The sequence below is a fragment of the Balaenoptera musculus genome, chromosome 7 (genome assembly GCF_009873245.2).
Source record: "Balaenoptera musculus isolate JJ_BM4_2016_0621 chromosome 7, mBalMus1.pri.v3, whole genome shotgun sequence".
NCBI lineage: Eukaryota > Metazoa > Chordata > Mammalia > Artiodactyla > Balaenopteridae > Balaenoptera > Balaenoptera musculus.
Window position 1 is genome coordinate 96,035,081 of NC_045791.1, and position 144,179 is coordinate 96,179,259.

Below are 144,179 nucleotides of genomic sequence, written 5' to 3' on the forward strand. Positions count from 1 at the left end.
TCCTTTCAGTAGGCTGTAACGTACTTCAGTCTAAACGGGCTCAGGTAAATAGGTTTGGGAAGTAATGTGAGAAGACGCTCTGAAAGAGGCGCCAGATCAAAAGTAGAACTTGAAATGGTAGACAAAGAAACCAAAACAAAATGGAAGGGTGTGTACTTCTGTCCCCACCACAAACTCCTTATTAGCTATCTTAAAAGATAAAAGCAGGGCTTCCCTGGTGGTGCAGTGGTTGAGAATCCGCCTGCCAATGCAGGGGACACGGATTCGAGCCCTGGTCTGGGAAGATCCCACATGCCGCGGAGCAAGTGGGCCCGTGAGCCACAACTACTGAGCCTGCGCGTCTGGAGCCTGTGCTCCGCAGCAAGAGAGGCCGCGATAGTGAGAGGCCCGCGCACCGCGATGAAGAGTGGCCCCCGCTTGCCACAAAAAGAGAAAGCCCTCGCACAGAAACGAAGACCCAACACAGCCATAAATAAATAAATAAATAAAATTTAAAAAAAAAAGAAAAGGATAAAAGCAATCATGACCTAAATAAATCCACAAGGAGCTGGCCAACAAGTTCAGAATTGTCAGAAGAATATCTGAATTATGGACTTATATCTATAACACTGAATGAGAAATCTTGCCCTAAATCAGTAGTTCTTAACGGGGAGCGACTTTGCTGCTAAGGGGACATTTGCAACGTCTGGAGACATTTTAGATTGTCAAAACTTAAAGATGCCATTGGCGTCTAGTGGGTAGAGGCCAGGGGTGCTCCCCTTACCATGTATAGGACATTCCCCTCCAGCAAAAAATTCTCTGACCCAGAATATCAATAGTTCCAAGATTGAGAAACTCTGAAATGAATGTGCATTAAGATATTAGCAAATAATAGTTACATCTATAAAATTTATAAAGTAACAAATATGTTATATGTATACAAATAAAGTTACATATGTACATTATATATGTATAAAGTAACATGTATATGGCAATATGTACTCCAAATATTTTTGTGATGGGGATTGTGAATCAAAAAAAGAGTTTGGACACCATCAGAACAGCATATAATAGATGCTTGATAAAGGTTATTGTTTGCCTTTATTTAAAGACTAAAGTTTTTGAAACCATGCCACAGAAATTATTGAAGGATCTGTGATTGTGGAATTTGAAACAGAAGATGAAGGAATTATGTTAGCTGCCTTGAAAAATCTAAGAGTATTTTGTAGAAGGAAGGTATGTCTTAGCGGTGTTCCTCCAGAGGGCAAAACTAAGATCACTGAAATCAAACACCAAAAGGACTGTTTTGTTATGATAGAAAGAAGATTTTTCTAGCAATTTTAGTGGTTAGGCAATGAAATGAGCTTATATACTCAGGAAATTCAGATTTGGGTTGGGACATTGGCCAAGATGAGCTATGTGGGCCTCAGTTCAGCAATTCTGAAATTAAATAAATGAACAGCTTTTCAACCCATTTATGTTGTACTCCAATGGGCCACACTATGTGTTTAAAGGGGAGGTTGCAAACTCGTGGTTCTCAGAAGTGTGTTGTGTTTTCCAAAACATTTAAAAATCAATACTCAACATTTTAAAAGCAAGAGACTTCACATAAACAAACCAGGTTTCAGGTTTCTTTTGCAATTTGGGAAGATATCACACCACATTCATGTTCCTACATGGCAACAATAAGCTGGGATTTTCCACTTTGCTCATTTCTATGACCTTACATTGGCCATAGAGAGCTGGAATCTCAGAGCTGAGTAGTTCTTAATAAAGTCGACTCCAGTGCAACAGGACTTGGTTGCAAATCCCTCTGCCATCATTTACTAGTGGTGCAAACTTGGGGAAATTCCTTAATATTCTCTTTGCTTAAATTTTTCCATCTCTGATATGATGATAGCAATGATACCCACCTCATAAATGTGTATGAAGGTGGATTGAATTCACTACATCCAAAGTCCTAGGAGGAGTTCCCGGCACATAGCAAGTGCTTTTTGAGTGTCTGTCATTGTTATTTGAGTTTGTGGCTCCTGGTAGAAAGGCAGCCCGCATTCCCTTCTTGTGCAATTCTCAGCAAAGTGTTTAAGTCAATACTGTTTCCTGGATCTGACATTACCATCTAAATGCATGTTATGCAAGAGACACAAGTCATGTTTCCATCCAGGTTTTGAAGCAATAGTTCTAACTCTTTTAATATGTCAGATTCTATGACTGGTTAAAATGAAATAAAGGTGTGGTTGGGGGAGATGGGAAAGGACTACTTACTTGTTCCTTTTTATAAGACTTTGATAATTAAGTTCATAGTGGAAACATGAATCTACAAAATTACAACATTGGGGGAGCCATAGACACCGTTAACTACAGTTTAGCCCAATGACCCTGGAGGCTAGCAGGAGGGAACCCCCAAAAAACTTTAGAGTGGATGAAAAGGATAATATTTTTTAAATGTCTATTAGAGCACTGAAGAATAACTTCAGTCCTCAGTCCCAGGGACCACCAAACCACAATTTCATCATCCAGAATATTGCAATCAGTTGATCTAAAATGAAGTTTGAGTTAAAACTTCATTATCATCTTGCCTAACTGGAATAATTTTTATTATTTTTTTTGCAGTTTTATAGAAAAACTGAAAAATAAGGAGCATCCATTTGGACATATGTTAGATATAGTGAATTTTTATCCAGTGAACAAAAACTGGCTTTGAAATTGGTTATATAACCTTCTTATTTGGGGATCAGGCTGAACAGAGATGGCACACACACCTTTCGACATTGGTTGCTATTCAGAGCAAAGCCACAATGCCCAGAAATTGCAGGTTTGTTCACTCTCCAGTGCTTAACAATCTCCCAAGAAAGGCAGATGCATTTTCCAAGATAGTGATTTCATCAAAGAATAGCCGATAATGACAGATAAAGAGCTGCCTGGTGGCTTTTTCAAGGATTTACTGAATATTAATAGGACACAGCTTCTGTCTGAGAAGAAGCCTTTGTGGCCAGTGATTGCCTTGTGTCATTAAACCTGGCCACCAATTGTTTTGTCCCACAGAATCTACTTTACCAAACCATGGAAGAAAAGAATATTTAGACATGTATTTTTCATCACAGAAAGAAGCTGAATTTTGAAGTATGGACATGTTTACACAATAATGAGAAAGCTTTGTGTGTATGATGAGTAATTTCCATTTTGTTACTGTAAAGTCACACAAGGTACATGTGGGAGACAGAATGAAGTCACCTGGAATCATATCCAGTAAAGGAGCCTGAAACACCACCTGGCTTTCTATAAGTATATTTTAATGGGCAATCTTGTTCACATACCTCCTGAACTACACAATTAAGCTTTCTATGTTGTATGGAAATATATGTTAATATATGTTAGCGTGTACATTAATATATGCTGCTTTATGTTTTTCTCTCTTTATTTATAATATATTGCTCTTGCCTCCCTGGCTATAATATGTAATCCACAAGGTCATGGACCTTTCTAATACGTCTTCTCTTCCTCTATGTTGTTGCCAACAGTGAACTGGGCACATATCATAGGTTCAAAAATACATGTTGATTGATTGAAGGGCAAAGATCGTGAATGCAGAAACCGCTCGGAAGAAAGATTACAAGGTTCCAACAGAAGCTGCATTTTTGAAGGATTAAATGGTGACTTACTTAAAAAGTGATTTAATTGAGGGGAAAATTAAAACGCTGAGAGGTGGCTTGTCCTAACTCTGTTGAGACAAGAGCTTCAAAAGAGAAATGGATAATTTTGAATGATGAAGAGAAATGTTTAGCTATACCAAATAGATGTAGTCGTTGAACCATATTTAATTTCCTTAAAACACTATGGATTAAGATAACGTAGGACCAGATTAAGCGTCTCAGTTCTTTGAAACATAGACAGATTTTTCCCCTCACTTTGTACAGTTTTTAACCACCATCATTGTTGGTTATATATAAAAAACTTATTTAAAAAATAGATAGTGATAGTGGCATATGGTTGTCTTATTTACTGTCATTAGTCATAGAAAGTATGTTAACTAATCTCCTAAAACTGTTGCTCTCACCCCCATTCACTTGCCGTATCAGAGAAATACATTGGGGAATTTGTCTGGAAGCTGAATTCCCAGAATTTCAGTATGACATCTTAACTCGTTATAAGTCAAATATCTGGACTGAGGTCATGAACAGCCAAGAAGTCTAGATGTACTGCCAGTACTTTTTCTGAAGTTGTCTAAAGAAAAGAAAATGTCATGTCCACTGTTCCATGACTTGTACAAAAGCCACAATGACTTTTATGTAAATACCAGCATCTTTGGTACGTTGATTAATCTTCGAATGAGTGGAAATGCTATTTCCCTTGCAATAGATCAGTGATGGACTTGCATTGTATCAGGGCATACTCAGGCCCTCCTGTGTTTGAGTAGCTGTTATAAAATCAGTGCACCATTGAAGTCTTTCCTGGAGAATTTAAATTAATGGAAGCAACTACCTCGTGAATCGCCACTTCAATAAATTGCTATAGGGCAGGTCACCAGATATGGATCCTCTACTTTTATATTTACCTCAGAAGGGGTCAAACTTTGCACAGGGTTGTTTTTTTTCTCTGGGCTCTAGAGGGCAGGCTCAGTAGTTGTGGCGCATGGGCTTAGTTGCTCCGTGGCATGTGGGATCCGGCTGGACCAGGGCTCGAACTGGTGTCCCATGCATTGGCAGGAGGATTCTTAACCACTGTGCCACCAGGGAAGTCTCTCTTATGTCCTTTTAATAGCTTTTTTTTTTCTTTTTTTTTTAATTTAATTTTTTTTTATACAACAGGTTCTTATTAGTTAGCTATTTTGTACATATTAGTGTATATACGTCAGTCCCAATCTCCCAATTCATCCCATCCCCCCTTTTCCCCCCTTGGCATCCATACATTTGTTCTCTACATCTGTGTCTCTATTTCTGCCTTGCAAACAGGTTCATCTGTACCATTTTTCTAGATTCCACATATATGCGTTAATGTATGGTATTTGTTTTTCTCTTTCTGACTTACTTCACTCTGTATGACAGTCTCTAGGTCCACCCACGTCTCTACAAATGACCCAATTTTGTTCCATTTTATGGCTGAGTAATATTCCATTGTATATATGTACCACATCTTCTTTATCCATTCGTCTGCTGATGGGCATTTAGGTTGCTCACATGGCCTGGCTATTGTAAATAGTGTTGCAGTGAACATTGGGGTGCATGTGTCTTTTTGAATTATGATTTTCTCTGGGTATATGCCCAGTAGTGGGATTGCTGGGTCATATGATAATTCTATTTTTAGTTTTTTAAGGAACCTCTATACTGTTCTCGGTAGTGGCTGTATCAATTTAAGTTCCCACCAACAGTGCAAGAGGGTTCCCCTTTCTCCACACCCTCTCCAGCATTTGTAGATTTTCTGATGATGCCCATTCTAACATGTGTGAGGTGATACCTCATGGTAGTTTTGATCTGCATTTCTCTAATCATTAGTGATGTTGAGCAGCTTTTCATGTGCCTCTTGGCCATCTGTAGGTCTTCTTTGGAGAAATGTCTATTTAGGTCTTTTGCTCATTCTTTGATTGGGTGTTGTTTTTTTAAACATTGAGCTGCATGAGCTGTTTATATATTTGGAGATTAATCCTTTGTCCATTGATACATTTGCAAATACTTTCTCCCATCCTGAGGGTTATCTTTTCAAGTTGTTTATAGTTTCCTTTGCTGTGCAAAAGCTTTTAAGTTTCATTAGGTCCCACTTGTTTATTTTTGTTTTTATTTCCATTACTCTAGGAGGTGGGTCAAAAAAGATCTTGCTATGATTTATTTCAAAGCGTGTTCTTCCTATGTTTCCCTCTAAGAGTTTTATGGTGTCCAGTCTTACCTTTAGGTCTTTAATCCATTTTGAGTTTATTTTTCTGTATGGTGTTAGGAAGTGTTCTAATTTCATTCTTTTACATGTAGCTGTCCAGTTTTCCCAGCACCACTTATTGAAGAGACTGTCTTTTCTCCATTGTATATCCTTGCCTCCTTTGTCATAGATTAGTTGACCATAGGTACGTGGGTTTATCTCTGGGCTTTCTATCCTTTTCCATTGATCTATATTTCTGTTTTTGTGCCAGCACCATATTGTCTTGATGACTGTAGCTTTCTAGTATAGTCTGAAGTCAGGGAGTCTGATTCTTCCAGTTCTGTTTTCTTCCCCTCAAGATTGCTTTGGCTATTCAGGGTCATTTGTGTCTCCATACAAATTTTAAGATATTTTGTTCTAGTTCTGTAAAATATGCCAGTGGTAATTTGATAGGGATTGCATTGAATCTGTAGATTCCTTTGGGTAGTATAGTCCTTTTCAAAATATTGACTCTTCCAGTCTAAGAACATGGTATATCTCTCCATCTATTTGTGTCATCTTTGATTTCTTTCATCAGTGTCTTACAGTTTTCTGAGTACAGGTCTTTTACTTCCTTAGGTAGGTTTATTCCTAGGTATTGTTGTAATGGTGAATGGGTTGTTTCCTTAATTTCTCTTTCTGATCTTTCATTGTTGGTGTATGGGAATGCAAGAGATTTGTGTGCATTAATTTTGTATCCTGCAACTTTACCAAATTCATTGATTAGCTCTAGTAGCTTTCTGGTGACATCTTTAGGATTATCTATGTATAGACAACACCTTTAGGATTATCTATGTATAGTATCATGTCATCTGCAAACAGTGACAGTTTTACTTCTTCCTTTCCTATTTGTATTACATTTATTTCTTTTTCTTCTCTGATTGCCATGGCTAGGACTTCCAAAACTATGTTGAATAATAGTGGTGAGAGTGGACATCCTTGTCTTGTTCCTGATCTTAGAGGAAATGCTTTCAGTTTTTCACCATTGGGAATGATGTTTGCCGTAGGTTTGTTGTATATGGCCTTTATTATGTTGAGGTAGGTTCCCTCTATGCCCACTTTCTGGAGAGTTTTTATCATAAATGGGTGTTGAATTTTGTCAAAAGCTTTTTCTGCATCTATTGAGGTGATCATATGGTTTTCATTCTTCAATTTGTTAATATGGTGTATCACATTGACTGATTTGTGTATATTGAAGAATCCTTGCATACCTGGGATAAATCTCACTTGATTATGGTGCATGATCCTTTTAATATGTTGTTGGATTCTGTTTGCTAGTATTTCGTTGAGGATATTTGCATCTATGTTCATCAGTGACATTGGTCTGTAATTTTCTTTTTTTGTAGTATCTTTGTCTGGTTTTGGTATCAGGGTGATGGTGGCCACATAGAATGAGTTTGGGAGTGTTCCTTCCTCTGCAATTTTTTGGAAGAGTTTGAGAAGGATGGGTGTTAGCTCTTCTCTAAACGTTTGATAGAATTCACCTGTGAAGCCGTCTGGTCCTGGACTTTTGCTTGTTGGAAGATTTTTAATCACAGTTTCAATTTCATTACTTTTGATTGGTCTGTTCATATTTTCTATTTCTTCCTAGTTCAGTCTTGGAAGGTCATACCTTTTCTAAGAATTTATCTATTTCTTCCAGGTTGTCCATTTTATTGGCATAGAGTTGTTAGTAGTAGTCTCTTGTGATGTTTTGTATTTCTGCAGCGTCCATTGTAACGTCTCTTTTTTCATTTCTAATTTTATTGATTTGAATCCTCCCCCTCTTTTTCTTGATGAGTCTGGCTAATGGTTTATCAATTTTGTTTATCTTCTCAAAGAACCAGCTTTTAGTTTTATTGATCTTTGTTATTGTTTTCTTTGTTTCTATTTCATTTATTTCTGCTCTGATCTTTATGATTTCTTTCCTTTCACTAACTTTGGGTTTCATTTGTTCTTCTTTCTCTAGTTCCTTTAGGTACAAGGTTAGATTGTTTATTTGAGATGTTTCTTGTGTCTTGAGGTAGGATTGTATTGCTATAAACTTCCCTCTTAGAACTGCTTTTGCTGTGTCCCGTAAGTTTTAGATTGTTGTGTTTTCATTGTCATTTGTCTCTAGGTATTTTTTGATTTCCTCTTTGATTTCTTCAGTAATCTCTTGGTTAGTTAGTAATGTATTGTTTAGTCTACATGTATTTGTATTTTTTATGTTTTTTCCCTGTAATTGATTTCTAATCTCATACATTGTGGTTGGAAAAGATGCTTGATATGATTTCAATTTTCTTAAATTTACCGAGTCTTGATTTGTGACCCAAGACGTGAGTTATCCTGGAGAATGTTCCATGTGCACTTGATAAAAAAGTGCAGTCTGCTGTTTTTGGTTAAATGTCCTATAAATATCAATTAAATCTATTTGGTCTATTGTGTCATTTAAAGCTTGTCCTTCCTTATTTTTTTTTTTTTTTTTTTTTTTTTTTTTTTTTTTTATTCACACACACACACACTGTATTTTATTTTTACAAGACATAAATAGACTGACACCAAGCATTGTACATGGATGACCACAACAAAAGCAACAATGATTGCAATTACCAAACATGAAACACACTCATACTATGTCATAATATTGACATTCAGTCCAGTAATCCTCCACTGTAACAGCTCCTTTACTTTACAGTGAAAATTGATTTGTATATTCTTTGCCTCTGAGTCCTTGTGGGATTTTTTTTTTTTTTTAAATTCAGACAGAAAGTCACAAAAATTATACTCATCCTCATCAGTTCACTCAGTCCCATGTAATTAATTTTTTTTTCATCTTGATCTTTTGTTAGCACTTTTATGAGTTCATCAGTTTTTCATTAGAGTTCTGAAAATGCTTATTCATTCAGTTCAGCAGTACAGTCAGTTACCAGAAACCTGTACTTGTCAGAGTCTTTTCCATGAATTTCTTGAAGATGAAACCCTCTTATAGGAACATATTTGCAAAATCATCAGAGTACACCCAGGACTGTCTGTAAATGACAAAAGACTTAAAAATGACCACGGTTAAAGATTTGATGAAAGTTCATAATAATGCAGTTGACAAGAAAATTAGTTATTTCTGAGATATACATTTTAAAGTAATAACTAGGATTATTACTTATAACATTATATCAGAACATATAAGATTTTTAGAAATTTCATGTAATGTCTGAAACATTTATATTAACATATTTCCATACATATTTCCATACAAATACAAATATAAGATTTTTAGAAATTTCATGTAATGTCTGAAACATTTATATTAACATATTTCCATACATATTTCCATACAAATACAAATATAAGATTTTTAGAAATTTCATGTAATGTCTGAAACATTTATATTAACATATTTCCATACAAATAACCCAATGAAAGTTTAGTATTAGTTGTTTTGTTTGTTTTTTTATACTGCAGGTTCTTATTAGGCATCAGTTTCATACACATCAGTGTATACATGTCAATCCCAATTGCCCAATCCAGCACACCACCATCCCCACCTCACCGCAGTTTTCCCCCCTTGGTGTCCATATGACCATTCTCTACATTTGTGTCTCAACTTCTGCCCTGCAAAGTGGCTCATCTGTACCATTTTTCTAGGTTCCGCATACATGCATTAATATACGATATTTGTTTTTCTCTTTCTGACTTACTTCACTCTGTATGACAGTCTCTAGATCCATCCATGTCTCAACAAATGACTCAATTTCGTTCCTTTTTATGGCTGAGTAATATTCCATTGTATATATGTACCACAACTTCTTTATCCATTCGTCTGTTGATGGGCATTTAGGTTGCTTCCATGACCTGGCTATTGTAAATAGTGCTGCAATGAACATTCGGGTGCATGTGTCTTTTTGAATTACGGTTTTCTCTGGGTATATGCCCAGTAGTGGGATTGCTGGGTCATATGGTAATTCTATTTTTTGTTTTTTAAGGAACCTCCATACTGCTCTCCATAGTGGCTGTATCAATTTACATTCCCACCAACAGTGCAAGAGGGTTCCCTTTTCTCCACACCCTCTCCAGCATTTGTTGTTTGTAGATTTTCTGATGATGCCCATTCTAACAGGAGTGAGGTGATACCTCATTGTAGTTTTGATTTGCATTTCTCTAATAATTAGTGATGTTGAGCATCTTTTCATGTGCTTCGTGGCCATCTGTATGTCTTCTTTGGAGAAATGTCTATTTAGGTCTTCTGCCCATTTTTGGATTGGGGTGTTTGTTTCTTTGATATTGAGCTGAATGAGCTGTTTATATATTTTGGAGATTAATCCTTTGTCCGTTGATTCATTTGCAAATATTTTCTCCCATTCTGAGGGTTGTCTTTTCGTCTTCTTTATGGTTTCCTTTGCTGTGCAAAAGCTTTGAAGTTTCATTAGGTCCCATTTGTTTATTTTTGTTTTTATTTCCATTACTCTAGGAGGTGGATCAAAAAAGATCTTGCTGTGATTTATGTCAAAGAGTGTTCTTCCTATGTTTTCCTCTAAGAGTTTTATAGTGTCCAGTCTTATATTTAGGTCTCTAATCCATTTTGAGTTTATTTTTGTGTATGGTGTTAGGGAGTATTCTAATTTCATTCTTTTACATGTAGCTGTCCAGTTTTCCCAGCACCACTTATTGAAGAGACTGTCTTTTCTCCATTGTATATCTTTGCCTCCTTTGTCATAGATTAGTTGACCATAGGTGCGTGGGTTAATCTCTGGGCTTTCTATCTTGTTCCATTGATCTATGTTTCTGTTTTTGTGCCAGTACTATACTGTCTTGATTACTGTAGCTTTGTAGTATAGTCTGAAGTCTGGGAGTCTGATTCCTCCAGCTCCATTTTTTCCCCTCAAGACTGCTTTGGCTATTCGGGGTCTTTTGTGTCTCCATACAAATTTTAAGATGATTTGTTCTAGCTCCGTAAAAAATGCCATTGGTAATTTGATAGGGATTGCATTGAATCTGTAGATTGCTTTGGGTAGTAGAGTCATTTTCACAATGTTGATTCTTCCAATCCAAGAACATGGTATATCTCTCCATCTGTTGGTATCATCTTTAATTTCTTTCATCAGTGTCTTATAGTTTTCTGCATACAGGTCTTTCGTCTCCCTAGGTAGGTTTATTCCTAGGTATTTTATTCTTTTTGTTGCAATGGTAAATGGGAGTGTTTCCATAATTTCTCTTTCAGATTTTTCATCATTAGTGTATAGGAATGCAAGAGATTTCTGTGCATTAATTTTGTATCCTGCAACTTTACCATATTCCTTAATCAGCTCTAGCAGTTTTCTGGTGGCAGTTTTAGGATTCTCTATGTATAGTATCATGTCATCCGCAAACAGTGACAGTTTTACTTCTTCTTTTCCAATTTGTATTCCTTTTATTTCTTTTTCTTCTCTGATTGCCGTGGCTAGGACTTCCAGAACTATGTTGAATAATAGTGGTGAGAGTGGACGTCCTTGTCTCGTTCCTGATCTTAGAGGAAATGCTTTCAGTTTTTCACCATTGAGAATGATGTTTGCTGTGGGTTTGTCATATATGGCCTTTATTATGTTGAGGTAGGTTCCCTCTATGCCCACTTTCTGGAGAGTTTTTATCAGAAATGGGTGTTGAATTTTGTCAAAAGCTTTTTCTGCATCTATTGAGATGATCATATGGTTTTTATTCTTCAATTTGTTAATATGGTGTATCACATTGATTGATTTGCGTATATTGAAGAATCCTTGCATCCCTGGGATAAATCCCACTTGATCGTGGTGTATGATCCTTTTAATGTGTTGCTGGATTCTGTTTGCTAGTATTTTGTTGAGGATTTTTGCATCTATATTCATCAGTGATATTGGTCTGTAATTTTCTTTTTTTGTAGTGTCTTTGTCTGGTTTTGGTATCAGGGTGATGGTGGCCTCATAGAATGAGTTTGGGAGTGTTCCTTCCTCTGCAATTTTTTGGAAGAGTTTGAGAAGGATGGGTGTTAGCTCTTCTCTAAATGTTTGATAGAATTCACCTGTGAAGCCATCTGGTCCTGGACTTTTGTTTGTTGGAAGATTTTTAATCACAGTTTCAATTTCATTACTTGTGATTGGTCTGTTCATATTTTCTGTTTCTTCCTGATTCAGTCTGGGAAGGTTATACCTTTCTAAGAATTTGTCCATTTCTTCCAGGTTGTCCATTTTATTGGCATAAAGTTGCTTGTAGTAGTCTCTTAGGATGCTTTGTATTTCTGTGGTGTCTGTTGTAACTTCTCCTTTTTCATTTCTGATTTTATTGATTTGAGTCCTCTCCCTCTTTTTCTTGATGAGTCTGGCTAATGGCTTATCAATTTTGTTTATCTTCTCAAAGAACCAACTTTTAGTTTTATTGATCTTTGCTATTGTTTTCTTTGTTTCTATTTCATTTATTTCTGCTCTGATCTTTATGATTTCTTTCCTTCTGCTAACTTTGGGTTTTGTTTGTTCTTCTTTCTCTAGTTTCTTTAGGTGTAAGGTTAGATTGTTTACTTGAGATTTTTCTTGTTTCTTTAGGTAGGCTTGTATAGCTATAAACTTCCCTCTTAGAACCGCTTTTGCTGCATCCCATAGGTTTTGGGTCGTCGTGTTTTCATTGTCATTTGTCTCTAGGTATTTTTTGATTTCCTCTTTGATTTCTTCAGTGATCTCTTGGTTATTTAGTAACGTATTGTTTAGCCTCCATGTGTTTGTCCTTTTTACGTTTTTTTCCCTGTAATTCATTTCTAATCTCATAGCGTTGTGGTCAGAAAAGATGCTTGATATGATTTCAATTTTCTTAAATTTACTGAGGCTTGATTTGTGACCCAAGATGTGATCTATCCTGGAGAATGTTCCGTGCGCACTTGAGAAGAACGTGTAATCTGCTGTTTTTGGATGGAATGTCCTATATATATCAATTAAATCTATCTGGTCTATTGTGTCATTTAAAGCTACTGTTTCCTTATTTATTTTCATTTTGGATGATCTGTCCATTGGTGTAAGTGAGGTGTTAAAGTCCCCCACTATTATTGTGTTACTGTCGATTTCCTCTTTTATAGCTGTTAGCAGTTGCCTTATGTATTGAGGTGCTCCTATGTTGGGTGCATATATATTTATAATTGTTATATCTTCTTCTTGGATTGATCCCTGGATCATTATGTAGTGTCCTTCCTTGTCTCTTGTAACATTCTTTATTTTAAAGTCTATTTTATCTGATATGAGTATAGCTACTCCAGCTTTCTTTTGATTTCCATTTGCATGGAATATCTTTTTCCATCCCCTCACTTTCAGTCTGTATGTGTCCCTAGGTCTAAAGTGGGTCTCTTGTAGACAGCATATATATGGGTCTTGTTTTTGTATCCATTCAGCCAGTCTATGTCTTTTGGTTGGGGCATTTAATCCATTCACATTTAAGGTAATTATCGATATGTATGTTCCTATGACCATTTTCTTAATTGTTTTGGGTTTGTCTTTGTAGGTCCTTTTCTTCTCTTGTGTTTCCCACTTAGAGAAGTTCCTTTAGCATTTGTTGTAGAGCTGGTTTGGTGGCGCTGAATTCTCTTAGCTTTTGCTTGTCTGCAAAGCTTTTGATTTCTCCATCAAATCTAAATGAGATCCTTGCTGGGTAGAGTAATCTTGGTTGTAGGTTCTTCCCTTTCATCACTTTAAGTATATCATGCCACTCCCTTCTGGCTTGCAGAGTTTCTGCTGAGAAATCAGCTGTTAACCTTATGGGAGTTCCTTTGTATGTTATTTGTCGTTTTTCCCTTGCTGCTTTCAATAATTTTTCTTTGTCTTTAATTTTTGCCACTTTGATTACTATGTGTCTCGGCGTGTTTCTCCTTGGGTTTATTCTGTATGGGACTCTCTGCGCTTCCTGGACTTGGGTGGCTATTTCCTTTCCCATGTTAGGGAAGTTTTCGACTATAATCTCTTCAAATATTTTCTCTGGTCCTTTCTCTCTCTCTTCTCCTTCTGGGACCCCTATAATGCGAATGTTGTTGCGTTTAATGTTGTCCCAGAGGTCTCTTAGGCTGTCTTCATTTCTTTTCATTCTTTTTTCTTTAGTCTGTTCTGCAGCAGTGAATTCCACCATTCTGTCTTCCAGGTCACTTATCCGTTCTTCTGCCTCAGTTATTCTGCTATTGATTCCTTCTAGTGTAGTTTTCATTTCAGTTATTGTATTGGTGATCTCTGTTTGTTTGTTCTTTAATTCTTCTAGGTCTTTGTTAATCATTTCTTGCATCTTCTCAATCTTTGCCTCCATTCTTATTCCGAGGTCCTGGATCATCTTCACTATCATTATTCGGAATTCTTTTTCTGGAAGGTTGCCTATCTCCACTTCATTTAGTTGTTTTTCTGGGGTTTTTTCTTGTTCCTTCATCTGGTGCATAGCCCTCTGCCTTTTCATCTTCTCTATCTTTCTGTAACTGTGGTTTTTGGTCCACAGGCTGCAGGATCGTAGTTTTTCTTGCTTCTGTTGTCTGCCCTCTGGTGGTTGAGGCTATCTAAGAGGCTTGATGGGAGGCTCTGGTGGTGGGTAGAGCTGACTGTTGCTGTGGCGGTCAGAGCTCAGTAAAACCTTAATCCACTTGACTGTTGATGGGTGGGGCTGGGTTCCCTCCCTGTTGCTGTGGTGGTCAGAGCTCAGTAAAACCTTAATCCACTTGACTGTTGATGGGTGGGGCTGGGTTCCCTCCCTGTTGGTTGTTTTGCCTGAGGCAACCCAACACTGGAGCCTACCGGTGCTCTTTGGTGGGGTCAATGGCAGACTCTGGGAGGGCTCACGCCAAGGAGAACTTCCCAGAGCCTCTGCTGCCAGTGTCCTTATCCCCTCGGTGAAACAGAGCCACCACTCGCCTCTGCAGGAGACCCCCCAACACCAGCAGGTAGGTCCGGTTCAGTCTCCCCCAGGGTCACTGCTCCTTCCCCTGGGTCCCGATGCACACATTACTTTGTGTGTGCCCTCCAAGAGTGGGGTCTCTGTTTCCCCCAGTCCTGTCAAAGTCCTGCAATCAATTCCCTCTAGGCTTCAAAGTCTGATTCTCTAGGAATTCCTCCTCCCGTTGCCGGACCCCCAGGTTGGGAAGCCTGACGTGGGGCTCAGAACCTTCACTCCAGTGGGTGGAATTCTGTGGTATAAGTGTTCGCCAGTCTGTGAGTCACCCACCCAGCAGTTATGGGATTTGATTTTACTCTGATTGCGCCCCTCCTACCGTCTCACTGTGGCTTCTCCTCTGTCCTTGGACGCGGGGTATCCTCCTTGGTGAAGTCCAGGGTCTTCCTGTCAATGATTGTCCAGCAGCCAGTGGTGATTCTGGTGCTCTCGCAAGAGGGAGTGAGAGCACGTCCTTCTACTCCGCCATCTTGGTTAATCTCTTCTCTTGTCCTTCCTTATTAATTTTCTGTCTGGATGATCTTTCCATTGGTGTAAATGAGGTGTTAAAATCCCCCACTATTATTGTGATACCATTGATTTCCTCTTTTATAGCTGTTAGCAGTTGTCTTATGTATTGAGGTGCTCCTATGTTGGGTGCATATATATTTATAATTGTTATATCTTCTTCTTGGATTGATCCCTTGATCATTATGTATTGTCCTTCCTTAAAGGACAGTAACATTCTGTATTTTAAAGTCTATTTTATCTGATATGAGTATTGCTACTCCAGCTTTCTTTTTCTTTTTTTTTTTTTGTAAATTTATTTATTTATTTTTGCTGTGTTGGGTCTTCATTTCTGTGCGAGGGCTTTCTCTAGTTGCGGCGAGCGGGGGTCACTCTTCATCGCGGTGCATGGGCCTCTCACTATTGCGGCCTCTCTTGTTGAGGAGCACAGGCTCCAGACACGCAGACGCAGTAGCTGTGGCTCACGGGCCCAGTTGCTCCATGGCATGTGGGATCTTCCGAGACCAGGTCTCGAACCCATGTCCCCTGCATTGGCAGGCAGATTCTCAACCGCTACATCACCAGGGAAGCCCTCCAGCTTTCTTTTGATTTCCGTTTGCATGGAATATCTTTTTCTATCCCCTCACTTTCAGTCTGTATGTGTCCCTATGTCTGAAGTGGATCTCTTGTAGACAGCATATAGATGGGTCTTGTTTTTGTATCCATTCAGCGAGCCTGTGTCTTTTGGTTGGAGCATTTAATCCATTCACATTTAAGGTGATTATTGATATGTATGTGCCTATCACCATTTTCTTAATTGTTTTGGGTTTGTTTTTGTAGGTCCTTTTCTTCTCTTGTGTTTCCCACTTAGAGAAGTTCCTTCAGCATTTGTTGGTGAGCTGGTTTGGTGATGCTGAATTCTCTTAGATTTTGCTTGTCTGTAAAGCTTTTGATTTCTCATCAAATCTGAATGAGATCCTTGCTGAGTAGAGTAATCTTGGTTGTCGGTTCTTCCCTTTCATCTCTTTAAATATATCATGCCACTCCCTTCTGGCATGTAGAGCTTTTGCTGAGAAATCAGCTGTTAACCTTATGGAAATTCCTTTATATGTTATTTGTCATTTTTCCCTTGTTGCTTTTAATAATTTTTCTTGTCTTTAATTTTTTTCAATTTGATTACTATGTGTCTCAGCGTGTTTCTCCTTGGGTCTATCCTGCTTGGGACTCTCTGTGCTTTCTGGACTTGGGTGGCTATTTCCTTTCCCATGTTAGGGGAGTTTTCGACTATAATCTCTTCAAATATTTTCTCGGGTCCTTTCTCTCTCTCTTCTCCTTCTGGGACCCCTATAATGCGAATGTTGTTGCATTTAATGTTGTCCCAGAGGTCTCTTAGGTTGTCTTCATTTCTTTTCATTCTTTTTTCTTTATTCTGTTCTGCAACAGTGAATTCCACCATTCTGTCTTCCAGGTCACTTATCCGTCCTTGTGCCCCAGTTATTCTGCTATTGATTCCTTCTAGTGTATTTTTTATTTCAGTTATTTTATTGTTCATCTCTGTTCTTTAATTCTTCTAGGTGTTTGTTCTGTAATTCTTCTAGGTCTTTGTTAAGCATTTCTTGCATCTTCTCAGTCTTTGCCTCCATTCTTTTTCCAAGGCCCTGGATCATCTTCACTATCATTATTCTGAATTCTTTTTCTGGAAGGTTGCATATCTCCACTTCATTTAGCTGTTTTTCTGGGGTTTTATCTTATTCCTTCATCTGGTACCTAGTCCTCTGCCTTTTCATTTTGTCTATCTTTCTGTGAATGTGGTTTCTGTTCCACAGGCTACAGGATTGTAGTTCTTCTTGCTTCTGCTGTCCGCCCTCTGGTGGATGAGGCTCTCTAAGTGGGTTGTGCAAGCTTCCTGATGGGAGGGACTGGTGGTGGGTAGAGCTGGGTGTTGCTCTGGTGGGCAGAGCTCAATCTGTATAGGGTTTTAACAGCATTATATCATGGGCTTCTCAACAACACTCTGAGTTAAGTGTGGTTATTTTCATTTGTACGAGAAGAAAATGAAGCACAGAGAGGTTAAGTAACTTGCTCAAAGGTACACAGAGCTCGTGAAGATGAGAGATAGAATTTGAATCCAAATCTATCTTAAAGCAGAGCCCATGATGTTTATCCTTCTTCATCTCCCATTAAAAATACAGCTTTTCAATTTTCTGCAATTCTACCACCCTAATTACATCAGCTTTTATATTTGTAGAATTAACATTTATCCTGACTATATTCCATACCTTCATGTGTTAAGTGCTTGAGATTTATTCTTTTTTCATCCTCAAAACAACCCTGCAAATTACGTATGATTATTATAGTTCCTATATCATAAATGTAGAAACTGAGGCATAGGAATGCTATCTAAATTGCTCAAGGTCATGTCACTAATAAGCGACAAACCAAGATTTGAACCAAGCAATGTGGCTCCAGAGTCTGTCATTGTAATCCCTATCCTCAACTAGTATACTCTGTGTGCCTTAAGCACAGACTTAGCTTTGATCTTGAGGTGTGCCGTTCAGTATATTGATATGTAATTACCTAATAGAGACTGAAAATAGAGCTTCTTTGGGTGTTTCACTTCAAAACGGTTTATGCACTAGCTGAATTAGACTGAAAAATAACATTTTACTCCACCACGAGTTTTATATGTTTAAGAGTTCATTTTTCCTATGTAATAACGCTGTTTCTCTGAAAGGCCAATTTTTATCTATTCTATTATAAACACAGGTGATTCTTCAATAGAAATATAATACATGTGATGTGGGCCTACCAAATTATGCTTTCTGTTCAATAGAAATTAATTACAGATGGTGTATGGGTCATAGTAGGTTACAATACATCCAAGATTTCACATTATTTTAGATAGAGGACTCAAAGTAACATCTTCATATTGCTTTGAGTTTTAAAATAAAATAAATGGGCATCCTGCTTGCCTTTGAAGATCCTTTTGCTAATCTCAGATTGCCATCTGAAATTTTAATTACTGATTTAGAATGTGCTTACACAAAGAACCTTGTCCAAGCTGTCTGTTTCTGCCAAATTAAACTATTAAACTAAGTAACCTAATTAAAATCCTTTTAGCTTTTAATCAATATTTTATTTACATGCATATTTCCCAGGAAGGTTGATGAGTTTTCTGGACGTGATAGTTATTTATCCCCCATTTATCAAAGGTTGTGTTTAGAGAGGAAAGTCTTTTCTCCAAGGCCATGGAGGCAGGAGTAAGCAAGTGAGGATACATTTGGTACAGCCCCTCCTCCCTCCAGCAGCCTTGGGTGCGTAGGGCAGTTGGACGGTGCACCTGCAATTTCAGGAAGAGGCCCAGGCTGCTGCTATAGGAGACGAGGAGTGGTGTGATTGTCCTTTACAAGCCAATCCCTCCACCCTTCCCTTACAGAGACCTTGGCCACATACATGACAGTGATTGCAGAAACTGGAGACCACAATATGCTGTCCAAGCCAAAAAGTATGTTCCCCAATTCCTTATTCTTAATAGTCAAATAGTTTTATAAGACTTGTGAAAATCACATCTTTTTTGTTCCCCTGTCACCCTTCTCCATGCCTACTTCCATTGGAAACAGAATGCCCTTTTCCCAGAGGCAACCACTCCCAGCATTTTTTATAAATTTATGTATCAATATCTCTAAAAAATATGCTTACAACATCTTGATTTTTAAAATATTAGACATACCTATTAATTTCCTACTATAGAGGATAATGATTCAGTTCTCTTTAATCCTCCTGCCGCCGCAGTGCCTACCCAGGTACACCAACACATTCTAACCACACACCCCCTTCTCCCAATAGACTTACAACCAATTTTGTTTATATAAGTATTTAATGCTGACATTTTCATGAACTTATAAACACTATTCTCAATGAAATCACGTAGTACACCATGGCGACTTTTCCTTTCTTGCAAAACTCTTTCTTTTCCTTGAAGATGACTGTCTTATTTCTTTGTTTACTTAGTTTTCTATGTGCCCATCTATTTTAGCTTCAAATTCTCCCCTAATTGATTAAATTTCCCTTAATACAGTAAAACATATTGCACTGTAAAATTTGTATTTGTGGAGCCATCACTCCCAGAGCCTTCTGCCCTGCTCTGATCTCAGCTGGTTGGTCTTTCTTTGTGGCACACAACTGCCATTCTGAGATCATGCTTCACCATCATGGGAGCTCTGCATCTCTGTGGAGTCAGGTCCCTGCTTTCCAGGATTTCAATCAGTGTCTTGGTTGGTTACTCTCATGTCTTGGGAAAGCACATTTTCCTATAGATTCCTGAAAATGAATAAATGGAAGGCAAACTGTCTGACTCCAACATGTCTGAAAACTGTCTTCATTCAACCCTTGCACTTAATTAACAGTGTCTTTGGGTATGGAATTTTGGATTAATGTGGCAGGTTGTATTTCCCAAAATAACCAAAACATCCCATCTCACAAGTTCTTAGAGTGTGACTCTGACATTCCTCTCACACGGGTCACTGTTCCCTGTCCTTGAATCTGGACAGGCTTATAACTGTGGGGGAAGTGACTCTGTGACCTTCAACACACCCGTTACAAAGGTTTCACTTGGTTTTTTGTTTTGTTTTGTCTTCCCTTGGTTACACTTGGCTCTTGGAACCCAGCCAGCATGCTATGAGGACACACAAACCACAACATGGAGACACCCACATGGAGAGGAATCTGTAACCAGCACCAACTCACCAACCATGTGGGTGAGCTCACTTGGAACCAGATCCTCCTGATCTGTCCAGCCACCCCAAGACACAGCCAAGCCATTCCTGCTGAGCTTTATCCAAATTGCATGTTTGTGAGCAAAACATATAACTTGAGATTTGGGGATGGTTTATCATAAAGCAATAGATAACTGAGATAGTTGGGGGAATAAGTCGCTAGGAATTTTGAAGATACTAGTCCTCTGTCTCTTAGCTTCCCATATTGCCATGACAAGCATGAAAGCATTCTAATTTCTGATTCACTTAATATAACGTTTTTAGATTTTTATGGGAGTTTTTAGAATTTACTCTTTGAAGAAATTTCATGATGTTGGGCACTAATGTGAATCCTTTTTCTTCCATTGTGCTGAGCACCCACTCAGTGGACCCCTTAATCATGGAAAATGATCTTTTATTAGTTCTTTGATGATTTCTTCTCTTACCTCTATTCTTTCTTTCTGGATGTCTACTGCAATATTGAATTGCCGGAGCTGATTCCCTAAATCTCCTATTCTGTATTTCATTATCTTTTCTTTCCTTTTTTCTATCTTTCATGGTTTGTTCTACTTTCTGGCATTTTCCCAATACTTTGTCATTCAATTATTCTATTAAGATTTTAAATTTCTTTTAGCATAGTTTGAATTCTCTAACATTTGCTTTGTTCTCTGATTTTTATCTGTCATGTTTTTGATTTTTTTTTATCAGTGTACCATCTTTACTAACCTCTAAGATGGAATTAATGGTAAATACAGTTTTTTCAAAAAATTTTTCCTTTTGTTCTTATATGGCCTTCTTAAGTCTTCTGGGAAATAAGTTCTAGAAAAAACAAACACATGTATAAATATGCTATTTTTACTTTTCATCCTATAGACTAAAAACAAACAAACAAACAAAACAGAAAAACAACTTCCCTGCATAGTCTGCCTCATCCAGGTATTTTTTAAAATTCTTTTTTGTCTTGATTGCTGTCCTTGTGTTAGAGAATTTCTTTGGAAATCTAATGTTCATTCCCAGAAAAATTTTCTTATACCCTGAAAAAATAAAAGAAATCTAAGAGTATATCATATACTATCAAACATCATTTATAGATAAACTTTAAAGAAACTATTCATCTCAAACCTAGTTTGTTATAGCAACAATAGGAAACTAATATTTACTTCTCAGTCTCTTTAACTCAGCTATGATATCCACCTTAGGATTTTTGTCACGTCTGCATAACACTTCTATTATTATTTTCTTCAAAAAACTTGATGAATTTTTAAAACATCATATCCTCATTATAAGCACTTTATGGAATCCAAGAGGTATGCTAGCTTTTTCCTCCCAAAACACATAAAATAAATATGATCATTAAGAAAAGTGTTTGTTCATATACTACAAGGGAGGTATATAGTATAACAATGCTTCTCACTTTCTTTCACCATGTTGTTCTTTCTACATGGACATTAATTCACTCTTTAGTTCATTCAATAAATAGGCATGTGTGAACAGAAAGGATGAGGCCCTAGCCCTTGTAGAGCTTATGTTCTAATGCAAAACACAGATAAAAAGCACATTTTAAAAAGCAAATAGTATGATTACAGGTTCTGATAAAGGAAAAAAAGTGTTGTTCTAGAAAATACCTGGGAATTGTGAGATGGAAAAGGTCTGGGACATCGGCTATGTTAGCATCTCACAATATTAGTTCCCTGAAAAGACGTGATTTATACTCACATATTCTAAGTGTTTCTACATGGAAATCTTGTTCCATGTTTCTATATGGAAATCTTGAGCTTCCTGATCAAAATTAAATAAAGGAGATTCCTTGTTCTTTACCTTTCCAATCCATCACTAAATACTATTGATCATTGTTTGTACATCTTGCATCACTTATTTCTTTCCATTCTCAATTTCCTACCCAGGCTAAGATTCTTACAACCATACAAAGTGATTTTTAATTTCTTCTGCCCCAATAGCCTGGGTGGATGTAATAGCCTCCCATCCACACTTTAGCACACTTTCCAGTGATTGAGAGATGAGGTCTGAAGATGAGTGTCAGGATCAGAAGTCCAACAGGAGATTCTACAAGGCAGAGGTAGCCATACTTTAGTGGCTCTGTCACTTTGAGGAGTGGTACCTCATGCCTATTTTAGAACCACACAAGTGTGCCTCTTCCAGAGAAGCAACTGTGTGCAGGAGGAATTGAAATATAATCTATGAGTCTACTTTCCCAGTTCCTCATGCCCTTCCTGATCCAAATCTCCTCCATGGTGCCAACCAGCAACATGCTTGAGAAGTGTCAAGCTTGGCCAAGAGAAAGATTAAGCAATCTCCCTGACTTCTTGAAACTGCCAATCCATGAAGGTGAAGAGCATCGAGTTTATGTCTGCCTTAGTCTTGTCTTCAAGTGTCCCCTTTCCCACCAAATGTTGTCCCTGACCAGTTGTGTTGGTGTTTATGTGGGTGCTCATCTGCTTTACATCACACCATGATGTGTTTTAGAGTCCAAATATATTTTAGAGGTTATTTAATCCAAACCCAACATTTTAAGAGATAAAGTCTAGACACATCATGTGACTTGTTCCAAATCACAAGGCAAGTCAGTGACAAATTTAGGATTTAAATTTGGGATTCCTGACTCATATTCCAAGTCTAAACAACCATATTGATCTTCATGCCAAGAAAAAAAAGGTTTGGGACAAATAGTTGCTTTAAAGTTTATCAATATAAATGATGTTTGATATTATATGATATACTCTTAGATTTCTTTTACTTTTTCAGGGTGTAAGAAATTTTTTCTGATAGCAACTGCCTATAATATATTCCATGATATTTTTGGCTGGGTTATTTCTTTGTTAACTTGTGTGTCTTTGATTGTCAAGAATTCATTATATTTTCACCGTCTCTATGTCCAGGGCAATTTTACAACACATGCTTTGTAAATTTTTTTTTTGTTTCCTCTGCAACAATTTTCAATGTCCTCATTACTTACAGACTAGAAAAAAATAGCAACACTTCAGAGCTATCCTCAAAACCTCCTTAGGAACTTCCCCCCCTGTAAATTACAGCGTTCTTTTTATTTGGTATATAACTTTAAATGTAGACCTTCCAAGAATAAATTGCATGGGAGTCTTCTCTGGTTAACTGCTCTCAGAAACATTCGTAGAACTGTCCTTCTTTGGTAGTTCCCAAAGATTGCAGGAAATCATTAGACAACAGCCACTTCCTTTATACTTCCCTTGTCTAACCAGTGCAAGGTGGTCACCAATACATTTTATTTGTCTTGTTCTGACTTTCAAAAACACCTTTCAAACTGTCTTGAAACAAACCACCCACCATATTCACAGGAAAATGGAACATACAGAGCTAACCAAAGTGTATTATACTCTGTATAGTGTCATGAACAAAATTAAACTATAGTATTCATAACCAATCTCTTTTGGTTGCTTTTATTTTGAGTTACATCAGGCCTGACAAAAAAGGGTTTATGTCCTATTTCTCTCACTCCCTGAACCAGGGAAGACATAACTAATCAATCACAGAATCCTATTGTAAAGACTTAGAATCTTTCTTAACACAGACTCTAGGTAGCCCCTACCAAACAATCATATCATATATGTTAATTTAAAACCCATTCAGTTAATCTATACTTTAGCTATTCTGTGTATCTTTAAAAAAAGCACAGATATAAATTTTCAAACATAAGCTAAGAGGCTATTAATATTATATAATATTATTATTGTTTTTCCTTTCTTTTGCCTGTTGAATGTTTTTAGTTAACAAAGATTTCCCAGAAATTTCTGTTCCCTTAGCGTAAAAAACCTTTCAGAACCTTCATATTCTCACTGGTAAAATAAAGGAGTGAACTGGATTAAGTTTCTTGGTTTTAAAAATAAGTGGGTCTATTCTTTGTGTCAAAGAGCATTAGCTAAGAAGACACATCTAATAGTCACAGAAAGTTAACTTTTAAGTTGGAAGAGAAACTGCCAGTTAAAAAATTTCCGCCAAAGAAAAGTCTCTGAAACTATTATGTCCATATAAAGTAATAAGGATAATTACAGTTTCAAGTTATGTGATTATATTAACAAATAGTATTTAAGTTGAATTAGTGCATCACCCATATTTCTGTCATTAGTGAAATAGGATGCTTTTGGATGGAATTAGTGCCATCACGTAACACATTTGTGAAAATGACTTATTTACTCAAAGAGCAACTAGATTAAACAGATAAACAAAAAACAAAACTAGAAAAAAATTCTTGGCTAAATATGGCAAGTAAAAGGAAAACATTTGAGTATTGAGTCAGGAAACATAGACATTCTTCTTAGAATTATGCTTCTGATTTTTCTCCACCCCAGATAGGTTCTTCTCTGCTCTTACTTGATCAGCAGTGAAGGGAATGAATTTTCTTTGGGAGGAAATGGAGATCCATTGACATTTACAAATCACAATTTGTAGAGAATCTGTCATGTTGAGAAGAGGTGGAGATTAGGTTGACCTTCCCCAGCAGTTTCTTAGATAGGAGGAAAAAATTTAAATAACTCAGGGTAGGCCAGCTCATAGTGACTACTGTACAATACCCCAGGAAGTCTAACACTAACAGGAACTCAAAAGGAGATAAAGTGAGATGATTAAACCAGAGCCTCCAGGCAGAAATTAACTTTAGAAAGCTCCTAGCCCGATCTGTTTGTGATGGGCTGGGTATCACCCCAGGTTCAGTAACAATCAAGAGAGCCTCAGAGATAAATTGAACCATGTAAAATGAATGAGGATAAGCTTTCTCCTACAGATAGAGTTTAGGCACACCTCACTTATGAAATAGTCATGTTCCTAATTTTTTAAAATTCATTTTTTTGTACCAGTTTTATAGTAAATATTGGTGTTATCTCACTCAGAGAGTAATACATACATAAGACACAAGACAATTACATTTAGTTTAGATAGTTTTTATGATGAAAATTTAGCTAAAATTTTTTCTCTTAGGGTTAGTAAGACTTTACTTACTAATGGTAGATACATAAGGTGTGGCGATCTTTAGGGATGTTACCAGTATTTCAATTGTTCTGGTGGGACTGCAAATCTCGTATGCCATGTAACTTGCTTCGGTCACTGTAATGTGATGCAGAAAGCAAGTTAGGAGTGAGGTGTTTCCTTCTGGGCAGAAGCTTTGGTGAGACTATGTGGTGGGCCGTGTGCCTTCCTCCATGCCACAGTGACATCATAGATGTGGAGCTTCTCTCATCTTGCCCAGAGTGAGAGAGACATGGGGTAGAACTGCTGCCAATCTAAGAGACTGATAGAGCAACAGTGAGAGATACATTTTTGTTGTTTTAAGTCAGATTCGAGAGAATTGTTTGTTACTGTAGCATCATGTAGCTTATTCTGGAGGATATGAAGGGAAGACTTTCTCCAGCGTTTAGGGCAGTAACAGAATTTTGTGATGCAGAACTAACAGCAACTTAGTTGAAGAGAATATTGGATTGAAAAATCACTTAACTCTAACATTACCTCTTCTCAGCACTCTACAGTCAGATAAGGGCAAATCTCTCTAGTGGTTGAAGTTCTCTTTCCAGCACTTTGTGTATGCTCCCAAGTCTTAGAAATGAACACATTGATCTGGGGTCCAGTGGGGGAAAAGAATCAGATTCAGTGATTCAATGTGGAAGACTAAATGGAAGGAGGGGTCAGGCTTACTGGAATACATGTTAGAAAAAAACAAACAGTTCTATAAAGTGAGTTGTAAGGATTTCTAAATCATTTCTGAGGTTTGACAATTCAGTAAGTTGGAATTTCTATATATGGAGGATCTATTGTAAAGTAAAACTGTAAGACTTACAAAGAATCAAATTGTGTAAACAAAAGGACCACCCTAGCCAAACTCTCCTACTTATCAAGTCACGTTAGGTAAGTTCTTCACAAAGTCACTTCTGTGAAATTTCTCAGATATCTTGTCAAATTAACCCTAAAAGCCTCAAATATGGATGAATCCCATAAAAATGACACCTTTGTGTTAAAGCTCTACACTAATTACTTTTTATATTATTATAGCTACTTTTATAGCCTTTAAAATTCCTTTATTTTGGGGGTTCACAGCTTAGCTTAGTAATTAAGGTGATCTGGCATGCGCTTAGAAAGCATTGGATCCATTTTATTCAGATCCTAGTAATCGCGTTGGAAGCATCAGTGCTTCTTTAACTCTGCATATTACATACATTGTGATTCATTCTTAAATGGTCATGCTTTCCAATTTTTTTACATCCACTTTTCCTTAGTAGCTTTTTGATAATTTCTTAAATTTGGCGTTCACCTTTGAAGACATTGCTTTTGTTCAAACTGTATATTTATACTCCTTCTTGGTTCTAGAAACATTTGTAGAGTCCTTTCCTACTTTTCCTTAGTCTAGAAAACAGTCATAAAATCAAGGAAAAGTTGGTTAAGTGGATGGAATACAGAAGCTGTAAAGTTACATCTTCTCCTAAATCAAGTAAATGAGACTTGATCATTCTGTATGATGTCAATGCCTCCGTTTCAGGTATGTACATATTAAATACAAATATGAAAATACTGGCACAAACATCTTGGGATCTATTTCTTAATTATCCATACTTTTGGTTTCCAATGTCAACTTCAAAATTCTACACACTCTTTACCATAAAGAATGCATGGCTTTCTTGTCTGGGACCTTACAGAAATGTTTTCATAACTCTACTTATCAACTGTTTGACTGCATCATACACGTGTGTAGTTTGTGTTCCCATGAGATTGTGAGCTTATTAAAGTCAGTGACAGTATCTGGTCTTCTTTGTTTTCCAAGTGCCTGGTACTAAACTTGACTCAGGGGAGGTGCTCAATAACTGAGTCCTGAATGAAAGAATGAATGCATGGATGAGTATTATATCTCCCTAACTATATTATTTCTTAAGTTCAAGAATAGTATCTTACACTTCATTGAATCTCTTCTTTAAGTCTTATTTAAGAATGTCGAAATAGTTCATAAAGAACATGAGAGGATGAGGAAAGAAAGTCACACCCAGGGTTTTTGTAGGGTTGCACTTAGACAGATAAATCTTAGTTATCCTTTTTCTTTTTTTTTTTTCACACACACACACTGTATTTTATTTTTACAAGAGATAAATAGACTGACACCAAGCACTGTACATGGATGACCACAACAAAAGCAACAATGATTGCAATGACCAAACATGAAACACACTCATACTATGTCATAATATTGACATTCAGTCCAGTAATCCTCCACTATAACAGTTCCTTTACTTTGCAGTGAAAATTGATTTGTATATTCTTTGCCTCTGAGTCCTTGTGGGATTTTTTTTTTTTAATTCAGACAGAAAGTCACAAAAATTATACTCATCCTCATCAGTTCACTCAGTCCCATGTAATTAATTTTTTTTTCATCTTGATCTTTTGTTAGCACTTTTATGAGTTCATCAGTTTTTCATTAGAGTTCTGAAAATGCTTATTCATTCAGTTCAGCAGTACAGTCAGTTACCAGAAACCTGTACTTGTCAGAGTCTTTTCCATGAATTTCTTGAAGATGAAACCCTTTTATAGGAACATATTTGCAAAAGTATCAGAGTACACCCATAACTGTCTGTAAATGACAAAAGACTTAAAAATGACCACTTAGTTATCCTTTTTCTTTGTCAATGGCTGGGGGCAAAAACTTAGAATAATACGTTGTAGAAACCAAGGTTTTATTTATTAGAGTATTTGGAAGGAAATCAATTTGACTTTTTGGTCAGGTTTACAAAAAATGGCCACAAAGTTCTTTGAGACATCTCCAATAGAGAGGTAATATCAATGTCCCTTTTCCTAGAATCTGGGTGAGCTTATAATTGCTTCAACCACTAGAGAATACAGCAGAATGCGTGCTATGGAACTTTCAAGCCTAGACCAGGAAAGGCTTCTGCCTTGTTCACTGCAAAACTTGTTGGTGGCATACTGAACTGCCATGTATGAAGTCTGACTAGCCTGAGGCTGCCACATTGAAGAAGCCAAACACAGAAGCCAATACACAGTGCCAGCTGACTCTCAGCAGGCAGTCCATGAAGCATCCCCAGGCAACCCAAAAGGTGAGACTCACCATAGCCTCAGTCAACATAAAACCTGACTACAATCACATGAGAGACCCCAGATGAAGAGTTCCCAGTTTCACTCTTCCCAAATTCCTGACCTACAAAATTGTGAACAAAATAAATTGGCAAATCACTGAATCTTGGGGTGTTTGTTACATAAAAATAGATAACTAAAACAGATTTCACTGGACTTTTTCCATTGTTAATGTTCTTTATGGACTTAGCCTCCCAATACACTGGCCGTTCAAGGTTCAAACAACTCTTGCCAGTTCAGAGGATAAGTCACCAGTAAAAAATGAATTTTGTCAATATGGGAGCAGTACTACGAAGTGAGAATTCATAGGTGCAAACCTGAAGATCAGAATCTGTCACTTAACTTACAGTGTGACTTACTCAAGTCTTTTCAACTCCTTGGCCTCAGTCTCTTCATCTGCAAAAATTGTTTTAAAATAGACGTTAAATGAATATTTGAATTAGATTTTGGTAAGGTTCCTTACATACCATAATGTTATGGTAAATGTTTAGCAACTGTTTTTCTGAGAAAAAACGCCCTAATTTGTAGAGGTTGCCAGTTTCTGTGGTGTAAATACTCTCAACATGGACAGTTTCAGGCTGTTAATGTAAAATCACTGAGCAGAGTTGGGAAAAGTTGCTGATGATTAGCTTATATAAGCTGGTACAGGTAGCTCCAACACATTATGCTACATCTTTACTATTGCAATCCTTGAAAATAGATGTTTACTGAGACCTTCATGAATTATTCTAATTCCCAGAATCCTGACCCTTTTCTAAATTTTTAGAATTTATTATCTATGCCATTCATTTGACTTTTAAGTGCATCTTTATCTTAGACATGTTTCATATTTATATCTCATTTTTTAAATTTAAAGATTATTCTGTAATTGTTTGATATTTATACGTCTTATTTTTCAAGCTAGAGCATAAGTTATGTGAGAGGAAGTTTTTGTATTGTGCCTCTCAGTGTCTCTACCACATCATGACCTTTTTCAGTAGGTGCCTGTTAAATAGTTTTTCAGTGTGTAAGTAATGTTTAAACATTTCCCTCACTTTCTTGTGCTGAATAAATTGAGCTTAATATTTTTATTTACATTCATAGCTGGCAAACAATAAGCCTATTTGGCTATTTTTTATTGTAAGGTGCTACTTTTCCAAATGACATATGTCAGTTTTATTTACAGTTATTTTAAATTACAGGTTTCAAATACAATAATAATGAACAAGGCAAGAGGTTGAGAAAATGGAATGTTTGGTAGCATTTTATATGAAGATAAATTCTTCAGGAAATCAGTTCATAATGTAGCCTACTTTCTTCCAATATAAGTGATCAGATTGTAAAATACTGACAGAGCTGCAGATTTAAAGAATAATTCCCCATTTCATTGTGTACAGGCACAAATGTCCAATCTGATTGCAAAATATGCATCAAACAGCTGTTAAAGATTCTTTGGTTCATTTTTGTTTCTAAGAAAGGGAATATTAATATTGTTGAATGTTCAAATTACACAAGTGACATTTATTGTAGAGCATAGTATTAATTACTAACTGAATCAATGAGAACAACACAAGGCAATTGTTTGATTTAAACTACAAGGTTGGGGAAATTTATATGTGTGTATCTGTGTTTATTTTCTGGTCTCCTAATATCTTGCATCAGAAGATAAACCAGTATTCATCAAAATGAACTAGATGTATGGCAAATCGGTGCAATTCAGCGTCCTTGCCCAAATTGGAGTAATTTAGATAGAAATAAATTATAATGATGCTATCTCAGGCTTCTGAGCACATGCCAAAAATTGTTCATTAACTGTCCCTAGAGGGGATTAGGACACTAAGAATGACAGTATCTGGATGAGGGCAAGTAGCCACAGCATCGCCACAAATAGCATTGATCAATGAGTACTCATATTTTCCAGACCAAGAAAACTAAAAAACACCAATAATTTCACTTATATATGGATGCTCTAGAAAATCAGTAAATAACTTTTCTCCGCTAATGGCTCCATTTGCATTGAATTTGGGTTTGTATGTTATTGTTTCTCAAAAAGAAAGAAAAAGTGAAACATCAGAAATGTATTATTTAGGGGAACTTCCCTGGTGGTCAAGTGGTTAAGACTCAGTGCTTCCACTGCAGGGGGCGCGGGTTTCGTTCCTGGTGGGGGAATTAAGATCCTGCATGCCGTGCAGCGGGGCCAAGAAAAAAAGTATAATCTAGGAAGTAGGATGAAAATCATCAGTAGAAGTAGTGCATTCTAATGCTACAGGATTTTTTTTCAGCGCTATAGCTGATTTTAAAATGATTAATAAAATGGAAGACTAATAATAACATGTGTATATATTTTATAAAAAAAGAGACTCTTGGGGAGAAAGAGAAGTCTATGGATCCTGTAAATATTGGAAACCCATACTCTGACCCCAAACAGGGACTTTGGGAGGTGGAAAATTATCAGAAAAAGGTTGTTAGCTTTATCAAATATTCGTGTGCTCTGAAATATGGTACAGACATTGGAAAGAGCAGATACGAAGGTGCCATATCAACTGGAACAATCAATGGCGATCTTGGTGGTAACCAAAAGAGATAGATGACTTACTGACAGAGAGGTCTCTTCAGTGCCTGGGATTCTTTGAAAGATCATTGCACCACTGAGAGGCAAAGTGGTGTGTATGGGGGTAAGGGGGTTTTCTTAGTACTTGAGAATAACTTAATTTGAATTTCATAGCAAGCTGGAAGCTAGAAGCTTAAATTTAGTTGGTTCCAGGGAAATAAAGAAATGCAACATCTCTTACATATGTCATTTTGTACACTGAGACCTACACCTGCCATATTGATGTAGGTATATGTGTTGTATAATTTCATGGGAAGTTTCTGTAAAAGTATCCCTGAAACTTTGATAATGATTCTTTCTGAGAAGTGGCATGGGATTTAGGGTGGGATTGGATTCACTGTTTATTGGCAACATTTTAGGAGTGTTTACTTTTGTTAAACCAAGTACATGTGTTAGTTCTAAATAAAAAATGAAGAATGAAGACGTCCACAAACAATATAAGTTTACCTATTATAATAACCATGTCACATTATGAAAATCTACATATATTCATATTTTAATATTTAAAGTAGTTAATACTTTTTAAAAGTTTGCATTAAATTATCACCCTACAAATATTAATGCTGTACTAATTGTTGAATTTTTTTAATGTGTGTCATGGGAAGCAAACTATTCAATGAAGGGCATGTCACGTGCTTAATAATAGACAAATGGTCTGCTGTTTAATATGGCTGGATAGAGATAACAAAGAAATGCATTCATTTTAACTGGTCTTCAATTTCCATCCGTCTGTCTGTCTGTCTCTCTTTCTCTACCTACCTACCCAGTATAATACTCTTAAAAAAAAACGCTGGTTTCCTGACTCTACCTTTACTCTCTAAAATTCAACAGGCACAAAAAAAGTTATAGTTTCACAGAGACTACTGAATGTGAAATCCTTTTTCAGTCAAAATGGGTTAACCATTATTCTTCTCTTGAACAGAGGCAAATGCACTGCCCATGGTTTTTGAAATCAGAGCTAGAATATAGAGAAATTTAAATACAACTTTCATTTACACAGAAGCCACTTCTCAACCAACTCCTTTTGTGCTGGAGAATGTCTACTAGGCAACATTCAAATATTTCATCTACTCAAGATGGCTTCATGAAAAATTTTCTCAAAGTTGATTTTCAAAAGAGTTCACATGTCACACAAAGCATAAGCCATATTTAAGGAGAAAAAAACCCCCAAATATTTAAAGTGGATTTTTAAAAAGTTTTCTTTGAGATGAAACATTCACAATAATCGGATTTTTAGTTGGGTTGATATTGTCATCTTACAAAATAGTCTTCTTAACACCTCAATTTGACGAAAATGGGGAACAGGTTATTTTTCAAAAATGACTTTGCCCATTAAAACAAATCTTTTCATTTTAGAGAGAGAAAACGAGAGAAACAAAGCACCTTGAGAAAATGGCAGCGAAGTATTTGCTCTTTGGCCAAAGCACCAAATCGTATTTTGGCCTCATTCTAGATACGAAACCACGTCATCAAGCCATTGGCAGGGATGATACGCTATACTGTACCTCTTACTAGCTGGTCCCATGTGATCAGAAATCAATCTAAATTGATCACCTCTGTATATTTGATCTAACTTGATTGATCGATATAAGTGGCCTAGTAAAAGACCATCATGGTTATTTCAGAAATCAGCTGTGATTGATCAAGTTTATCAGCTGGTAAGCTTAGGGATTAGTTGACTAAATCTTATTTCTCTATTCCAGCTTTATAGAACTAAGTTTTGATTTTCACCCTCTTGCTCAGTGAGAGAAACATGATCAAAAACATACTAAAAGGCAGTCAGTGGTATGCTGAGGATGTTTGTTACTTCATCTGTGTGGATGGTAACTTGAATGTATTCACCTTCTGAAAATTTATTGAGCTTTACACTTATGATGTGTGCAGTTTTCTGAGTGTATGTTATACTGAGATTTTTTAAAAAGGTTAAAAAAAGTCAATATCCTCTAAGATGTATTCATGTGATTTTTATCCTGAGGTGATGAAATTGATTACAAATGACATTTTGATGCCTCTTCTATCATTATTTTCTGACTTGTGCCCAAAGCGAAGACTTTTTCCAACTAAAAGATTTGTTATTGAGTACAATTGTCGTCTCCTCTGTATAGTTTTACACTCATAGCCTCTTGAAATAATTTTCTTTAGCTTTGTCAAATTAATAGATGAGTTGCTCTTTGTCATTACCTTGATTACTTTGATTTGTGTGTTTAATTTCTAATTCATGAGACTTAGCCCCCATCCTTGAAAATGATTGTTTTCCAGGTAAACACAAAAGAGAGTAAATGCAATGAGATCTCAACCAAATGAACATTTTCCACATATTTAAAATACCACTTTATGTAGAAAGTTTAGCTCATAAGTTCTGAAATGTTTAAAACAAATTTGTGATGAATAAAAACTTTCCACAGGATCCAATTATTTTTCCACAAATTCTGATACTCATAAGGAATTCTTTTTTCCCCCAAATTCTTTGAATCCTGAGACTTCTTCCCCAGAAATATGTGCATACTATGGGAATCTTTCATTTAGTGTAGTAGTTTTTTACCTTAAAAAAATAACTAACTCCTGTGTTTTCATCTTCCCTCAAAGGACCCAAATAGTCTAAAATTTTGCTGCACAAAAAGATGAATAGAAGGAACAGTATGCATGACAGTATTAAGTTGATCCATCATTACCATCAATGTTACCACAATGGCTATGTTTATTGATTTCTCTGCCAAGCAAGATTCTAAGTGTTTCATCTATATTCACTAAGTCATTATATTAACAATGTTATTAAGTGATCACTGCTATTATATTCATTTTACAAGTTAGGAAACAACAACAATAACAGCAAACTTGAGACCTTAAGGTAACGATAACCAGCAAATTAAGGATAAAGTAACTTCTTGGAGGAGGGAGAAGAGGGATTGGGGCAGGGATCATAGGGACTTCACAGATCATGTTTTCTTCCTCCCACTAGGTTGATAGTAGGTGCACGAATGGATGTTGTATCACTTTCATACCTTTTGATTATTTGTAAGCATTAATATTATTTTGTGTCTACTCACTATTTTTTTTAAAAGCAGAACCTAAGGCACGGAAGGGTGCAGAAGTCCACCATACCATACTGCCTCTCACACTCATTTTTGTGTGTCTATAATTTAAAAGTGTACAAGTTTAGTTACTTTAATGTAGGAAGGGTAATGTGTTATAAACGTGGTATTTTTACTATATGCCCCAATATCAAAACAGTATAGTAATTTTAGTTTAGTAGAATCTGGGAGCCAGAAAGAACACATCTAGTTCTTATGATGCTGAGGTTAAGAAATCTAGGTGGTCTAGACCAAATTAAAAGAATTCAATTGGACTGAAACAGAAAAATAAATAAATAAATAAATAAGCTTTTTCAGGGAGCCAGGTCTAGGATTCTAGATGGAGAAAAGATCAGAATTGGATGGGGATAGGGAAGGCAGGAAGATGAAGGGAACTATCCAAGGTGAAATATTTTAACTAAATTCCCAAATTCCTGACTTTTAAAATACTTAACTGACTAGAAGGGGGCTAAAATAGGGGAACTTCAAGCAACTTTTTGATTAGCCTCTGCCTCCAATCATTTTGAAAAAAAAAAATTTTAAATGAATAAGACATTAAATCTCCCCTAGCTAATGTTTAATATTGATTTGAACACATATGAGTAACACTGCAAAAAATTCAAAGGCGCATTAATTAATGAGAGGAAAATTAAATTCCAATTTGTTGACCTATTTGGTACATGATTCAAAAGAATTATAAGGACTTATCAAAAATTTACCTAAGCTTACTTATTGTTAACCATGCAGGAAAACGAGGGCATATTCATTATTTAATGTCAGCAAGTGTCCCATCTGGGAACAGTTGAATTAAATGCAAACTTTTAGCCTTTATGCTGGGAGGAAGCAGAGAGAGACTGAAGATATAACTGCTCTGTTCAGATTTACCATGATGCCAGAGTGAAAAAAAATAACTTTTGCTGAAGTATGTTCTGAGACTACATCAAGAAAGTTAACCTGTAATTACAGCTGTGATTAGTATTCCCACTACAGCATGAATAGGGGTCCAATAAACCCATTCTAAACTCCATGCTTACCTCTTTCTTACCCCCAATCTCTGCTCAAGATATTTCAGAATTTTTATTTTAATTAAAAATATTTATAGCTTGGGGAATGGAAGGTCTTTTTTTATCATTTAAACAGATGTCATTAAAAGTGTTTAAAGTACTAGAAAAAAATGTTATAGGATATTTCAGAATTTAACAGTCATTTCAGAAACTTTTCATCTGATTTGATTGGAGAAATTGTTTTTATTGACTGGAATGGTTTCCAGTAAGTCAGAAGAGTAAAGAAAAGTCGGTTGAAATAAGCCAAACATAAATTCAACTAATTCTTACTCAACAGTAGAAAAACAACACCAAAAACAATGATTCACTATATAGATTCTGTCTGTGAAATGTGATATAGAATTTCTCTTGAATTTTAATTAAGTTTAATATCTCAATCAGATTAGGAAAACAGCAGTATATAAACTGTAGTCTATAGTCCTGGGATCAAAATTGCCTAATGAACCTGTATACTGCTCCAAAATATTCTTACTACTTTTCCACTTATAGAAGACCTGTCAACATTTCTTTTGGGGTAGGTTTAGTATGGATGAACTCTTTTAGATTTTGCATGTCTGAAAACTTCTTTCTCTCTCCTTCGGTTCTGAATGATAATCTTGCTGGATAGAGTATTCTAGGTTGCAGGTCTTTCCCTTTCAGTACTTTAAGCATATAATGCCACTCCCTTCTGGCTTGCAATATTTATGCCAAAAAATCAGTTGATAGACTTATGTGGGTTCCCTTACATATGATTGTATATGACTCTTTGTTTTTCTTTTGCTGTCTTTAGAATTCTCTACCTTTAACTTTTGCCATTTTAATTATGATATGTCTTGGTGTGGGCCTATTTGTGTTCATCTTTTTTTTGGACCCTCTGTGCTTCCTGTACCTGGATACCTGTTTCCTTCTTCAGCCTTGGGAAGTTTTCAGCCATAATTTCATTAAATACATTTTGACTCTCTTCTCTCTCTCTTCTCCTTCTGGGACCCCTATAAATGCAAATGTTGGTATGTTTGATGTTATTCCAAAGATCTCTTATACTGTTCTTATTTTTTTTAATTTGTTTTCTTTTTGCTGTTCTGATTGAGTGATTTCCATTATTCTATCTTCAAGATCACTTATGTGTTCTCCTATAAAAGTGTGGTGGGAATTTGATTTTCTGCCAATAGATGTTAAAAACAATAGATTTGTTCTTTTTAAAAACATGTTTTGAGTAGTCTCCACTTGATTGGTATCTCGAATTCTGGGCAAAGCACTATTAGAGATTGCAAATCCAGCAATAAAGGCAGCAATTGCACCTCATTAAAAACAGCAAATGTAAAATGCCCTGAGGGAAGAATGTGTGTGTTGTGTTCTAGGAACAGGAAAAAAGAATAGTGTGCCTAGACCATAATGGACAGTAGAGAGAATGGTACCAGAGGAGGTAGATCACTGAGGTCGGCCAGATTGTATAGGGCTTTGGAAGCCACAACAGGTGTTTGGATTTTATTCCAAATAAGATGGGAAGTCTTTAAGGATTTTTAAGACAGGCAATACTATGATTTGTGACATCTGAGTGTGTGCTTATATCTTGGCCAATTTTTTATAACATAATTTAATAATAATTCAGCAGTTTGATTTTGATGCCCTTAAAATTTTACAAGACTATATAAAATTTTCTATGCTATTCAACATTCAATAGTACTGATACATGCCTTTATTTACTTATTTATTGAGTTAAACCTATTTAATAACTCAACAAACAATTTTAAAACAAGTTGTTTGTTACTATTGAAATTATTGAAAGTACACACACACACAGACACACACACACATACACACATATATGTACGCATATGGTTTTCCTGAATTCTTTAGATGTTCCCCTTAAAGATTTAACAAGCCAGTTGTAGCCTAATGCTGTAAAAACTGGTGTTAACAGCTCCATCATCAAAATTTTTGTTAATCTTAAAATATTCTTATAGAAATATCCCTCTCACTTTTGGGCTAAAATATCAATATGACCAATAACTATTCATTTTATGTTGCAAACTTGGAAAACATAATTTGGCAAACACAGTTTAATAGGCCTATACTTATTCAGATGGAATAAGAAATTACCTATGTGTTATGAACGGTGGGGTCACAGGGATATTTGGCTCCTTCAAATATCCTTAATTTGGAGCAGTCAGGGAGCTAGTGTGCACCTTAAAGTTTATTTGTGCACTATAATAGAATAGAGAACGAATTACTTACGGTTACTTAAGTTATTAAGATATCTTTTTCTAGGAGAGCACCAGATCCTGAGACACTAGGAAAATTATGTTTTGTAGGGAGAGACTTTTGAAATCTAAGATTATAGGTACAAGAGTAAAAGGAAGGGAAGGGTGTGTAGGGGATTCTGCCTACCTCACACTTGGCCAAATTTTTTTTAATTTTTTTTTTTAATTTTTTTATTTTTGGCTGTGTTGGGTCTTTGCTTCTGTGCAAGGGCTTTCTCCAGTTGTGGCAAGTGGGGGCCACCCTTCATCGCGGTGCGCGGGCCTCTCACTCTTGCGGTCTCTCTTGTTGCGGAGCACAGGCTCCAGATGCGCAGGCTCAGTAGTTGTGGCTCACGGGCCCAGTTGCTCCGCGGCACGTGGGATCTTCCCAGACCAGGGCTCGAACCCGTGTCCCCTGCATTGGCAGGCAGATTCTCAACCACTGCGCCACCAGGGAAGCCCCACACTTGGCCAAATTTGACCTTACCTTTTGCAATATTTAGGAGTCATTTAATTTTTTAGTTACCAGTTACCTTCATGGATTTGATTGCCTTGATGAGGTTCAATTTCTTCTTAACAATATTATCAGTATTGTAAAACATTTTTATATACAGTTCATGGTTATCCATCAGCAACATAATACTTATTTCAAAAATAACACTACATTTTTATGTGAATTATAGTTAGTGACACCTCAAACTAGTTTTGAAGATTCAATTAAAGTAATCAAGATTATAGAAAATTTTCCCAACTATTTTGTAAATCAGAAAGGTATTTCGAGATATTAGTAAGAATAGTTACGTTAATTTAGAGATAATACTAAGTATTTTGGTTTGGAAATCCAAGGTTATGAGATCAGAACAAAAGGTTATAGTCTTTTTTTGTCATTGTTGGGTAACATATGTTGTTTATTTTCAAAATAGAGACTAAGATTATGTGGAAAGTATGTTAACTATTTCTTAAAGGGAACTTATTAAAAGTGATTAATTTGAATATAATTCTAAGATCGAAGTGTGAGGAATATCTTTTGTTTTTATCTTTTCTCCTCACTTGATATCACGTGATTAAATACAGGCCTGAAACTGGAACCAGTAAATATATTTTTTGGATTTTATGACTTCATATGGTTAGATTTGTGACTGATACAATAAATTAGCATCAATACCAATTTTGCCTTCAATTTCAAATAATGTAAGTATTCTCTTTGATAGGAAAATGTTGACTTTTTCTATGTAAGATGGAACAAAAGAGAATTCATTTATTAATTATCTCTGTCATTAGCATTTCAAAGAATGTTAACCACTAGTAATAAATGAAAACACTTAACTGTGTGAAGGTGAGTTTCCTTCTCTTTTCTAGACACTAGAGCATCACAAAGTCAAGTGGCAGATGGTTTGAGAGTTCTGTCACAGATATGTTACACAGCAACTATGAATGAAAATTGCTGCACAAAAAAAATTACCCCCAAACTCAGCTTTAAACAAGCAACGTTTATTATATCACACAGTTTCTAAGGGTCAGGGAACTGGAAGCAGCTTAGTTGGGTAGTTCTGCCTGGGAGGCGTCTCGTAGGGTTGCAGTGAATATGTTAGCCAGGGCTATAGATATCTGAAGGGTTGACTGGGTCTGGGCACCCAGTTCTAGGGGATTAACTCACATGGAAGTTGTCTGGAGACCTTTGTTTCTTGTCACATGGGCTTCTCCATAGGGCTGCCTAAGGGTCCTTAAGACATTGCAGCTGGTTTCCCCCATCTCTCTCAAAGAAAGCAAGGCAGAAGCGATAGCCTCTTTCATAACTTAGTCTGAGAAGCACCATCTTATCCCTTATGCCATGTTCTACTGGTCACCCAGACTAACCCTGAAACAACATGGGAAGAAACTACACAGGGACAAGAATATCAGGAGGCAGAGATCATTGGGTGTCATATTGGAGGCTAAGCACCGCAAAACTGAAAGATAAATTGTGGGGAGATTAGTTTGGAATACATTTCCTCCTCATCCCTCTCCTCCTCTTCCTCTTCCTCCTCCTCCTTCTTCAGTATTAAGACACACAAACGTTAAGGTCAGTCCTACATTAGCCACAAACCTAAGGACACATATGCTCTCATGCCCATATACAGAAATGAGCTAGTAGACAAATGGACTTATTCACCTGCAATGTAGCATATAAAAATTTCCCAAGTGTAAAACAATTAAAAAAATAAAAAACTTTGATTCGGACCCTAAAAAGAATCCACAACTAAGCAAACATCATGTACTATTTTACTAGAAAAAAATCAGGCTGGCAATCATTATTAAATTAATAGTGACATTTTTCTTAACTAATTTTTGTTTGCTTGGTTAGCTTAAGGGTTTCTGAACATTATAAAACATTTAAAAATTTATTTTAAGAAAATAATGATTCCCCATTTGAGCAAGATTTTTCTGCTAATTTGCATATGGGTAAGCTCCTAGTTGGTGATGAATAAATAAATGATCACATGAAGTCTCCATATAGAAACTTCCATACATGTTTGTTTTTGAACGATGCATAGCAAAATGGTCTCTTAAAGAATTTTTCACTGTGATTCATGAATCTCCAACATCAGAATTACTAGCAAAGCTTATAAAAAATGTGGATACTTGGGCCTCACTCAAATTCTACTGAATCAGAATCTCAGGAGTTGGGCTGGGAATCCACATCTCAGGTGGTACGTGCATATTAATGTAGTCAAGCTGTTGATTTTTTCCAGATTTAGCAAAATCCTACTCCTCATATTTGCTCAAGCCATGGCCCTTCGAGGACAAGATTTCCTTGCCTGGACTTGGGCTCCATTTTACTATGTAACTATAACGCAGAATCATACTGTAGAGAAGGGTGTGTTCCTCTCCTGGGCAGAATCATAGGCCAATGTGTCCCATTTGAGCCCCTGCAGTCTCCCTCACTTTCGGTGGGGGGAGAAGGATCTGAAAGCTAGGACCCTGAGCATGTCTAACAAGTCAACTCAAGGCTCAATACCTTGTGTTCTTTTTTTTTTTTTTTTCCTTGTGTTCTTTTTAAATGCTTTTAAATTTTTAAAGTTTTCCATTTTTCTTTAGTGGAAATATTAAAGTGCCTTTGAATAAACAGTTTCCTCTCTTTCAGAAAGTTGTGTATTTACCTCAGTGTGGCCAATCAATGAATCTCAAAAGGTTTATAATTTTTTTTTTTTTTTTTTACTCCTGTGGGGCAATCAAAGGCTAAATTCTAAAGGATTTGGAAATGTCAACTTGTAATACAGACTGGGTTGGCCTCAGCGCCTGAGATTAGAACCATAACTCACTGTGTTTACAAATTATATCATTTGGTCTGGTGTGCTAGCTGTAAACTCACCGATAATTATAGTAGAGAATGAATTACAGTCAGCCTTTTTCCTTTTTTTCCTAGTGTCTGAACTGTCATGACATATGGATTCTTCATCAGCCCTCAAATCACACAGAGGGCTTCCCTAGAAGCTAGTCTTAAAATCAATAGGCAGCTAGGCTTTTAGATGAAATATGGAATTACTATAGACTTTTTAAGAGGGAGAGAAAATGATTTCACTAAATGAACCCCCTATATTATTCCAGCCAGACATACACGCATCTGTGATCTTTAATAGCAAGGATAAAAATATATAAGTTTCTGTTAGGTAACATATACATTTGGAAAGTCATTTTTTTCCTTCAGCTATTTGTTTTCCCTTTGTTGTTCCTTCCCAATCAATTCTTCCCCTTTGTGTTCAAAAATGCACTATTGTGTATCATTCTGAGGACAGAATGGTGATACTTTGTTTTTCTGTCAATTGCCTCATGTTCCCTCTTTATTCACTTTCACGTCTTCTCTTCCATCTGTCACTCCTCTCTCCCCCAATAATTTAGCATCCAGAGATGTGATATCTTTTTAATTTGGTCTAAACAAGATATGCTTACTTTAAGACTGTGCAAGCAAAAGGAAGGTAATTTGCTTGTGGGTCTTCTAGGCTGGCTGCTTCCCATTGCCAAGGTGTACAGTCTAAGGAATGCACAAGTCCCCAGCTGTCATACATTACCATTAAATTTGTGGTCAAATGTGTAGTGATCTTGATTACTTTTCAAGAGAGTAAAGAAACATCCATTAACTGCTAATTGACAAAAACCTTAGAATATGCAGTAGATTTATTTTTAGAACATTGCCTTGTCTCTGTATTATATTGATATAAATACAGATACAGATATAAGTACCTTCATTTTTGGAAGGCTTAATAGAAGTGTCAGAAAGAGGAGTAAGAATAAAACATGATGTATTTTACTATAATAAATATGTTAGCTGACTTGTGAGGAAGCATTATGCTTGTGTGTTTGTGTCCACCTGTAAAGCACGTGCTTTTCTACCAATACATTGTTGAGAATTATCAGCCACCATTTTTCTGAATATCTGCCATGGATCTATACCAGACGTGGTGGGCAAGGTACAGTTACAGATTGCAAATCCAGTAGAGGAAGAGGCCAATCAAATGGGGGACAAGAAGAGATGAGTCTGAAGAAAAATGTTATACATTTTTAGTAGAAATAATGATACTGTTAAAAAGTTCTTGGAAAATAATATATTTTAATATCATACTCAATATTGAGGGAATGGGGAAAGAAGTTATTACAGGGCAATACGTTTTATCATCCTCCAATTCCAAAATGCTGTGGACTAGCTCATCAATTGGCAAGACTGGACAGAGCCATCAGATAAGGGATGTTTCTTTACTCTCTTGAAGTGACCAAGATCACTACACTTTTGACCACAAATTCAATGGTAATGTTTGACAACTGGGGACTTGTGCATTCCTTAGACTGTACATCTTGGCAATGGTGAGGGCAGCCATTTTCAGAAGCTAGAAAGTTGGATTTCGCAGCGTTCCCTCTGTCTCCATCCAGGGGCCACAGGAGCTAAAGGCTTTGCAGAGACCCAGGGAAGCAGCCTGATGGGTACAGAACAGCTCCTTCCACGTGTTTCTTTGGGTCTCAAATTCATAGTCAGTTCCCAAACATTCAATATTTGCCAAGGCCAAGGACTGAGCTCTGTTCCCTCCCTTCCATGCATGCATTTTATAATTTATTTTCTTCTTCAGGGGTCAATCTAGTGTTCATTATAATTTGATATAATGGATAAAAATTGTGATTTTTTCCTTGTCCCAAAACCCTTTCCAAAAGTATGGTAATTGTCCTGTCCTATGTCAATAGGGTAATAACAGGGACTTCATCATATTTTATTGTGTCATTTATTTATGTGATGGGTAATGCTGGTATGTGTTTTTAAAATAATTTATCTCAAGGCTACCCACTCGTGAATTTTCTTTCTCAGGTCGAAACTATATCTTATTTGATTATCAGCTTGGTTTTTAAAATGCCTTAAATCTCCCTAAACTCAATATTGCTCTATTACTTTGAATTCCTAGTTTTAAATCTATAGAAATAAAAAATGAGATAGCAGTGCTCTACCAGAACATTCTATGAATATTGATATTTCTCAAAAGTAAGCTCTTAATCTTCAGGCCTACTGTAATGAAAATATGGGAAGAGCTTCTGGTTTCCTTGAAAAAAATCAATGAAAATATCAAGACAAGGCATAATGTCAAGTAAGTTCAATAATCAGACCACAGCTAATGGCTAAAAAAATCATGAGGTGGCAAGAATGAAGTTTTATGTCTGTTCTGGTTACTAAACAAAGGGCTGACTGATCTTCAACCAAAGTGAAATAATCAAGAATTTATAGTACATCACACCAGACTTTCTGAAAGGTCAACTAATGAACATTTTGCATTTACTCTACTCTTCACCTTGACCCCAAAACACTAAAAATATGCTGTAGCCTATTTTACCAGGAATTCGTAGTGATTGTGAATACAGATAAACAGAAAGCTAGAAAACACTGCAAGGAGGGAGAGCTCTTCCTTTACACTGGGGACATGAGAAGAGAAGGACATTGAGAAGACAGCTGGACACGAAGGTGAGGACAGGATGGAAGCTGTGGTGTGATCCATACTCCTTGATACAAAGGCAAGTTCGTTCCAGAATTCTTAAATAGGGATCATCAGAGACCCAGAGCTAGACTGCTCTCAGGACAGAGATAATCCTGAGGCTTGATTCACCTTAGGCCTATTTGCAGAATTGGCTGCACAAATAAGTTGGAGAAGATGCTTATATTAGAAAATACAGATACCAAGTGAAATATGTTTCCTATTCTGCTTATCACGGTGGTCCAGATTCCATCACTATTGATTACTCCCTGAAATGCTGAGTTGTTGCAAATAGTAAGGTGCTGGGGAGTACAGAAGGGACAATATACATAAAAGGTTGATTAAAAAGGTTGATTAAAAAGTCGATGAACTATTTAATAAGCACCTACCACTTCAACATGCTTGTGTTGGAGGTGGGGTGAGGGATACCAGGTTGAATTTAATTTTTTTTTAATCAAATGAACATTTACTGAGTACCCCCTATGCACACCATACATTGTGTTAACAGATAGAAGGATCAAATGATAAAATACAACTCCAGCCCTAGACAAGCTTTAACTTTTAAGATTCTTTCTTAATTTCCATATTAAAGTGACCAATGAGCAGAGTCTAAAATATTCATTTATTATTGTCTTCAATCTTAGCATAAATATGTTGTCTTTTGCCCCTACCCAATAACATCTCTCACACACATACCATTTGTGTCTGAACTCCTTTAAGCCTTTTATCAAGGTTTTCTTCTAAGGTCTGTATCTATCTTTATTATTAACGGAGGGATGGGGGTTGAATAGATATAGGACTCATTAGCACTGCCAATTCTCTCCTTCAGGACCTTCTCCCTATGGATTGCTGAATCCTAGCCCTTCTGCCTCTGTTTTGTTTTTAAGACTTCATATTTGGGACTCCCCTGGTGGTCCAGTGGTTAAGACTCTGTGCTTCCACTGCAGGGAGCACAGGTTTGATCCCTGGTTGGGGAACTAGGATCCCACATCCCTCTCAACCAAAAAAAAAAAAAGAAAAAAAGACTTCATTTTTTTAGAGCAATTTTAGGTTTAAAACAAAATTAAAAGGGAGGTACAGAGATTTCCCATATATTCCCCGCCCCCACACATGCATAACTTCCCCCATTATGAACATCACTCAACAAAAGGATACTTCTTTTTTTTAAACCAAGGATGAACCTACATTGACACATCATAATCACCCAAAGTCTGTAGTTTGCCTTGAGATTCACTCTTGGTGTTGTACATTCTATGGGTTTGGACGAAAGTATAACAGCAAAAATCCATCATTATAATATCATACAGAGTATTTCCACTGCCCTAAAAATCCTCTGTGTTCTGCCTATTCATCTCTACATACTCCCTAACCCCTGGCAACCACTGATCTTTTTACTCCCTCCATAGTTTTGACTTTTCCAGAATATCATATAATTGGAATCATATAGTATATAGGCTTTTCACATTGTCTTCTTTCATTTAGTGATATGTATTTAAGTTTCTTCCATGTCTTTTCATGGCTTGAAAGCTCATTTCTTTTTAGTGCAGAATAATATTCCATTGTCTGGATGTAACACAGTTTATTTATCCATTCACCTACTGAAAGACATCTTGGTTACTTCCAAATTTTGACAATTATGAAAAACTGCTTATAAACACCCTTGTGCAAGTTTTTGCGTTTTCAGTTCCTTTTGATGAATACCAAGGAGTGTGATTGCTGAATCATTTGATAAGAGTCTGGTTAGTTTTGTGAGAAATGCTACACTGTATTCCAAAGTGGCTATATCGTTTTGTATCCCACCAGCAATGTATGAGAATTCCAATTGTTCCATATCCTCTAGCATTTGGTGTTGTCAGTGTCCTGGATTTGGGCCATTCTAACTGGTATGTAGTTGTATCTCATTTTTGTGTAAATGCCCCTGTTTTTATAACTGCTTTAAAAGTAGAAGAAACTTCACAGAAGAGAAGGTGTTCTGAGCAGTGTCTGTCTTCTAAACGTTTAGAAAATAGAATTATCATGCCTCCATATTCCAATGCACACAATGTACAACCTAGGTAACAATTTTGGGGAAAGTTGCTTGAAGTTCCATAGGAGGGAAAAGCTAATGACAGCAGCCAAAAACAAGTTGCTAGTGTCCCAGATAGAAAGTAGAAAGTTATGTGCCTTATTGGATATAACAAAAGTGTTGATTTCAGGGTCTAAACATGATGAATTGATCGGCAATTATTTCATAAATAATCATCCTATTTTCTTTTATTCTTCTCTTCTCTCACTTCTCATAAACCTCTACCAGGGAGAGGATGGCTCATAATATAGACACAAGCTACAAATCAGCTATGGGTATCTAAGATAATAAAAGTGCTTTGTAAATTGTAAAATAGTACCAAAATGTTAACATGATTATTATATTCACAAATGGGACAGGGGAAAAAGGAAGAATTTTGACCCTGCAGAGGAGAGACATAACCACTTCAGAGCTATGGCAAGATGAATTCAGATATGTAGTTGTTCTTTTCTAAATAATAGAATACAGAGTTGGAGACACAACATAACCAATTCAATTTAAAAAATAAAGATCAATGAAAAGCAAGCTCCCTGTGCCATTTTCATCAAGGTCAAGGTGGCTGGAGCCCTGCACTCCAGGTGGTAATTCTGAGTCACTTTTCAGCTTCTACTTTGCTATTCAGTCTGAGCTAGTCTCCACTCCTTAGGCTGAAGGGTTTTAAACCCAATTAAAATTAAGAATCACCAGAGAAAGTGTAACTCCTCTACTCATTAGCAGTAAGTTACTCTGAATGTGAATAGAGAATCTAAAAAGGTTAACTGAAGGGCAAGGGGATGGAAGGATCACAATGGGGTCAGTACAGCATCCTTGGCTCTAGGAAGGAGGGCCAACGTGAATGATGCAGAAGTGTGGTCCTTGCTCTTGGCCAGTTTTCCTCAGATCAGTGCAGGGCATCTATGTGTAGGGACAGTATGTTCAGGCTTATATAGGAATGTGCTCAGCGATATCTGGGGCCTTAAAAATTCAGGAGAAAGTGTTAAGTCTTAAAAGACACTGAGGGACATAGAAGATAGGACAATTGGGCATTGAAAAAACACTCCCTTAAGAATGTAAGTCTAGAAAAATTGGATGCATGATATTTTATATTTTCACTTTATTATCTTCTGAATGTGAGTGAGCAAGGAATACTTGAGGAAATTGAAATACTTGGTCAATGAATATTAGCATTTATATAATTTCTTGGTCCCTTAAGATTTTCTTCTGGAACTCAGACAATTCCCTGTGTCAAGTATTTTGGCAAATTTCTTAATTGGTTCTTTTCTAGTTTTAATTTTTGCAGCAGGCAAGTGTTTTTGCAAACTCCCTGTGGTAAAAACAGCCAGCTGCCCTGGAGATCTCCCCTTCCTAGTGGAGAGCTGTTGCCAGGAGATGGCTGTCCTACCAGACTCTACATGTCCAAGTCCATTCCTAGCATTTAAGAAGTAAGGTCAAGTGTCTGAGTTCTGGTCAGCGAAGTATGGGCAGAATTGATGATCACTATTTATAAGTCTGGCCATGTGAAACAAAACCACGTGTATAATCCTCTACTCTTTTTTCATGCCAGCTGGATGCTGCCTCCCAGGATAACCTCTGGAACCATGTGTTGAAGGTTTGATCAGTCTGGAGCCCTCTGCCCTGAATTCCAGCTGTGGATTGGACTTCCTGTGAGCAAAAAAATTTCTCTATTTAAAGTCATTTGTGTCCTGCTTATGATATGGCTGTATCTTTTCTTATATAATCAGGTATCCTTTTGGTTCACAGTAGAATCCACTTCTATTTCTTTTCTGTTTTGGGGTGATGGGAGGGAAATCTTCAGCGTGTAAGTCTTCTCTCCCCAAGCATTCAACCCAAATCTTAGGGTTCCAAAGAGCTAACACATTGCATCTAACACATTGCATTGTAAATAGCATGTAGTCAATGGTGTGGAACTGGTCTCAGATTCTTTAACAGGGACAGATTCCTGACAGCCTTTGTAAGACAATCCTAACAAACTTAGCAATCACGTGAGGAGACCCCCTCCCCCCAATTCATCAACAAAGAATAGGGAATTCAACTTCAAGAAGTTCCTGACTACACAGTAGTTGTTCTCTAAGGGTCATTCACAGAAGGTAGTGGTAGCCATTATACAATTTTAATGAGACTCTAAAACACACAAATAAAGCAAGGAGTTTTTTGGATTTTTAGTTGTCTGTTTTGTTTTTTAGGTAACGTATTTTTTCCTCGTAAGCTTTAGAGAAATGATAGAGCAAGGGCAAAATTGGCTTATACCTGTTATCCAAATGTACTCTATTCTGAAAAGATATGAAAAGAAAAGATTTTACTCAAATAAGTATCTACAGCAAAAGGAAAAACTAACAACAAATAATTCTGCCAGCCACGGCCTATTTTCCAATTAAAAATCATGAGACATATTTAACAGAAGATATCTAAATGATTAACTTCACAGTGAGTGAATGGCAATGTTCAGTCAAATAGAATAAACTTAAACTAAGGGACAGAGAAAATGCTCAAATCAAGAAGAAATTGCAAAAGCCACTGCTGTGGATCTATTTTTGCAGGATAATTAAACCGATTTAAGGAAATGATGGGATTAAGAGACAGAAATTGAGAGGTCATCTAATCCACCAGTTTTTCAAAAACCAATGCTCTGATCTGTGCTGGTCTGAGATTGTGTTTTCATAGTGAATGACCAAATGAAAGAAATTAGGAAAATGAATGAGTTCTTTCATAAACTATCCAGCATTAATTATTGCTCTTTATCCTACAATTATGTGCTTCCTAATTTTTATGCTAAAATGTCCTTTCTTTAAAGGAATTTTCATCATGATATTTTTATTGATTGTTGGTTTTGTTTCTTATTGTCTTTGACCAATAAGTAATGTAATCCTTTGTTCCTTCATTAAAAAAAAATTATACTGTTTTCTGAAATTCTAGAAGCCATTCATCAAATTCATTCTCTGCATTCAAGAAGGACTAATTTAAACTTGAAAACATAGAATCCTACATCATATTTTTTCAGAAATGGAGGAAATTTTAAAACATCCCTGGATAATACATGTCTTTGTTAAAGACATTCCACCATTAGAAATGCTTTTTTTTTCACCTCTAATATTAATCCCTCAAAGGAGGATTAAATTACAAAAAGAAAAAAATTTTTCCTGCCCAATATCATAGAAGTTTAGAGCTGAATAAGACACTTAAAAACATCTACTTGAACAGCTTCCTTTGATGTAGAGATGGAAATGGAGGCACCCAACAGTGAAGACTGAATCTGTATTATATGATCGGGTAATTATGCAAACATGTTCTTTTAAGTCTCATCCACACTCTTTCCCATATAACATATGGGCTCCTTCCTTCAGTAGCAGATTCCACTTGCCAGGCAAAACCTTTTCAAATTTTGGCAAGCTTTGGTTTAATCTGAGTTTTATCTAGACCATGTCTCTATTATAAAAAGGATAATGCTTAATAGAAATTGCATGTCATTTGAATATTAAATTAACCATATACTCTTATACGTATCCCATGTAGAGAAAGCCTTCATCTGGGGAAATGCTTGCCAACAGGGGGATGAAGATGCCAGTGGAGGAAGCAATCACTGTGACAGCTGGACTTACTTCAAGTGTAGAGAAAGGAGGAGAGCCAAGCTAAGAACATTTTTTTTCTTAAAATAGCTTACACTTGGGAAAACAGCAATTTCTATTTACAACCGATACACAAATTAGAACAAGATATGGAGGAAAACAATTGTATACAATTTTAAAACAAACTGCACTCTTCCACATTTCATATTATGATAAAATTTCAAGATTTTACAGAAAATCGAATTCTTCTAAAACATGATCCAACTGAGATCTGTGTCACTGGCAGTTCTGAGTCTTTAAAAGATAGATATTTTTTACCAAAGACTTCTGGAATCTGATTTCCTTTCAACTGTATATGTAAACACAGAACTGTTATAGGAATATTAACCTAACACAGTTGATGTTTACAAATTAGAGAGGGGACATAAGTGGAAAATATGAAGCAGGAGAGATAAAAGTGGCACAGAAAATAAAATGGGAATTTGCTGTAACACTTTTGTCCTCAGCTGCTCACATGTGAGGGCGGCGAGGGGACCTGGGGAGAAGACTAGCTATATCCCCTGTGGATGCCAACATTGTGCTTTGCCTACTTTGAAAATTGGTGCATAAACTTCTGGTAGATCACCAGTTGACACTTCTGACAGTTATAAAACTTGCTTCAGTGGAGCATCCTATTAGCATGAAGCAAGTGTTAAAGAAATGAAAACTTTTATCATGCTACACTTTACAGGTACATCAGTACACAAATGTATAAAGAATATATGTATGTTTGTTCCTGTAGCTCATCTGTAGAACCATGTCTTTAACTGAACACACCTTTGCTCTTTTTCACTATCTTATTATGCACACCCACACAAGTGTGTTAGGGATCATTTGTAACACTGGTCTATCCACTCCTGCCCCACTTATTTCAACTTCCTTGCAACAAAGTCTGAGCTCACCCCATCTCACCTCTTGCCGATGTGCCCCTTCCTCTGGGTACTCACTGCCATCAACAGTGTTTCCTGATGTATGAAATTTAACTCCTTGCTTCCTGCCTGGCCAACCAAGCTCAAAATGTCTAGTTCTGTCTGTAACGCTTACCTTTCCAACTCAATCCCTTATCAGAGTTGAGATTTTTCTCTTTTCCTCAATAACTATCCCCATTCTTCTGCTCACATCAACTGTTATGTTCTTATGGAGATACGAGTAATCTTTTGGCCTTTTTTTACTTTTTAAAATCTTTATATTAAACAAAAGTATGCAATTTGGACAAATAAGTATGTGTAGGTTATTATTCTGGACAGAATTTTGTTCACAGTTGGATATTTAATTAAGAATTTCTCTGTAAAATCTTAACTAAGATTTAAGTAGGAGCTGCATACAAGTACAATTACATGGAAACGAAAATAATGATCCGCAGCCTTGGCACCGTGTTTTTTGTTTTGGCACTGAAAATGTCTGCTCTCGGCTGACTCATTTGCTAAGCAAGGTAAAAATATTGAGCGGTTTTTGTTTTGTCTCGTTTAGCAGATCGTCTTTTTGTGGACAAATACATTCTGACTTAATGGGGGGAAGGTTAGAATTGTTTCAGTTCCTAGTTCAATCTCTGCATTCCCTCTGCATGGCCACTAGCAAATGTTTAGTAAATAGCTAATTCTAGGGAGTTTGAAAGGCATGCTTTGTATAGTAACATTCAATATATTTAAGGGCAAAAATACACCAGTTGCCAAAATTAACTTATAAAGAAGCAAATATTATTCAGACCCACATAGCATCTCTTTACATGTAGACATCAGCATCTGTTATAATGTTTTCCAGTTTCTGTTTAAAATCGACTGCTTGGAAGCCATGATTTCATAGAGTTGACATCACTAGGCTATTCAGTGAATTGCGGCCAGGAATGGTGGTCATGTGTGCATGTTTTCTGGCATTTGTAACCACATTTTAGAAGTGTGACAGCATGCTTCTTATCAGTCCATGGGCTGAGAGAATCCTCTTGCTATTCTGAAATGTCTCAGGCAAACGGTCGAGCACATGCATTCATGGTTCATCGTATTCAGGTTGGCCTGACTCGCGGATGAAGATGGCTGGCTACGAGATGTAATGACACAGGCTCCACAAAATCCCTTGGCCAATTTCTCGTCTCTTTGCTTCTTACCCTAATGAAAAAGGCACCGACAAGGTACCAGCCTACGGAGTAAGGCAGCAAAACACAGTGGTTAAAGCATGAACTCCAGAGCAGGGGTACTGAGTCCAAAGATCAGCTCCATTACATCGCAGATGTGTGACTTTGATCATATACCTAATGTCTCTGAGCTTCGATTTCTCGTCTCATGAAGACTATAATAGTACTTGATTATCGCTGTGAGATAAATATGTCAATGTATACAAGTATTTGGAATAGTGCTATCACATAGTCTGTACCATTGTAGTTATTATTGAATGTTTTTCTGGAGAGAGAAAACCAAGATACCCTGACGAATTCCATCGGTCTAGTCCACTTCTGTTTCTCAATGTTAGAATTAAAGATTCATTTCTTTAAAATAAGGGGTTTTGTATTCAGGATTTGTCATGGAAAGGTCACTGCACTTATTTATATGGCCCAAATCCCTATTAACTGCAAATATCTTTAAGCATGTTATTTTTTTTCCAGGTGTATGATATGAATTATTTCATTTAATCACCAGATAATGCTCTGAACTGTGTATCATTATTAGTTCAATGTCCAGATGAGGAAACTGTTAAGAAGTTAGAGATATTATATATCTTATCCAAAGTTGCGAAAAAGTAAATTGGCCAAGGTGACTCCAAACCTTATTAACCAGCCATTCTTACTCCAAAATTTATAGCCCTAATTCTATGAACTTGTGTCTCATGACCTGGCATAGTTTTTTTTCCTTTTGTAAATTTATTTACGTAATAAAAACATCACCTTTATATATATGTGTGTGTGTATGTGTGTATGTGTGTATATATATATATACACACACAATTGCTTTTATTTAAAGAAATAACATTAAATGTAACACAGGTAATACAACCCATGCTGGAAAATCTGGTCTGTGATAGATACCTAGGTACCCAATAAATATTTATTGAAGAAGTGAGTGATACCATCATCTTTATCATCATCACCACTGGCATTTCTGAAATGTTTATTATGTGTCATGTACTGCTCTAAACTCTGCATTTTCTTTTTTAATTCTCAGAACAAGCCTTCTGTTTTATATAACAGATGTGGAAATTGAGGCACAAAGAAATTTAGTAATTTTCCCAAGTTCATAAAATTAGTAAGTGGTGGAGCTGGGGCAAAAAGCCAGGTAGCTCTGCAAACATTGCTTTTAGCCAGTATAAAAGAAGAGCTTATGTCAGGACTCTTTTGGTGAGGAAATATCCCTAAGTATTGATTTCAACACCATTAAGCACAATTTGACATTTGTTTTTGCTTCATTATTTAGGTTTGCTATTTCAGCACCTCCACCCCCCTGCCATCTTAGCTGCTGTTCCAAAAATGGGAGCAAGATGTAAGAATTCAATCTTACTTTCTGGCTTTCCTCAATCATGAATATTTTACTCTTCTTTAAAAATTTTTAGTGAAAACAGAACTATTTAGAAAAAGAGATGAAGTAAACATATAACAAGGGTTTTTAAAGGCAGTTTGGAAAGACTTTCAAAGACAAAATAAATACAGTTTAATTTTGTGCTTTTCCCAGTAGCACTCTCCGTTTCCTTTACTAGTTTACCCTAAATCACTCCCAGCATGAAGTTCAACTCAATGAAATGTTTTCTCTCAGTAACTGGGTTCTCTGCATTTTAGAAAATTTTAGAAAAAATTCACCTATATCTTTTGAGTTGACCTTTCTAGTTATAACATTCTGAGAAAGTCTATTTCCTTCTTCAAAGAGATTTTGATTCTTTGAGTGTAAGAGAGTCGTCTTATTTCTCTTTATATTCCCTGTATTTCTTACCCTCAAACATATACAAAGTAGATAACCAACAAGAACCTACTGTATAGCACAAGGAACTATATTCAGTATTTTTTAATAACCTATGAAGGTAAAGAATCTGAAATACTATATATATATATATCTGAATCACTTTGTTGTACACCTGAAACTAACACAACATTGGAAATCAACTATACTTCAATTAAAAAAAAGTTTTAAAAATACCAAACTGTTCAACAAAGCCTTGCTTAAGGAATGAATGAAGAAAGTCCCTAATAGGGTTATCACAAGCATTGATAAATGTTAAGCTAAAATAAAAAGAGTTAGAAAGCTTCATATAATATTGTACCTTCATTTTCCTACTCCACTACAATTAGTTTTTACTAATGACAACTCTTCAACTTTCTTCTTTTTGGCTTCTCCCCTCTACTCTTAACATCTTTTAAACTTGGCAAGATGACAAAATGTTAGCATTGAACCCATCCTTTCTTCTCCAATTATCTCTTTCTGTCGGTTCTCCATGGTCAAATATTTCTTTGAAATCATTTTCTCAAAGAGTCACTGTTCCTAACCAAAACAAAATATTCTAAATAAAACTGAAACATGGCTATTGAACAGATGTTTAGTTCAATGTCATGATATCTAGAACAAATTGAAGGAAAGCAACACCTTGATGAGAAAGCTTAAGCATGACGTAACTTCCAGTAATCACAATTCCAGAAACAAGAATTTTTGGCAAGTGAAAATGCAGATGTGTTTATCATGATGTCTGTGGATGTAAATATATATATAAATAGGTAGCATAACAAGAATTAATACCTTGCTTAAAATAAAATATTATTAGCACTAAATGAAAAACCAAAACAGATTTGGGTTCTGAAAGCTCCATATTCTTTATAGAGAAAAATAAAATATTTTACAAGTTATTTGCTAATTTACTGACATAAGACTTGTCCAAAATTTGGACTCTCCCAGGAGTCCCGTAACATATGTGACTTAGAGATGGGAAGTATTTTAAATGGACCCCTCCACGTTCTCTGAAACAATTTCGACTCAGCTCTGCATTTCCTTATTAAACTCACGTCAGTTTTGCTGGTGCCCAGACATGAAAGGAGCGAATTCCCGACAAGGTTGTGACCCTCTGTGGTGGACTTTGTGAGACAGTAAAAAGGTTAAAAGTCCCCAGCTGGTACAGGTCTACTAGTGAACCTCAAAAGTAGGGTCACTGACCTGAGAGAGAGTCTTAATTTTATGTAGGTTAGAAAAAAAAGTAGGGAACGCAAGGTGGAACGTAGGGACATGGTAAAATCTGGAATAATAGGCTCACAGGTGTGGAGCAGGATGGAAACCAGTGTCTCGCTGGCCTCTTAAATAGAAAAGGGAGAAAGCAATAAGCGACAGAAGATTCTTAATGATGGGAATAGGGCCACAGATGCCTGAGGCTAAGCCTATTTCAGGCCAGTAATGAGCTTTTGGGCTTGTGGAGTCATTTACTTGACACAGCAGCCTGGAGCCCAGGAGCGCTGTTCATTAGGAAGCAGGAACTTTACCTAAGGGTTGTTTGTGTTGGTCTTTCTTGCCAGAATGAATTGTTCATTAGCATCTGAGAGAAAACCACCCTCTCTATATATATAGATAAATGGTTTCAAATAAACCTTATTGATTGGGGTTGGGGTGGGCAAAGGGAAAAGGTTGCTAAACCCCTTGGATGACAGTTGAGGGACAAATAAATCTGTGCAGCATACATCAATTCCAATCAGTAGGAGACTAACCTGATTTTATCATTAAAATGGCAAATTAACTTGGCCCTATGTTTGGTCCAGCTCTTTGGTTTGACTTAAGGATGTAATTGGATAAACCAAGTGGTCATCCACTTGCTTATGCAAGCTATGTACTATTAGTCCTATTGTATAATCATGGCACCTAACCACCACCATCAACCACCCCAAGGATTTTCTTGCATTATGGAAACACCGAGGGCTGAATAAGAGGATGGATGGTTCTAGAATTTGGAATTCCAAAGGCTTGGTGTATATTCGAGCTGTGTAGGGCCTTCTATTTTGTCCCGTGTGATGTTATAGTAAAGAGAACTCTTGCTTTTTAGGGAAGCATTTGGGTTTAATAGCATTTTAGGAGTGATAGTTTTCTTTCTTTCTGGAAACTTTGTTTGTAATGGTATGAAAATGTTAACATGTTTCTTTGTTTCTTCTTTTACTGAAATTCCTCAGAAAGTAAGTCAGAGCGTTGAAAATATATGTTGCCTACACACTATAAGAAGATAATTTTAAAAAATAAAATGAAATGAAATAAAATAAACTTTCTTTCCAGATGGAGATTTTCATAGCTTGGAACGAAGTACACAGAAAGGTTTATATAACTGTTTAGTGACAGGAAGACTCAGAAACAAATCTCGAGCTACATGAATTTGCTGCCAGTGACATGGGCGATTCAAATTTGACTAACACTCTCACAAAGTGTAGAAGCAATTGACTGTCGAAAATCAGAAAACCAAATTTGTCCTGGAGGTTCCTTTTAACTGAGATTAACTGCTATGTTGCCGTAATTACTGAGTGTTTCCCCAGTACTCCGAGCAAATATTCCACTAGCCCTGACTTTGTCAATATCCATTGAAACGTTGTAAAATTATCAATGGCTGAAAGAGGGAGTAACACATTAAGAGAGCCCCTTAAAGATTGGATTAGGTCTTGTGAGGGCCCACTGATAATGATTTCTCAGCAAATTGCACTGAGTGATTTGAGCAGAACATTTCTTTTTCCCAATATATTTGGACATGGAGATATACAGATGCTTTCACAACCTAACATGGCAAATTAATAACCGTTTAGAGGTGCCCTTTTTTTCTCACCTCCTGATGATTTATTGTTCCTTCCTTTTTTTATTAAAAAAACTCTTTCACCACCAAATCTGCCAGGACCAAAAATCTCAAACCTTTAAACTATTTCTAATCCTAACAGCATTTGGAATTACTAAGCAATCAGGAATGCCAACGTGAATATTCATTGTACCCACCAGCTGCATGAACATATTTTTCGGGAGCATCTTTCGCTCCTGGCTTTGATGTTAATGTATTTCCAGTGCCTTGCTTCAAGTGAAAATCCCTTATTTCTCTCTGCCCTAGGTCCATATGAATATATTCCAATGAACAATATAACTATTATAACTCTTTGAAAGTGTGATATTTTGTGAACATACCATAGTAAATTATTTTTCGTCAATTTAGCTATCCTCAGTCTGTTTTACTTGGCTTAAAAGAAACTAAACTACCAGTGCCAAGCTTAGCAATTGGAGCAGACCACCTACAGAATCAAATTAAAGAAATGAGAAAATGATAGGCATTTTCTCCAAAGCAAATGTTTACCATTTGCCCACAACAGAGAATAAAGTTATGAATCAGCAAAATTTACTTTATTATTTAACCTTGTAACTATTTCCAAGGACATATTTCCTTGACCGTGTCACACCTTTCTGATATTGGTAATTCATGATTTTCGTTTGGGACTTTTATTATGAAAAACAATATTTAGATCATTTGAAGGAGTTACAGACTGAAGATTCAAATTGATTTCTTTTCACCAGGGGCATTTTCTTGGAACACTAATTTCTCGACTACTTCATGTAGTCTCTGGATAACTGCCATGTATTGATTTCATACCATGTTTTCAAAACCTAAAAGTTTAGTTGTGAATTAATAAGGAATCTCCATAAGAAATTGAACAAGTATGAGTATTTAGGAATAAGTATTGAATTGAACACTGCTTTTTCTATGATTGTTGAAATGATGGTGTTTTCTACTTTTAAGTCTTTTAATGTATGAATTGCACTAATATAATGCCATGTAATGTCATTTTTCTATTTTTTGAATAGTTCCTATGTGATCATAACACATTATGCTTTTACAAATCGTTGAATTTGGTTTCCTAATTTATTATTTAGATTTTTACATCTATGTTTACAATGATATTAGTTTATATTTTTATGCTTGTACAATCTGCACCAGATTTAGGTATCAAAGATTAAACTAGACTCATGCTTTCGAAAGGATGGATATCCCTCTTTATTTCTTCTTTGAGCCATTTCAAATAAGACAGAAATCATGTGTTCCTTGAAAGTTCAGTGAAACTTGCCAATAAAAAAGTCTGAAACTGGTGTTTATTTGTAGTGTGTGTGTGTAGAAAAGGTATGTATAATGTGGGTGGTGGTAATTTACTATAAGTTCAATTCTCTGTTATCATTTGTCTAATCAATTTACATATATATTATATAATAAACTATAACTAATTATAATTTGATAGGTAAATCTGTACATTTACCTATGTTTGTAAATTTATTGACATTAGTTTTTTCACAGAATTATCTCTGGAATTAAATCTCTACTGTATTTGAAATTATGGCACTTTTATGATATTAATATTGCTTCCCTGTGTCATCTCTTTTCTCTTTTATATTATTTTTCCTAGAGCTTTGTATATATTTTATTTATTTATTTATTTATGTAATTTTTATTTTTTAGACATCTTTATTGGAGTATAATTGCTTTACAATGGTGTGTTAGTTTCTGCTTGATAACAAAGTGAATCAGTTATGCATATACATATGTCCCCATATCTCTTCCTTCTTGCATCTCCCTCCCTCCCACCCTCCCTATCTCACCCCTCTAGGTGGTCACAAAGCACCAAGCTGATCTCCCTGTGCTATGTGGCTGCTTCCCACTAGCTATCTATTTTATGTTCGGTAGTGTATATATGTCCATGCCACTCTCTCACTTTGTCCCAGCTTCCCCTTCCCCTTCCCCATATCCTCAAGTCCATTCTCTAGGAGGTCTGTGTCTTTGTTCCCATCTTGCCCCTAGGTTCTTCATGACCATTTTTTTTTTCCTTTTTTAGATTCCATAAATGTGTGTTAGCATATGGTATTTGTTTTAATCTTTCTGACATACTTCACTCTCTATGACAGACTCTAGGCCCATCCACTTCACTACAAATAACTTAATTTTGTTTTTTCTTATGGCTGAGTAATATTCCATTGTACATATGTGTCACATCTTCTTTATCCATTCATCTGTTGATGGACACTTTGGTTGCTTCCATGTCCTGGCTACTGTAAATAGAGCTGCAATGAACATTTTGGTACATGACTCTTTTTGAATTACGGTTTTCTCAGGGTATATGCCCAGTAGGGCGATTGCTCTGTTGTATGGTAGCTCTATTTTTAGTTTTTCAAGGAACCTCCATACTGTTCTCCATAGTGGCTGTATCAATTTACATTCCCACCAACAGTGCAAGAGGGTTCCCTTTTCTCCACACCCTCTCCAACATTAATGGTTTGTAGATTTTTTGATGATGGCCATTCTGACTGGTGTGAGAGGATATCTCATTGCAGTTTTGATTTGCATTTCTCTAATGATTAATGATGTTGAGCATTCTTTCATGTGTTTGTTGGCAATCTGTATATCTTCTTTGGAGAAATGTCTATTTAGGTCTTCTGCCCATTTTTGGATTGGGTTGTTTGTTTTTTTGATATTGAGCTGCATGAGCTGCTTATACATTTTGGAGATTAATCCTTTGTCAGTTGCTTCATTTGCAAATATTTTCTCCCATTCTGAGGGTTGTCTTTTGGTCTTGTTTATGGTTTCCTTTGCTGTGCAAAAGCTTTTAAGTTTCATTAGGTCCCATTTGTTTATTTGTGTTTTTATTTCCATTTCTCTAGGAGGTGAGTCAAAAAGGATCTTGCTGTGATTTATGTCATAGAGTGTTCTGCCTATGTTTTCCTTTAAGAGTTTTAGAGTGTCTGGCCTTACATTTAGGTCTTTAATCCATTTTGAGTTTATTTTTGTGTATGGTGTTAGGAAGGGTTCTAATTTCATTCTTTTACATGTAGCTGTTCAGTTATCCCAGCACCACTTATTGAAGAGGCTGCCTTTTCTCCACTGTATATTCTTGCCTCCTTTATCAAAGATAAGGTGACCATATGTGCATGGGTTTATCTCTGGGCTTTCTATCTTGTTCCATTGATCTATATTTCTGTTTTTGTGCCAGTACCATATTGTCTTGATTACTGTCACTTTGTAGTATAATCTGAAGTCAGGGAGTCTGATTCCTCCAGCTCCGTTTTTGTTTCTCAAGATTGCTTTGGCTATTCAGGGTCTTTTGTGTTTCCATACAAATTGTGAAATTTTTTTGTTCTAGTTCTGTGAAAAATGCCGTTGGTAGTTTGATAGGGATTGCACTGAATCTGTAGATTACTTTGGGTAGTAGAGTCATTTTCACAATGTTGATTCTTCCAATCCAAGAACATGGTATATCTCTCGATTTATTTGTATCATCCTTAATTTCTTTCATCAGTGTCTTATAATTTTCTGCATACAGGTCTTTTTTCTACTTAGGTAGGTTTATTCCTAGATATTTTATTCTTTTAGTTGCAATGGTAAATGGGAGTGTTTTCTTAATTTCACTTTCAGATTTTTCATCATTAGTGTACAGGAATGCAAGAGATTTCTGTGCATTAATTTTGTATCCTGCTACTTTACCAAATTCATTGATTAGCTCTAGTAGTTTTCTGGAAGCATCTTTAGGATTCTCTATGTATAGTATCATGTTATCTACAAACAGTGACAGCTCTACTTTTTCTTTTCCGATTTGGATTCCTTTTATTTCTTTTTCTTCTCCGATTGCTGTGGCTAACACTTCCAAAACTATGTTGAATAATAGTGGTGAGAGTGGGCAACCTTGTCTTGTTCCTGATCTTAGTGGAAATGGTTTCAGTTTTTCACCATTGAGGACGATGTTGGCTGTGGGTTTGTCACATATGGTCTTTATTATGTTGAGGAAACTTCCCTGTTTGCCTACTTTCTGGAGGGTTTTAATTATAAATGGGTGTTGAATTTTGTCAAAAGCTTTCTCTGCATCTATTGAGATGATCATATGGTTTTTTCCTTCAGTTTGTTAATATGGTGTATCATGTTGATTGATTTGCATATATTGAAGAATCCTTGCATTCCTGGGATAAACCCCACTTGATTATGGTGTATGATCCTTTTAATGTGCTGTTAGATTCTGTTTGCTAGTATTCTGTTGAGGATTTTTGCATCTATGTTCATCAGTGATATTGACCTGTAGTTTTCTTTCTTTGTGACAGCTTTGTCTCGTTTTGCTATCAGAGTGATGGTGGCCTTGTAGAATGAGTTTGGGAGTATTCCTCCCTCTGCTATATTTTGGAAAAGTTTGAGAAGGATGGGTGTTAGCTCCTCTCTAAATGTTTGATAGAATTCGCCTGTGAAGCCATCTGGTCCTGGGCTTTTGTTTGTTGGAAGATTTTTAATCACAGTTTCAATTTCAGTGCTTGTGATTGGTCTGTTCATGTTTTCTATTTCTTCCTGGTTCAGTCTCAGATGGTTGTGCATTTCTAAGAATTTGTCCATTTCTTCCAGGTTGTCCATTTTATTGGCATAGAGTTGCTTGCAGTAATCTCTCATGATCGTTTGTATTTCTGCAGTGTCAGTTGTTACTTCTCCTTTTTCATTTCTAATTCTATTGATTTGAGCCTTCTCCCTTTTTCTCTTGATGAGTCTGGCTAATGGTTTATCAATTTTGTTTATCTTCTCAAAGAACCAGGTTTTAGTTTTATAGATCTATGCTATTGTTTCCTTCATTTCTTTTTTATTTATTTCTGACCTGATCTTTATGATTTCTTTCCTTCTGCTAACTTTGGGGTATTTTTGTTTTTCTTTCTCTAATTGCTTTAGGTGTAAGGTTAGGTTGTATATTTGAGATGTTTCTTGTTTCTTAAGGTAGGATTGTATTGCTATAAACTTCCCACTTAGAACTGTTTTTGCTGCATCCCATGGGTTTTTGGTCGTCATGTTTTCATTATCATTTGTTTCTAGGTAGTTTTTGATTTCCTCTTTGATTTCTTCAGTGATCTCTTGGTTATTAAGTAGTGTATTGTTTAGCCTCCATGTGGTTGTATTTTTTACAGATTTTGTCTATTCATGTATTCCAGAGATGCAGGTACATCAAATTGATTGTGGAGATTTAATCCGCTGCTCCTGAGGCTGCTGGGAGAGATTTCCCTTTCTCTTCTTTGTTCGCACAGCTCCCGGGATTCAGCTTTAGATTTGCCCCGCCCCTGTGTGTAGGTCGTCTGAGGGCGTCTGTTCCCTGCCCAGACAGGACGGGGTTATAGGAGCAGCTGCTTCGGGGGCTCTGGCTCACTCAGGCCGGGGGGAGGGAGGGGTACGGATGCGGGGCAAGCCTGCAGCTGCAGAGGCCTGCGTGACGTTGCACCAGCCTGTGGCGTGCCGTGCGTTCTCCCGGCGAAGTTGTCCCTGGGTCACGGGCCCCTGGCCATGTCGGGCTGCACCGGCTCCTGGGAGGGGCAGTGTGGAGAGTGACCTGTGCTCACACACAGGCTTCTTGGTGGTGGCAGCAGCAGCCGTAGCATCTCACGCCCGTCTCTGGGGTCCGCGCTGATCGCCGCGGCTCGCGCCCGTCTCTGGAGCTCGTTTAGGCGACGCTCTGAATCCCCTCTCCTTGCGTGCCATGAAACAAAGAGGCAAGAAAAAGTCTCTTGCCTGTTCGGCAGCTGCAGACTTTTTCCCGGACTCCCTCCCGGCCAGCTGTGGTGCACTAGCCCCATTCAGGCTGTGTTCATGCTGCCAACCCCAGTCCTCTCCCTGCGATCCGACCGAAGCCCGAGCCTCAGCTCCCAGCCCCGCCCACCCCGGCGGGGGAGCAGACAGGCCTCTCGGGCTGGTGAGTGCTGGTCGGCGCCGATCCTCCGTGCGGGAGTCTCTCCGATTTGCCCTCCGCACCCCTGTGGCTGCGCTCTCCTCCGTGGCTCCGAAGCTTCCCCCCTCTGCCACCCGCAGTCTCCGCCCGTGAAGGGGCTCCTAGTGTGTGGACACCTTTCCTCCTTCATGGCTCCCTCCCACTGGTGCAGGTCCCGTCCCTATTCTTTTGTCTCTCTTTTTTCTTTTCTCTTTTGCCCTACCCAAGTACGTGGGGAGTTTCTTGCCTTTTGGGAGGTCTGAGGTCTTCTGCCAGCGTTCAGTAGGTGTTCTGTAGGAGTTGTTCCACCTGTAGATGTATTTCTGATGCATTTGTGGGGAGGAAGGTGATCTCCACATCTTATTCTTCCGCCATCTTGAAGCTCCCCCCTCAAACTCTATATTTTAAAGCATTATTTTTTGATTTGCTTTTTAAGAATCACTTTTGATTTCTCTGATGCCTATTAATTTTTTTGTGTGTGATTTGTACTATCTATATTATTTCCTTTTCTCTACTAGAGCTATACATTGTTCTGCTACTATCATTATTTTGGTACATAATTTACCTCAGATTTGGCAAGTGAGATCCTCTTCAGGCTACTTCCCATGTCTTTTTGACATGTCCCCATCATTCTTTTGGCATATCTTTGTTTTCTGGAATGAGATATTTCTCCAAGGATCCTTAGTTCTATTAATGGACAATGGTATTTAGAAGCCAAAAATCAGAGTTCCTGGAGTACTCATTACTATTGGAGTGTTGCTGCTGTGGGGCAGAGCTATAACAAATACATATATGGAGAGATAGATGTAAGTATATATGTATATATATATGATTTATTGTGTACATATTTATTGCATACGTATATTTATATATTGCACACACATTTATATACACATATATAAACATCTGTATTTATTTCTATAAATTGAAAACCACATATTCAAAACAATACTTCTAATTCCAGACCAGTAGCACAAAGCTCATTCTAGTTTTCTTCTTTTCTGTACTTGTAACTCCTTTCTCCAAAAGTGAGAAACCTACCTCCTGCTCTTCTTAATATATTTATGTATTGAGTCAGTCCCCTTGTTTATAACCATTCTCACATAACTGCTCCTGTACTGTCCACTGAACAGAAACTCTCCTCACTCTTCTCAGGCTCTGATGTCCTGTGCCAGGCCACTCCCACTACTACTATTTGGGTGCACTCTCTTCACTCTGATGAGGCCCCAACCCCCAAAGCTGGATACCCCACTGGGAAAGGACTCTTCTCATCCTGCCCATGCTCTGAAACACCACTTGGAACCACCCCTTTGTATGGGCTCTCTTTTCAGCCTCATGACCCCATCCTGGGTTGCTCCTTCTATGTAGAGGCCCTCCACACTTGCTTGGGTTCAACACTCAATGCTAGGCTGCTCACACATGCAGACACCATCTCAATCACTTGTGCTCCACTCCTCAGACTGAACATTCCCCCCTGCACTGACATTCTCCTCACTACACTTGAGCTCTGACACTTGCTCAGGTTTCACACCCACTGCCACACCACTCTCACTCCCCCAGCCCCATGTGGACAACCTCCTAAGTCTGCTCAACACCTCACACCAGGCCACCTCCTGCATGGACATCCCTCCTCATCCTACCCTTGCCAGGCAGCCATCAGCCATGTATGTCCTCATCACCCTCTTTGGGTTCCAAATTTCACTCTAGGTCACTGTGGCTGCCTTGACTCCAGCATAGACATTTACCTTTCTCTATTCCTTCTCACTGCTTTAGGCTTTTATTGTTCACCAAAGGAAGGGAAGGGAACTAAAAAAGAGGACATTTTTAGTTAAACCTCAATTTAAACACTTAAATTTTTAATGTATATATTTAAGAAACTCTAAAGTTAATTTATGTCTTTATACTTCTTTCAAACAAATCAAGAACTGTAGAAATTTTTTCTCCAAATACCCCTTTCCTCCTTCATTTACTATTGGCTTATATTTTAGCTCCACCTTATTATTAAATCTCATGACAACCATTATTTTGTCATTATTATTATTATAATGATTTTTACAATCAATATTTATTGAGTTTACATGGTAATCCATTTCTTCAGTCACAGTTATTTATTACATCCTCTTTCTTTCTTCTGAATTCTAAAATTCTCACTGAGTTTTAGTTCTTTTAATAAGGATTGTCTATTTGTAAGAAAATTTGTCAGCCTTAGTAGATTTCTTATTTTTTATATCCCATTCGTTTCTTCTGGGTTTAATTTTTTTTCTTCCTGACATTTATATTTTAGTTTATCTTATTGTGTCAGTCTATCAATAGTAGATTTTGTTAACCTTTGTGGATCTCAAAATCTTTTTATTGTCTCTTACCTTGAATGGTACTTTATCTGCACATAGATTTCTAGGTTGGCACTTATATTGCCCCAGCATATTAAAGATACCATCCTTACCATGTGTCTGTGCTCTTGTTTTTGATGCATTTTTCTGTTAATTATAAATGACATATAAATGCTGATGAATGACATGTGAGAACCATCTTTAGCATTTCTGGCTTACACTTTCATAATTATTTTCTTTTTCAGTGGAAACTTTGTTTCCCCTTGTGTTCAAGAGTCCCTTCCCTCTTCCCTTTCAAAATATGAGAGGTCATGGGACTTCCATGATCTTGTTTATGGTTACGGTAGATGAATAACGGGGGTTAAAGCAATGATTTTTCCCTAAGGATATTTACAGTTTAGATGAAGCAAAGGAAGTCAGGATAGAAGGATGGATCTGAGTGGTAAAATTTCCAGCCCAGCAATGTAATAGGGCATTTGTGAGCTCAGGCCTATCTAGATAACTTCCTTAAAATCATGTTATACAGATGATTAATTCTGACCAAAGGCCAGCTCTGCTAGTATAAGAAACAAACTGTGCATGTGTCTTGGAGACATGTTACTAGTCCAGTTTGAGAATATCATTAAATATCATTAAAATGTACAATAGGTATATTTAAATAATTATTTTGGAATTTCTCAAATTTAGAATCATTTCATTTGCTTTCATTGATAAGCTTCTTTAGCATAGCTTAAAATATGGCAAAAATGTGACTAGGGTTTATTATAACTTCATTGTACATCTTCTAAGTAATCAAGTATGTAATAAGGATACATAAATACTGAATTCTATGATGAGATTATATACCAGAGATTCTACCAGAGATTCTTAAATTTTGTTGAGTTTCTTTGATAAGAAATTGGTAAGATATTTCAATAATTTTCCCAGAAAAAATTGTATAAAATTTGGAGGTGACACTAACCCTAAGTCCCAAATCAGAATTCAGGTCATAATCTCTGATTTTAGAACATCCAGTTGTTTGTAGTTTACAGGTAAAACTGATCCTGAATCATCCCAGAAATAGGACAGTTAAGTTTCCTTTTAAGGTGACAGTATCTTGTGTTTTCCAATCTTTCCATGTTTTCTGAAATCAAGCATGTAAGGTCAGTGATATCAGTTTAAATTCTCGGCCCCTAGGCAAAACAAACAAATAGAAATAGCAGATGCCTTCCTTATGCAAAACACAAAATTGCTGATTTATAGTGGAGAGACACTCTTTTCTTCCCAGGTTTAGTCACTGTCACGTCCTTCACCTACATTCTTTTGCTACCCACTTGGGACAGATGATGTTTTTCCCAAGGGTTAGATCCAGTATTCTATAAGATTTTTTCTAAATCCCTTTTGCTCTACTAGATTCATGCAATTTTAGCATGAAATAGACCTCAGGGACATAAAGTCCTCTGTGAAATGAAATTTAAATCTATTTCTGGTTACTATGTTGTGACCCTCAACTTAAGCATCCCTATTTCCTTCACTTCCTAACACACACACACACACACATACACACACACACACACACAGCCCTATTTGGCATATTCTTATTTTTCAAAGTTAATAAGGTGAGTGTATGACTTGATTTTTTGTTTGTTTGTTTTATTTTGTTTTGTTTTAAAGAGTATTTGGGAAGAGTTTCTTGGAAGCTTTTAAGATAATCAAGATAGATCATGGGTGTTGAGAATCACTACTTTTCATATGTATATATTCTTATTGAACCAACTCCTCTGGAATGTTGCTTATCGTGAATTAATGTCATTTTGCACTCTTCTAATGCTTTCAGAATGGTATGGCATTTTACAAAATCAGAATAACTCATCTCAATGTAGTAGGTAATGTATTTTATCAATTAAAAAGTGTCTATTAGGTTAAAAGAGATGCTCATTATAATGTAAACAAATCATTTGAATTTTTATAGATGACATTTAATAAAACCTATATCAGAAATGAAAAAGCAAAATTTGAAGTTTCCAAACAAAACTTTATTTTACTTAACAAATACTGGAACATCATTTTTCATGAGACTTCTTGAAGGCAATTATCATTAAAGGCTACACTAAACTTCATGAGTTTCAGTTTAGGAGGGAAAAAGCTCTAATTTTCATATAAATATCTTGATACTCAGGAATAATCATTGAAATGATTTTCTAAATTGAAGGATTGTGTTATAGTTAATGAAGCTTGTATTCAACAGTGCATCATTAAAGGTAAATTTTCCCACATAAAATTTCCTAGGTTGTTAAAAGATGTAGCATTGGTTGTACTGCTGTAGATGTCTGCTAAAAAGTGGACCCTGGCTCCACTTAAGGCCATTGTGTAATGTGTAGGATTTATATCGAATGACGTTAGTTCAGGTTCTAGAAGATGGTGGAAAGTTCCTTTTGGGGGATCTCAGTAAACTGAGACTGAGTTCAACTTTTGAGTTAGGCAAAATAAGCAGCCTGTAGTCCATTCTTTCATTTACGTAAAATATGCCTAATTGTGCCACAGAACACCCTAGTTTTTCCATTTTCTATGAAATGTGTGTATTTGTGTGCCTGTGTGTGTCATCTCTTTTATGATCAGTTGTGCACTCATGACTGATCTTCTTTTCTGAAGTATGGAAGGCATTATCTCTGCTGCAGTGAAGCTCACAGGCTCACTGTAATTGAACTCTAGGGTCCTAACAGCAGTTCTGCTGCTTACTACCTGTGTGATCTTGGACAAATTTCCTAAATTCTCTAAGTCTCAGTTTCCTCCTACTTTGTTGGTAGGGTGACCAACAATCTCAGTTTACCTGGGACTGAGGGGGTGCCCTAGATGCAGATCTTTCTATACTAAAACTAGGAAAGTCCCAGACAAACTGAGATGAATTTGTCACCCTAACAAAGACAGAATTAAAAGTACCTTCCATTTGTATCATTTTTTTGAGCTATCTTATTATATTTGCCTTTCTCTGTCTGACTCACTTCACTTAGTATGATAATCTCTAAGTCCATCCATGTTGCTGCAAATAGCATTATTTCATTCTTTTTATGGCTGAGTAATATTCCATTGTATATATGTACCACATCTTCTTAATCCATTCCTCTGTTGGTGGATATTTAGGTTGCTTCCATGTCTTGGCTATTGTAAATAATGCTGCAATGAACTTATTTACAAAACGGAAACAAATTCACAGACTTTGAAAACAAAGTTATGGTTACCAAAGGGAAAACGTTGGGGATGGGGATAAATTAGGAGTTTGGGATTAACAAATATACACTACTATATATATAATAGATAATCAACACTGGCCTACTGTATAGCACAGGGAGCTCTACTCAATATTCTGTAATAACCTTTATGGGAAAAGAATCTGTAGAAGAATGGATATATGTATATGTATAAATGAATCACTTTGCTGTACACCTGAAAATAACCACTGTAAATCAACTATACTCTAATATAAAATAAAATAAAAAGAAAAACTACCTTCCACCTGTGTTGTGCTGGAATCAGCTTCTACTTGTGATGAGAGCTAATTGTTATAGTTAGGAATTTTGTGGGCCAACTGTTATATATTCAGAAATTTTGTGAGCTGTTGATGGCTTGAAATAATTCATGCTGGGACTGTTTCCATCATGGCAATCAGCAAATGCTACAAATCAGGGCATATTTTTTTTCTTCCTAGAGAGCCAGTTAACTAAGATACCACTGCCTACCAAACAACAAAGTTGATGAAATTACTAATGGAAATAATCCATGTAAAATGCTTAGTGGAATGCATGATACAAAGTAAGTGCTAATTCAGCTTTGCTGATTAGTCATTTATTATTATCTTTATTAATTTTGCATTGACAGTCAATAAATATGTTAAACTGAACTGAACTCTGCCTGAAGGCACTCCTTATAAATTATTTCAATAGATTTTTTTGTTGTTGTTAAAGTACATCCAGAACATAGACTAAGTATATGTCGTAGGTCTCCAAACTGATAGTTTTTGCTTTCTCCCTTTCTTATGAATTCCCTCTCTGTGAACCTAGAAAGATCTATCTTTTCACTGCTACACTATGGCCAGTCCTCAGACACTGCATGTCAGGCTTTGGGCATTGACTTTAGCTCCAGGAGTGCATGAAGAATTATGCATTGGTGCTGTGCATGGAGCATGGTAAATTGGATTATGCTAATTAGGTCTATTCTGCGAGGTGGCCCCCTGTGTTGTGACTGAGACCACCACAACATGGCTTGCCTTGCCCACTGTCCAAATTTTCCTTGTATTTCTCTGGTCTCCAATACTGCTAGAAATTCCTGTCTATAATCTTTGAGTTATAGTTTGACACCTCTTTTTTTTTTTAATTTATTTTATTTATTTTTATTTTTATTTTTTTGGATCTGTTTGGTCTTTGTTGCTGTTCGCAGGCTTTCTCTAGTTGTGGTGAGTGTGGGCTGCTCTTCATTGTGGTGCGTAGGCTTCTCGAGCAAATCCATTAATTGGGAAAGGTAACACATTAGGTCATCAACAGAGTACAAATTATTTTATCAAGTTAGCTTTAGCAAATATCCTTGTTTTAAGGAAACTGATCCAGGAAGGTGATGAGAGGAAAGTTCTGAAGTTTGGGAGGTTATAGGAGAGGGCAGGTGTGAGTGAGGAAAGGGTTGTTGACAACCAGTAGGCAAAACTGGGGAGTGTTGGTTCCTTGGATGGAAGAGTGTAAAGGAAGGAGGGGAGAGCTAGTGCAAGAAAGCATTCGAGGGGAAATAAATAAAATGCAAATACACGTCTCTCTTGATTCTTGAGAACTAAGAAACCTCCTGAATTTTCAGATTGTAGAAAGAAGTTGAAGTCAAAAGAGTTAAAATGCTACCAAACCTCTAACAGTTTTGTTGGGGGCCAGCCTAGATCTTCAAACATAAAACTGTATGCTTAAGAGTAAATATGTCTAAATAATTCTATCTCTGGTTCATTAAGAAATCTAAGGTACACAAAATGAAAACACTCTGCCGGGACTAATGGAAGATGAAAGCATCCTAATTCCACCGTATTAGATCATCATTTGAGGGTTTTGTCCTCACTCCAGCTCTGTCCAGCTGAAGCCAGCAGGCATTCCCTCCTCAAGAAGAACAGATCAATCTCTTAGGATTGGCGTGTTAATTCATGCTGAAGAGCCCTACTGGTCACCCAGCAAGACATTTCAAGGAGCAGTGTATGAGCCCCTCAGTTTCTGCTCAGTGTTGGGGGATTTCCAGCTGATGTCTTTGATTGCTCTCATATTGATAATGTAACATCATAAAAGGGGAGTTTCTATAGCAGCTTACTTGCCAGGAAAGGCTGCCTGTGGCTTCCTAGCATTCCCTGATGTGAAAGCTGGTTTAAGAGTTCTATGCAGTTTAAGAGAGAAAGGGAAGGGAGGACTGAGGGGCAGGGGGGATATCTATACAGACCTAGGTCTTTGAAAATGCTGGACTAGAAAGAAGGAGCAACTGGAAACAGCATTCCCAAGACACAGACATGCATTAGATGCCCCACCCCTCGTGTTTTTGTTTTTTTTTTTAAGATTCATTCTCTATATTGAACCAGATGTTCTTTCCTGTATCCGTTCTCTCTCTCTCTCTTCAATGGTCCCTTAGCTTTTAAAACTATTGACTGAAAGCTTTTTCCTTCCTCAGGTCAATTCACTTCAGAAAGTATCTACTCGTGTGTACCCAGTAGCATAACCCATCCACACCATGGACCAAAGAGAAAGAGACCTCAAACTAGGTCTACATGCTTCAGGAACTTACATTAGAAGCAAATATTCATGGTACATTAATTTAAAAAAAAGTGAATTGTTAAGTAATGTTATAAAGTCTTATGTGACTTCACGAAAGAAAGAGCTCCTAGGGGGTAAAGAATTGAGGCAGATGTTCTGGCCCTTTGTGGGAATGGTACTAATCATAAGATAAAAAATAATGAAAGTAGAACAAAATTTTAGGCAAGGGAAATCAGTCCATCGAAAGCACAGAGTTTGGAATAAACAGCATGTTGTGTTTGTCTGGTGTTTGTTCTTTTATACAATAAATATTTACTGAGTCCCTACCAGGGACCCAGTCCTTTTCCAGGGAGCTGGGGATTCATCCTTGAAAATAAATCATTGTTCTCCTAGGAGTTGATATTCTAGTGGAGCCAATAAGCAAGTGAATGATTAAACAAAATAGCTTCAATTAGAGATTAGTAGGATTAAGAAAATATTTAAGGAGAAAGTGCTCATGGAGTAAGGATGGACAGGGAAGGCCTCTCTGAGAAGGTTACAATTTTGCTGTGACCTGCAGAATAAAAAAGAACAAGACATGTGAAACAGGGAAGAGACCTTTCCAGACAGAGAGACCAAGTAAATGCCTAATAACAGGAAACATCTTGGCAGATTAAAGTCAACCCTGATTGCACATTAGAATTACCGGGGGAGCTTTTTAAAAAATGCATATAATTGGGCCTCACCTCCAGAGAACTTGGTTTAATAGGTTTGGGGTGGTGCCCAGACATGAATATCTTTAAAAAACCTTCTCAGGTTATTCAGATGTCAGCCAAGGCTGAGAACAGGTGGACTGGAGAGCAGTGGGTCTCAAAGTTTAGCATGCATCAGAATCACTTGGGAAGCTTGTTAAATCCAGATGGCTGAGCCCCACCCCCAGAGTTTGGGATTCAGTTTGCCTGTGACAGGACACAAGAATTTGCATTTCCAGCCAGTTTCCAGCAGAGGCTGCTGCTGCTGCTCTGGGATCCAAACATGAAAAGCACTGGGTTCAAGAACAAAAATGGAAGGTGGTATTGAATGAGGAAGAGAGGGATATGAAGGAAGCTGGGAGAGTGGAGTTGGAACTTCTGTCCTGGAAAGGAAGAAATGCAGAGCAGAGCCACAGACACAGAAATGATGAGGGCACATGTGAAACTGGGGGGATCATTCTGGATGTCCAAGAAGAGATGTAGAGCAGAAGTGCAGTCAGAGGTGGTAGGGCAGTGGAGGATCCTGGAGAGCTGCTCTGGAGAAGCAGAGATGATGACAAGCAGGTGGAGATCTGGAAGGCCGTTCTGAATGAGCAGAGTTTGGACAAAAAATGTCACCTGCCGTATCAGTAAACAGTGGACGTTGTAGCCATCAGGCACTGCAGCCGCCCTGACTATGCACCCTGAGGGGATTTAGGATGGAAAAAAACCACAGGATATTGGCCCTAGATAGCCATAGCTAAGATGCATATCAAAAGAATGATTTCAATGAGCCCAGACTCCTGCATCTTTCCATATATAGAAAAGTGCTAAATTCATTAACTTGAGATGTCTGGTTTTTGTTTAATTAATGGTAATCTTCTGAGGTTCTGACTACCTGGTTTTTGTTGCAAAAATTCCTACATATCCTGGCTCCTCCCTTCCTTCTTCGGAGCGGTCCTTTAGAGCTCTCTGAGAGGCTGTCGCCCAGGCTTAAGTCCTCAGTTTGTATGCTGAATAAAACATAATTCTCAACTTTTAGGTCGTGCATTTTTTTTCAGTTGATAAGAGTAAGACTTGGTTGAGGAGGGACAGATGTACAGAGAAGAGGAACAGACTCAAAAATGGCCAAGTAAAGAGGAACAACTTGGAGGACTAGTCTGGAGTTTGAGACAGTGGCCAGTTTTATAGTCATCAGTTTATAGACGATGTTTCAGCCACAGGAGTGGATGAGATCTTGGAAGGAAAATTTAGGTAAAGTGAAGCTAGAATCAAAGCTTCCTTGTGTTGGGAATAATGAGAGGAAAGCTGAATAGGTAGAGGGAAATCAGAAGAAAGCCCTTGAATCCACTATCAGTTTGCTTAATTTAGGGAGCAGGAAGGTGATGAAAATCACTTAAGAATTGGGTGTGAGAACCAGGAGCAAGCAAGCTCTGTCTAAATAGGTGGTAAAGACTTGACTCCAGGTGATTGCACCCAATCAGAATTATACATTGTCTTTCTGCCCTATTGTAGATGCCAATGTATGTCATTCCTGGAGATGGGCTTCAACTCGTTTTTAAACATGTGTTCACTAAATCTATTGTGTTTGTGGGCTACTTTGTAACCCTAGGACTAATTATCTGTGATGCCTTGCATCTCTAAATCTTCATCGTGTGAGTAAAAGAGTGGAGAGGTGTCCCCTGGAAGTGCCAATGTTAAAAAATGGAGAAAGAGGATTAGAGCTGACACAAATGAGTTGACTTATGTAAGCATAATGGTAATCAACAGTAGTTGCTACCAGGCTGCCTTAATGAAAGTATACAACTGTTCTTGGCATGAGAAAGGTAACAGTTCAGATCACACTTATGGGACTCCACTCAGATTGGGACATTTAATATCAAAAATGATAAGGATATATTCGAGGGCATTCAGAGAAAAATGGTCAGGAAGGTGAGGTCCTTCTTTTGCCCAGGTCTAAAGAGGAATGATTGAAAGAATTGGGAATAATTTGCTTGAGAGAGTGACTGCTCCATCAGTGTAACGGCTTCAAATTTTAAAGAATGTCATTAGGAAAAACCATCCAAGATGGGGTGGACAGACCCCAGGTGGTAGTAAGCATCGCATTTTCAGAAGTGACCTTGCAAAAAATGTATGACCACTGGGTTGAAAGTGTATTGAAGGTATTCAAACAAGCAAAGGATTTTTGGTAAGATGATCATTTATAGCCTGGAAGTATATATTTTATTATTTTATGTTTTCTTGCAAATGAACAAACACTTGGAGAACTTTTGTGAAGTAAAACAAATTACGTGCATCAAGGGACTTGTGGGTCCGATCTGTAACCATCAGTTCCCTGGAAAACTCAGTAAACCACAAGGCATGAGTGACTGCAATTTTGGGTCATGTTCAATCTAAACACACTCCCAGATTCTATAACACATTTGCAACATCAAAGGATAGGAAGTGGGAGAGGTAATCAAAAGTAACACCTGAATAACCTAGTTCAAATCCTCTTACTATTTACTACTTATTATAAGCATGAATTAAGCCCCTACCAGCTACTAATTTCTATATTAAAACTTTCCTCTTTTATTTTGTCCTTTTAACAATATTATGGGATTGCTACACTTTCAACACCTACTTAGCAAGGAACGTTAAGACCCCAAGTCAGAGCCAGAAAATGAACTTTGAATAAGTCATTTAGTTCCTGTGAAATTTAATTTTGTATTTATAAAACAAAGGTACTATTTTTAGCTTGGAAGTTTGTTGTGAGGCTTATCATTAAATGAGCATCTCCATGTGAACTTCTTGGTAAATTGTTAAATGCAGATATCACTATAAAAACTTGGGTGAATCCATGAAATAGACCCTCATTATATTTCTCTATAGTTACCTATAGAGATAATTATAGATAGGTAGAGAAGTAGAAGAAGGTATATTGCGATTATGGACTTTTTGAGTTGACAGTGATTTAAAATCCTTTATAGTTCTATACTATGCCCTGGAAATAATGAAAAGAAGGATTAAAAGGACAAACTGCTATGCAGGCAGATTTCAATATTTAAAAATCGAGCCTCTAATGGGATAAGCAATTGTCTCTATATGAGACCTCACAATTTAAATGCTAAAAGTGTAAAAGCAGAGAATAATATTTACATTTCAAAGCAACAGTCAACCAAACAGTCCTCAATCTTTAAAACATCTGAGAAATCTGATTTTTAAAATATAAAAATACAAATATACTTCATATCTCATTTCTTCTAACAAGAGTGGTTATGTACTAGTGTTAACACACAAATTCATCTTAATTAAAATTGACCAACTATTCACCAGGTCTTTACTGAGTCTGTGTTTCTTTGAAATAAAGTCATACTTTCTTTTCTAGATACATGCATCCTTTCACCAAGCTCCCTAGAAAATGAGCTCCTATTTTATTGTATTTACATATAAACCAGAACAGTTATTCAAAGAAGTATTTGAATATTTAGGGGACAATGGTAAATAAAATCGGTGGGGTTTTCCTAATGTTCTTATTATGTTTTCAAAGATAACTTAGCAATTAGAAACTGTTTATTTATAGATTATTAACATATCTTAGGATACTCCCGATGCATTTAGCAAACACTTTCTTATGAGATATGCTGCTGGTTATGTTTGCTGCACCATTATATATATTATTTCTTTCCATCTTCAATTCTCCTTTCTAGCCTATTCATGGGTTAATTCCAGCCATATTTCTTCCATGAAGCCTGCATCAAATACTGGAGTTTGATTCCTCTCCTGTTTTTATAATGATTAGTGTCTATATTATCTACCAAAACACTTACTGTAAAAGAGTGGAACTCAATTGTGTTTTCCTCCTGCAGTTAGTGAAAAAGAAGCTTTAAATGAATGCCTAGTATGTAAAGCAGGGAAGAGTTTCGCAGTCTTTCTGTTAGAATTCATTAGGCCTGACTTATGAACCCCTGTGACCTGATTGGCTTAGAACTTCATCAGAACTCCTAAGATTCCACAAAACATAATTTGAGAATCACTAGGGAAGAAGCTGAAAACTCCAATTTCTACAGGGGTAGGGCAGGTAATATCAAAGAGGGAAATGGACTGTTGGGGACTGAGCTGCACAGAGGTATATGCTTAGAAAAAAAGGGCTGCTATATCTCACCCCAGTCTACTCATCTCAGGTGGATCTAAAGGCTTAGTCTTTCCAGATCTACAATATAATCCTCAAGAGAAGCCAGACTGCCAGATTGCCTTTAATATAATACTCTCAACCTTTGAATATTGTCAATGAATTTATGCATTCATAAAACAATGTTCAGACCAATTAAAGCACATATACTGCCCAAATCTGGCCTGCAAACTGCCAGAAAATGACCTCTGCATCCTCAAAGGTGAACCCCAGGAAGAAAGAGGTTATGGTGGTTTATATTTATTATTTTATCTTCAGCGTCAAGCACAATACCTAGTATAGAGCAGGTATCAAAATTTGTTTAATGAAAGAATAAATGATGAATCAATAGATGAAATAGATCAGTATCATAATGTCTGCAGAAGTTTCATTGTTTCCTCAATTAAATAAAGGCAACGTGGTATAATAAAAAGAGGACCTGTCTAGGAGGAAGGGGATGTGTGTCATGGCTTTAAATCTGCCTACTACCCTGTATGCAGTCTCAGACAATTCACTTTACTTACTTGACTTAGTTTCCACATCTATGAAATGCTGAGATTGGATTACAGTGTTGGTTTTTCAAATGATGTTTCAAGGAGCATTTTGAATGTTGGAGGGAGATGATTCAAGTGGATTTGGAAGGGATGAGATGGGTACCTAATACAGAGGAGGTCTTCAGGACTTAGAGATTCAAAATAAGATTATATTGACTTTTTGGTAAATCATGACAGAGTAGACATAATTATTTGTCTTATCTTTTCCAGAACTTTAAAATGACAAGAAAAGGATTTTTTAAGGCACAAAAACATGCAGACCAACAGAATAAAGAGCAATACAATAGCGAAAAGAAATTAGACACTAAGGATTTAGCAGACTCAAGAAGGCTTAATTCTAAGTCAGCTTGTCATTTTTACGCTAAGCCTTATGGGACTATTTGAACCTTTAGACTATGTCCATGTACAGCTTTTAAAATATATATATATATATATATATTTTTAAATTATTTATTTATTATTTATTTATTATTTTTATTTTTGGCTGTGTTGGGTCTTCGTTTCTGTGTGAGGGCTTTCTCCAGTTGCGGCGAGTGGGGGCCACTCTTCATCGCGGTGCATGGGCCTCTCACTATCGCGGCCTCTCTTGTTGCGGAGCAGAGGCTCCAGACGCTCAGGCTCAGTAGTTGTGGCTCACGGGCCCAGTTGCTCCGCGGCATGTGGGATCTTCCCAGACCAGGGCTCGAACCCATAGTCCCCTGCATTGGCAGGCAGAATCTCAACCACTGCGCCACCAGGGAAGCCCTAAAATATATTTTTAAAGGATACATTTGAAGAAAAAGTTCTAATGTTAAAAAGTATTGTAAACCCCTTGACTAGAAGAAAGCCCTTCCCGTGTTACCGTTCTATGATTATCCTCTGTAGAGCAGGCTGTATTGTACAGAGTTGTGGGTATTGTACATTCCCCCAAGTCCTAATACAGTGTGCTAAATGGGTACACAACAAAAAATCCACAAATGCTTCCTGTGAAGACCACATTTTTCTGGATTCTTTACTCACAAAAATTAGGCGTGGAGTCTGGGGAAAGAAACCAGTATCCTCTCTGGTAATGAGTACCATGAAATTTCATGTTCATCAAGTCCACTGTCAAATCTTCCATTTATGAAATGTCTATAAGAATCGGAGACCCAAGTCATTTGTTATACTAATTCATTAATTGGCGTTTCAGAGCCAAGACAACTAGTATGGCCAAAAAATCATTTCTGATGAGATCAGCAATAGCAAAACTGAAACCGTCTCATTTTAGCAAATATCTAAATAGGTCTCACTCATCAGTGTGTTTCAGATTCTTTCACAGCTTCAAATCTAACGGGCAGAGGCTGGGTTTCCTTGAGACAGCCTTTCAGTGAAACACTTTTTAATTCATTTTACACAGCTCTTATTAGATTTGTAAGGAGATACACACTGTATAAGCACTCTGTGGTCACTTGAGAGGAGAGTAGTTACGTGACTCATTTAGCAGGCAATTACCTGTTTAAAAAAGAGACAAATATCCTGTGTCTGTCAGAGGCTATGTCTGTATGACATGAACCAAATGTTGAGACTGTTAAAAAAAAAATCCTACACTGAGGTTGATTCTGAGCTCTTTTACAAAATTCACTGGTCTTAGACTAGTTAAAACTAGATGCTTGATAGAACCATTCTGTATCTTGACATCTTGACTTTGGTGATGGTTTCACAAATCTACACGTGATAAAAATATATAAAAATACACACACACACACACACTCATAAGTGCATGAAAAAGTGAGGAAATCTGAATAAAGTTGGTGGATTGCATCATTGTTGATATCCTGGCTGGGATATTATACTATAGATTTTAAAGATGTTACCATTGGGGAAACTGGGTGAAGGGTATACAGTATCTTTCTGTATTATTTCTTACAGCTGCATGTGAATCTACAATTATCTCAAAATAAAAAGTGAATAAATAAATAAATAAAATAGATAAATTAAATAAATAAATAAATAAATAAAAATAAATAAAAATAAAAAGTGAAAAAAAAGTGGCTGCATGTATTGATTTGAGTAATATCACCAACTCAGCCTGATGGCTTACTGTCATCATTCCAATTATATACACTATGAGATAAGCATAGGCAGGTGAGCTTCACTTAGAAGAGCACCTTCCAAAAGGTTGGTGTATTTCAAGACTGTTGTTGCTGGTGGCAGAATTTGGGTTAAGATGTAATTCTCTTTTCCTCCATCTCTTATGCATGGCTTGGAATTAGAAATCAAAAGATTTGGAATGGCACCCAGCATTTCATTCCTAGGAGTATAGCATGGTGTAATATGTTGGTAGTTTTGTTCAGCTCTGGATCAGGTTGATGGAGATATTGGACAGATGGGCCATTTAGTCTTCTCCTGAGAGCATCCTTGCAGTAGATTGTATTAATGGTCTTTATCCATGCACTTTGCAAGGTAATTCTGTAGACTACCTTATGTGAATGGAGCTTTGTTCCTACTCTTTGACTCTAGGTTTGGCCCTGTGGCTTGCTTTGGGCAATGGGTTGTTACAGACACAAGCAAGGAGAGGCTTGAAAAGCACTTGTGTGCTTGAGCTTGCTCTCTTGTGCTTAGGCCATTACGAGGCCAAGGCCATGCCCAGACTAGTTCACTGATCCTGGGAGGGGAATGAGAGAAATGTGGAGCAGAGCAGCCCAGTTAAAATGCTCTAGCCAAACCCATCCTGAAGTGGAGTCCCTGGCTGACCTACAGACCCATGCCTAGACCCAGCCCAAAGCAGCTGTACCAGGATGCGTGTGTTCTAATAATGATTGTTGTTTGAAACCATGAGTTTTGAGGTGGTTTTACATGCAGCAATAGTTGGTAACCACTAGAATTGTGATGGATAATCTATTTGATTTCAGATAGATGGCTGGTATCTGGAAGATTGGGATAGAGAGGAAGTAGGAGGGGGAGATTTTAATATTCCAGACTTGTTAGAATTAGAACACAGAGTAGCAACTTGGTTACAGGAAATGGACAGATGTCAATTATTAAAGTTGCGGGAATAAGGTCTGCTAAAGTCATGTTTGAGGTCATGTTTGAGGGCCTATTTGAGGTCATGAAGATAACCTGACGCTAATACACTTAAGTTTTTCAATGAAACTCATTTGACTGAAGACCAGGTAAGGCTGAGCCAGCAGGAAGGGATTAAGTGGCCTTAGCCATAAACTCTATGGAGACAGGAGTTGAGAAGGTAGTATTCCTTCTTTCTAGATCAGGAAGTGGCACTTTTTTTTTTTTTTCTGTAAAGGACCATATAGTGAATATTTTAGGCTTTATGGCCCATGCAATCTGTGTCACAATTATTCAATATGTTGGTTGCAGCACAAAACAGCCATAGGGAACATGTAAACAAATGAGCATGACTGTGTTCCAATAAAACTTTATTTACAAGAACAGGTGGTGGCAGAAATTGGCCCTCTAGCTATAGTTGGTGTCCCTCTGATCTGGTAATTGGATTATATTATTGAATAAAACATTTAAAATTAATTCGTTCTGACCTACAATAACAAACCCAAAACATTTAAGAAAATGGGAATAGGAACATACATATCGATAATTACCTTGAATGTAAATGGATTAAATGCTCCCACCAAAAGACACAGACTGGCTGAATGGATACAAAAACAAGACCCATATATATGCTGTCTGCAAGAGACCCACTTCAGACCTAGAGACACATACAAACTGAAAGTGAGGGGATGGAAAACGATATTCCATGCAAATGGAAATCAAAAGAAAGCTGGAGTAGCAATTCTCATATCAGACAAAATAGACTTTAAAATAAAGAATATTATAAGAGACAAAGAAGGACACTATATAATGATCAAGGGATCGATCCAAGAGGAAGGTATAACAATTGTAAATATTTATGCACCCAACATAGGAGCACCTCAATACATAAGGCAAATACTAACAGCCATAAAAGGGGAAATTGACAGCAACACAATCATAGTAGGGGACTTTAACACCCCACTTTCACCAATGGACAGATCATCCAAAATGAAAATAACTAAGGAAACACAAGCTTTAAATGATACATTAAACAAGATGGACTTAATTGATATTTATAGGACATTCCACCCAAAAACAACAGAATACACATTTTTCTCAAGTGCGCATGGAACATTCTCCAGGATAGATCATATCTTGGGTCACAAATCAAGCCTTGGTAAATTTAAGAAAATTGAAATCGTATCAAGTATCTTTTCCGACCACAACGCTATGAGACTAGATATCAATTACAGGAAAAGATCTGTAAAAAATACAAACACATGGAGGCTACACAATACACTACTTAATAACGAAGTGATCACTGAAGAAATCAAAGGGGAAATCAAAAAATACCTAGAAACAAATGACAATGGAGATACGACGACCCAAAACCTATGGGACGCAGCAAAAGCAGTGCTAAGAGGGAAGTTTATAGCAATACAAGCCTACCTCAAGAAACAGGAAACATCTCGAATAAACAACCTAACCTTGCACCTAAAGCAATTAGAGAAAGAAGAACAAAAAAACCCCAAAGCTAGCAGAAGGAAAGAAATCATAAAGATCAGGTCAGAAATAAATGAAAAAGAAATGAAGGAAACAATAGCAAAAATCAATAAAACTAAAAGCTGGTTCTTTGAGAAGATAAACAAAATTGATAAACCATTAGCCAGACTCATCAAGAGAAAAAGGGAGAAGACTCAAATCAATAGAATTAGAAATGAAAAAGGAGAAGTAACCACTGACACTGCAGAAATACAAAGGATCATGAGAGATTACTACAAGCAACTCTACGCCAATAAAATGGACAACCTGGAAGAAATGGACAGATTCTTAGAAATGCACAAACTGCCGAGACTGAACCAGGAAGAAATAGAAAATATGAACAGACCAATCACAAGCACTGAAATTGAAACTGTGATTAAAAACCTTCCAACAAACAAAAGCCCAGGACCAGATGGCTTCACAGGTGAATTCTATCAAACATTTAGAGAAGAGCTAACACCTATCCTTCTCAAACTCTTCCAAAATATTGCAGAGGGAGGAACACTCCCAAACTCATTCTACGAGGCCACCATCACCCTGATACCAAAACCAGACAAAGATGTCACAAAGAAAGAAAACTACAGGCCAATATCACTGATGAACATAGATGCAAAAATCCTCAACAAAATACTCGCAAACAGAATCCAACAGCACATTAAAAGGATCATACACCATGATCAAGTGGGGTTTATCCCAGGAATGCAAGGATTCTTCAATATACGTAAATCAATCAATGTGATACACCATATTAACAAATTGAAGGAGAAAAACCATATGATCATCTCAATAGATGCAGAGAAAGCTTTTGACAAAATTCAACACCCATTTATGATAAAAGCCCTGCAGAAAGTAGGCATAGAGGGAACTTTCCTCAACATAATAAAGGCCATATATGACAAACCCACAGCCAACATCGTCCTCAATGGTGAAAAACTGAAACCATTTCCACTAAGATCAGGAACAAGACAAGGTTGCCCACTCTCACCACTATTATTCAACATAGTTTTGGAAGTGTTAGCCACAGCAATCAGAGAAGAAAAAGAAATAAAAGGAATCCAAATCGGAAAAGAAGAAGTAAAGCTGTCACTGTTTGCAGATGACATGATACTATACATAGAGAATCCTAAAGATGCTACCAGAAAACTCCTAGAGCTAATCAATGAATTTGGTAAAGTAGCTGGATACAAAATTAATGCACAGAAATCTCTTGCATTTCTATACACTAATGACGAAAAATCTGAAAGTGAAATTAAGAAAACACTCCCGTTTACCATTGCAACAAAAAGAATAAAATATCTAGGAATAAACCTACCTAAGGAGACAAAAGACCTGTATGCAGAAAATTATAAGACACTGATGAAAGAAATTAAAGATGATACAAATAGATGGAAAGATATACCATGTTCCTGGATTGGAAGAATCAACATTGTGAAAATGACTCTACTACCCAAAGCAATCTACAGATTCAATGCAATCCCTATCAAACTACCACTGGCATTTTTCACAGAACTAGAACAAAAAATTTCACAATTTGTATGGAAACACAAAAGACCCCGAATAGCCAAAGCAATCTTGAGAACGAAAAATGGAGCTGGGGGAATCAGGCTCCCTGACTTCAGACTATATTACAAAGCTACAGTAATCAAGACAGTTTGGTACTGGCACAAAAACAGAAATATTGATCAATGGAACAGGATAGAAAGCCCAGAGATAAACCCACGCACATATGGTCACCTTATCTTTGATAAAGGAGGCAAGCATATACAGTGGAGAAAAGACAGCCTCTTCAATAAGTGGTGCTGGGAAAATTGGACAGATACATGTAAAAGTATGAAATTAGAACACTCCCTGACACCATGCACAAAAATAAACTCAAAATGGATTAAAGACCTAAGTGTAAGACCAGACACTATCAAACTCTTAGAGGAAAACATAGGCAGAACACTCTATGACATACATCACAGCAAGATTCTTTTTGACCCAGCTCCCAGAGAAATGGAAATAAGAACACAAATAAACAAATGGGACCTAATGAAACTTAAAAGCTTTTGCACAGCAAAGGAAACCATAAACAAGACCAAAAGACAACCATCAGAATGGGAGAAAATATTTGCAAATGAAGCAACTGACAAAGGATTAATCTCCAAGATTTACAAGCAGCTCATGCAGCTCAATAACAAAAAAACGAACAACCCAATCCAAAAATGGGCAGAAGACCTAAATAGACATTTCTCCAAAGAAGATATACAGATGGCCTACAGACACATGAAAGAATGCTCAACATCATTAATCATTAGAGAAATGCAAATCAAAACTACAATGAGATATCATCTCACACCGGTCAGAATGGCCATCATCAAAAAATCTAGAAGCAATAAATGCTGGAGAGGGTGTGGAGGAAAGGGAACTCTCTTGCACTGTTGGTGGGAATGTAAATTGATACAGCCACTATGGAGAACAGTATGGAGGTTCCTTAAAAAACTACAAATAAAACTACCATACGACCCAGCAATCCCACTACTGGGCATATACCCTGAGAAAACCATAGTTCAAAAAGAGTCATGTACCAAAATGTTCATTGCAGCTCTATTTACAATAGCCAGGACATGGAAGCAACCTAAATGTCCATCGACAGATGAATGGATAAAGAAGATGTGGCACATATATACAATGGAATATTACTCAGCCATAAAAAGAAATGAAATGGAGGTATTTGTAATGAGGTGGATGGAGTTAGAGTCTGTCATACAGAGTGAAGTAAGTCAGAAAGAGAAAAACAAATACAGTATGCTAACACATATATATGGAATCTAAGGAAAAAAAAAGCCATGAAGAACCTAGTGGCAAGACGGGAATAAAGACACAGACCTACTAGAGAATGGACTTGAGGATATGGGGAGGGGGTGGGGTGAGATGTGACAGGGTGAGAGAGTGTCATGGACATATATACACTACCAAATGTAAAATAGATAGCTATTGGGAAGCAGCCGCATAGCACAGGGAGATCAGCTTGGTGCTTTGTGACCACCTAGAGGGGTGGGATGGGGAGGGTGGGAGGGAGGGAGATGCAAGAGGGAAGAGATATGGGAACATATTGTATATGTATAACTGATTAACTTTGTTATAAAGCAGAAGCTAACACACCATTGTAAGGCAATTATACTTCAATAAAGATGTTTAAAAAAAAAAAAAAGTATACAAGGAAACTTTTGGAGTTGATGGAAAAAAAAAAAAATTAATTCGTTCTGAAAAATTTAAGAGTAAGATGGCAAATATATGGCATGTATACCTGAAGTTTCCTCTTAAGCCAAAAATGACATTTAATAATCAGTCCTGGAATGCTTTCCCCCAGTTTGGGAATGTCCTCTGAATTCTCCACACCACAGCAATACAGGCAGCCATTATCAATGTATCATTGCTTGTAAGCTACTTAAAAGGAACATAGTAAGAAATATACTCTAACCTTAATTCAAAGGTTTCTTTTTCAGCACCCATGGAAAAAGTATTACAAATTTAAAAAGTGATTGTGAATTTAAGAGCAACTCTTCTGACAATAAATTGGAGGTCACTGTAGTAATATTAATTTGTAAGAATTGTTTCGAGTTAGATTATGTCAAAGCATTTGCTTTCAATATGAACATACTTGCTTTTGAAATTATGAGACTTGGATTGAGGAGACAGTAGGGAACATGAAGACCCACACTAGGGTGCATCTGGCTAAGGTAACATCTGGAATCCAGAACTGTAAAATGGAGAGGTGATGGGGAGGAGGGTATTGTTTGTAAAATCAGGTAGGTTCCATGTGAGATACCACATGCATTTAGCTATACCATGTGCCTGTGGACAAAGAGACATGATGATGAGACAAATTGGATATGAATCCTCGGAACTCAGTCTCTAAGCTCAGCAGAGGTGAGTATTATCTTTGCCACAGAGTTGTGATGGCTGCAGGTGGAAGAAGGTTTAAGGGAAAGCTGTGGACATGGGAAGCTATTTTGAGAAAGTCTTTCAAAATTGAAAAGTATATTCTCTTTATGGTTCAACAAATCCAATGTGTATTATTGATCAGGGTTTTTGGTAGTTTCATTAGCACACTGAGCCTGAATTATCAGGTATGTTCTGGCTCCTGAGCCAAAAGGTTTAATCTCACTATCAATTCCAAGGTACCAGAGCTTCTAGCCAAGGCCTCTTGCAAAAGGGGTCTGAATGAGCTACATCTGGCGTAACCAATAAGGTGTGACACTGGCCTTCTGGACTAACAATGGGATTTCGTCATAGCAGCCATTCTTTATGACACCATCATCCCTTTGTAACGGCTTGTGAACAGCTTGATCCCTGCAGGCATTTCTCTAGCAACCTCTCCCTCCACCGTGCAAAGAAAGCCAGCCTGGAAAGTTGCAATTAGTCACATGATTTGATCAGTCTGCAGCCTAGGCTGGGAAATTCTGATACTGCCCTTTGAGAACAGGTGGTAGTGCTGGGTATAATCTTCTGGCAGGTGGTTCAGGCATCAGCAGTTCAGAGTGATTTAACGGCACAAAATCTGAGCAAACCCTGAGCAAAAGTTTGGGGGACTGCATGTGAGGTGAAATAATTAAATGTGCAGGGTTATTCTTGGGAAAGAGTTCCCCCAAAAGGCTTGAAAGAAGTCAAAAGTGTAGAGGTATGACTTTTGAATGAGTCCATGGAATTTCTCAGTAACAGAAAGGGTTTTAAAACAACAAGTTGGGCGAGGTTCCTTTTGTAGGAAGGAGTTATTGTGACGTCTTAGAATCACGTGGGGCTTCGTGGCTAGGGCAGCTGTGACTTGAATTGTGTCTTCCCAACTCATGGCTAACTGAAAGATTGAGATTTAGGAAGCAATTGCTGCTAATTGCCTTGAACAAGGATTAACTGGCATTCCATTTACTTCCACTCTTTGATACCCCTCTCCCATTGCCACCTTGCCCACCACGACTCCCCTGATGTATGGCTTTGAGCATGAGGGTAGGAAAAGGAGAAAGGACCCCTCCTCTCTTATCTTGTCTTCCGTTACAAACCCTGATCACTGTGTCCAAAATGGCAGGTCAGACCAGTCACAAGTGAAGTTGAATCTACCAGGGACAGGTGTCTATAAAGTACTCTGTTGTCCACTAAATCTTAAAAGATTTTAAGCAGAAAAGTACATGTTTGGTATTACCATATACACACTACTATATACAAAATTAATAATCAATAAGGACCTACTGTATAGCACAGGGAAGTCTACTCAATATTCTGCAATAACCTAAATGGGAAAAGAATCTGAAAAAGAATAGCTATATGTATATGTATAACTGAATCACTTTTCTGTACACCTGAAACTAACACAACATTGTAAATCAACTATACTCCAAAATTTTTAAAAAAGTACATATCTCCCCAGTGTATTAGAACTTGAAGTTTCTAGACAGAACTTGGAGGGGTCTACAGGACAAACACTCTGTTCATCCAGTCTCTCAGTTCCTTTACTTCTAATATTCTTCCCCCTATTCTGAACTCTCTAAGAGAGAAACAAAGCAGAGAGGACAGTACAGGGATATGGGACCAAGAGTTAGGAGAAGAATAAAAAAAGACTGAAGACCACGCATATGAAAGGCTTCTGGAGGAGTCTTTGCAGGTGAGAGCTGGATTTTATTTATCATTAAAGGCTTTCAGTAATTATGTTTCTCATATGATTCAGGCACTTGTAGTCTGGCCAGCTAACAGAACATCTGTTTACAGAAAAGTGGTGAAATATGCAAAGCACTTCTGTTAATTGGGTTTCTACTCAACACTTTCCATCTTCTTTCCAGACTGGAAGCTCAGGAACCTTCTTGGTTCTTTAATTAAGAAGAAAATGACCAGCAGGGGAAAGATGTGACATTCACTGAGTCTGAATGAAATGCAAGAAATGATTATTGTGAAATAGTCTACCTAATTGATAATACTGCTAAATTGAACTTCAGTGTCTAGTTGACCATTGACTCAATATAACCTAAATACAAAACAATAAAGCTTGTCTAGGGAAACTCATGTTAAAGTTTATTAATGCTATTTTCCTCAGCCTGTATGCCTGCTGGTAAATCATTTATTTTTAGTGATAGAGCCAGTATAGACTGAATATCCTACATTATGGTCCTTCTGTGTTATTGTAGGAGTGGGACACAGTATATCTCCATCTGGCTATATGTGGTTTGACTGGCTAGATAGGACAACCACTTTCTTTATAATGAATTTTACTGTATAGAAATTTACAGGGAAAGTATTCTGTAAACTTTAAAATGCCAAGTATTTACATACTTACTAATAATCATATGGTCTTTCTCGCTCTCAAATCCTGTAACTGTATATTTTAACATAGTTGTAAACACAGTGTGTACATATGGTTTTGTGTTTTGCCTTCCTCACTTAACATTGAATGTGTATTTCCATAATAGAATACAGAATACAATTTTAAAGCCCACAGATGGTTCAACGTATTGATGTATTTAGTGAATATTTTAATACTTCTCACTGCTCTGAAGCTAATATCCCAACATCTGCCAATTGAAAGTAATTTTTAACTGAAGTAAATATGTATGTACTTGTTTCCCAGGACATACAAGCCTGAAAGATGCAAAATACAGTGTTTATACTTCCCACTAGGAAGTGCCATAGGCTCTGGGTGCCACCACTATAATTCTGGACCCCAAACCCAAGTCCCTCCCTTGTGATGGCAGAGTCCCTTTGATGGTTCACATGTATTCTTGGAACGTCATTATAGTTTCCCTCTTTGCCCCTGCATAGCTCTCTGTCTACTACACACTGAGCACACTTAGTAAGTTTCTGTAGTGCCTTCACTGTCCTTGCAACTTTCTGGATGTTGGTATTTTTTTCCTTGCTATGGTCCTAGCTGCATTACTACATGGGAAGTTATTGTCCTAAAGAGGGGGAAGGAATCTCTTTCCATCGTTGATAAAATTATTTTGTTGGTCCTCAGCACAGGACAGACTTTTATCCACTCACTCATTTATTCAAATGGTTATAAGCACTCCCGATGGCGTTGGTCCCATGCAAGGCCCTGGGGATGCAATGGTGGCAGTGTAGACATAGTCTCCCCCTCATGGGCCTTACGGTCTTGCAATTGTCCTCTATTAATTCACACTAGTAGGATTGTTCTTTTCATCTGACTTATTTTTTTCACTTTAGTATGACCCCACCAACCCGCCTTCCCCAAACCCAGTGAACTTCTCTGAGAATGATTGTACCCACACCACGGATATTCAATCAATATCCCCTGGGCAACATAGTACACTTTCTCTCCTATCAAATGAAATCTTTCCTCGTCTAATATTTTCTTTGAGAGTTTAAGGATGTCTTCAGCACTGCCTCTGAGCCTCATGTTTGAAGGGATCAATGCAGTGTGTCCATTTCCTGTCTTGCCCATAGAAGAACAATGAATGCCTATGGACATGCACAGAATTCAGACCTTTTTCTGGAAACTCATTACCCATATGTAAATCTTTGTGCCTAAAACAGTATGTAAGGTACCTCAATTTGAATATAAGTAATGTAGAGCCATGTGTTTCTTAAGTTAATATGTATGCAATATGCAAAAATGGCTAAAAAGAAGTGCTATAGAAATAAAACAGCTGTTCATATTCAGGACTTCTGAGGCTGATGACAGTATCCCAGCAACCACCACCTATTACTTGAATCATCTAAGTTGTATGTTGATTACTCATTGAGGAGGTAGACGGAGGTGGAGAAGAAGACGACATGGTAAATCAACCATTGAAAACCCTCAGGAGGAAAGCCTTCCCATAAATGTCAGGGGGGGTAAAACAGGAGAGGACTTGGTGAAGTTCTTTCACTCTATTAGTCTCCCTCAGCATTTTATATAATCTCCTGAGGACAAAGAGGAAAGCTCAGATTCCTGTCCTCCTTCAGAGAGCTCTTCATTCCTTTGTGTTTACTCAATATATACTCAATATACCCAGTGCACTAGCTACTGTAGGAATACAACGATTTTCTGGAGTAAGTCAGATGGGGCTTGATTTCTGGCTTTGTCCTGGGCAGATGATTAATTTCAGTTTCTTCCACAGTGAAGAGTAGCAGAATATGTTACCCCAAAATATGACTGTAGGAGTTCAGGACTTGCCATGCCATAATGGGCCATTTTGGTATATTGATTATTTTGAGCTATGGGCACGTGGAATACAGGAAATGCAGGAAGAGATTGTCTCTGAATTTTCCTTACCTTTCTAAAGACAGATCCTCCAAAAGAAATTCAACTGTCATAAATCCCCTCCCCAGGAGTTTCGTCAACCAAGGAAGATTGACCCTTGTCAGGGAGAAGAGCCCAGAAGTCAATACCACATCCAGACAAACTTTGTCACCAACTATCATACTTCCCATCTATTCTTCTAAGGATCCATTTATCTTTCTTAAAAACCATTCACTCTCCGCTAAGAAGCATAAATCCCACCTCTCTTTCCCTATGAAAATGGTAATTAAGTCTAAATTTTAAGCCACATTGAGGAGCTATGCATTTCTCCCTGGGTATCTCCCATGCATACATGAGGTATACATGTGAATAAACTTCTGTTTGTTTTTCTCCTGTTAATCTGTCTTTTATTACAGGGGCTTCAGCTAGGAACTCAGAAGGGCAAAGGGAAAATTATTTTTCTTCCCCTATAACAGTTACAAGAGATAAAATTATGACCTTTCAGGTTATTGAGAACATATTTAAGTGTCCTGAACATTGTCTTAGCATATGAATAACCAGCAAATATAAGTTGATTCCTTCCTTCTTGGTTCTCTGACTTATTCCCTCTTTCTCTCCTTCTTTCCCTACAAGCCTTTATTTCTCCCTTTCTTTATTAAGGAGCTGATAATCTATTCCCTGACATCAAAACTAATTTTAATGATAAACAGATTTTCTATCCCAACATCAAATTAAAAATATATATATTTACTTATGATTTCATAAAACAACCTAACTTTTCAGAATCTGATAGAGAAATAAGGGTGATATTCATGATAAAAACAACACAATGTTTATGATAGTAACAATAAAAACACAATATTGATAGGGGTTTACATATATATATCACCTTCTCTGATCTTTAGTTTTATTGTCACCTCCACAAAGACAAAAAATTTAAGAAAGTTGCTACCATAAAGCAGCTAGGAAGTGGTAAAGGTAGGATTTGAACCTAATACTTCTGATTCTAAATCCTAGATTTATTCCCCTATACTAGGCTGTCCATGTTTGCAAATAATTGTGTAAACAGCAAGCTTTCCCTTATAGAAGTTATAGAAGTTTATGCCAAAGCTTATGGGAGAAAAACCATAATATATTTCTTTACAGATTCTTTATAAAGTCCTGTGACATTCCTATTCTAGTCTAGCAGGCTTTTCTAAAATGATGAGTTCTGAAAGAATAAACTAGATTTTTATAGGGAATTAAATCTTCATGTTGAAGAAATGATTTAATCATGAAAACTATTTAATACTTATTGAATAGCCATGTTTGGAATTTTATGACATTAGCCACATACATTAATTCCTTTCAGCTTATTTCACAAACCTTTACAAATGATGTCACTTGTTTTGTTCCATCTCAAACTGCCTTCAGGTAAGAAGGGGCCTCCAAGTGGAGTTGGGGTTCCAGAGATGACACTGCAGAGTCTTCACGACCAAGACTAACATTATTATGAGCCATACATGTTACATTACTGGAAAGATTAAACCTTAAATAGTTAGATTGTAGTGGGCAAAATTAGATTGGGTATTTGACCAGCTACACAAACACGTGCAAATCCAGAGTGATAAGAATTAAAAACAAGGCTTTATTTTAGATTTACTCTGTAGGTCCAAAGGCAGCTATCTTGAACTATGATACAAGTAAAAATAACCCACATATTAAAAGAATATTCTTCAGAGATCGTGAAAATGAGTTCAATTTATATGAAATGATAGAAAATGAAACCATCCAAACATCAGTACTCTCATTCTTCTCTGAAGCATAAAATACCACAGCTTAATAGGAAAGTTACAAATGAGATACAAGGGAAAAAAGAAGAAAAATTTTCACACAGAGCAAGCTTTTTCTTTATTGTTACCCTGATAAAATTATAATCTATCAAGAAAAATTACCATCATCACAAATTCTGATCACCTATATTACAACCAATGATGAGAAAGTAATGGCTAAGGACAAAGTTAAAAGATTTGCCTCAAATTATTAACACCCCAACTGCATTTTAATATACAAATATGAAATGACAATTACTCGGCAATCATTTGTAAGTTCTAAATTGTACCAAATAGTACATGTTCTCAAATACACTGAAGAAACAGGAAAGAATTCTATTAGTAAGTGCCTTTTATCTACATGCCGGCCAATATCTCTTCTTGCCCATCATGTTATAATGTATCTAGAAAATCTCCATTGTAACTTCTAGACACATATCTCTCTATGTGATTGAGTATTTTTCATTTCTCACATATTTGTTTTATTTTATACATGGACTTGCCTTGTCAGATAACTGCATTTATGTGAAAATTATATTTGCATATACATACACATGTGTACATACATATACACACCCAAATTTTCAAAGGGTTTCAAATAATTTAGGAAACATGGATACAGTTAGCACAGGTCAGTTAAAGTAATGCGATTGAAAGTATTCGATGAGGAACAATAATTGTGCCAGAAAGATGGGATAAGATGTTTTAAATATTCTGATAGTCTAGCAGCCTGAGCAGAAAGGATGATGTTTTGCATCATTCTGTAGTTCTCACTGATAAAAAAGAAGTAAAAAACAAACATGTCCTGACCCTTAGTTGACACAGGTATTCATTGAGTTGTATCTTATAGAAAGACATTGATATTGTGATTAAAAAGAGTCCTACCATCCTGAGGAGAAGATCTAAGTACAGAGTGTATAGAAACATATATCTATTTCATTTATAGTCTCTGGTAAAAGTCAAAGCACTGAGCTGGCAACATGCACGGGTTGAATACCTTCATGAGGGTAACATGAAACTTCTCTGAGAGGTCAAACAAGGAGGACCCAGTTACTTAGCGAACTAGGGAAGCACCTTCTGTTTCCATTTGCCTTCATGTGTTTTTACTCTCCTGACACCCAGTCAAATTCTCTTCCTTTCTACACGTTGAAACCTATTCCCAGGGGACATTTGACAATTACCTGAGTCTGTATTTCTGGATTCTGTGGTACTTGCATTTTAAGGTTTGCCTCCAATATGAAAAGAGAGGATTTTGCCTTTGTTGTTCAGTCTTGGAGGAAGAGGAAGTGATTCATCTGGGGTCAAGGTGAGAAGCCTTCCCGATGGCTGCCTGTTTCTCAATTTGTCTTTCCATCTCAACGTAACAACCTCAGTGATGTCAGTTGGGAAGAATGTGAACCAGTGATGTGAAGACAAGCAAGCAAGACAGGTGCCCCTTCCCCACTGATTATGTACCTTTCTCAGAAATGTTTTTAAAATTATATTTAGTAAAATGGCTGAGCACAATTTCGTTTTGGGATGTTGCACAAATGTTCAAAGACAGAGTGGAATCAAAATCATGAACCATTTCTAGTAGGTTTTCTTAGCTGCAGATATTTGACTTAATGTCTATAGATACCGTAAGAAACAGAGTTTAACTGAATCAACAATTATTTTGGTGCTGGCAGATGGACCACAGTATGGTTACAAAAATGGGCATTGGAACAGGTGGCCCTGAGGTTCATGTCCATTTGGTGTCAATTACCATCTCCATGACCATAGGCAAGTAAACCTTAGCCTCGGTTTCCTAATCTGTAAGCTGCAGTGAAGCTTTCCCTTCTTTATGAGACTGCTGTGATAGACTTTAGATAATGTAATTGAAGTGATTAGTGCTATGCCTTGAGCATATTAGCTGCTCCAAGAAAATATTAATTACCACCACCACCCTACTATGACTACAACTGTTATTATTTCATACACTTGCTCAAAAATACAGTAGAAATGTAGGCATGTGAACTTTCTGATGTGCAGCAGAATAGGTGAAAATTAGCATAAATATTTCCATTTTCATGAGCTTTGCATAGCGATCATCTGCTAATGAATGTAGAAAAATTTTTTAAAAACGAGTTAAAAGTTATATGCAGAATTGAGATTATTTTCATGTTCTCTGACAGTTAGAAACAATAAGAGCATTTAAAATTCTTTTTTCTCTTGGAGAACTCTGTTAAATCAAAAGGCTTTGAAATATTTTGTTTTTTAAAAATGCTAATTTGGAGATCTTAAAAAAGAACAAGATCTAAAAGCTATCAGATGGCAGACCAAAAGAAAACTGGGCATAGTCTTCAGAAAAATATTTTATACCTCATCCTTCATTTTCATCTATTTTTGGTTAAGTTTCCATGGAGTTCTATCCTTGTGGGGTAATTGGACTATGCTGATGTCTGAGAAGCAAGAAAGTAGTCTAGGAATCTAAATCTGAAAGCTACTGAAACTGTCTTTCCTGAAGCATTCAAGAAAGGCTGGGCTTCTCAAATTGGTATTCAAGGATTGAATAATCGCCTGGGACACTTGTTAAAATGCAGATTACTAAACCCTAAGGAGGCCCCACTAAATCAGAATAGTGTCCCAATAACGTGCATTTTAGTAGTCTCCTTATATTGTTTAAAAACCATTGTGGTAAATGTTGGATAAATAAATGCCTTCTTTGGATATTTTAGAGGAAGGCACTCACTTCTTTTACTAGTATTATTTTTAGAAGAAATAAAAAGATGGCCAAGTTGTTTTATCATTGTCATTCATTTTTGGCTTTTACCATATTCTTGAATATGGTCCTGATACCTGATAACACCCAAGCAATAAAAAAGAGTCATCACAGCTTTAAATGTTGAGTGCAATGAACTGTAGACTCACGTAGAAGCAGGTTTCTTGTGCAGGGTCTGTGTGGTTGTTTGTCTGTTCATTTGTGTGTCCATTTACAGCTCCTGGACATATCTAGTTAACTGAAATCTATTTAACTCAACTTCTAGAATACCTGAAATCAGGACTGGGGGCATGTGGGAATCTCAGATAACAGGAGGATTGAGACAGGGAGAACACTAACTCTCTCTTTGCACAATATTTAAGTGAATTATTAAATGATACATTAAAGTAGCCTTCAAAGAGAGAAATCTTTTTCATACTACCCGTAGGCTGTATCTCTTTTGCAATAGACGTATTCATGCAAATCGGAAAACATATTCTATGAAATCTGTGAGTAGCCTTTACAAATGTGGTGTTAGAAGAATTATTGAAAGAAGAGAGAGACTAGATTTCAGAAAAATAAAGAAAAATACACAGTAAAAGTGGCCTAATAAAATTTAAATTTCTAAAATATGATTTCACACATTTTCGTCTGGGTCTAATTTTAGTAGATCACCACCGAGATGTAGTTGGGGTTCCTGCCAAATTGCTCTAATTTCTTTGTAACAGAAATCATACAAGCTAAGAGAGGGCAGGAGGGAGTGTGTGTGTGTGTGTGTGTGCACGCACGTGCAAAACAGTCAAATGTTATAAACTCTCCTTTGAGGTAACTTAATTCTACTTGAAATTCTCTAATATGATAATGAAAAATCAGACCTGAAAGATGGCTTGAAAATGAAAAAGAATGGCTGGGAAGTGAGATAAGTTTATGCCTATCAATATTTTTGAGCCCTGCCATTAAAAAAAAAAAGAAGTATTCAGAACACCATGTTTTAAATCAATAACATAGCCAAACAAAACAAAACAAAACCCTGCACACACACACACACACACACACACACACACTCAAACACATCCCTTTCTACTAAAGTGTATCTATCGTCCAAGAAAGAAAAAGACAAGAGTTTCAGGGGATTGGAGACAGCTTTCTCTTATTCAAATCTCATATCATGCTTCTCTGTTAAAGTGCCAGAAGTTTCTTTGCCTAATATTCCTTGATTTCTCTCCTTCTTAATATTGCTTTCTGGCCTTTGGACAGGCATTTGGGTGGCAGCCAGTCAGCACGTTATAAGTAAGGAAGTTTGAAAATGACTGGAAGTCACAATCCCTCTTGTCACTAGAACAGTGGGAACACTTGTGATTGGGCCTGCATCGCCATCACTGGCTACCCAATGCTTGATTATTAAGGAATTTTTTCTCTAGGCCTCAAAACTGGATTTGTGGTTTGCCTGATTAATCCAAAGCCATGAGACCAACACTTTAATTGGAATAAATAATTTTTTGTTTTATATGCAGCAACATAGAAATGAGTGATCAATGATGATCATTTTCTGATTTCTATCCCCCAATCTTTTGGCATGTTAGATTAATGTCTATTTTGGTTAGGTTCAGTTGTGAAACACTGACATTGAGAATGGACTTCTTTCTTAATCCATCATGGCTTTCTGGTAAAGAGTAAACTCCTCTAAAATTTCTGAGATGGGGCCTTTCATCAATCCAATGCATCATCTTATTTTATTCCAGCGACAGTTCTGGACCTTCTGATCCTCTCTGTACCACTACTTTTTAGAAGATTCCATCTTTAGTTCAATATTAGATATTTCTAATTTTCTTTCTAGATCTCAGTATCCCTTGGCAACCAACCTTAATATCCTTTCCATTATCTTGGAGATATGGAGGTCTGGCTGATGTTTCATCCTCAGTGTTCAAATGAGGACCTCATTTCTGCTAAGTTCTAACCTTGCCTGAATTTTACATAGTCCCATCCATTGCAAATCACCAAACATCTCCTAGACTTGGAACCATTAAGCTAACCCATCCTTCTCTTCTCACTGCTTGTGCTGAGGGGTTAGCTTGTCTGAGTCTTCTCTCTTGTACAATATCTCCAGTATCTTCAGATTCCCATCAAGCACCACAGTCAAGCCTTCAGAAGTCCACACCCACCTCCAAATCCTTCCAACCCTCCCACAGTGTCACCTTTAAATCCCATCTGCATCATCTGAACTGATTGAATACAGGTAAGACTCTACCACAAAGCTTCTCTAGGATGTCATGGATGTATAAGAATGTGAGAGAATCCATAGAGAGGTAGATCACTTCTTAACACAAGCGAAAACCAAACAACAATTTTTAGGTGGTGAGTATAGATAATGGTTTCTCATTAGCAAAAAGTTAATGTTCTCTTGGACACACAGGACACACTGGGTTTCCTATTACTACCACCACCACCATCATAGTGTAGATTTATATTTGGGTAGTGCTTTCTTGCATTCGAAAGTTCTTTCACCCCTTTTGTTCATTTAACCTCACAACCACTCATTAGCTTTGACATTTACAAGAGTGCAGTCATTCCTTAAATGGGATTGCATGTATAATCAGCACTCAGGCAAAAATTCTGTAGAGTCAAAATTGCCCTTAAAAAATATCTTTAAAAGTTCATGAAAATAGCATAAATGATTTTGTGTTTATTTCACCTTCCTCATGATGCCAATCCAACCAGTTTTTCCTACTACATTGAAAAAGGTCACTATTTTTTTGGTTGAATACCAGATGACATAATTTATAATCATTTGAAATTTTCTTGTAGAAAATCTATTATTATTGGGTTGACCAAAAAGTTTGTTTGGGAAAGAACCCAATATTATTGTTCTTCTTATTTGCTGAATATATACAGTTGAATTTGCACAAGCTGAATGTGCACATATGACATAATGTCACTGAGGTATTTCCATTTAAAGACAAGAAACATAGGCCAAGTGAGATTAGGCAATTTGCCTAAAGTCACAGCTAGATACTGAAAGAAATGAGTTTATAACTCAGGTCTCCTCCTACTGTATCAGGTTGTTTTTCTATTAGATGGAAGTTGGCTAATTACTTCCTCCTATGGGAACTGATTGACTGCTAGAGTTTGCCTGGTTACATGTATCAAGTAGAATTCTGAAGCTGAGTCTAGGCTCAACAAGAAAGACCACAATAATCATAGGTCTGCCATGGGCAAGGGTAGACAGAAATAACATGCTTGTCTCATATTAAGAATCAGGAATAGTTCTTTCCTTTCTCAACCTATCAGTACAATCACATGAAGATTTTAAATCCAAGAATTAATCATATCTTTCCCGTATGGTCTCAGTTAGATTAGAAGGCTGAAATAAACAGGAGGAAACATTAACAGAAGAGGTAATTGGTTGACTAACTTTTAAGTGTATTTTTACAGCAGACACATTCTTAAAGTATTCATTAACTAATGGAATTATGGCAGTGTGTGATGGCTGTCTCTACTGAATAGGTTAAAAAGTACACGGTCATAATAGCCTCTTGTCTTTCAAAGAGCTGGGAGGCAGCCCTAGCCCACTTGCCTCCACTGAGAAGGATCAAGGGTCTTATTGATATTCATCGTTCTGTTCACCTAATCTTCAGTAAGCTGCTTCACTTACGAGCTGCCCTAGAGGATGAGGGGAAGAGAGAGTAGAAAATGCTGCCACTGCATGCGGGAAGCAGTCATTTAGACACAGTGTAGAATTAGGTTCATGATTCCTGGGGGACTTATCTTGACAAAATTCTTTCACCCATCTTCCTTCAAGGCTGCCAAAGACCAAGACCTGTCGGCTCCCCAAGCTTTTCTGGTGTATGCTCTGCATGGTGGCACGTGGGTAGGCAATGTGAGGGGGCACCATGAGGATAACCTTGTATGCTGACTCCTAGGAGTCTCCTTCAGAGAACTAGCAGCATTGCACGCCCCGTTCACTCTGATATAAGAGGTCATTTTTGCTCCAGTCTGATGGAAAAGGTGGGCATCTGTGTCTGTAATACAGAGTAACAAACCTGACTCCATACTGGATCTATTCCTGTAGATTTAACCCTTGTGCTCTGTTGCCTGTGCTTAGTCATGCCGGCTCTGCACCTTTTGTAAAAGAATGTTGCCTATAGCCTGAAATGTACATGATGGCCCATTCTCAAGGCTCTGACCTTTAAAAGTATAACACTTTTCCATTTCATATAGAGATAAAAAGTTACAAAACAGAAAATAATATTTGTCTTGTTGGAGGTTTACAAGAACATCGTGACCAGACCTACCTGGACAGCTGCAAGAACAAAGGATTCCGGCACCAAGAAGTCTGCAACAACCAGCCACACCCCCTCCCCTTTTAGTATAAAAGAAGCCTGAATTCTAACTCTGGCAAGATGGTTCTTTGGGACTCTAGTCTACCATCTTCTTGTTCTGCTGGCTTTCCAAATAAAGTTACTATTCCTTGCCCCAACAACTTATCTTTCAATTTATTGGCCTGTCATGCATTGAGGGCAAGTGGTGCAAGCTTGGACTGGGTAACATGTCTCCTCTGGAATAGACCACAGAGTCAGCCTGATCTTCTGCCACTACCAGGTCCCTGATTTTCACTCAGCTCTGGGACATCATTTTCCTCAACAGTTTTTACCCTACTCAAGTATGCTACCCATTCTCCTTCACACTGGAGGGAAAACTCTAACTTTCTAAGGTGCATGACTAATTTTACTAAAGGTTTGGGTGTCACCAATGGTGGCAGGGTGCAGCAAGGAAACTTTCTGGTTCTTCAGAATTGGAGACCACTTAGTCTTGAATAGTAGATGTTAACTCTCCTAAAATGTTCCTTGGTTATTCTGGTCTCCTGGATTTTCTCTCTGCCCATTTTCCCCCTTAGTGGCCACTGCCTCCTTCATGGGCCTCTCTTCTTAGCCTCAGACATGTCACACACAGCTCTTAAAATAATACATTGTAAGTGAACACTTCCTTTATTTATATGTAAAGTCTGTCTGGAAATAAAATATTAAAAATATATAAGAAGTGTGAGTTTTTGATACTGTGAGTAAACCCGCCATGGGCCATCCCAGTAGCTATGCACCTGCGTGGGGGAATTTTTCCGTTTGGTAAAGAGATACATTTTTCTTCACAGATGTGGCTGGATGAAAACTTAGCCTGGCGGAGACTGTCTAAAACCCAGTCAATTCTCCCATCCACTGATGTACCACCTCCCAATTTCTTCATATTAATGGCTCCAACAGTCTCCCAATCATTAAGTGTTCACTTCATCTTTAAGGATTCCTTCCACTTCACCTAACACAACATATTGAGTACTGTGCCAGAGACTGCTTGAATAAAAACATATAAGGTTATCATTCCATAACACTTCCATCAGAATATACGCTTAAGCTTCTATGCTTTCCCCCCCTATGGACACTAACCTAGTCTAGGCTGAACAATGGTGATCATCTTCTTGCTCATCTTACAGCCCACCCCCTCTCCATTCTTCTTACACATATAATCATGCAGTGATTATATGTCCAGTTCTGAACTGGTTACTCTCCTGATTAGAAGTCTAAATTGTTCCCTACTTTCTACCCTCAGAAAACTTAAATCTAGACATCGTTACTAAGGCTCCCCATAATGTACTTCTTATCATCTTATCATCTTCTCTGGATTTTTTACCATTTGAAATTTATATGAAATTCTTAAAACTTCCACAAAGTATAGGATACTCCTGCATAGTAGCAAAGACTCAGTCTAAACAAAATTAAACACTGCAGAGGTAGGAAGAACAATTCCTCTCTACATCCTTTGTTTCTTTTCATGCAAGGGGTATTTGATTGGCAAAATACACTTGGGATGATGGAGTGGTTAGTGGGTCAGAAGATCTGGGAATGTTGAGTTCAGTTTCTCTCCCCTTCCTCTTGGGCCTGATGGCAGAAAGTGCAAGTTTGCTTCTGCATCTCTGTGCTACTGTTACCTTTGACAAGGTGGTTGAATTTGCCTAATTCGAGAATCCATTTAGTGTTTCCAAACTATATTCTTGAGTTTAGTCTTCATTGATAATACAGTGTTTTGCTATATAAATGGAATCACACAGTATGTAAACTTTGTGTATGGCTTTTTTAGCATAAATCCTTTGAACTCTGTGGTAGACAGAATAATGTTCCTTTCACCTTGAAAGATGTCCATGTCCTAATCTTTTGAACCTATCAATGTGTACCTCACATAACAAAAGGGATTTCTTTGATGTGATTAAATTAAGGATCTTTAGATGAGAAGATTATCCTGGATAATCCAAATGGGCCCAATCTAATCACAAGGGCCCTTAAAAGTGAGAGGTGAGAAGGTCAAAGAGAAGTAATATATGTGACAATGGAAGCAAGTCTTTGGAGTAAAACAAGGAAGGGGTCATGAGCCAACAAATGCAGGCAGTTTCTGGAAGCTGAAAAAGACAAGATAATGGGTTCTCCCTGAAGCCTCCAGAAGGAATGCGGCCTAGCTAACATCTTGGTTTTAGACTTCAGATTACCAGAACTATACAAGAATAAATTTGTGTTGTTTTAAGCCACTAAGTGTGTGGTAATTTGTTATAGAAGCAATAGGTAACCAATACAAGATCCATCTTTATTGTGCATATATCAATAGTTTGTTCCTTTTTATTGATGAGTTGTATTCCAAGGTGTGAGGTGCCACAGAGATTTTTAATCATTTACCTGTTGAAGGACATCTGGGTCATTTCCAGTTTTTAGTGATTATGAATAAACGTTCTATGAACATTTGTATACAGGATTTTGAGTGAACATACATTTTCATTTCTCAGGAATAAAGACTCAAGTGTGGAATTGTTAGGTCATATGATATGTACATGTTTAGCTTTGTAAAACACTGCCAAATATTATCCCTACTAATTTTTTTGAGGTAACCAAATTAAAAGATACTGCAAAACTGGACTAAAAATGCCTTTGACTATTTGAACTTTAACATAAACCTTCAGCCTCAAAGTTGCATAAGCAAGAAGCAGGATCCAATCTCTATATAGTCCCTACTAATTATACACTTGCTAAGCATTTCAGATATAATATAGAAGATGATGGACAAAAAGGAATCTCTAATAGTGCTAAGGACAAGATGGTTCCTTCTAAAGAACAGAACTGGGTTCTAACCAAGGAACTACTCCACTGTAGGGCAGAGGGACCTCATAATACCTGCCCAGTGTGATTTGATCTTTGCTTTGTAGAAGTGACTGGTATGTGCCTCTATTTTCCCTTTTCTGAATGCACTCGTTCATTGCAGTTATTCTATCCTATCGCATTCCTCCATGGTGACACTGGAGGTGGAAGTGGAAGGGAGCATATGAGTTGTCTTTTTAATTCACAAATCACTGCATGACAAAGAGCCACATCCAGACCTAAAGCAGAGGAATGCATGTCTCCTGGAATCCTGACTTTGAACTGAATTTTCCACAAGATAGGGCTTTGGTTTCTTTCTCCTGGGTGAAAGGTAAGTATGTGTGGTGTGTGAGAACAATGGAATAGTTTGTTTTCTTTTTAATTTTTTTATTTTGGCCAGGCCACGCAGCATGCGGGATCTTAGTTCCCTGACCATGTATCAAACCTGTGCCACCTGTAGTGGAAGCACAGAGTTTTAACCACTGGACCGCCAGGGACTTCCTTGGCATAGATTTTTGGTCACTACTAAGGGAAGACTCTTGGCAACTGCTAGATGTTGTGAAAATACATTTTCTCCCGCCCCTGGCATTTTCTTCCAGATAGTCTAAATCTTCCAATCTCTTTTAGTTAGGTGTGGCAATGTGACCTGTCAGCCAAAGTAGTGTGGGCATACACCACTTCCGGGAACCTCTATAGAAACTTCCTGCACATGATCTTCCATTCTCCTCCCACCTCTGCAGGGGAAAATGCCAAAGACCTAAAGGATGACAGAGTCTCAAAACGGAAAGAACCTCAACATGGAAAAAGCTCTAATGGCCAGATAGAGATCCACTCAATCCCGCACAACTCCATTGATCTGTGATATATTTGAAGAATAAACTTTCACTATGTTAAAATTCTGATAATCTGGGATTTATCTGTTAACAGCTGTGAGCATTGCCTGGCCTGATACACTTATCGTATCCATAAACAATTCTAATATTTCTTCAATATTATCTTTTCTAGAGTTTGCATAGAAGCTACTCTTCTTCAGGTTAAGGAAATTTCTTTCTGTTTCTGGTTTTCTAAGAGTTCTTAACATAAATGCGTGTTGAATTTTTTCAAAATGCAGAAGATTTTTTTTTCCGTAGCAATTAATATAATTATATTTTTCCTTCTATCCTACACTACAGTGAATTGTATTCACAAATTTTCCATTGTTAAGCTACCCTCATATTCCTCAAATAAAGCTTATTTGTTTTATATCCATTGCTGGATTTGGTTTTTATTTGTGATTTTTGTGTCTATATTCATAATCTCTCTAGATGCTTTCAATGCGATTAGTCCACATGGATATCAAGTCAGATGTAGGCTTATGGAGAAACTCATCCATAAGTAACTCCCTCTTCTGCATTCCTTGCTCCCTTGTCCCTGGGCTCTTCAAAGTCTTGGCTTATTTCTTGCTTTGATGAACCTATTTTGCTCTACCTTTTCCAACTTACCAAGCTTACTCTGCTCAGTTTTATGCTCAATGGCATGTGTTCAACACTCTCTTGGCTGCAAATAAGACATAGCCTTACATCTAGACTCTATCCTGCAAAGTCCACAAACTTGAGACAAACGGAGGGACTAATGTTGTCATCAAACAAGCCTACTTGATGTTTGCCTAATCCTCTTTCCTTATCACTGTCTTTTGTACTTTGCATGTATTGTTCCCTCTACCTAGAATAGCCTTCTTTCTCATTTCTGCATTTCTAAATTCTATTCCTTCTCAAGATTTCTCACTCCAAGGCTATCTCCTCCATGAAACATTTCCTCATAACCTCCACGACATTTTGAATTTTTCTTGGTAAGTTTGTGCTTATCCTTTAGTTATCTATTGCTACAAAACATTATCTCAAAACTTACTGATTTAAAATGATACAAAACATTTATCGTCTCACAGTTTCTATGGGTCAAGAATTCAGGAATGGCTTAAGGGGGTTCTTTCCTGGGGTTTCTCATGGAGTTGCCATCAAGAAGTGGGCTTGACTGGACTTGGAGGATTGGTTTCCACACGGGCTCCCTCATATGGCTGTCAGGTCCGTGCTGACTATTGGCAGGTGCCTCAGTTTCTCTCTACATGACCTTTATATAGGGCTGCTTGAATGCCTTCACAACATGCAACTGGCTTCCTCCAGAGCAAGTGGTCCAAGAGCAAGGTAGAACTGCAGTGCCCTTTATGACTAAACCTCAGAAGTCACTTGCTGTTACTTCCTCCGTATCTCATCGGTAACACATACAGCCACTATTCAGTATGGGACAGCACTACAGAAGGGTGTGAAAACCAGGAGGTGGAGAGCATTGGAGGCCATCTTGAAAGTGAGAACTCTACTATTTTGTGTTATGAATATTTTTGTTTATATCCTATCAGCCCTAGGGGGAAATTTATATTTGAGCTCTGTTTTTCATCTTTTTATCTTTTACATACAATAGATAAAAAATTCATGTCGAATGAGAGAACAAATAAATTAAAAAATGATGTTAGGAAACTTAGGGGGACATCATAGAGATTACTGGTACTCCCATTGAATAGTATCATTCAGACAGACATACCTTAGTCATAGTTCTTGGAACAGGAGCAGCAGTGCCTGTCTGAAAATGACTGTAATTGCAAAAACAAAGTAACCGATCTTTGGTATTTCACTTCTCCTTAATGAGTTTCATACGTACCATTCAAAAAATAAGTGTATTAGGAGAGGGCGCTCAGTCCTTGAAATATATCATGCTTAGAAATGTTTCTGTCATATAGAGGTATCTATCATCATAAAGTAAAATACTTTCCTTTATGGAAAAGGTTGATGTCAATTTAGTTTAATATGTCACATTTTTATTTTGCACCAATTTTATTCTAGTTTTTATGCTTGGTGCTAAAATTTAAAAAAACCCTAAAACTAAAACATTAAGTCATTCTTTCTGTAAAGGAATTCACTATACATTGCAGTACCTATAAAATGAAAATGATGCAGAATTTATAGAGTTAAGACATAGAAGAAAAGTACTGAAGTTTTAACATATTAAATTATCCAGAAAAGCAAATCCAGTTTGGTCTTGTTAATAGCACTGAAATTTGCATGGCACTCTTTTAATTAAAACAGTTGAGAACACATGTTGTTCGCTTCATGTCTATATATTTCCTCTGGGAACAAGCCAAGCTTTATGATAAAGCATAATGAAAATAATTTATATGTAAAACAATAAATCCAATTCTCTAACCTAGAATTTTTCAAATGAGGTATTTTCAGATCTCAGAGTCTCTCTGGGAAAGAGAGTGGTACTGGTTAAATTGTTAATTACTAGGACTCATTTCAAACCTAAAAATGAATTTCCTAGAGGGAGGCCAGAACATTTTTCATATACTACTCAGGTAATATTTATACACACTAACTTTGGAAACCAGTTCTCCAACAGTAGAAGTCAGTGTACAATAAGTGATGGGGGCAAACTTCTAGATTTATGTACAGAACCCACAGGTTAGAAAAACTTTTCTCTGTGACCTTCCAAGTACCTGGAGAGTGTGAAAACTTTCAATACACTTCCCTCTAGACATTGTCATATGAATCCTCTCCTCATCTAGAAGTCATGGCCTGAAAAGAGAATAATAATGCCTACAGCCACAAGATGAGTCAGAACATTTCTACCTAGTCCAGGACAAGAAAAGGAGGAGTTTTGAAGGTTTCGTTTTTCCTCTCTGTAGCTTTACAAAACTGCCATTGAAACAGGTGTGTGTTTGGAGCTGAGTCCAGTGGTTTCCTTTATTGAAGAAATCCTATCTCTCCTTTTCATTTTCTTTAGACAGCTAGAAAGGAGATAGGGTAGTGAAAAGATAAAAAGGAGAAAAAGAAAAGGAAAAGAAAAGACAAGGCAAGCAATGCTGTGGAACAATTTGCACACACTCCCTCACAAACATAACGTTGAAGCTGACCAAATTTCTGCAGGTCTCTTTTCCATACCACATACATTCTATTCCATTCTGGGAGCCATTCTGGGAAGTGATAGAGGAGAATCGAAGAGACCACGGACATCCACTCTCTCACCCAGTAAGTCTCCCTTATAAGAAGAGGTACATTCATAAAAGAGTTTTCAAACATGCTTTCTCCTAAAAATGAAAAGAATGCTCTAGATTGTCAAAGCATCACCTTGTTCCATTTCACTGAGCCATTGATATACGTGAACACAGGTTATAAAGATGCTAGAAACAAACTTAAGAGAGGAAAATAAAACCACTTTACTTGTTTTTCAATAAATTTATATTGTATTTTCTACCATCTTCCTCTTAGCTTCATTTCCATGACTACAAAAGTGCTTATACCCTGGTCAAGACAATTCATGGAAAAAAATACACCCTCAAATCTCAGTGATGTAACAAAGGTTTGATTTTCTTGTATCACAGGCCACACAGGGGTACAAGTCTAGTGTGATTCTATTTCCAGGTTAGAAATAGAAGATCAAGGCAGGAAAAGAGAACAAGAAGAAACAGGTACTGTTTCTTCAAGCGTCCAGCCAGAAGTTAAATGTATTTCATTGGCCAAAGGGTCACCTGACTTCAAGAGGGAGGGTAGTACAATACAACTATGTTCCAGAAGGAAGAAAGTGAAGGTGGTTGGTAACCAGCACTAAAGACTACAACAGCCCGCCCCAATCAAACTTAATATACTCCTTTACTGAGAAACTGGATTCCCACCATGAAGCACTTTTATTTTCCTTTTTCCTACTTTTAATTTTCCTTACATAATGAGCTGCTGATAGGCATTTATTCAATTTTATTTAATATATACTCAGATATCCTATTATCCTTTTTGTATGTGATTCACCATTCATATGGGAATGCTTATCAATAGCTCCTATTACCACTGTGGTTTTGTTAAATATTCCTTACACTTCTTTATCATGTTTGTGTGAAATATATATATTTCATAGTTATTATAGTCTTTTTTAATGGTCTGTGCCCTCATAGGTAGAGCAGGAGTTAGTCATGTGAAGACAGAAGACAGGTGGGTAGAGTAAACGGGTGAATCCTAGACGTAGGAAAAATCGGCATTCACACAGATTGACTACAAACATGGGGCTTGTACCAAGAATTACAAGCGATAGCTCTTTGCTTGATGGGTGATAGTATTGGACAAAGAATGGTGAGAAACCAGACTAGAGGTTTAGGTAGGAGTTGGGTCATAGTGTACCTTTTATGTCTTTCTTATTCCTGAGATGATTATGATGCTGAAGAAGAAAATTAAATGTAATAACCCTCAACAAAAATGTTGGGGAAATGACATGATCATTAAAGTCATCTTGAATTGAAAGAAAGCAAAGAACATGTTCAACCAAAATGACTTTCATCTCAGTTATGGAGCCACTGATATTACAGAAATTACTACTGGCATGTGGTTATGTTACCCTAGAAGCACTAAATAGCATGATCTGGGGGAAAAGACTGGGCACATAAAAATTCATGCCCTATTCCTGCTTTTGGTCATTAAGTAGTTCTATAGCTTTAGATAGCTCAGATAACCTTTGTGTCTCAGTTTCTCCATAAATAAGATTGATATTTTTATAGTTTTCTTATTGAATGCATGAGGTTATGACATAATGGGTGTGTTAAGGTCCCATGAAAAATAAAATTAAAATTAGCATAAATAATCAACAATCAAATAAGGTCCCATGAAAAATAAAATTAAAATTAGCATAAATAAATCAAAAAATTAAAATTAGCATAAATAATCAATATAAATAAATAATTTTGATCAAAATCAAAATTAGCATAAATAATCAATAAATTAAAATTAGCATAAATAATTAGCATAAATAATTAGCATAAATAATCAAGGTATTCTTGATCTCCATGATAAACAATTTATAAGGACATGCCATCAATATTCAAACTAATAAAAATCTGACATTTAGTTCAGGCCATCAGTACTGATGAAATATTCTGTTAGATTTTTTTTTTTACAATAAACTCCATCAAGACTATAATCACTTCCTTAATAAAAAAATGTAATATTTGAAGATCAAGCCTCTCAAAAATTAAACTAATGTAAACTGGACCAAATTTTAAATAGTTCTTTTAGATATACATATGTACATATGATTTATATAAAAGTGTCTCATCATTACTGGTTGCTTAGGCTTTCATTTAAAACCTCATCAAAATAAGTAGGATGATCACTTTTGATTCTGGAATACGTCATTTTATAAACTATAGTAATTTTCCATTAATTATAACTGTTGACCCCTTGACCAATCAGAACATTTTCTATCAGTTTAATTATTCCTCAAGAATCCCATTTACTCTGTCAGTAATCAAGATAAATGCCATCAGTGATGAAATTTTATGTGTCATTTAATGAAGGTTGTGTTAATTTGAAAGTTAAACCACTTCTACATGTCCGTTTTGAATTTCGTCCTCATGTGGTATGTCTAGAGCTAAGAGAATCTTGGGAACCAAAAGTACCAAGAAGTGTGGGTCATCTAAATAAACCCTAAAGAGGTGGAATCATCAGATCTCTCTACAAAATCCAATGCACTGGTAAGGATAAGGCTTTGCTTTCCTTTTTAAACAAATTACACTCAACATGTATGTATTAAGTACTTAATATATACCCAGTACTGTAATCACTCTAGGAATTTCAGAGGAAAAGTAAGGTAGCCAATATCTCTGACCACAAGATGTGTATAGTTTTACTTTTAAACTAAGGTAAAATTTACATATAGTAAGATGCCCAGAATATTGCATGAATATTGACAAATGTGTTCACCGGTATAAACAAGAACCCAGTCAGGGTACAAATCATTTCTATGATCACACAAAGTTTCTGCACGTCTCCTTCCAATCAATCTACCATCCCTCACGGGCAACCACTGTCCTAATTTTGAGTAACATAGATTAGATTGGGCTGTCTTAGAACTTCATAGAGGTGGACTCCTATAATTCTTTTCAGTCTGGTATCTTTTGCTTTCATTTAGTGTAATGATCTCAAGATTCATCAATATAATTTTATGTATCAGTAGTCCATGGTTTTTCATTACTCAGATGATACTCCATTGTGTGAATGTGTCACATTTGTGGTCTCTCTTTTTGAACATTTAAGTTATTTTCTGTTTTAGCTATCATTAATAATGCTGCTGTAAACATTCTATAAAGGACTTTTTGTGGATATATATGTATATTTCCCTTGGGTAAATATCTAGGAGAGAATGGCTGGATTGTATGGTGGGAGTATGTTTAACTTTAAAGGAAATTTCTAAATAGTTTTCCAAGGTGGTTGTAGCATTTTACATTTCAACTAGAAACGTTTCATTTTTCTAGTTGCTCCATACCCTCACAACATTCGTGCTGTAAGTGAAGTGGCATCTCCTTGTGTTGTGGTTTTAACTTACATTTTCCTTTTCCTGTGCTTATTAGCCATTTCTATATCTTCTTTTGTGACACTGGTTCAAGGCTTACTTATGACTTTTAAAATTGGTTTGTTGTGTTAATACTGAGTTTTAGGAGTTTATAAAATATATTCTGAATGTAAGTCCTTTGTTAGATATGTGTATTGCAAATAGTTCTCTCAGTATGGGGATTGTCTTTTACATTTTCTTAATACTGCTGTTATTTCTTTGATGAGGATAATTATTTAATTTTGGCAAAGTCTGGTTTATAATCTTTAATTTTTTATAGTTAGTAATTTTTCTGTCTTCCCCTAAAATTATTTTCTTAATATAAGATTGTAAAGACAGATATTAACTTTTACATTTAGGTCTGTGATACACCTTGAAAAAATTTTGTTTGCTGTGAGGTAGAGATCAGTGTTCACACTTGTCCATTCATTTATCTAGTCATTCCACTATTATTTGATGAAAAAATATTTTACACGTTAAACTGTCCTGAAATCTTGTTGAAAATCAGTTGACTTTGTATTTATGAATTTATTTCTGGACTCTATTCTCCATTGATCCATTGGTCTATCCACATGCCAAAACCAACTGTCATTGTAACTTTATGGTAAATCTTGAAATAGGGTAGTATAAGTCCCATTTTCCACCCTTCTTTTCCCAGACTATTTTGACTTTTCTACATCCATTGTATTTCCATATAAGTTTAATAATTTACTTGCCAAATTCAATAAAAATTCCTGCTGGGGTTTTGATTGAGATTGCATTAAATCTACAGATCAATTTGATGAGAATTGGTATCTTAACTCAACAACATTGAGTCTCCTAATCCAAGTACACATTTGTTGGGCCAGACCTTCACTGTCTTCCAGTCCTACACACACTTTTGCATCTCTGTTAAAGCTCTCAGTCCTACAGTAAACACTCTCTATTTGGCCTTGTGGATTTATTCCCTATCTATGTAGGCACAGCACACCTCTCAGCCAAGAACCCACTGGAAACTCGCATGCAGACCCTGGGTCATACCGTTTCCTTAGCTCTTTCCCCTCTGGCACCATGCTCCACCATTTCCATCCCCTTCAGCAACACTGTACCACAGTCCCAGCTGTCTCAGCTCTGCTGGAGTCCACCTCTGGGTACAGCAGTTTGGAATGTATTTCCAGGAAGAGAGCCGGGGCAAACAAATATGGTACTAACCTTGTGTTTTTTTTCTTTTTCGGAAAGATCACAATCCTATGTTGCCTGTTGTCTAATACTTGGAAACAGCTGCTTCAGAATTTGTCCAATTTTATGATTGTTTTTGGTGAGAAGGCTAGTCTGGTATCAGTTACATCATCATGGCAAGTAGCAGAATTATAGCAATTTATAGTTTAATCAGACAAACATTGAACATGAAATTTCTGAATTTCAAAAGGAAATACTGTACACCTTGTAGCAGGCAGTTAAGGGGTAAATCTCCATAGTTTAGAGGTTCAAAAAAGGCTTCCTGTAGCAATTGATTTTAAGTACAGACCTGAAAATTGAAGCGGAGTCAGACAATAAAAAGAGTGGGAGAGAGTTAAAGTGCTCTGTTTTTTAACTATGAAGCATGAAGTCTATGATCAGATGCTATTGCCAAGGAATCAGTGGGCAAAGCTCAAGCATGTATGAAAACACCATTATATTCCTTGAATATTCTTCTCTCTAGGGGACCATCACTTGCTTCTAGAAGGAGACATGCTTCAGACTGCTAGGACTCCCAGTAACTGAAATTTAAATAGGATTTCTATTTATGGATACTTTCTATCTCAAAATGTTTTGTGCCAAATTATCTAGATAATTCAGTATCCTTTTTTATGAAGTTATATTTTTTCCAGATAATGGAATAAAAAATGTAATTTTAAACTAGAATTAACTGAGAGGACTTTCTATGTTCAAAATTTCTCAGAGAACTTCCATATTTAATTCGTTTGAGGAACACAGAAATCTCATGTTAATTTTCACCTCTACTCAAAGAGAAAATTTTAAAATATATTCATAAATTAAACTGCACCCATCCCCCTATTTCATAAAAGAAAATACAGTATCCTATTGTATAAATGACAAATGAACTGGTTTATAATCTCTGTCTTAGTTTGTCCACTGGAGGCTGGCCCAAAAGGAGCAGAGGAAATCCCTTCTCCATCATGTGGATTTCAGTTATGTATTGTAACTCTCTAAGAATATAAAAGACTTGTACATGGTATACTTGGGGTTTACTTTTTTCTTATGTTTAGTAATGTAAAAGATTAGTACAATTTTTCTGATATACTCACTCCTCTGTTGAGAATTTAAATCACATTAGGAATTCCTTGTATTCAATTAAATTTCATTCCCTATGCCCTTCGAACACCAGGAGAGAAAGTATCAGACAAAAGGAAAAGTTATTAGCCAAGAATGTAATCTCAATGTGTCTCATTATTCCATAGTTTTTAGTGTCTTTCCTCTCTTTTGCGCCTTAGAGACTGTAGTCAAGCTACATTCATACTTGCAATCTTATGGTGTATTTTAAATTTGTAGTTAGACCAGGTTTATAAAATACTGTGTTTACTGTGCAGTCATATATATTTATAGTGCTCTGAAGGCTAACTCTTACTGGAGGCATTAAACCTATAGACTCAGGTCATACTCCAGACCATGTTGTCTGAGGCTCAGAATATACAAAAATATCTGGTCATTTTGGTTTTTTTTTTTGAACATATATTCAACTCACTGGTTGAAATCTCAGCAAACCTGATGTCAAGTCAAAAGATAAAAAATAGGATTGATTCTCTCCCTATGTAAGTCCATATACCCATTCATGAGAAATTTTAATGAAACTGCCAGGGTTGGAAATTTGACAAAAAGCAAGTTTAGTTATTTAGATAATTTTAATGTAATTTTCAAAACTAAAGTCCTTTTTAATTTTTTAAATAAAAACTTTAAGTCTTTATTCCTGCCCTGCCCCTAGGTTCTTCATAACCTTTTTTTTTTTTCTTCTTTTAGATTCCATATATATGTGTTAACATACAGTATTTGTTTTTCTCTTTCTGACTTACTTCACTCTGTATGACAAACTTGAGGACAAGGGGAGGGGGAAAGGTAAGCTGGGACGAAGTGAGAGAGTGGCATAGACTTATATATACTACCAAATGTGAAATAGATAGCTAGTGGGAAGCAGCCGCATAGCACAGGGAGATCAGCTCGGTGTGTTGTGTGCACCTAGAGGAGTGGGATAGGGAGGGTGGGAGAGACATGCAAGAGGGAGGAGATATAGGGATATATGTACATGTATAGCTGATTCACTTTGTTATAAAGCAGAAACTAACACACCATTGTGAAGCAATTATACTCCAATAAAGATGTTAAAAAAAAGAAAACAAACAAAATTTGATTTTAGAATAGATTTAGATTTACAGAAAAGTTGCAAAAATTGTAGAGTTCATATATCTCATACCCACTTTCCCCTATTATTAACATATTACATCAGTATGGTAAGTTTGTCACAATGAACCAATATGTATACATCATTATTAATTAGAGTTTGTACTTTATGTAGACTTCCTTAACCTAATGTCCTTTTTCTGTTCCGGGATCCCACAGAGGACACCATATTCCTTTAGCCATCATGTTTTCTTAGGCTTTTCTTGGCAGTGACAGTTTCTCAGATTTCCCTTGTTTTAGGTGACCTTGGCAGTTTTGAGGGGTACTTGTCAGATATTTTGAAGACTGCCCCTCAGTTGCTTTTGTCTGATGCTTTTCTCATGGTTAGGCTGTTCTTATGGGTTTTTGGAAGGAAGACCACAGAGCTTCAGTGTCATTCTCATCACATCAGATCAAGGGTATGTACTAGACTACCAAAATGAGTTATCACTACTGATGTAGATCTTGATCACCTGGCTCAGGTGTGTCAGTTTTCTCCACTTTAAAGTCGCTTTCTTTCCCTTTCTTTCCACACTGTCCTCTTTGGAAGGATGTCACTATGTCCAGCCCATGGGGCAGAGTGCCTACATAATTTGAAATTCTTCTCCATTGAAGATTTGTCTAGTCTTTCCCAGTTGTTTATTCAGTAATTTATATCAGTACAGACTCACGAATACTTACTTATACTTGGGTTATAATCAAATACTACTTTATTTCGTTGCTCAAATTGTTCTAGCTTTGTCCACTGGGAGCTCTTTAAGTGGGCTCCTGTGTAGCCTTGACACAACCCAGTCATTGAGATATTGCTGTTTTTCATTTTTGTTGTTGTTCTTGAAATGCAACAGAGAAAAGAAATGTTAGGAAAAACATTCAAGTTCATAAAGATTTTGGAAAAACATATGTATGGGAGAATATTTTTTTCTGGATATGGGAGTTTCATTATGAAACCAACAGTAGATTGCCCCTGCAATGGGTCCAACAATAGGAAAAATGTTGATGACATTTCTAGGAAGTGCAGGTTTTTAAAAATATTGGTAAGTGATGGAGTCAGGAACGACTCCTGGTTTCTGACCGTTGAGCCGACCCTCTGAACCGCTTCACTTTGCAGTCACATGTGCGGTGTGTGTTGATAAGATGTTCATTAAGCTGATCTCTATGAGATTTGAAATAATAAAGGACTTTATACGCAAAGTGTTATGCGAGCTCTGAGTGGAGGTGATATTGTTACCTCTTGAAGGTAGTTTCAAATTTCAGCTGTATGTAAATAGCACTTGCTTGGGAATAGAGGCACAAGGCTGCCTGGGGTGTTTAACCAATAGCAGGAATTTGTTTACACAATGGAGAAGGGCTCTTTCCAGTGAAGGGTAGCTTTTTTTTTTTTTTATCAGCACCAATAGCTTAAGAAGAGGAAGTTATCTTCATGATCCTCAGTATGTTGCACTGTGGAAAGTGCCTCTATTCTTCTCCAAGCATAATGAAATGCATAGTTTTCCACCCTAATGGAGGAGAGGAGCAACAAGGCTTATTTAAAACAGTGACTAATTCCATTTCCCTCTCCAATTAGTCTGAGTTTAAGGAAGTGGAGAGAGAGAAATGCGATGATTCCCAAAGAATTGGGACTGTTTCAAGTGCTTTGAGAGATAGGAAAGGAATATGAAATATGTTCCAGGTATGACATTAACTGTTTGCCAATTGGAAGGGCAAGATTAATACAATTGAAATGAGTATTAACAGCTAAATTGTGTGGCACTGCCCACCTGCCGACTGTCATAGCTAATTCATTATGGATTTCTTTGTGAATATGCTTTTGATTCAGAATAGGAAAGTGATAACAATTTGAAAAGAACACAGACTACTTTCTTTGCTTGAGAATAAGAGGCTGACTTCTGAATCATTGTTTGCATTTTCCCCTCAGCATGGTCATTATAGATATGAACTGTACACAGTGTGGGGTAGTTCTAGACATGTTTTCTAAACAAGGGCTTCAAACCAGTTGATAGTCTTGAATATTTGTGATACACACACACACACACACACACACAATGGAATACTACTCAGCCATATAAAAAAGAAGGATGAAATAATGCCATTTGCAGCAACATGGATGGACCTAGAGATTATCGTACTAAGTGAAGTAAGTCAGACAGAGACAGACAAATATCATATGATGCCACTTGTATGTGGAATCTGAAATATGATACAAATGAACTTATTTACAAAACTGAACAGACTCACAGACATAGAAGACAAACTTATGGTTACCAAAGGGGAAAGGTGGAGCAGGGATAAATTAGAAGTTTAGGATTAGCTGATACAAACTACTATATATAAAACAGATAAACAATAAGGTCCTACTGTATAGCACAAGGAACTATATTCAATATCTTATAATAAACCATTATGGAAAAGAATCTGAAAAAGAATACATATCTACCCATACATATATATTAATATATATACATATATATGCATATGTATAACTGAATCACTTTGCTGTACACCAGAAACTAACACAACATTGTAAATCAATTAAAAAATGATAATTGATATGAAAATATGGCACCTGATACAATGTAGCCTTTTGGTAGCAGCTCAATAAATATACATTGCATTGCATGCCTTCCAGGTGTGATGAAAGATCAACTGGTTCCCTTAAAATCACAGAAGTAGAAGAGCAATGGTGAGTCAGCAGAGCTCGCTACCCCAGCTGCTCAGAAGGTGTCTCCTTGAAGACCTAGTAATCTGGGCTTCTCTGCACCCCTTTCACTGGTTCCTGGCAAGGCGCTTTTCTCCATTTCTCAGAATAAACATGACAAACTTCTCAAGTATCACTAGTTCCCTTTGGTTCCACCCACCAGCCAACTCTCCATAGAAGAGAGAAACTAGAGCTGCCTGTTCCAACACCCTCACATTTCCACCTCTAACTATAAAGGTTCTTGCAGTCCTACTCACCATTTCCTTCTCTGAACATTTTCTCAATGGAAAGTTCACCTGCCCTCCATCCAAAATTAATGTCTCTGCTGGTGTCCCTGTACCCTTGTAATGAGTAATGAGTAATGAGTAATGAGTAATCCCACTCCATAGAAGTCCCTTTCCTCATGGTCCATGTAGTGAACTCAGGTGAAGTCTTGCCTCTTCTATGAATTGTGCCCCCTCATACCCCTCAAAGGAATGCAGACCCGTGACTGCCTTTTCATTTCCCCATAACGTGACGTTGGTTTCCTCATTAGACTGTTAGGTCCTCAAATGAGGAAACATATCTCGTTTGCTAGATGAATGTTTCTCTGAAATTTTTATATTTATTTCAATACTTTTTAATGAGTGTAATAAACTTTACTGTTTGGAAAACAGAAACACAAATAAAGAAGAACATACAAACAACTATCAATACTCCACTTAACAGTAGTGATTGCTCTTCTATTTTATAAATTTCCTTGTGGTCATTTTCCTTTACCAAATGTATAGAAATAACATCCCATTTTCACATTAGTAAAATATATATAATTTTATATTCTCCTCTCTTGGACTGACTTTATATCATAATCCGTTCTTTATAGCATTAAAAAGCCTTCAAATATATAATATTTCTTTCTATAACTGAACATTTCTAGAATTTTTACATATATATAAAGATATGGTAAACATCCTTATATATAAATATTGTCCACATCTTTTAAGATGTATTCCCTATAGTAGCAATACTGGCTCAAAGATACATACCTCAGAGTATACTGTTAAATATTTATGATTCTTAACTATATTTTGACACATAGATTTCTAGGAGTTAGCACCAATTCATACTTTCACTCTATCATAGGAAAATATCAATGTCAGTGGCTACTTGTTAGTATTAATCACTATTTTTGAAATCTTTGCTAATATGATTGGAAAAAATTAGTATCTGACTTTTAAGTTAATAATAAGCTGCAAGTTTGTCATATACTTTTTAGTTATTTATATATCTGCCTCTGAATTATCTATGCTAGGTTTTTTGTTTTTTGTAATTTTTTTTTTTTGATTATTTGTCTATCAGGATCTTGGTAATGGACTCTTTCTAAATTAAAGACATAAACATTTATTGTTTGCATTTTTTAAAGTTTATGACATTTTTCATGTAATTAAATTTTTTCTCTTTTGGTTTACAGAAATTCATTTTACTTCTTTTATATTTATCAAATACTTCTTTATCTCAGTGAAGTAAATACATATTTATATGTGAGATTTGTATGGTTTAATTATTTGCATTTATCTAGAATTTTCTTTCGAGAATGGTGTTAGAATTCTAAACAGAGCTTTTATTTTCATATAACTTAATGCTCATAGCATCTATTAAGCAGATCATTTTTTAAGAATGTTTGATATTTTGCTATTATATATTTACCATAAAACTTATTTGTATCTTTAAAAAATTATTTGTATCTATATGCACACCTCTATAAATTATAACTATAAATATCACTATACATATGAAATGCATATTTAATATATAGGTATTATATAATAATATGTGCTTGCTGTACATTTACGTATTCACAGTTGTGTGTGAGTGTGTGTGTGTGTGTGTGTGTGTGTGTGTTTTCTGGGCTATCCATTCAATTTCATTGATCTGTTGATCAAGTTTTTCCATAGTAACAGATTGCTTTAATTACTGTAGTTTTTAAATATCTGGTTAAAAAAAAAAAAGGCCTCTATTCTTCTTTCCCAATTTTATAGCAATTGCCTATCATTTTATATAAATTTTGAGCCTAGTTTTATTATGTTACCTCTGCTACCCTCTTGCTATCTACCATCAGTCTCCTTTAAATTCACTTGAAATTTTATTTATTTTTTACATTATTTGAAAAGAATTATATTGTTCATAATATCCACTTTTTGTCTTTGAGGATATGACAAATTCTTTAATTCTTCATATCTTCTTTAAAATATATTTTAAAAATTTTACAGTTCATACAGGTCTAGTCTAATGTGAGGCTAATAATGGATTTTCCCTATTTTATTTTCTAATTGGTTATTTATGACATACAGAAATTATTTATACATTTTATCTTATTGGCAATCTGATTTTGGATTTTTTATTAGTTGAAAGTTTTTGCAGATGATTTTTGTTTATAATGAAAAATTGCAAACAGGAAATTTTGTATAATTTATATAATAAATACCCTCTTTAAGGACAGAAGCTATAGATACAGATTTCCATTTTATTAATTATCTCTTAAAAGTGCTATGTAACATTATTTATTATGTATTGGAGTATGTTTAATACCTTCTTAAAAATATAGATGGATCAACTGTGATTTTGAGAATAGCTAAACATGAGCTTTGGTGTATATAATAAAAGAATTAAGAAAATATTTAAACTTTTAAATGAATCATTATTGCTGTATAAATTAGTAAGATCTTGGAAAGACACCTCAGGGTGAGAAGATAGGTTTTATCTCTTATGTCAGCTGCACATGACTTTTAGTAGCTGCTTGAAGCACTTTCTTAAGAAAGATACTGAGTCAAACTAGACTCAGTGAAAACTAAATAGGGAAGTTGATTAATGTCTGCCATGGATGCAGGATGAGGAAATAATGGCATCTATGTCATTATTTGACGTCATATTTGACGTCTGTGAGCCAAATGCTTACTTGATGAAGCGAAGCTCTTGTGACATTCAAGCAGAGTCAGCTTTTTTATACCAGTGATTTCCAAATTTTTCACTTTGGGGGATCTTTTTTTTTTTTTTTTTTAAATAATAGGAAGTGTTGTGGACTTCACAGCAGTGTTATAGCATTAGATATTTTCTCAGCGTGGTGGGGGGGGGTGGTGGTGGGATGAAGTGGGAGATTGGGATTGACATATATACACTAAAATGTATAAACTGGATAACTAATAAGAACCTGCTGTATAAAAAAATAAATAAATAAAATTTTAAAAAAAGATATTTTCTCAGCAATGGCTGTTAAAAGTATAACTATTAGATACTCATCTAACATGTTTAAATTGATTTTTATTTTATTGATTAAAACTGCATCTGTATGCACTTGAAAAAAGTATTTATATTTATTAAATACATGATTTCATTTTTTCAGTGTATTGATAATACCAAAGTGCACAAAGAATCTCAAATCCCCTTGCAGTAAAATGCTAAAATGACCAAAACCACCATAATAATAATACTTAATTATTCACTAGCCAAAACAAATAAAAACAAGGAAAAAACTCTGTTTTAGTAAAACAATAAAAAAAATTAAAAATTACGCTTATTTGTAGGGTTTTCTTTTATTGTTTGCTGTCCAGCACTAGCTAAATTTTTAATATTTATCATTTCATTTGCTTATCATGACCATGCTATGAGTACATATTATGATTCTTATCTTACTCTGAGTCTGAGACACAAATACTATACAGAGAGTTACACACAGCAAGATACATTGTGTGTTTAGGTTCTAGGGCTAGTTCTGTTTGGCTCTAATCCCTATGCTATTACCACCCACTTCTTGTCCTTCTAAATGTTATGTTAGTCTAAGGAGCTCTGCTCTGGGTTTGGAATGCACTATATAAGTGTACTTTGTATTTCAGATTTATATTCTAATTATGGTCCTCAAGCTGGGGACCACTTGAGGTAACCCAGATAAAAGTAGGTGGTAGGAAAAATCCAGATAGAAATTAAATCATTGCTGTGGGTAACTGGAAACTGGGATGTCTTACATGCAAGAACTGACACATTGTTCTAAGCATAGATTTTGGTTCAGTCCTACATAAAGGGAGATGATAAGAAGCAATCAAGCTCAAGGTTTAAATTTTATAAATTGTAGGAATAAGGGTTAGACAACATAGAAGTAGAGAAAAAAAATTAGGTGCATTAAGATAAAAAAAGAGGGTAATTTTTGATTTTACTTTTACACTGTGAAGTTACTCTAACCTCTTGTCTATGTCATATATTTATTTAAATATAGACGTGTGTATATAGTTTTTTAATGTTTGAACACAATTTGAAACTGTTAAGTTTCAGTTTTTCTTAACAGCAGCCATATTTCCTGTCCTCCTGGATAATATTGTATTCCTTATGAGAATTGCAGTTTCTTCTATTTTTTATTTTTTAATTTGGCTCAAGTGCACCTGTTCTATTGGCCTTTGTAACTATAAAAGGGATATTTTTCATAAACACTTTTCATTGCCAGTATTGTAGGAAAAGCAAATGTACCACATGGCATCTGCTTTGCAATTAATTGGTGATAAAAAGAAGCAACAGCTTTATTATTATTTCTCCACTTCTATTTCCTAAGACAAGACATGCTTCTTTACTTTCCATTCTGAGAATAATTCTCCATTGAGCACCCTGACACTAGAAGAATTAAGAAGGCCAACATTTAAATTCCCCCTCTCTGCCCATTAAAGGAAAACAGAATCCATTATATCACACATAGTCTATCACTTCTCTAGCCTATGAGTCAGGTCTCAAGGTGAAATATTATAGAATGACATCTGAAATTATTACAACACAGCATGAATCCTTACAAAGATATATTTAAATATGTAGCCATTATTGTTATAAAAAACGTTTAAATACAAACTAACTGTTAAGCCACATTCCTTGTTTGGGTTGACTTGGGTTAATACACATTAAGAATGATTCAGCTTTAACTTTGAGATTGCTTTAGCTGCCTTCAATTGGTGAAAATTGAGAAAAGTCAAATCAAAAGATTTACTTTTTGCGTTGGTCCATCAAGACGGTCTTATATCATATGATCCTTCTATGTGGTGAAAGGAAATCACTTGTTGGACTAAAAATATGCTATGTGGGATGAATGAAAATGAGGGGAGGCAAAATCCTCTAGACTCTTAGCACTTTGTAAACACAAAAATGCATTCACACAAAAGTGTTTGCTGTTTGCTGAGCAAAGACTACCTCTTGGCCAATAAATTACGTACCGTACCTTTATTTCCTTTTGTGTAAAATCAGCTAAGAGTTTATGGAAAATACATGACTTTACCTAAAATATTATGTTTACTATTACAATGAAGACAATTAAAACATAAATATGAAGCCCATCAATTTCTTGTTTCTTATATTTTTATATTTTTTAGTTAGTGAACTCTCTAGTCTTACTCCTTAATATGATGCTTTTTGTCATCTCATCATATTCAATAACTTTACATTGACTTGACAAGAGAATTTTTAAGAGCTTTCTACAAGTTATTAATGGGAAGAGAATGTCAAAACCACTAACAGAAGAACATGTTTTAAATGTTTTATTCCAATCTGTTACACCCCTACTTTTTCACAAGTTTCTATTTTGTGTTAAAAAATTACACCATGGTCTGAAACTTGACATTCAGGTTACCAGGCTGTAAGAATTTTTGAGACAACAGTTTAAATAGTCTGTTAGGTAATATGAGTTTTATTCTTTAGTCAAATGTCATTGGTATATTTAGAATGATTTATTTCCCTTTAGCACTAGAGAAGTTGAAAATAATATGCTCTGGCAGCCACATTCTGTGATAAATCCGAGTAAATTTACATAACATTTCATAATTTCCTAATGGGGGAAGGGAGTTTACAAAGGAATTAAAGGTCCTTAGAAAGAAGGTGCTACGTAGTGCGAATGATCGTATAAATTAGGTTTTTGTAATAATCATGTTTGAGGAAGATTTAATTGAACTTTGGGGGAGGGAGTCAGTGCAGAAGGATGAAGGGACTGTGGATTTTAGCACTTCATTTGTACTCAGCTCAGAAGCAAAATTTAAAACTGCAACAAAAACCATGACATGGTAGCTGTTTCTATATTCCCTGTTCTTTATGACATTTTAGATGATATTTAGACATCCAATTTACTAGCAAAGAGTGACCTGTGCTTGTCTACATAAGTGAATCTCGGGATTAGTGATGCCAGCACCTGTATCAAAAATTCAAAGTCATGAAATTCACAAGGACTGATGACAGAGCAGGACATTTGGATGTGGCTCATCTGAAACTGTAGGTATTCCTGGGGTCTTCCTTCTAGTTCCCCACCTGGCCCCTGATCTCCACCACATCCCTGAGCTTGACTGTACCCCTAAGTCTCACCCTTCACACTCACCTCAGTCCTGATGCCTACCTTTTCTTCACTCTCTTATATCTTTACCTTCTCCTTTATTCTTACCCCCTGTGAAATATACTCCTTTCCTGAGCTTCATTCCAGGGTTGAAGGATCAGGGATAGAGGTCAGGCACAGAGGTAGGATAAATAGTACAATACATTGTACTTGATTTAAAAAACCCCACACAAGTACAATACATTGTACTTGATTTAAAAAAGGGCAATAGTTGCTGTTTTAAGCCTTACATGAACTGGGTGTGGGAGTCAAAATATCCCTCATTTTAAAGGACTGGTATCAAAATGCCATACACTCTCTGTAGACATGTTGCCTGGGTCAACGTCTTGGCTTTGGGAGCTGAGTAATAAATGCATCATGGATTCTGACTGTTGTAGCCAATCTGATCCCACCTGACATCCAGGGAGTCATTGGTGCCTTATGTGATTGCCACTGCTAGTTTGACCCTAAAGAGACCTAGCTCTAAATTCGTCAGATATTCTTCCACTCGAATGTAGTGTATGTAGAATATGTCTATGACTTTTATAAAGCCAGCGTCATTCTACGACCATATAGACAATCCTTTCATAAACAGACCATACCTTTTCTTTATCATTTTAACGTCACTACTGTAGGGTCCTAAACTGCATAAGCTGAAGTCATCATTTGATTCATTCTTTTTTATTTTTTCAGGTAAGTATGCCTGAGGTTGAATGGCATACACAGAGAGAAGACTTCTGACACTGCTCAGTGTTTCTCGTCACCACTTCCCCCTATCATGTAGCTGATGGGTTTGGAAAAGACAAGAATGTTGAGGAGTTGTAGCTGGTCGACAGAATTAGGGCAAAGAGACATGCTGAGAGCTGTTTATTCTGGGTCCATAATCTCTCCTTTCTCCCTTGCAAAAATCTGGTCATTTTACATATTTCTCTGTACACCCACTATATCATGAAGCATCAGGTTTTGAAATAGTGTCTCACATCACACTAAGATTTGGAAATAAATTAGACATTAAAAGGGAGAGTGGAGAGTAGAGCTGGGGTGAAGAAGAGAAGCAGGGTAGGGGTAGAGGAGAGTGTCTGTAGAGCTGCAAGAAAGAAATATGTCTGTTCTTGGGTGGCATTTTTCCAAAGTGTGGCTGAGTTCCCCAATGTTCTCCTTTCCCCTCTCTCTGCTCTTGGAATTTTTAGCATTAACTACTTGCAGAAGACCTTATATTCTTAATTATGTTATTTAATGCTCCAGCTACCTTGTGTAGTATTGGAACTGTCCTTCAGATGCATCTTGGTCAACACACACAGAATTTCATCAAAAATCAAAAGGGATCTGGGCAGCTCTGGAGAGACAATGTATGGTCTATAGGACAGCAATCCAGCACGGCCCCCACACCTTCCTGTTCTAAATCACCAGGCTTCTTAAAACACACATTTCCCTAAAATGTTCTACTTCATGTTGCAACATTTTATATTCACAAATCTGTACACAATTGTAAGTAAACGAATGAGGATGTTTATTCCCGAACCAACTCAAGCTCACCTCAAGAAACAAGAAAAATCTCAATCTAAAATTGCACCTAAAGGAACTAGAGAAAGAAGAACAAATAAAACCTAAAGTTACCAGAAGGAAAGAAATCATAAAGATCAGAGCAGAAATAAATGAAATAGAAACAAAGAAAACAAGAGCAAAGATCAATAAAACTAAAAGCTGGTTCTTTGAGAAGATAAACAAAATTGATAAACCATTAGCCAGACTCATCAGAAAAAGAGGGAGCGGACTCAAATCAGTAAAATTAGAAATGAAAAAGGAGAAGTTACAACAGACACTGCAGAAATACAAAACATCACAAGAGACTACTACTAACAACTCTATGCCAATAAAATGGACAACCTGGAAGAAATAGATAAATTCTTAGAAAAGGTATGACCTTCCAAGACTGAACTAGGAAGAAATAGAAAATATGAACAGACCAATCAAAAGTAATGAAATTGAAACTGTGATTAAAAACCTTCCAACAAACAAAAGCCCAGGACCAGATGGCTTCACAGGTGAATTCTATCAAACATTTAGAGAAGAGCTAACACCTATCCTTCTCAAACTCTTCCAAAATATTGCAGAGGGAGGAACACTCCCAAACTCATTCTACGAGGCCACCATCACCCTGATACCAAAACCAGACAAAGATGTCACAAAGAAAGAAAACTACAGGCCAATATCACTGATGAACATAGATGCAAAAATCCTCAACAAAATACTCGCAAACAGAATCCAACAGCACATTAAAAGGATCATACACCATGATCAAGTGGGGCTTATCCCAGGAATGCAAGGATTCTTCAATATACGCAAATCAATCAATGTGATACACCATATTAACAAATTGAAGGAGAAAAACCATATGATCATCTCAATAGATGCAGAGAAAGCTTTCGACAAAATTCAACACCCATTTATGATAAAAGCCCTGCAGAAAGTAGGCATAGAGGGAACTTTCCTCAACATAATAAAGGCCATATATGACAAACCCACAGCCAACATTGTTCTCAATGGTGAAAAACTGAAACCATTTCCACTAAGATCAGGAACAAGACAAGGTTGCCCACTCTCACCACTATTATTCAACATAGTTTTGGAAGTGTTAGCCACAGCAATCAGAGAAGACAAAGAAATAAAAGGAATCCAAATCGGAAAAGAAGAAGTAAAACTGTCACTGTTTGCAGATGACATGATACTATACATAGAGAATCCTAAAGATGCCACCAGAAAACTACTAAAGCTAATCAATGAATTTGGTAAAGTTGCAGGATACAAAATTAATGCACAGAAATCTCTTGCATTCCTATTCACTAATGATGAAGAATCTGAAAGAGAAATTAAGGAAACACTCCCATTTACCATTGCAACAAAAAGAATAAAATACCTAAGAATAAACCTACCTAGGGAGACAGAAGACCTTTATGCAGAAAATTATAAGACACTGATGAAAGAAATTAAAGATCATACCAACAGATGGAGAGATATACCATGTTCTTGGATTGGAAGAATCAATATTGTGAAAATGACTATACTACCCAAAGCAATCTACAGATTCAATGCAATCCCTATCCAATTACCAATGGCATTTTTTACAGAACTAGAACAAAAAATCTTAAAATTTGTATGGAGACATAAAAGACCCCGAATAGCCAAAGCAGTCTTGAGGGAAAAAAGTAGAGCTGGAGGAATCAGACTCCCTGACTTCAAACTATACTACAAAGCTACAGTAATCAAGACAATATGGTACTGGCACAAAAACAGAAATATAGATCAATGGAACAGGTTAGAAAGCCCAGAGATAAACCCACACACCTATGGTCAACTAGTCTCTGACAAAGGAGGCAAGGATATACAATGGAGAAAAGACAGCCTCTTCAATAAGTGGTGCTGGGAAAACTGGACAACTACATGTAAAAGAATGAAATTAGAACAATCCCTAACACCATACACAAAAATAAACTCAAAATGGATTAGAGACCTAAATGTAAGACCGGACACTATAAAACTCTTAGAGGAAAACATAGGAAGAACACTCTTTGACATAAGTCACAGCAAGATCTTTTTTGATCCACCTCCTAGAGTAATGGAAATAAAAACAAAAATAAACAAATGGGACTGAATGAAACTTCAAAGCTTTTGTACAGCAAAGGAAACCATAAACAAGATGAAAAGACAACTCTCAGAATGGGAGAAAATATTTGCAAATGAATCAGTAGACAAAGGATTAATCTCCAAAGTATATAAACAGCTCATGAAGCTCAATATTAAAAAAACAAACAACCCAATCCAAAAATGGGTAGAAGACCTAAATAAACACTTCTCCAAAGAAGGCATATAGATGGCCAAGAAGCACATGAAAATCCGCTCAACATCACTAATTATTAGAGAAGTGCAAATCAAAACTACAATGAGGTATCACCTCAAACCAGTTAGAATGGGCATCATCAAAAAATCTACAAACATCAAATGCTGGAGAGGGTGTGGAGAAAAGGAAACCCTCTTGCACTGTTGGTGGGAATGTAAATTGATACAGCCACTATGGAGAACAGTATGAAGGTTCCTTAAAAAACTAAAACTAGAACTACCATATGACCCAGCAATCCGGCTACTGGGCATATACCCAGAAAAAAACATAATTCATAAAGACTCATACACCTCAATGTTCATTGCAGCAGTATTTACAGTAGCCAGGTCATGGAAGCAACCTAAATGCCCATTGACAGACGAATGGATAAAGAAGATGTGGTACATATATACAATGGAATATTACTCAGCCATGAAAAGGAACGAATTGGGTCATTTGTAGAGACGTGGATAGACCTAGAGACTGTCATACAGAGTGAAGTAAGTCAGAAAGAGAAAAACAAATATCATATATTAACGCATATATGTGGAACCTAGAAAAATGGTACAGATGAACTGGCTTGCAGGGCAGAAGTTGAGACACAGATGTAGAGAACAAACGTATGGACACCAAGAGGGGAAATGGGTGGTGTGTGGGGGTGGTGGTGTGATGAATTGGGAGATTGGGATTGACATGTATACACTGATGTGTATAAAATGGATGACTAATATGAACGGGCTGTAAAAATAAATAAATAAAATAAAATTAAAAAAAAAAAAAAAGAGACATGTACCACAATGTTTATTGCAGCACTATTTACAATATCCAGGACATGGAAGCAACCTAAGTGTCCATCGACAGATGAGTGTATAAAGAAGATGTGGCACATATATACAATGTAATATTACTCAGCCATAAATAGAAATGAAATTGAGTTATTTGTAGTGAGGTGGATGGACCTAGAGTCTGTCATACAGAAAGAAATAAATCAGAAAGAGAAAATTAAATGCCATATGCCTGCACATACATATGGAATCTAAACAAAAAGAAAGAAAATGGTTCTGATGAACATAGGGGAGGGACAGGAATAAAGAGACAGACTAGAGAATTGACTTAAGGAAAGGGGGAGGGAGAAGTGTAAGCTGGGACGAAGTGAGAGAGTTGCATGTACTTATATATACACTACCAAATGTAAAATAGATAGCTAGTGGGAAGCAGCCGCATAGCACAGGGAGATCAGATCGGTGCTTTGTTACTGCCTAAAGGTGTGGGATAGGGAGGGTGTGAGGGACACGCAAGAGGGAGGAGATATGCGGATATATGTATACGTAGAGCTGATTCACTTTGTTATATAGCAGAAACTAACACACCATTATAAAGCAATTATACTCCAATAAAGATGTTAAAAAAAAAGAGAAAATATGGATAGTTAATAATAAAGACATAAAACATTTTGGAGAGATGTATAACGTGAATGAAACTTTAAATGCAATATAAAAATTGAAAAGTTTTTGCAACATACATGATCAGAAAGTGTTCATGGTCTTACCATATAAAAGGCTCTTATATATCATAAGAAATATTGATATAGATAATTAAAAATAAATATAATTGACAAAAATGTGAATGCTTAGTTTTACTAGAAATCTGATGACTACAAATCGAAAATTATACGGATTTTTCAAATCCCAAGTGAGGCTAGATGATATTTTTAAAGATATTTTTAAAGTTGAAGGGCAAGAGAAACTCTGAAATATGGAAAATAAATTATTTTACAAACTTTTAGAAGGTGATTTGGCAATTTAAAAACTCACATCATCTAATTATTCTGCTTCTAGAAATTTAACCCATGGAAATTGGGGTCAAGTTTGCAACCTTTTTGTAAAACAGTGCTCATTGAAGACTTTTGTAATATTAAAAATAACAAAACCTACTAAATGGGGCAACAAAAGAGGACTAGAGACATTACAGTGTATTTATATGTTGGAATATATTAAAAATTATGTCCTCATAATTATTAATGTTTACTAAATGTAAGTTTAAAAGTACTTCACATATACAACTTATTCAAAAAATTTTGTTTGTTGAAAACAAATATGCATTACTTAATACAATTCCTTTTAGACTCTGTAATATGTTATATATGTGTGTGCATATATGTATTTATATACATGATTGTACATGCACACACACATAGATGGATATATATCCATCTATATGTGAGCACCTCTCACTGCTAATGATAATTAGTTAGTTCTAGGTGCAGTAATGCATAAAAATATTGTTTACTTACATAATTAAACCAAAAAAGTTATTAAATAAATAAATCTTTTCCCTTTCTTTCCCCCATCACTCGCATTCACCTATACTGAATACTCTGACTATAGTCAGTGTTCCAGATACCAGGAGCTATCTGGTATCTGAGCACTCTAGTCAGTGTTCCAGGAGGCTATGATGGTACTGAGACAAAGTAATATATTATGGCTGATATTTAGCTCAGCTTAATTTCAGAGATAGGTTGCCACTCTCCCTGGCATCTAGGAAACATATAGCCCACACCCTCTTCTAGTGCCTTTATTGCTCTTTTGCTGGTACCTTCTCTACTTTGACATCTCTGCAAATGCTCCAATAGCTATGTCCAAAAAAGCCAGTTCCTTCACTATGCTCAGTTTTTTTTTTTTTAGAAACAGGAAATATTTTTATTTTATTCATTTATTTATTTATTTAAATTTTTACTGGAGTATAGTTGATTTACAATGTTGTGTTAGTTTCTGCTCTACAGCAAAGTGAATCAGTTGTACATATACATATATCCACTCTTTTTTAGATTATTTTCCCATATAGGTCATTATGGAGTATTGAGTAGAGTTCCCTGTGCTGTACAGTAGGTCCTTATTAATTATCTATTTTACAAATAGTAGTGTGTCTATGTCAATCCCAATCTCCCAATTTATACCTCCCCACTTCCCCCCCATAACCATAAATTTGTTTTTTATATCTGTGACTTTATTTCTGTTTTGTAAATAAGTTCATTTGTACCATTTTTTTAGATTCCACATATAAGTGGTGTATGATATTTGTTTTTGTTTGACTTACTTCACTCAGTATGACAATCTCTAGGTCCACCCATGTTGCTTCAAATGGCATTATTCCATTTGAATAATTCTATTATTATTCCTTTTTATGGCTGAGTAATATTCCATTGTATATATGTACCACATCTTCTTTATCCATTACTCTGTCGATGGACAGTTAAGTTTCTTCCATGTCCTGGCTACTGTAAATAGTGCTGCGATGAACATTGGGCTGCATATATCTTTTCGAATTATGGTTTTTCATCTTAAATGAACACCAGTCTTTTTATCTATCTATAGTATCTTTCCTCCAACATGGCTTTTCATAAATATTTTAATCAGGAGAAAAACAACTTCAGTTCATCTGGCAAGACAAGTTGCCTCATGGTTGGTATTCACTCCCTGAAAATAAACAACCTTTCATGGGAAGGAAGAGAAAGAAGGAGAGGAGGGAGAGGAGAAAAAGGAAGAAAGATGTAGTTATCCCTCAGTCTAAGTGAAAATGGCTTTAAGAGTTTCAAAATACTGATGTGGTAGAGGAAAACTAATTTATCCTATATAATTTAAAATTTTAAATAAGATTTTCAGACTGAATCAATTGGCTAAATAGTCAGGTAGCTAAATTCAGTTAGGTGCTATAATAGGAATACCTCCCCAAAAATGAGAAAGGAGGAACAAACTACTCATAGCTACTTCTGTAAAACTCACAGGAGACATTCTTATGGTCCAGAGAGAGCAGTGAACATGTCAATATCAGGTAGAGAGGAACTTCCTGGAAAGGCAAAATGCTGCAAAAGACAGTGAAAAATGATTTGCAGGACATGTTTGAAAATGTAAGCCAGAATAACAGTTCTAGCTTTAAAAAAAAAAATCATCACGACTAAACATATTTCTACCACACCTAAGTTTTCAGCATGGTCTACGCTTTATTTTATTTTTTCTCTTTAGAGCAAGGCAACAGCAGATATCTACTTTTATAATAGGAACCAATGGAAGATTCAATGCATTCTCCCTCTAACTGCTTGACCCTACCTTTTGTGGCATGTAGGCAAAAGAGTTGGAAATGAGTATTGTTAAGAGGGAGGGTTTTTAAAAAATAGAATAATGATAGAAGTTCAAATGCATTTAAGCCTGAAAGCTGTAGTTTAAACATAAGGTGATATTTAACAGTTAGTTAAAACAGTATAAAATTATCAGGAAAGCATTCGTTTTAGTTTACATTTCAACTTCCAGAAGAAAAATAATCTTAAAATAGCCCCAAACATTTGGAGTACTTCTGAATTTGGATTCTTTGAAGCATGAAGATAAATTGATTCCAGGATGATTCCACAAAGGCACCCAAAAAGTCATAAAGCTGCTGAGTGCATACAACTGTTGAATGTTTAGTCTATGAGCTCAACACATTTTCTAGGCCTGAGATGATGGAGATGTTATTGCAAATGAACAAGATGGTTTAAGTTAGAGTAAGGCTGTCATTTTGATATACTTGTGAGGCTTAATGTCTCTAATCTTTGAAAAATCCTTAAAATGCAAATGTCAACCACACCTAATTGGTTCTGAAGTTTTCATTCATTGTAAAAGATTTACAAAGAGTAAATGTTTCTTACCTAGCGTCCTGCATTAACTGCGTTAAGTCAGTTGTGTATAAGCATTTGTTAAATCTAGTGTAATATAATTTTATTAAACAACTTGAAAATCTCAGACGCATAATGTATTATCTGATAGAGCAATTCCTTGATGTAAACGTTCAGGCATTGTCCTTTTTTTTCACTTTAAGAATTTGGTTTTGAAGGAAGGAAAGAAAACAGTACAATAAACTATTAACAGTTACCCAGGAGCAGTACTTCAAATACTTTAAATAGTCAAAATGTTAGTTTGGAGTCACATTTTACCATGATAGCTATTAGGTACTATATCTTTATCCAGAAATCTAAAACAAACTTGGCACTCTACTATGGAGAATCTTGGTCCACGTTTCTGTTCCAAAGAAGTTGTTCATGTTTAATTGCATTCTGGGACCACATGTGAGTTCCTGCTTATTTACAAGTCTCCTCTCTCCACCTCCCCTGATTCCTTTATCAAGCTTCCATTTATCCTTTTAATCTCAGGGCTCAGTGCCCTCTTTTCAACAGAGAAAACAGAACAGCTTGTGTACCTCCCACGATTCTTTACAAGACCTCATTTCTTAATGGTTGTACGATAGTCTATTAAGCTGCACTCATGGAAGGTATGAGATGCTGAAGAAGAGGTGAGGAGACTGAAAAGAAACATGATGATGCATGGGTCCCTTGGGAATATGTATCTCTGGACATCAGCTATGTTAGAGAAAAAGAAGGAGAATTCACTCTCTGTCCATGTGAGCTCCATCTTCTCCCTTTTGGAAGAACAAGTTTTATGTCTGCCTTGATAGTGCAAAATAATGAACAGGGACTTGGAGCCAGATGGGTCTGAACTATGGCTCAAATCTTAGCTTTGCTGTACTTAGTTATTATGGCATGGCGTGAGTTGCTTGAATTCTCTAAGCTACAGTTTCCTTAACTATGAAATATGGATAAAAGTTATAAAGTTATAAAACTTATAAAGTTTTGTTGAATATGAAACAATATAAATAATGTAATTGCATATTTCATAGAATTCAATAAATGGTAGCTATTACTATTGTTGTTATTATTATTATTGTACTCAGTGGTTCAGAAATGGGTCCAGTATCTGTTTGCACACATACTGACTGTTTGTGTAACCCTGAAGCCAAGAATAGCTTCAGTTAACTTTCAAGAATGACCCAATTTCATTGGCTCAAGTCCAGAGAATACACCTCAATAGGATGATTTCAGTGATCTGATGCTACTTTTTCCTGTGCAAAAAATGCTGACTACCATGTATCAAAACTTTCTTATGGGGGGAAAAAAACAACAACCAAAATCCAAAGGAAAAGCACAGACCTGAAACTCCCTTAGATTTTTTGATTTCAGCTTTCGGTTTCAAAATATCCAAATGTGTTCAGAGAATTCAACATACCCACTACTCATTGGCACCATCTTAGCCTTGTGTTTCCCAATTGCACTTGGTTCTTTCTGCCGTTACCTTTAATATGGAAAACATACTTTCTCTAAAAAGAAAGTTTACCCCGTGTTTTCTAAGGTGTTCATTCAAAATTGATGCCTAAGTGGGCTTCCTCCATATATAGACTGAGAAAAGAAAGTATACAGAAAAAAAAAGAAAAATGAAGAGAAGGTGAACATCACACTTGAGTCATCAGTGTCCATAACAAATATTTTGGAATTTGTCCACACTCAGGAATCTCTAAAGCCCCTCTCCCCACATCACATTTGCCATTGTGCCATGGAGTGTGACCTCACTATGAGCATTGTCCAAAGTTACTTAAAGTTTGTGGATGAGGGAGCTATACCTGCAGATACTTCTGGCCTGACAGTTGCTGCTGCCTCGCAGACTCAAACATCATCTTCTCCAGAGACTCATCAACTAAAACCCAAAAATAAATCACATATTTGGAAATCCTTCAGATTTTGGACTTTGAAGCTGTTATCCCACAAGATTAGTTTCCTAATCTCTGCTGTCTCTTGACAGAAAATGATCCTTGGTCCTTTCTTCTTTCCTCAAATTCACTTTCTTGGACAAGACTCCTGGTTTCAAGGGCTGAGAAGGGTAAAGGAGTTGTCACTACAACTTAATTGCATCATCTTGGAAGGGACCTAATCCCTTGGCCAAAACTTGTTACATGACCCCAACCTAAGTATGAAGAAAGGGAAAATATAGAAAAGCACATGAATATTTGATGAGCGTTAACTTTATGCATATACTTAAATACATATACACATGCATAGGCATAAAAATGCATTAAGTTACTCCAAAAGTTTCACAACCTATCATTAACTAGTAACTATGGGGAAGTAAGTGGGATTGAGTGGTTGGTGAATGGGGATTTTTAAGATTTATTTTATCTGTTTTGTAATTTTTTCAAAAAGCGTATTCCATGCATTATTTTTAAATTTTCAATTTTAAAGAGTAGTACTCATTTACCTTTTCCAATTCCTCATCTTCCACTTACTTATTAACTTCCTGAAACCCAACTCTGTCCCATAATTCCATAGAAACAACACACACAAATGTCATCAGTGACCTGCTAATTGTTCAATTCATCTACACCACTTGAATTTTGTTTGTACATGACCTCCTGTAACATTTGACACCATTAAGCATATGGTCCCTCTTTGAAACTGTTGCCTTATGTGTCCTCGCACTCTCTTGCCTTCACCCCCTACTTATCCTTCATGCTCTTTAATGTAATCTTCCTCGTTGGTTCTTTAAATGAAAGAATCCACACAAGTTCTCAAGCCATACTCTCTTTCTGAGCAATTTTAACAATACTCAGAGGTTCAACTTTCATGCTTCTGAGCAGAAGACTCAGAAATGAGCATCCTAGACTCTCGTGGTTTTCTGCACTGAATTTCTAATTATATGCTGGAGCACTTCAAATCAATCTACAATGTATAACTTAAGCACTACGAGTAAAACACTAATCATAAAACTGCTCTCCTCACAGCTTTCTCCCCATCCTAGGTTTCATATCTTGCTTATATCATCTCCCAGGGGATGAGCTCACATGATCTTCAGTCAGATGAGTTTGAAATGTAGTTTCCCAAATTCACCAGCTGTGTCTTCGGGAGGTTGCTAAAATTCTCAGAATCTTAGATTCGTCATCTAAAAGGGAAATATTAGTAATAGTAAGTTCTTCTAATGGTTGATGTGAGGAAATTATATATATATAATTTATAATTATATATATATATAGACACAGCAAGGTGCAAAAAGATTTTTATTATAGTTCTACTAAACATTGATACTGGAAACCTTGTGGAAGAATTTCTTTCTTTCTCTTCTCATGATTAGTCTCCCCATGTCATGCATTTAAAAGTTTACTAGAGCCTATCAATTTTTCTGCTAAATTGTCTTCTTACTTCATGCTCTTCCTTCAAGGACCTCATCTTTTCTAAGTTGGATGATAACAATACCCATCATTGGTCATCCTTGCTCCACATCTCAATGGCATTTATTAGCTCCCAATGGCATCAGAATAATTTCCATGGACACTGTGGTCAAGGACTTCTACAATTAGGACCATATCTCTCCTTCTAGCCTGATTCCTCACCACCAACTCTATGCTCTGGTCATTTCAAACAACACGTTTTTTCTTTTAAATCTTCTGTACCTTTATTTATATCTGTCCCTTTGGCTAATCACCTCTTGCTTCCCTCTTCTTTTTCTATTGAAACACTTCTTTAAAGTTCATCTCAGAAGCATCCCCCACCATTAGACAATTTCTGGTGACCTCTCATTCTGTAAAGAATTCATCATCTCCTCATTTTCACCTCCACTGTCATTGACAACTACTTCTCTGCTATCTTTACATCATGACTTCTTATATCCATTCACTCATTCATTCATTCAACCAATCCTTGCAGAGTGGATCTGCTCTGTTTGGTGCTGTGAGTTACTCTCGTGACACGAAGATGAGACACCTGTGCTCAGCTGTCTTTCTCACACTCTTTAAGTTCCTGGAAGGCACTTCTGAGTTTTCTCAGCTGGCCCTCTTCCTACAGCCCAGCTCATTCTCTGCATAGAATAGATGGTTATCAAATGTTCATTGATCAAAGCAGGCTAGCATTTACAACTCTTTCTGCAGAGCCTATCTCCAGAAATAGAATGTCAATACTTTCTTCAGAGGTTAGTTTACCCATTTGTAATCCAATTCTCTGTGTACATCAAAAGTAAGAACTAAGTTTCCTTTTCTCAGGGAGTCCTAACCCTCCCCTGTTGACTCCTATTTCTTCCATAGCTATGAGGACGTATTGATTGAAAGAATGCCTACGATCAGGTGTCTCCATGGCATTATATGTTACCAGACCTGGAATTTTCAAAGTACTCCAGCAAATACTCCCCTGGCTATGTGCTCACTGAGCCGCTGTGGAAATACTTAAGCTACCTTGGGATCTCCAGGAAAGGTTAACAACCCATATCCCCAGTCCTAGATGAAGTTAGCCTTGACTTTTGAAACCTGAATGGCTAAAGTCTTGCCTTAATCTTCATTAAATCTTTTTAAGGAGGGTGAGAAAAGGAAAAGAGAGAATGGGAAGAGTGATGCCAGTAACGTCAGAGAGTGAGGGGTAGAGGAGGCCGGAGGACAGCAGAGAGCTTGGAATCCTTGTTCTAACTCAGCAGAGCCCAAAGAGGAAGGAGGTTTAGTGGCAATCTGTGTTTCACAGCCTGTAAATCATGTCTGCACTCCGCCAGGTCAAGATGTTTTTCAGTATTTCTTTTAGTATCACCTTGTATCTCACACTCATCTTTTCCATGCAAAATGTTTAAAGTGTGGGTTTTTTTTTCTGTTTATACACATCTGTATATGTAAAAAGCCCCCCCATTGAATTTTTTGAAAAAGCATCCTGCACAGATATTTAAAAATTGCTTTATATTCAAATATTTGATCTGTTTCTGAACCTTTCTAATATGTAATTTCATACACTATAATAATTCATTACCTTGTAACTTTATAAGAGGAAAATGAGCAAATGCTTTTAAAAAATGATAGCCTTTCTTTTTCAAAGTCAAGTGCTGATTTTTTTAAAAGAGGCAGATAAAATCGTTTAAATAACTAGATTTTTTTGGTCTATTTCATTCTACTAGTTGGTGGTGTGAGTTTTTTATACTTACTATTCTTACATATATGATATAAATGAAAGGGCTTATTTTAAATTGAGAACAGAGAAATAACTATGAATCTATAATCTCCAGATAAAGGAAACAACTATAAAACTGCAATAACAAACACGCATGTAAAAGAATTTCTGGAAAAAAATGTGTTAACATTGAAACAAGATCATCAAAACTTCCAAATCTAATGAAATGGATGTTAGTTTCATAGCAAAAACATCTTGAAAATAAAATTTGATAATAAGGAAAAAATTAGATTAATTTTTGGCAATTGCATATAGTTATTTTAATATTTGCCATGTGAATAATTACTTCAAGTTATTAAAGTTAGATCAGAATTATCTTCAAAGAAATTTTATAATTTTGTGAAAATGTCTTGTCTAGATGACCTAAAACAAAAAGACCAGGTAAGGAAGGAAGGAAGGAAGGGAGGGAAAGAGGGAAGGAGAGAGAATGGGTGAGGTGTGTGACAGAGAGAGAGAGAGAGAGAGAGAGAGAGAGAATAAACAAAACAAAACAAAACAAAACACTATTAAGGAATTTCGGAGTGATGAAAGGACCCTTGTAAAAACATTGCAATATCTCCTTAGGCAGCATGTTTTACTGAATACAGATCTATGGTTTGACCTATAAATTACAAAGTATTTGAACTAAGCAATATAAAGTCTGGAAATGGTACTTAATTCCCAAATGGCTAGGTGTTCTCTGTTTAAGAAACTGGTTTCTTAAAACATTTGTATAAAATGACCGTAGTTAACATTTATTAAACACTTGTCATATGCCAAGCCTTGTTTTACGTGTTTAACTGTATTGCCTTCTTTAAATAAATCACTTAAGGACTCTATGAGGTGGTTATTATTAATATCCCTATTTCATGGGTGAGAAAACAAAGCACTGGGAAATTAAGTGACTTGCACAGATTCGTGTGATTAGGACATGGTGGCCGCTGGTATTTAAACCATGTGTTCTGATTCCCAAACCCACATCCTTAACCACTGTCTTTGTGCATATGAAAGAGCATATTCTTTTCAGGAACAGTGGTTGCTAACGGTCTTTTAGTTTTGGAAGACCGAGGTTGTCTTCTTCTCCTGCTGCAGTGATTCAAGAGATGCCTGGAATAGACATAGTCATATTCCCAGATAAACACTGTCTTATTTTCCCGCTACTTCCTGTAAAATCTTTTAAATCACCATCTTAATAAACTCCATGTCAGTAGATTACGTGGAATATTGTCGTTAAGGTATAATTTTGGACAGAAGCTTTGTGTGCAGGAAGATAAAGTTATTCCTATGGTTACTTCTCTCTCCCATCCCTACCAGCTACGTTTCTGAAGTTCAGGTGCATCCCTACCAATGTATTCATTTAAGTTTCAAACATGTATGTGTTTACTCCAGGGAAGTAAAATATTGGTGACCCGGAAGAACTGTATTTTTGAAGCTGCCTTGTTGCTCCCTTATGTTGTAAGTGAAATTACTTTGGCTTCCAAAAGTGACCAAGCTCATTGCAAAGTAGCACACGGATCCAAATGCTCTTTTAATATTTTTGCTGTGCAAAGGAGCCTCTTAGCAGTGCTTCCTTTATGTTCAGTCTTAATGTTGGAAAGATTTTACAGATTTTATGAAATCCCCCACTAAGGAGAATAAAATGCTGCCTTTAGACAGTCCACATTTTAATGATTGAATAGGCACTCAGCACATTGTAGTTGCTCAATAAAGCCTTGTTGAAAGGAATTAAGTTTTATCAAAGGCTCAGTTCCAAGAAAAATATCTGTTAGGATGATGCAAGTTCAAATTCAGGTGCTCCCTGTGTGGCATATTTAGGCCAGGTGTTGAGTAAAGGGGCCTTAAACCAAAACGTTAAAAAGAAGAAAGAGGAGAGCATTTTGAAGCTAACTCAATCATGGTGATACCTACTTTTTATCATAGTTTTCTATCACCCTGGGAAGTGGGCAGAAAACATTGCCTCCGTTCTACAAGGTAAAACAATGGAGACTTGGGACAGTAAGAATGACATGAACAAGATCAGCCAGTTGGCACAGGATCCAAACTAGACCAGAGTGGGGGAGATTTGACTCCAGGGGACCACGTGGCGCTGCCACTCAGAAGAAAGCTCAGCTGAAACCAGAAAGCCTTGTTCCTGTGCCAGATCTAGTCACCTCCACCCAAGGTTTCCTCCCCACTTGACTTAATTACTCATGGCTGGTACTGCGCACATTCAAGACCCATGTGTGTGGTATTATTAAAAGAGAAATACAATGTAGACTAGCTCAGAGATGTATCTGCTTCCTCCAGGAAGGGGGAAAGGACTCCCACAGACAGTGGGACCTTACAGTGTAGATGATGGAAACCAGGGAGGAGGGAGGAGGGGTGGGCAGGCAGGAGCCCCAGTGGCTGGAGTGGATGTCTACTTGAGCTCCTCGCCTCACTCCATCAACTTTCTTACTCACTGGTGAGCAAAAATTATTCCTCCCTCCCTGATATTTCCCTTGGACCAGTTTGCTCATTGTGCTGCTAACATTTATAAGCTTTTTGGGACCTGAGTGCCTGGAAGCTTAGATAGATTTTTGTTAGAAAGGGATTCACCTTGCATAATTTTACAATGCAAATTAAACATAACTTTGAGTATAGTGGCTGAAAACTTTAACTGCTGGGTGGTGGCTGGTCTGATGTGAAGAACTCTGAATTTAGTGTGTGCTCAGCCATGTCGGGGTTTTGCAGCATGTGCCTGAATGCCTAAATTGTTTGTGGCTCAGCTACGGAATAATCCCAGAATCTGAAGCCCAATATACAAAAATCTGGATTCTTCATTTTCCAAAATTTGTTGGGCTTTCATTTAGAAGGTGAGGAGGCAAGGTAGGAACCTTAAAATCTAGGAATTGGGCTGCATCTGTAAATAAGGAACACTGAAAATGAAGTTGCATCTTAAAAAATATCCAATCTGTTTTGGATATCTAAATCAATGGAACAAAAATAATTTATTGACTTACAGAATTCTGGAGACCTTCAAGTTTAAGGAGCACATATGATAATTATTACACTTTCTCATGTAAGCCTCTACCAGTTAACAGGGAGTCTAAAATCTCACTGCCATAGGAACAGACCCAAATTCTAGGAATTGGGACCTATATTCCAGGAGGCAAAGAAATGTTATCAGCCCTAAATAGCCTGGTTGAGTCTAGAAACACTTTGGTCTTTAACTCTTCTTCGGCTTCCTTCCATGTTATAGCAACAACACTCTTTCTGAGGGCAAAAACATAATATTGTAGGTAAAATAACTATGTAATGAAAACATTGTAATCACAAGCCCCGCATATCTGGGCTCTGAGTAAGTGAATGGAACAGTGTGGAATGCTAAAAGATAGTTAGTCAATGATTGGGGTTTCAGCTGAAGCCCTATATTAGGCTGGCTTTAAATATCTTTTCAAAGAATAGGCTTCAAGAAGTGCTGTTTTAACTGCCAATCAAACCAGCCTGGGTCACTCTGGCCATTGGTCACTAGGAAGGAAGTCACAATGGAGCTACAGGCTAGAGGGTAGAGGAGAGTTAGGGAAAAATGACCTGGTTAGTCTGGGTGAAATAATGCTTATTCATTTTTCTTCAGTACAACATGCATATTGAGCACCTACTAATAATACAAGGTGTAAGTCTAGCCACTTCAGCACTTCAACTTAGACATGTATTTTACGCTCTCTGGATATAATATATACTCATAAATACTCTTAATGAATGGCAGAAAGTAATACATTTCATAAAAGTGTAATAACAAATGGGCTATGTCAGCACAAAAGAGTTTAAAATCACTCCCAATAAGAGGAGCAAGGTAAGGCTTTTAAGCCAGAATTAAAGAAATGTAGAACACGTGAAAGTGCAGGCTACTCCAGACAAAAGGACTATTATATTAACAAATATATTATAAAACAAATAATATTAACAAAGTCACGGAATTGAGAAAGCATAAACTGGGCATATGAAACTGCCTACTTGGCTAAAGGGATATAGTGAGGAATCAAGATGAAATTTATGTAAGGCCAAATTGTTTAGAATTCTTTCTTTAGGTAATTAGTGAAGGTTTCATGTGTCAAACAGGAAAGTTATACAGGGACTGTATACAGTATTTTAAATTAATATGGCAGTTGAGTATATAGTACATTGGTGAGGAAACCTATCTTCATATACCATTGCTATGGTTTAAATTAGAGGTAACAGGGTAAAGTCCTGCTTCATGGTCTTAGGCAAAGGCAAGAGACAATGACACCAGGCCTGTGGGGCAACTTTTCAGAGAAGCTGGTGGCAGCATTAACAGAATTGGAAAATCAGGAAAAGGGGAAGCTTTGCAAGGGAAAATGAATGAGCTCGGATAATGCCTTAGAGATCACAACTGGGATAATCTAACTCTAACAGGAATTAGAAATCCAATCTTGAAACCCAAGAGAGAGACCAAGATGGTAAATATAGATTTGAGAGTCATCCACTGCCGAGATGCAATCACTGAAACTGACTGATTAGATGGTAATGTTAAAGGAGTGATTGCAAAGGGAAAAGGCAAGTCAAAGACAAGGATCCTAATGTCTTTCTTTTGGGAGTGAAGATGTTGGATTTCTAAATAATCACCGCTTCACCAACTGCATGTTTTTAATTTTCAAAATGTATTAGGACTGTTTGCAGCATTCTTAAGACAGAAGTTCTCAATTTGTTGCTTTGTAGTAATTAGCATTTTATTTCTCTAGAGATCTGAGCTTCTAGCATAGCCCTAGTATGCTGTGTATGACAATGGAGATGGGGTTGATGGTGGTGGTTGTACATCTGTGTGGGTGTGTTTTTTTGAGGGGAAGCAAAAGTCATATTTTCCTTATCAGAAGTACTAAACGGAGAAATGTATATAGGAATTTCCACCATAATATTAACAGTATAATTATTAGTATTAGCAGTTAAGTACTATGCATTAGCATTTACCCTTACAACAATGTTTTAAGGTAAGAATTATTACCATCTACACTTACCATGAGGTCAGTGCCTCTCCCAACATCACAAAACTATTAAGTAGCAGAAAAAGATTCTAATGACTGACGCTGAAACTGAGGTCTTAATCATATTTTTCTGTCTTGAGGTTATTTCTGAATTAATGATACATCATGGTCTGATAACTTATCTTAATATCATTAGTTACTTATTCATTTATATCTTGCTTGATTTAATTTCATTTTTAAATTAATATACAGTAAAATTGATTTAACTGGTGTATAGTTCTGTGAATGTTAACACATGTATAAACTCATGTAACACTCACCATAATCAGGATACAGAACCATTCCATCACCCCAAAAGCTCCGTGGTGCTCTTCCTTTATAGTCAAATATCCCCCACCCCCAAGCCCCTAACAACCACTGATCTTTTCTCCATCACTATGACTGTCTTTTTTTTGAGAGTGTCTAATCTAAATGGAATCATAAGATATATAATCTTTTGAGACTGGCTTCTTTTACTCAGTGTAACATCTTTGAATTCATCCAACTTGTTGTGTATATCGCTAGTTTATTGATTAATTTTCCATTGTATGAAATCCAGTTAGTTTATCCATTCATCAGTAGATGTACATTTTGTGATTTCCCCAGTTTTTGGTGTTATGAATAGAACTACTATAAACATCCCCATACATGTTATTATATGAACATAAATTCTCATTTTCTAGAGTAAATACCCAGAAGTGGGGGATTACTGGGTCATGTGCTAAATGTAATTATATTATTATTATATTATTTTAATCATTTGAGGTAAGGACAACCTATTATAACAGCACAGCAAGCCATCTTAGTTATCTGTGAAGGAACTCTTTCCAAAATATGCTGCAAGTGAAGGAGAGTGACCACTAATATAGCTAATATAACTGCTGTGGCAGACGTACCCAGGAAGAGTCAGCTGAATATCAAGAATACAACAGAATCTAGACCATTCTCCACAATATACAGGGAGACAACTGAGGCCCCCAATCCACGTGACGTGTCACATGGTGAGTTTTTATATGACTGAGCCCAAAACTAAGCTCCTTAACTCCGAGGCCATGGGAAAAACTATCCTGGAAAGAAAAATAAAACTCTTCTCTCAGGGAACCACAACCTTAATGCAAGTAAAGGTAAGTAAATTGCACTGAATGTTTTAAAGATGTTCTGTTTGGGACTTTAAGGATTTTTTCAATGGCATACATGTGTATGTTTATCAAAAATTTCTCTATTTCAATCTTCTGAAGTTATAAACACTAATTTAAAGTCTTCTATAAATATTTAAATATGAGTGATATCCTTTTGTAAATATAATGTCATGTAAAGTAGATGTGAAGAGTTGGTTCCATTCTGGGAATTTTGAGGTCATTATATGTAAAACAAACGTTGAATGCTAACCAAATATCCCACTGTTAATGATTATGCCTCAAGTTATGCTAAACAACATGAACTATAATAGCTCATGAAGTCTATATGTTTAAGAGCAATGTTCATCTGCTGTCCATAGAGTAATTATTATAACATATTGGCCCATGAATTGAATTCTCCATGAAATGCTTTGTTTTAAGTTTTGCTGAGCCTGGCAGATTAAAAAATACTAAAAATTCTAGTTTTTTCCCACTGAAGAAGAGAAACATAAAAGAATGCAGTGGTTGACGAAGGTATATTTAAAGATGAAGCTCATTTCTACCTCAAAGATAATTTCAATGAAGAGAAATGTTAATTTAGTGAGAAAGAAGATAGCAGAAAAAGGCAGAAAAGAGACCACTTTCGTTTTACCTAAAGATTACTGTTTAAGTACATAGCAACTGTGGACTTCCTGTTTCAGCTTCCACATGTAAAGAGCTTGGACATCACCACTTGTCCAACAACTGGTAAATAGTTGAACAGACTGAAAAATCAACAACTCTTCTTGGATCCCTAAGTGAGGGACGGACATGGGGAAAACCATTGCCCCCAAGATTAGAAAGATAGAAAGGGGAATACAGGAGGCAATCCTTCCTGGAGCAGAGACTGAGGAGAAGAGGAAACAACAGCAGGAACCAGTGTTAGGAAGGAAAACTGGAGCTGTCACCAGCAAATTCCTGGAGGCCCAGTGAGAACAATTCTGAGAGTTAAAAACTCCAGGGGGACCCAATTATAAGAGTGCTCCATCCCTGCAGTATTGTAAGGTTTACCTCCAGAAGACAACTGTGACCAAGAAGACCAAAACAGGTTTGTGACCTCTGAGAAGCTCTTGTGCTTTTAGGGCGTGGGCCAGTGTCTAATGCTCCGTCTAGCTAGTGAGAATAAAGGAGACAGCTCAACTCTGAGGTGATGACAGATGATGTTCTACATAGATTACTTCTTCGTCCATGATAAATAAAAATAAGTTGTTGTTTATAAAAAGAGAAGAGAAAGGTGAAACACCAGCTTAGAGAAAAGACCAGAGAAGTGATCCAGGGTGAAAAGTAGAGACACCAATGAAAAGGAGAGGAAGGCATGGTACCCAGAGCCCAAGCTGGTGCCCTGGGAATATCCAGGTCTCCATACTCTCTCTGGTGGCAAGTGGTAATCTTGATTTTTCTTGAGAGACTAATTCTTTGCAGATTTCTTGATATTCATGGGCAGTCTACCGATTTACTGTTTAATGTTGTTTTAGTACAGATGAAATACATGTTTTTAATGGCCTGAGGGACCTCTCAGTGATCTCTTACCTACTCTGTAAATTTCAGTGTCTTTTTCAGGTCCTGGGAAGTGAGTCCACTGATGACCAAGAGTCTGGTCATTCTGATCACCTATGACTTAGGCTTCTAGTGACCTCTGTCCACAGTTCACTCGGGCAGGCAGAAATTGGAAAGATCCTTTTATTAAACAAAAATGGAGGGACTTCCCTGGTGGCACAGTGGTTAAGAATCTGCCTGCCAATGCAGGGGGCACGGGTTCGAGCCCTGGTCCGGGAAGATCCCACATGCCAACTACGCCCGTGCACCACAACTACTGAGCCTGTGCTCTAGAGCCCGTGAACCACAACTACTGAAGCCCATGCACCACAACTACTGAAGCCCGTGGGCCTAGAGTCTGTGCTCTGCAACAAGAAAAGCCACCGCAGTGAGAAGCCTGCTCACCACAATGAAGAGTAGCCCCTGCTTGTCACAACTAGAAAAAGCCTGCATGCAGCAACGAAGACCCAACGTAGCCAAAAATAAGTAAATATATATATAAATTTATTTAAAAAAAAAACAAAAACAAGAAGAAAACATTCACAGAATGAGATTGGGAGATGATAATACAGAGAAAAACATTTTAGGGCAGGGAAGTGGAAGGGAAGTAAAGCAGGAGTAAGAGTGGGTAATGCAGGGGCTCAAGACAAAGTGATGGGGTTCTGGAGTTGTGAACTGATCTTTTGGCTCTACCATTCATAAGCTAGTTGCATTCCCAATGTTGGAAAACCTCGCCTAATTGTCTCAAAACGAGAAACGTGTGAAGACCAGTGGACCCAGCCCAGAGTGGAGGTATGAAGGAGTGTTGAACACTGGAAGAAGAACCTGGAAGGTCACAAATCTGAAGGAGTCAGAGTAAAAATCAAATTTGGGATTCCAGAGCAAGTACGCATTAGCTGAGAGCTAATAGCAGATACTAGTATTTATTTGTTTTTAATAATAGACTGATTGACCGAGATATTGCCTCCCTTTTTTAAAAAAAATATATTTATTTATTTTTAGCTGTGTTGGGTCTTCATTTCTGTGCGAGGGCTTTCTCCAGTTGCGGCAAGCGGGCCTCTCACTATCGCGGCCTCTCTTGTTGCACAGCACAGGCTCCAGACGCTCAGGCTCAGTAGTTGTGGCTCACGGGCCCAGTTGGTCCGCGGCATGTGGAATCCTCCCAGACCAGGGCTCAAACCCGTGTCCCCTGCATCGGCAGGCAGACTCTCAACCACTGCGCCACCAGGGAAGCCCTTTATCCCCATCTTGCCTCAGTTATAACATTCTCTTTAAGCCAGATGTAGGAATGGATGCCTGGTTTTAATTCACTGATTAACAGAGGGTTGACATTTGTTAACACAATTAGGGCAAAATTCCATATATGTGCTGGGAGAGCAAGGAGTAACGAATTGTGGGACAAACCAGTCCCTCGACCCTCTGGAAACACTGTGCCATAGAGATCAGAGTGGTCAGTGTGAAAGTCTAGGATTTTCTGAGAACTATACATTCAGACCAGACCTGCTAACTGGATAACTGTCTGCCACGTGACTCCCACTCTTCTCAAGGGCCTTATTTCTCATTGCTGGAGGTAGTTTACTGGCCTTAAGAAATATACTACTTCATTCACAGTGGAATACACATGAAAACAGCCGTAACGCAACATACACGTATATTACTGTCCATTTATCCTGCACACACTTACCAGTGTGAGTACGGTAAGTACAGCTGTACTTAGAACCAGATGTAACCTTTATGAATGCTGTTTTACAACAGATAATTATGCTATTCATCTTTGGAATTGAGCTGAAAAAGGAAAGAGTGTTTTTAATCTATTACCCCTGTCCATTTTTCCTGATCCTCTTTAAATGAAGGAGTTAAACTCAAACTCCCACATTTCTGGAAGCAACCATTTAATTTTTCTAAAATAAAGCGTGATGTACCAATCATACTAAAGAAAATTCGGATATAAAAGTCTCAGCATTCCTGAGCCCTCAAAATACCAGATATATTTCTTCATTATTGTCCAAGTGAATATGTATTTTCATAGCTACAACCATCCTATATTTTACTTCTTCCCCATCATAGTCTTTTACTATGTTTTCATATAATTTTCAGATTTATAATTTTAATGGGTAATTAATGACTTAGAACTGAAAATGTCTCCCTACCTGTTTTAAGACAAAGAGTGTGTGACATTTATTTACAGCTAAATAATAATTCAGAGAATAAATACAGCTATAATATAGCTATACAGGTCCATTGCTAAGGCCATATTGAAATAATTGAGATTCTTAGCTATCTCATTGTAACCAAGGATAAGTCCTTGATTTGGCAACCCAAATAGTTAAGATAGATTTGCCAGCCAAGTAGTTTAAAATTGATTTTTTTTTTTTTTTTTGATGCTAGCTATTGAATTTAGGCATAGCTTTCTGGTACATAGTGATAATGTTAGATGAATTTAAAATGATGTGAAAATCCATAAGTGATCATCCATTTTGTTAAATATAAGAAGGAAAAATGTACCTAAATATGTTTGTGGTTCACCCATCCCTAATCTCTTTAACACTGAGTGGTGAGACTCCTATGAGTGCCTGGAGGAATGTTTTGAGAATCAGTAGGCCTTTGTACTTAATTCTTCAGCTAACTCTTTGGGTCGATGACAGCTGCTCTTGCAATTAGCCTTTCCTCTGACCTCATGGTCAACCACAGTAGCCTTGGAGATTTTGGGCAGGAAAACTTACTTTTAAGGTATCTGGACAAGAACTGCATGTGTGCAAATTAATAGGGGAACTGTTTTCTGTGCTTTATTCCCCTTTTTCTCTCTTGGTTACAAATTGTCCCCATCCATATGTGACAGGCACATCTGGATACCTACTCTAATGGGTGAAGAAATGGATATAACAGGAAGGGGAAGCCACATAATACTCCCCAGGAATGTCTACAAGAGGAGTCCTCAGTCTTTCTTGGAAATCAAGGGTCTTAAGGGGACATCCTAGGCTGAAGGATAATTTGCTTGCTCGACTTACCTCTCTTAGTTCAGAAGGTAGAAATATGTAGAATAAGTCGGTATTTACTAGGATGGGTCAGGAGTGTCATAACACAAGAAACACAGTTTTAAACAGATGACAATGATAGGTTTGGAAGGAGCTAAATTGGCTTCCCTCTCCTTATTATTCTCCAATCTCCCCATTTCATGGAAGGGTTGCCAGCCATGAACATCTCTCTCTTCAAGTCTCTGTCTGCTGAAGCCAGAAGACAGACTGTGGTTCAGACTCTAGTTTGGAGTAATTTTGGAGGTGGCATAAGCCCCAGCTCTCTCTATCCTTCATGCTGTTTTTGGATTTCAGTCAGGTAGAGTGTTCTACAAGCTGTGAGAAATAGAGTTGAATTGAAGCAGGTCAATTCAATGACCCATGAATGACCCAATCATTCAATGACCCATGTCTGTATAAGCCCGACATGTAAGAAACTTATGAGTGAAGAGCAGAAACAATAAGAAAATAGTGGCTGAGAAAGGAGGTGCTAAGAGCAGAGTAGATGGAGATCTGGTGCTAAGAACTGTGGGAGACAGGGTGCGGAGAGACGGAAAGCAGAGCTGTGGTACAGGTGAGTGGTGAGCTCTTGGCGGAGCTGATGGGGGCAGCC